The sequence below is a fragment of the Mixophyes fleayi genome, chromosome 4 (genome assembly GCF_038048845.1).
Source record: "Mixophyes fleayi isolate aMixFle1 chromosome 4, aMixFle1.hap1, whole genome shotgun sequence".
NCBI lineage: Eukaryota > Metazoa > Chordata > Amphibia > Anura > Limnodynastidae > Mixophyes > Mixophyes fleayi.
Genome location: NC_134405.1, coordinates 11,703,676 through 11,826,582, shown reverse-complemented (window position 1 = coordinate 11,826,582; position 122,907 = coordinate 11,703,676). Strand labels below are relative to the sequence as shown.

Here is a 122,907-nt window from a genome sequence, read left to right as displayed (position 1 = left end):
GGAACTTATGACCTGTTGTGTGGAAGTAAAATCATGTTTGTACGCCATACTGGTGAAAAGTTAGCACAGGATAAATAAATCCTGACTAGAAAAGGTTTTTGTCAACAGGAATCATAAAACCCTAATTTAAATTTACATAGACCTTTCAGTTCTAACATCACAGGAAGGAGGGCTTTGGGCCCTGCAGCTTGGTTTTAAACTGCACTGTGACTCTAAGTTTTTGTTCACTTTTGGGAGTCAATTTGATATTGAAGAGTATCCCATTTTTCTGCTTCTCCCAACACCAGAAATTTGATTATAGGTGAGTTATCTATTCTGTGTTTTATCCTTTTATTTTATAAGAAACAATTGCATTGTATTTGTAAGTCATTTTACTAACTGTTTTATCTTAAGCATGGTAGATGTATTTTCCATAGTAAATTACACTTAATAAGTTTAAGTCTCCTCGTTCTTATGAATTCACGCAAAAGTTCGGTCAAAACACTACTCAATTGAAAACCGAGGAGAACATTGTGGTCAGGGGCGGATTGGCCATACAACCTACCGGGACTTTTCCCGGTAGGCCGCTGGCCTCAGGAGGCCGCTGCATGTATTTTTTGTCTTTTAAAAAAAAAAAATTGCGAGTCCCGGCTCCCCCCCACAGGGAATGTTAGTTCCACATATTGCAATATATGTTAAGCTTAACATATATTGCAATATGTGGAACTAACATATCCTGTTTTTAATATAGAACAGTATTTAGTACAGCATTAATTATGTGTTTGGAGAGTGCAGAGTATCCCTGTTTTTTATATATATATATATATATATATATATATATATATATATATATATATATATATAGTGTGAAGGGGGGTTCTTAATATTAAGTGCAAGGGATGGAAGGGAGGGGGGTTCTTAAAAGAGAGTGTGAGGAGGTTTCTTAATATCATTTATGTGGGAGGTAGGCTATTAAATTAATGGTGGTGTTTAGGCGGGGGTTAATTATTTAATGGGTAATATCTTATTTGTGGGATGATGGTGGGGCAATTTCATTTATTGGTGGGGCCTATTAATTTAAGATGGGGAAGCTTTGGGTCTATTAATTGAATGTGGTGCTGAGTTTGGGGAGAGGATGGCTATTTAGTAAATGTATATGCTATTGATTTAATGCCGGGGATGGTTGGAGTTCTCTAAATTTCATGTACCCATTTTTTTTCCAAATAGGTCCTCAAACATTCCAGGATCCAGACAAGCAGCAACTGAGCTAAAGACACCAGCAGCTACAGGAGGTGAAAATGACAAGAACAGGACACACGTATACAGGTACACACACTGGGCACACATACTCTGGGCACACACACGGGCAGTCACACTGGGTGCACACACATACTGAGCCCTGCCTACAATTTATTTGGCCCCTCCCACATGAGGCCACTTTCAGACTTTTTTCCAGGGCCACTTTAAGTTCCCAATCCGCCCCTGATTGTGGTCTATGTTAACTGCGACTAAAGTAAATTGTGCTAGATTAGCTCTAAGGGAGAACCGAAGGCTTCTTAGAAAAGAGTGTCATTTCCTCACAAAAAAAACTCTTGGTGGTGGCATAATTGGTACGGCAAAGCTAGTGTGTGGCATAGATAGGGAAGGATTTAAATAATTTTAGACATATCAGGTGGTTGTTTTTGGTTAACCCTTTGTCACACACACACGTCACGCAGGCTCAGGTGAGTGCTGTTTGTGACAAATTGGTGGCAGTAGTGGGATATATTTTTAACTTTTTAAGAACTTAAGTGAATTAGGGTTGTGTGTTATTCCTGAGAAAGGAAATGTAGATTAATTCAGCAGAGACTGAACTCAATGCTTAAAACATTATAAGACATACAGCAAGATGTTTCTACCCCCACCCCTTCTCTTGTTCTTCTTATCTTTTTTTTATTTGGGATTATACTGAGGGTGGTGGCTGCATAAAAAACATATAGCCAAGGATGCGCTCATTGCGCAATGTGAGGAAAATGGAATTCCCACCAGTGGCAAAAGCAAGGAGCAATAGATTGAAGCCCTCTTGCAGAGAGATCAGCATCAACTTGTAGATGTGTCCCAGGAAGGGCACAGCTAGGATTCAGGGGCCTGATTCATCAAGGTACGCAAACTCATACGCATCTGCTAAACGGGACTTGAGCCACGTAAAACACCACATACGCAGCGCAAACAGAGCAGATACGGCACTCAAAGTCAACTCAATCTCAAACTCCAACGCAAATATAAGGGTTTGCGTCACTCAAAGTATGAAACATGAGTTTGCGTACCTTGATGAATCAGGCCCCAGAAGAGGGCCTGACTGTGGATATTGCTCAAAACTCTGGACTGTTACTTTCTGATAATCCTAATAGTTCAAGTTTGTTTATTTGCAAACTGCCCTAAAATAGATGGGCCCAGCGGACGTTGCAACCAAAATGCAGCCTATACAGCAGTTCCAGGAGAAGGAAGGTGCAGAATGCCAGTGCCAGTCTGCGGAGAGGTACACTGCTATGGAGGCAGCAGAGAGTTGCGCTTCTATGGAGGCAGCAGAGAGGCGTGAGGACATGGAATCTGCAGAGCGCCAAGCAGAAAGAGAAGGTGACGAGCGAGAAGCCGAGTGGAGATACCAGCTGGAGCTTGCCAAGCTCCAACGCCAGCCAGAAGCCAGAGAGGCTGGTATCAGTAGACCCCGTCCAGAGAATTTCCCTGTATTGGAAAAGACGGGGATTTAGATGCATTTTTCTGAGAATTTGAAAAGATGTGCCGACAGTATGGAATAAACCTAAAGAAAAGAATACCAGCGCTCTCCGTGGAAAATTGTAAATGAAAATGTAGTTGCCAAAACAAGGGGGAGGCAAACAGGAGATCCCTAATCCTCTCTAGCAGAAAGTCAAATAAGAATACAAAAAAAAAGTCCGCTATAAAGGTGCACATGAACAAATTATATTGCAATTATTTGATAGATAAAAATGTATATGTTAATTGAAAACACAGAGTTAATGAATCCTGTAAGGCACACCTCTTATGTAAATATTCAAAGTTGAAAAATCATAAAACAAGAAAAAAGAAACAACAAAAATTGTCTGCAGACATCCAGAGCAATGAAATGTCCCTTATATGTCAGTATATCAAAAAGTTAAAAACATAGTGTCACGAATAGCACTCACCTGAGTCTGCGTGATGTATGTGTGACACAGGGTTAACCAAAAAAGCAACCACCTGGTCTGTCTAAAATGTTTAAATCCTTCCCTATCTATGCCACACATTAGCTTTGCGATACTAATTATGCCACCACCAAGGTTTTTTCTGACAAGAGCTGACACTCTTATTTAGGAAGCCTTCGGTTCTCCCTAGCATTAATCTAACATAAGTTACTTTAATCAGAGTTAACATAAACCACAACGTTCACCCCATTTCAATTATGTAGCGTCTGGACCAAACTGTTGCGTAAATTCGTAAGAACACAGAGACTTGAACTTATTAAGGGTAATTTAATATGGAAAATACATCCACAATGCTTCAGATAAACAGATAATAAAAGGCATACAAATATAAAGCAATTTTTTCTTATAAAATAAAAAGGATAAAACACAGAATTGATACCTTACTTAGAATCAAGTTTCTGGTGCTGGGAGAAGCAGAAAAAATGGGACCTCTTCAATCAAATGACTCCCTCAGAGTGAACCCGAATTTACATTTTCACTACAGTTTTAAAACCAAGCTGCAGGACCCCCCAGCCCCCTTTCCTGTGAGGTCAGAACCAACAGGGTGGTAGAATGCAAATTAGGGTTTTATGACTCTGCTGTAGGAATACTTTTAAGTCAAGTTTTCTTCACCCCGTCCTAACTTTTCAACAGTATGGCTTACAAACATGATTTTACCTCAAAACAACATGTCATAAATTCCCCTTCCTCTGCATACCACACATGCCTCTGGTAAGTATAAGATTGGAGAAAATTATATTTTCCTGTGACCATATACAGCTTGAATCTGTCATTAACATACAACCCGGTCTCTGCAGTCGGCCTGTCTAGGGCCTCCCAAACACGTGTTAGATTTCATTGTCTTGGAAGAGATATCCTCAAAGACTTTCACATTTGTGCCCTGCCATAAATGGTACAAGGTGCTACCCTTATCTACCAGCCCCCTCTGAGTAGTTTAACATACACAAAACCCATTGATCTAACAGCTTCTCTGAGAGCCAGGTGACACTATTTCTAGGAATAATTCACAAACACCTATTTGCAGATTTATGCCTAAAACTTAGCTTGCGCATGACACATAGTGTGACTGGATCAATGATAAATAACTTCTGGTATAAATTTATTTAAAGGAAATAGCGCAGGGCGTTTATTTATATAATTGCACATGCACTTATTTTTGATATTGTGTATATATTGAGATAGGAAATTGTCATTTCTGAGACCAGGGTAGACATTTTTTTTTTCTATTTTAACCTTTCTAAAGCAAATGCCTTATTTCTGATGTATATACTGTATCTGATACAATAAGCCTTTGTTTTGAAATCCTTTTGCATATCTTTGTGTAAGGAAATACTTTGATTGGGGTTGTACCTGTCCTTGGGAATGTGTATTCTGCGACTGTCTAAAGAAAGGATTCATGTTGATTGGATCTTTTGATTTGTGTAGGATAACTTTAAGAGAGGAAGGTTTAATTAAAGATGTGCTGCTAGATTTCCTGCATCTAAAAACAAGATGCAGGACATTACAGCGTTTCTAGAATTTCACAGATAAGTGTAAATATTGTTAGCTTTGCAATGCATGTAAATCTATGTTTTGATAAACAGGTTACATCCTGATTCTAAAAATAGCCTGTGTCTAAACTGTATAAAATGCACTGGCTTGAATTGAACACTTGTTCTTCTGATTTCATCTGATTTGAGTGAGCACTGTCACCTTTAATCAGTGTGAGATCAAATAAACATCTTGCTTCAAAGACCTGCTTGGAAACATCTTCAATATTGCTGTATTCCTGTGACTTACAGATTGGACCCAGCTTTTCCGGTACCACCGATCTGCGTGCTACCCTGCAGCCCTGGTCAATGTGATAGGCCAGGGGGGATCCATCCACAGCATCCCTGATTCAGGAGGTCAGGAGTACCAGCCCAGGTACACCAGCAATGAGATACGCTAGCAGCATCAGTTACCCAGAAGAAACCCGGTTCTGGATGCTGGTATATGAGTCTGGTGGTGACAGCCTTTGTAAGCCCCTCCTACTGCGGCAAGAGGTCACATTTGGGATAACGAAAGGGAGCGGTGGCAAAGTAAGTCCAGCCGGTTCCCAGCAACAACAGACAGAGTGGCATAGGCGGTCCATCCTGTCACACATATAGTCCAAGAATATGTGTCCAAGAATATGTAAATTACCTCAGCTAGGGTGTATGTGATTAAAATCTAACGCGTTTTCACAATCCCTGAGGAAGCCTGTCATGTGCGCAGGTGAAACGCGTTGGTTTAAACCACATACACGCGGTTACCAGGGCTTTCTGCCATATTAGCACCCTGGACGAGCCCCCAAATTGTTGTATTGGAACGATATTGATTGAAAGCGATGAACAGTCTTTGTTGCAATATAGATGTTTATTCGGTACAGGTTACAGCCTGAATGTCATAGAGATGTCAGAATCAGCTGAGATTTTATAAAGTACAGAGTATATCTTTAGTACACATCTTTTATACCCAAAATGACATAATGATCTTCTTAACCAATCAAAATCCCTGTTAATTATGTATGATGTCTGTTTCAGCACTTTTGGTAAAATTCCATTTTTTATTTAGACATTGAGCAGGTGTTACGCTATTTCTTTATCTGCCTTTATCAGACTTATTATGCTGACATTTTTCTATTTCTACCCCTTATCCTGTCTATACTCCTTATTCCTGTACTTTGGCCCATATCCTGCCCTCATTATTAATTTTATGGCATTGACAGCATAATTTATTATTTTGTTTGTTATCAGACCAGGTCACGTAGACCTTGCTTAAGATTAGTAAATCATTTCTTAAAGTGCAATTACTAAAACATACCATTTTCTGTGTTTGTTAATATGTTAATGTATATAATGAATACATATTGTGATAATATGAATTATTGTGAATTATTATTTCCACAACCCTTACTGATTGCCATTCAAATTGAAGAAACAGAAAACGTCAGACAGTAGCATAACCATCCATTACTATGCGCTACTGCGCAGGCGCATATTAATGCGGAAGTGGCTATGACCGAAAGACTCTGCAAATATTTTACAGCCGGATATTTTTTTTTCCCTTCAGCATATTCTTGGGGAGACCAGCGGGAGACTGTCTCTCTATTTTGGATAGGATCTACAGACACGCTACACATTTAAGGTATTTGGCCATTATCTTTCTTGGCGCAATGTCCCCGGAATTCTGTACTGCAATATTCGTTTATAAGGAAGGTTGTTTATAACTACCGGTAGGCTGTATGGACATTATCTCTGTCACCTGCTTGTATATGGAACGCTTATGTATTTGACGTATCACATTTTCTTTTGTTTCTTTTTTTCTCCTTGGTCTATATGTTTTTAACTTTTTGATAGCTGTATAAGGGACCTTTCATTGCTCTGGTTGTCTGCAGACATTTTTTGTTATTTCTTTTTTCTTGTTTTGTGATTTTTCCACTTTGGATATTTACAAAAGGGGAGTGCCTTACAGGATACATTAACTCTGTGTTTTCGATTAATATATACATTTTCATCTATTAAATATTTGCAATATAATTTCTTCATGTGCACATTTATAGCGCTGGGGAGTTTCTTTTGTATTCTTATTCGACAATATGGACTAACTAAAGATAAGTGGGTACAGTATTTAAACCATGGTTTGCGAGGGAAAGCGTTAGAGGCCTTTGCAGAACTCCCACCTGAAATGGACAGAGATTATGAGGCAATCAATAGTGCCCTGCTACAGTGTTTTAATATCACTCCAGAGGTGCACAGACAGAAATTCTGTGATTTAAAATGCAGTTCATCTAATACTTATTTAGGACTTGTGGCCCAACTGTCCACCTCATTTAAACAGTGGATTGGAGGGTTAAAGATCACCACCTTTGTTGGTCTAAAAGATTTTATGAACCAGGAGCAGTTCCTCACTTTGTGCCCAGCTGATGTGAAGGAATGGGTAGTGGATCGGGACCCTGAGTCATCTGTGGAGGCAGCTAGACTGGCTGACAAGCATACAGTCACCCGGGCACCTGCAGCTAAGAGAGGGACTGGAAAGGGGGGCGGCCTGGAAAGGGGGGCGGCCAGGAGGATGATTGCCACACCCCTAAACACCATCAGCCCCTGTTCTTTCATCTTTTGGGAGGGTGGGGGCAAAGTCATTTTTAGGAGACCCCCAACGATGTTTTGCATACAACCAGGTGGGACACATCAGTACCGCCTGTTCAGAAAAGAAGAACACTTCACCCTCCTCGGAGGGAGGGGGGTGTTACCTCCCCTGCAATCTTCTCCAGCTGTCCTGTGTGTTGCTGGTCCAGAAGGGGGCCAGAACCACAACCTGCAAAGTCACTGTGGGTGATGTGGGGTTAAGAGATACTGGTGCGGATGTAATGCTAGTGCATTCAGAACTGGTAGGGTTAGAGGACTTCATTCCAGGAAAATGTATTTTGGAGTAAGGGTTGGGTGAAATTCACCTTACTGTGCCTATGGCCAAGGTCTATCTTGACTGGGGTGCTGGAAGAGGTCTAAGGGAAGTAGGGGTATCAGACCATATTCCTACAAATGTTTTGCTTGGAACCAATTTAGGCAGCATATTATCTCAATATGTCGCTAGTAGGGATGTTGTGGACTCGAAAATTAACCATGTTTTTTCCCAGGTATCAGGATGTGACAGGGAAAATGTTTGTTCAGTTGTATCTGAAGTTGGTAATCTAGGTTGTGAAAGGAACATGCATGCTCAATTGTACCTGACCTGGGTAGACTTTCTGAAATGTCAGTGTTCACAAGCCAGTAAGCAGTGCAGGTCAGGTCGCCAGAATTAATCCCTGAGGGGGAGGGGGGAGGGCTGGTAGCAGAATGTGACAATATCCTAGAGTCATTCTCTGAGGGGGAGGGAAGGGGGATGCCAGAAGGTAACACTGACCCCGAATCAGTCTCTCTAACCCCCCTACCTCCAGCTCCTGCAATGATAGATGCTTCTGATTACAATATGGTAAATTGTGTTGTCTTGAAATCTAGCCTGGTTCCTTTACAGACTCCCTGTCCTGAGATAACTGAAGTGGGCATTAGTGTTATCAATGCTGCACATGATACTTACTTGGATAAAATACATGTTCAACCTGTGCCAGCTGAGGGTGTTATTGAGTCTGATGCATTCAGAATTAACCAAGTGTATTCACAGGTAATGTGTACTGAAGTAAGGGCAACATGTGACTGGGAGGGAGGGCAGAGGAAAATTGTGTATCCATCTGAGCATGAAGCAGCATGGGCCAAAACTTTAGTGATCAATGGAGGCTTCCACTTACAGGAGCATAAGAGGGAGAAGGTGGGTAGCTCAGCTAGTTCTCTAGGGGTTCTGGTAAAGACAGGTGTGAGAGGATCACAGGCAGATGGGCCCACCTTGCACCTTTGTATACTAAGCCAGGTGAAGAAGGAGTAGTGTAGCATAATGTGGAGGAACAGCTTAATGGGAAGGTGGTACTAGGGGTTAGTGTGTACCCCTCTCTACCAAAATAAGGGGGTTCCCCAATACCTGAGTCTAGCGGCAAGGAAGGTGCTTTCTCACTTAGACCCCAAGTAGAGACCAAGCTAAGGATGGAGACAAGATTATTACAAGAGATTACCTCCAGACTTAACCCTGATCCTACAATGGAAAGTCTAAATCAGGTATTGTGTCACAGGGGCAGGAATCAGATGGATTAGGAGGCAGGACAAGGAGATGGTATATTGTGTGTTGTCCTCGATTTCACAGAGACCACTGCTGCATTGCTAGATAACAATGTGGCCACAGGGAGCTTTCAGGGGGGATCACAGTATGTGGGAGCAATGCAGGGATCTATGTTAAAGGGCCAGGTAGGAACCATACCCCAATTCACCCCCCTCAACAGGCAGACCCAATCCCAGAACATTTTTCCTAGACACTGGACCCGAGGTGAGAGGTTCTGCCATGCAGCCTGCAACATGGACTGTCCTTTGTTCTTAGACCCTGAGAGTTTTAACAGAAGAAGCCTTGCCTATGTCTCACATTAAAAGCAGGGTCTGTAATTGGGATAGGCATGTACAATTGGTCCCTATAGGGCCCAGGATAGAATGCAGCACTGTGGGTGTGGCCAGTTGAGTACATGGCTCTCAGACAAAAGAAAAGTACAGTAACCCAGTTGGAATGTGACCCCCCCACCATGTCACTTTACTGTGCTGCACAAGAACAAAAGCAACATGGTAACACAGACAGACTGTCACAATGGAAGCATTGTGTTAGGTGAGCAGGAATAATCATCAACAATTTCCCTGCCACCCTCTAGAATGGGGAGGTGACATGTGCAAACTAATTTCTGGGCATATAAATCTTCAAATAGGTGTTTTTGAATGGATTCCTAGAAATAGTGTGACATGGCTCAGTAGAGCTGTTTAAATCAATGTGTTTGATTATGTTAAACTCCCCAGAGGGTGCTGGTACAACTGATCTCTTCCAAGAACTCTCTCCTTGTTTCTGGGCAGATCTCCTTCAATGGCCACACAGACTATATCTCCACTTTCTTTAATAGATGGCAAATTTCTAGATTTGATGTTTGCTGAATAAATGGGCATTACTTTCCTGAAGATGGAACCTGTCATCACAGTCTGTGGTCTGAATGGTAATCCTCTGGTAGGCGGAATGATCTTGAATAAAACATCTCCAGTTCTCCTTTCTATTGGAATTCTTTACTCATCGAGGTTAGCCATCTTTTTGAGTAGTTGTCCCACAGCTCCATTTACCCTTGGTCATCCATAGCTTCATTGCCATAACCATCTCATCGATTGCTCCTTTTTTTCGACTACCTGTTTGTCTTTACCTGTTCAAATTCTGCAATCAGTTTCTGAATCACTACCTTATCCCTATCATAGCTTCTTGGATGTTTTCTCTAAAAAAAGCCACAGATTTGTTATACCTGCACCATGATTTTGACTATGCCATTGACCTGATCCCTGGATCTAGATTGCCTAAGGGCAGACTCTATGCATTATCTACTCCCATGGAGAAATACATTAAGGAGAACCTTAGTAAGAGTTTCATTAGGCCCTCCAAATGAAGCTACCATCTTCTCTAAAATTGATCTCTTCTGGGCATATAACCTCATATGGATAAAGAAAGGGGGCGAGTGGAAACCTACTTTCAATATTCAGTCAGGCCATTATGAGTATCTTGTCATGTACGTTGGGCTCTGTAATGCCCCAGCAGTTTCTGAAGCCTTAATTAATGATGTTCTTTGAGACTTTTTTGGGCAAGATCATTGTTGTATATTTAGATGACATCCTGATCTATTTCAAATCCTTAGAACAACACCAACTACATGTAAAGAACTTACTCCTCAGACTCCAGGAGCACCACCTATTCCCTAAGTTTGAGAAGTGGGAATTTGAAGTTGAAAAGGTTACCTTTCTGGGGTACATCATCTCTCCCAAAGGGTTTATCCAAGGATCCTAGTAAAGTCCATGCCATCTTGGATTTGGTACTACCCACCAATCTGAAGGTGATTCAGAGACTCCTGGGGTTCGCCAATTACTACTGGAGATTCATTTCACTCCTTCTCGGTCTTAGTGACTTCTATCACCTCGCTGACCAAAAGCGGGGCAGACACCTCCAATTGGTCTTCTCAAGCCTTAAATGAATTCAGTGCCTGAAAGCAAGTCATCTCAGCACCCGTACTTCGCCATCCTAACCCATAATTACCATTTGTTATCGAGGTAGATGCTTCGGATGTCGGTGCCTGTGCAATCCTCTCTCTGAAAGATACTTATGCCCATAGGTTACATCCCTGTGCCTTTCTTTCCCACAAGTTTGCACCTGCATATTCCAATTATGACGTTGGAGACCATGAACTTCTTGCTAACAAATGGGCCTTCGTGGAGTAGAGACACTGGCTGTAAGGTGATACTCATCACCATTTTTATGATTCATGAAAATATGCTTTACATTGAATCAGTCAAGAGACTCAGTTCTAGGCAAGCGAGTTGGACTTATTCTTCACCCGATTTCAACACGCTGGCAAACTCGCAGTTTGATACATTTCCCTTCTAGTGTCTTGCGGTAGTTTTAACCTTTTTTAATGTTTTTATTTATTTTTGTGCCAGCAGGTCCAGTTTCTGTACAGCCGCCGGACGTGCCGTCATTGCACATTTAATGTAGACATTGTGACTGTTTACATTACTACTGTCGATAATCACAATGTCTACATTATAAGCATATCAACAGAACGAATCTGTCAGCCTTTACCCTTTTTTGTTTTCGACAGGATAATTATCAACAGATCCACCACTGGAAATCCGTACCCAACCCGTTTACTCAGCATAAATTCAGGAAATCGAAGATGCAGGATGTTCGAAAGAGAACATGAGTATAATCTGATTATGTTGAGGCACAGTTCAGATTGTATTTAGATATGATATTTCCCCTGTGTAAGGAATTTGGTTTCCTTAGGAATGATATGAAAAATATGCTGCTTCTTAAAGAAGAAAGGCTGCTCCTAGTTTATCCAAAAAGCATCTGACCTATCGGTGGGTGCACTGGATTGCATCCTGAACCAAAAATGCCACTTCCAGTTACTGTTTAATGGTGTCTGGCTCTGGACTAGCGGCAGTAGCCATGGAAAACAGGCTTTTATATTCTTCTTTTTTCTTTGTAAAATACTGATGTCACTTATCAGCTTCATCCATTTTTTCTTTTTATGTATGTTTGTCAATAGAGTGAATTTTCATGAATAATTTACAATCTGCAATAAACCTGTAACAGATGTTGACCGACTTTGGCTTGCTAGATGCTGTAGAACTAGGAGAATTCCTTTTGCTGCAGGTGGTGATACAGAGGTTGTGGGGAGGTGATAACGTGACAAAGGTGAGTGAACATTACATCTTATTGAGTCTGCAGCTACAGTCTCTGATGTGCATTTCACTAATCTACATAATATATCCTGATATACTTTCTGCATGGAGAGCTTTGGATTCATTGATTTGTTTTCTGCATACCTTTCCTTTATTCTGTATGTTGGTCGTACCCTAGATTGGACCCAGGGTGGAGATCGAGGGTGGGGCTCTTACAACTGTATGTATAAACTAAACACATAAATGGTAAGATACAACTGTACACTTGCACAGAATGCCAACAAATACTGTGCACTTTCAGCATACGAAATAGGATAAAAGGCATTTTATTATTTTGCCCATAAGGAAAATAATGGCTGTTTTTCATGTAGCACACAAATACTTGATAGCTTTATTTGTACACTGAAATCTAAAGTTGATCTAGGACATGCCCTACCCCAACTATAAATATGCCATCACATTTTAAATTTACCTCCTTCTCCAATGCAACATGGCTTTTGTCAAAGTCGAATAATTGGATGAAAGAAAGTATATTGATTAATATTGTTTTACCGTGCGATTGCGATCAGTACGCCACGTGTCATGGCGCAATTGCACGATAAATAACGCATGCATACACTCGCACTTACACATACACTTGTATATAGTTCATATTTATATTAGTTCCAATACATAGTTGTTTATGAGCAGATGTTATTCGGCTTATAGTTAAATATTAGAAAGTTATATGTACACATTATTGAGATCTAAGGTTCAGGTCACAGGAAACATGTCATGTATGGTGTCATTCTAATCCCCTATTTATTCGCAAACGTCCGGTTCATTCACCGAAAGGATCGCTGCTTGCGTATGCTAGTTATGGATGATAGGGAATAAATGATTAGAATGATATTGTCTGTGTAATGCTAATAGACCAGTTTAGTTCTTGGCAGGAACATTATCATTCATCTTCTGGAGAGCTGACCCCCACCCTTGGAAAGCTGACCCACACCCTTGGAGGGTGTTGTTTGAACTGACCTATGGACTGCATTACACTGGACCTTCCTATAGCCTGAACCTATGGAAACTTGCCAAGTCATCTGTATTGTATTTACTGTAACACAAAATATATATATATATTGCTCCCTGGAATCAGCTAGGCAGTCACTCTGACCACAGTCTTCAGAACTGAAGGACTGTCTAGCTGGTTCCAGCAGAGCGCAGCAGAACGCAGCAGAGCACAGCACCGTGCAGCACCGCACAGCGTATGTATCGGCTGTACTTATATATTGAACATATTCTTTTGCCTTTGCTAAATAAATTGCTTGTGCTTTGGAACCACATAAATCACATAGACAATGATTATTGGAAAACGATGAAATTACTTTAATATAACTTTTATCTGTTATTTAAAGTAAACACTACGGAGGGAACAGAAAAAAAACAGTATTTAAAAGAGAAGTTAGTGTCAGTCTCAGCATAAATTTATTAGTGCATAACAGGCTTACAGCTTTGTATTTTATAACAAACACACATGCATGCATATTTGCTCAAACACATACATTCACCTGTGTACACACACACACACACACACACACACACACAAAATATACATCTCTTATTCTAGGTAGTAAAGAGCAGAGAGTGCTTCTGGCAACAGCAGAGTAAAACAGAATACAAGGTCACATTTAAAAATGCTGCTTTGGAACATAGCGGTTTAATGTTTTTACCAACAACTTACAGGTCAAAGAAATAAGATTTTTTGTCTCAAAGGCCAGCTTATCACATACGTTTTCTGTCTGATAGCTACACTACCTAATGAAAACGTTATTACTTTGAGAAGTTTTTCTCTGGTAAGTGTTCTTTTGTTAGTGACCACAAACATTTAGCAATTTTCTTCAATATTTGTTCTATTCAAACCTATTGTAATTTAATGTTATGATTGGGCAGCACGGTGGCTCAGTGGTTAGCATTTCTGCCTTACGGCACTGGGGTCATGAGTTCAATTCCCGACCATGGCCTTATCTGTGAGGAGTTTGTTCTCTCCATGTTTGTGTGGGTTTCCTCCGGGTGCTCTGGTTTCCTCCCACACTCCAAAAACATACTGTTAGGTTAATTGGCTGCTATCAAATTAACCCTAGTCTGTCTGTGTCCGTGTATGTGTTAGGGAATTTAGACTGTAAGCCCCAATGGGACAGGGGCTGATATGAGTGAGTTCTCTGTACAGCGCTGCGGAATTAGTGGCACTTTATAAATAAATGGTGATAATAATGATTGTTTGCTGCCTGTCCTTCTACATCAGCTTCTCCAGACTATCAATCTTTTCTAGTTCATGCCGCTTCACCCATCCATATCTTAGATGCCCCATGACCTATATTCCTGTGTACAATTCTCCTATAATTATTGTTTCTTTTTCTCTCACCACATTGCTCTGCAAATCTCTACACTGGCTCCTCATGTCCCCCAAAATCCAATTCAAACTGCTCATCTACAAAGTCGTCAACAACACTGCCCCTTTCATAGGCAAACCGAGGGGGGGGGTGGTTCCTCGTGCTTGGAAACCCCCCTCCAAGCCTGGGGCACTGTATAATTTAGGTGACTGGACCCTGCTCCCTCTTCACACAGCTCTACTTACAAATGAAGAGATGCGTGCACCAAACAGTAGTACACGCAGCACTGCCCATGTATATTATGGGGTTAGGAAGAGTTGGAGAGCAGCCAAGCACTGTCTAAAATTATAGCCACGCCCCCATGCATGCTGGTCACGCCCACTGGCAGCGTGGTGTGGAAACCCCCCTCTACAAATCCTGCGTTTGCCACTGCCTTCGTACATCTCATATATCATCTCTAAATAATCTCCCTCACACCTTCGTCTCATCTGTTGCAACCACCTCTCACACTTGCCTACAAGACATCTCCCAAATGCTTTACAATCTGCATAAACAACCATCAATCTAGGGGAATAAAAGAACAACGTACATTTGTCAGGAGATAGAAGGAGTATTGTTTATTACTTTATTCAAATACCTCAACATTTGCACTTTATGCTCTCGGAAGCATAAAATGCATTAGGTTTTGTGTATTTTTGTAGTACTACCCCCAGAAAACATATTCTACACTACAAATGTTTTTTCTGGCAGAAAAATGACCCCTTTAGCACACAATATGCATTAATGCTTTTATACTCACTGTAACAGGTTGTGTTCTGTCTGGTTTTCTATCCAAGGACATCTCCGAAGTGCGTTAACTGTCATCAAAAAATGCCCCCAATAAATCCAATCAAGTCTAGAAAAGAAATAAAAGAATGCATAATTAGCCATGTATTTTTTTCAGGTGAAGTTATGCACAAATCCTTTTCCATATCTAATTGATGGCTAAAAACATTTGATCATTTCTCCACAATGGAATATCCAAGTCAAAAGTCCCATTGACTGAAATGACCTTCTCCTTCTCTAATAATTTTTTCAAGTATATGTAATGACCCCTTGTGGGTTAAGAGTGGGGGTGATTCCTTTTTCTAACATAAGGGTCATGCAGATGTTAGATAGATCCAGCGCTGTGTCCTACTTCCCACACAAAAATCAAATAAAAGCATGTATTCTCCAATCAACTACAGCCTGTGTTCCCTTAGAAAATTGAACACAAATTTCAAAACCAAGAAAAGAAACAATAAATCATAAAGAGAATCCTAGCACTGTTGGTTCCCCAAGGGATATAAAAAAAATGTGTAATTCTTACATTTTCACTGTAGTCTTTAAATTGCCTCTATCTCCTTTTTTCTTATTTCCCAAACTGTAGATCAACATGTGAATCAAAACAATAAATAAAACATATTGTCGTTCAGTTATAAACAAACCATTCCAGTGATATTTCTAAACACAAATAAATATATAAAATGATAAAAGTGTCCAAACAACTCCAAATAAAAACAAATGCATCCAGCGGAATATATGCAGTTCTTCTTACAAGAAAATGGATTGATAAATCACAGTGTGCATTAAGATAGTAAGTTCCTCGGGGTGTTGATGTCATCGGACAATTGCTCCAAAAGGTATCAATACTGGTGAGAAGACTGATACAGGGTTATCTCCACCTCCTCAACTGTATTGTATTAGTCTTTCTCAATGTGGACAATGTTGGGTTACAGGAAGTCCTTTCTAAACTTGCATTATCCAATCAGATCACAAGTAAGTATTACTTAATTATGTTGGTTTGCAGATTTATAACCGAGGGATGAATTAAACCCAAGGGAAATTAAAAGCTGAGGTGTGTGTTCGCAAATCTCAGCTTTTAATTTAAGGGGTTATAGTGAGCCTTGGGTACGCCCATTGCTGTGTTTCAGTGGGAGGTCACAATTATCAATTTCTCTGGTTGATGGTGTTCTGCCTCTGGTCTGCAAGACAAGTTGTGGAGATATGTGCAGGTCTCCTCTCTATCCCTCCTGTCTCTAATGTAATTTCTAGCCCTCTGTTTTCCTTCAGCCCCCCCCCTTATTCCTGTATTATACTGCCTTCTTCCCATTTCCTTTTCCCTGTCTCTTTAGCCTTCTCTCTTTCTCCTCTGGTGCCAGTTTTTCAGCCCCCTCCAATCAATTTCACTGGTCATTTGAACCATCCACCACCACCACCGCCGCCTCAATGGATATGGGGTCCTTTCAGCCTCCCCTCTCCTTTTTCTCCTTCTCCATACTTACCTGGTCCTGAAGCCTGTCCTCGTGGCTACTGCCCCAATCCATTCCATGTAGAGCAAGTTGCTGCATTTCCCAGCATGTATGCCAACTGCACATATCACCCTGTCACTGACATTGGCGTGGCCCAGGAGGATGTTAGCCATTTAGTAACTCTGCACTTGTGGCTGGGGGGCATAGAGTAGTGCTCCTCCTGCTCCTTCAGCTGCGGATATTAGGAAGCGGGGATTTAGACTTGTAAAGTCAGTCTGCCAGCTAGTGCAGCAATGAGTGCAGGTACATAAATGACTCTATGAGGCGTCCATAGAAAAGAAAGAGTGAATGACTCTCCACTGGTGAGTAGTAAGCGTAGCTGGATGTACAGGGGGCTACATATAACTGTATTTTATTATCGTTCACTGTCTATGTAAGAGATACCTACACCTCTAATGCAGGACAAGTTTCTGAATGAAATTTCTACTTTTTTTGCCTCCCCAGCTCCCCCAGACTCCACACTTTACACAAGGGGCATGTGGCCCAGCCATGTTGTACAGCTGGAGGGGCATAGGCAATGTGGCTCGCTTTCCCCCATAGTGTAGCCCCTTGCTCCCCCAGCCTTATTTGTTGCTGGACTTGCCAACATAACATAACATAATTGCAAAGAGGCCAATGATTTGGGCTGGTAGGCTTGGCGTTAAATCAGATAGGGCCCCTGTAGCAGCTCCGGCATCTAGGGTCTGGCATTGCCATCCAAAGGTCTTAGACAAAGCTGCTTGTGACATCAGAGGTGTGGAGTGCCTTTAATAGCAAGTCATACGTACAGATTGTATGCCCTAAACTGTTGTAGGACGAGCAGCACCGGTCTGTGTAGATTCCAATACATTCGGGGTCACGGGAGACAATGAGCAATCCAGAAGGATTGAGTGATTTTACAGGTGACTGCGAGGCTGTTGGCTGATTGCTGGAGATTCATGAAATTTCCAAAAGGGGAGACTGATCAGATATAATGCAGCATGTTATAAAATGTTATATTTTTTCCTGGAGCACTAACACTGACTTTTCTGCTGTGCATTTTTATTTTGCATACTGAGTGCCATAGACAAGAAAATTAGTTTTATAGGTAATTTCATGAACAAAGTGATGACAATAAGTGTGACTATTATAACAGGAGCTGGCAGTAATATTTCTCTAGTGTTGCATGACACAATAAATTTTACATTAATTTGTGCTCCATAAAAATGTTCATTCTAAAATAGCTTGTCAATGATAAATATGTTAGGCAGTCTGAGGAAAGTACTGTAGATAGTATAGATTTTGATTGAATAGCGGAATACCATATACATTTATATAGATGGTGTTGCTGCCTTTATATCAGTCAAAGTGTAGCATTATGACTAATGCAAACTGTTGTTTTTATTTCAGGATTTCATGTATATATGCATATGGTAAGTATAATGTTTGTATGGTACTTGCATGGAGACAAACTTGGAGACAAGTTTGGCTATGACATAACTACTAGCCCTATAATTATAGGATCTATGCTATGGTATAATGCAGCTAATATGTCTTTCGCTCATATGAACTAAGGTCATTCTTATTCTTTAGACATTTTCTTTTGACAATAACTTTCTGTAAGGTTAACGCAAATGTCATAATCCTAATTCTTTGGCTTCCCCCTGAACTGTCCTACACCTGGCGCATGCCTGGTTTGCTAATTTTCAATATTTTATTTTAGCTTGCTGTGGTACTTCTCTTTACCTTGCAGGCATCTCCATTGTTCACAATCTGACCACAAATGGGTCCATCAACCTCAAGAATCGGGTTTGGCCATCCTCCATGATGTCACGGTTGGTTTACAGGAAATTGATCCCTAGGCTCTGCTGAACCTGGCTAAGGCCACCCACAAGTGTGGAGTCTAACAGACAGGTGGTTTTCACCAGGAACCCCCGCAAGGAGGTATGGTCTTAGCTGCACCAAGTCTGCAGGTCGCGGTCCCGTGAGTGAGTGTACAGCAGAACGATGTGGGGCAGCCAGGTGAAGTGGATGGAGACGATGAAGTCCACAGATGAGTGGTATAAATACAGGCACAACAATAATATAGGCTGATAGTCAGCAGCCAAGGAGTCTCTAGGAGAATAGGTGTTCTGTGTTATACAGCGAGAGGACAGAGGCTGTCACTATGAAGTACTCTGGAGATGGTAATGGAAGTACTGGAGCAGCAATAGTTCAACACAGCCATAGGCTGAAGGCTGACTGGAGTGGTGGAGGTAACTCTTAGAAACAGCTGATGAGTCCCAGATGAAATAGCAGCTCTGAGTGGTAGTGATGAGAGAACTGGAGCTGTCACAATAGAATACACTGGAGATGGTAATAGAGGAACTGGAGCAGCGATAGTTCAACACGGCCAGAGACTGAGAGCAGACTGGAGTAGCGGAGGTAGTAGCGGCTCTGAGTGGTAGTGATGAGATAACTGAAGCTGTCACAATGAAGTACTCTGGAGATGGTAATAGAGGTACTGGAGCAGCGATAGTTCAACACGGCCAGATATTGAGAGCAGACTGGAGTAGTGGAGGTAACCCGTGGTAACAGCTGATGAGTCACAGATGTAGTAGCGGGTCTGAGTGGTAGTGATGAGAGAACTGAAGCTATCGCGATGATGTACACTGGGGATGGTAATAGAGGTACTGGAGCAGCGATAGTTCAACACGGCCAGAGACTGAGAGCAGACTGGAGTGACGGAGGTAACCCGTGGTAACAGCTGATGAGTCACAGATGTAGTAGCGGCTCTGAGTGGTAGCGATGAAAGAACCGGAGCTGTCACAATGAAGCACACTGGAGATTGTAAGTGAGGTACTGGAACAGCGATAGTTTAGCGCAGACCACAAACTGAGAGCAGACTGGAACACAGGCAAACCACAAGGAGAACAGGAACCAGAACCACAGGCTGCAGGAAGTGAGCTTGAAGAACAGGAATCAGACAGGTGAATCCAGGAGGTTTAAATAGTGCTCCAGAAGTGCTTAGCCAATGAAAAAGAGGGAGGAGGTCCTGAAGTGCAATAGGCTTGCACCTGCACAGATCTGAATATAACTGAATGAATGAACTGGAGAATGTCTGATGCTGGGACATGGCAGTTTCCAGATGAATGGACTGCAGGTAACGAGACAGGTACTATCTGTGGGACCGGAGCGTTACACATGAGATGTGTCTGGCCTCTGTTTCTGGGTCTGGCATCTGTTTGGGTGGGTGAGCATGATGTATTTTCTGTCCACAATGTTTTGCCTGCTTTCTCTGCTTGTCACAGGACTAGCGCATACTCGTCCAAGTTCGGTGCATAGCCCAGTAAGCTGGTTGAATGGTTAGTCGAAGTCGTATAATTGGATGAACAAAAGTATATTTTTTAATATTGTATTACCGTGCGATCGCGATCGGTACGCCACGCTACACGTGGCATGGCGCGATCACGCGGTAACATACGCACACACACTCTCACTACAACATTTAGTTATTTATATATTTCATATTTATATTGATTCCATTCCACAGTGATTTGTGAGCAGATAGTATTTAGCTTATTATTAGTTTATATATTATGATTATATGTACACTTTAGTGTTATTTAAGGTTCAGGTTACAGGAAACGTGTCATATCTGGTATCCTTTTAATCCAGTATTCATCAGCAGTTGTACGGTTGCTTCACCGAAGAGATCGCACATTGCATATTCTAGTTAGCGATGTTAGGGAATACATTTTTAAAGAAATACTGACTATAAAATGCTAATAGACTAGTTGTAACTGGATTCCTGGCAGGAAAGTCAGAGCACAACCCCTGGAGAGACGACCCCCTACTTTGGATATTTTTGGTTTGAACTGGCCTATTACCTGCAGCACTCTGGACCTTCCTGATACCTGGACCAATAGAAGCAGGCCACACCATCTGCATTGTTTTCACTGTAACACTGACTGTATATAATACAGCTTTCACTGGCACTGGCCTCAGTCTTCTCTGACCACAGTATTCTGGAGTGAAGTACTGTGTTCAGGTATCAGTGGGAGCGCAGCTAGCGCAATTGAGCATAGCGGTATGTATATATATTTTGGTATTGGCTGTACTGTATTATAATTATGTATTGAACTGTTAAATTTTACATCTGCTAAAATAAATTACTTTGTGCTTTGGAAACACAATACAATCGCATATGCAATGCTTATTTGAAAACAATAGAATTACCTAAGCTGCCCGGACTTGTAGGCCAGTTATGCAAGGTAGGCCTGGCCATTTTCCTCTGGGTGGTAGGTACAGCATTTTCCCACTGTCTTCAGGGGCCGGCCTGACAGTTCTTGCACTCTTGTATCCTATGTGGGGGTCTTCTTGCTAGGTCCTGTGCCAAAACCGCCAGAAGCAGTAGGGGCGAGAGCCCTTACAAGGTTATCATTCAGTGGAGTGGCTCTCTCACTATTATTAGTAGACTGGAAGGGAGTAAAGAGGGGAAGTGTATTTTACATGAGAAAATCAACAGTTAAACATTTTATTATAACTCAGAGATGAGTTAAGTCCATGGGAAATGAAAAGTTGAGGTGTGTATTTCTAACTTTATGTGTCCCTCTCTAAGGGGTTTAATTGAGCAGGCAAAGTGAACCATTGGTATGCCCACTGTGGTGTTACGTAGGAGGTTACATATGCTACATTATAAATTCCCCTGGCTGATGGTTTTCTGCCTCCAGTCTGCAAGACAAGTTGCCTACTCATTTTGGAGACCTTCTGCCGGTGCTTTGGGTGCCAACTCCTGCTGGAGGCATGTTTTTCTTCCCCCCTGGATTTGGAGCTTCCTCGCAGGTGATTTGGATGCTTACACCTGCACAAGCCATGTTTTTCCCTCCTGGTTTTGAGCTATCTTGCTGGTGCTTTATGTGGCTACACCGGCCCAGGGCGTATTTTATTGGTAACCTTTGTGGGATGGTTTTGGTTTGGGTTCCCATACCCTTCGATCTGGCGGCTGTATGTTATTTTATTTACCAGAGCGGGACCATTTCATTAGTGTTTTGGATGCCAACACCAGCTGTTCTGAGCTTTGTTTTTTCCGGATTACATTGAATAAGTCGGTGGAAAATGCGTTGTGAGTGCACATTAGTTTAATTTATGTAATGACTGAACCCTCCTCCCTTCGAAGAATAGGCATAGGTTTCAGTAAAGGGGGCACAATTGTTGGCTGTGTTCCATCAGCCCAGAAGGGACTTGGGTTTTCGAATTCGGATAAGGCATACCCAAGTTTAAGGATAACTTTACACCCGGGTCAAATGGTTCCCCATGTATTTTATCAAGAATGTAAATGGCCTCACTGTTGATATCAGGACTGTTTATTACATGAGAACATCTACCATTAAGCATTTTAATAAAAGACAAATATTAAACAAATTAAATAAAATGATGATTAAATATAAAGTCTAACAATAGAATAAAATACACTTTAATTCATTAAGTATTTGAATAAATTAATCCTCGTAGTGCATACACGTTCAGTCCACAGAGTAGCAGCTTTGATTTCTGAAGGAGCTATCATGACAACCCACAAGCTACCCATTAATTCCATGGTAATGTCAAGTCCAATTTTGCAATAAAGTCAAAAATCATCTGATGTTTACGATGGATTCATGCAATAAACACATCTCTAGTCAGCGGAACTGGCGAAACGTCACTTGCGGTAAGCAACTATGTGTGGTTCACGTCTCGTTCACAATCTCCTCCACAGTAATCATAGAGGTTGCCAGGGTAACCTGGATGATACTCACTTGGGTTCCAAACAGTTTGTTGCACTTTTGACTATAGCAAATCCGATAGTAATAATGACTTTTATTTTTAGACAATTGAAATATACTTCAAAACATCTTAAAGTCAAATGTGTTGAAGAGACAATAATACACTTCATAGAGATTCATATCTCTCTTAGATCTCAATTTGTCATAATTGCCAAAAAGTACAATTATGTTATTGAAACAGAATCTTCATGATTTCTAAATTGTTGGAAAAAATTCTTTATGGAACATTTTGTTGTTGTCCTGTAAAAATGTTAGTAATACACCAATTTATTCACATCCTTTGGGAGTACCAACAGCGCTAGGATAATCTTTATGATTTATTGTTTCTTTACTTCCCAAATAACCATTTTCTCATGATGATAAAACAGGTACTATTTTTTTAAGGCAGTGGGAAATTACAAGTGTCATGAACACCTGTCCCAGATACAGCAATCTGAACAGCTGGCCGTGACTGGTATCACCTTAGTCACTTAGCAATGAATACACCTCTTCTGCCACCATGAAGGATTTATTATGGTGTCCTTATGTTCACCAGAACCACTTATTAATGTTTCACACTTTAATCATATACACATGTAGCATGAGCCTCCCTGGGCTTGGTAAATTCACAAAGAATCACGGAGAATACACTAGATTAAATTTATTTAACCTGAAAAATTATTCCAAGGCTTAGTCACAAAAATTAATAAAAAGAAATACAATAAATTTGAATAAATAATTTTCAGAAAATAAAATAGGAAATAAAATCAGAATTACTACTTACTAGTTAAGACCTGGGGGTAAATGTATCAAGCTGAGAGTTTTCCGGCAGGTTTGAAAAGTGGAGATGTTGCCTATAGCAACCATTCATATTCTAGCTGTCATTTTGTAGAATGTACTATATAAATGATAGCTAGAATCTGATTGGATTTTCAAACCCTCCGGAAAACTCACAGCTTGATATATTTAACCCCTGGTGTGTGAGGGAACACAATTGAGAAAAATATGACATTTCAGTCTTGAAAGACCCCTCACGAAAATGCACACATTATTGTCTAAGGCAGATGATTTTAAACCCTTCTTAGAGGCTCTTCACCCCAGCTTAGCAATTACATTTTCAATTAAGTCAGATTGATTCCCAAAGTGACACAGAGCTTTCGAAAGTGAATTATCTATCACTAAGATATATGTTTGGGCACCTCAGAGAATTTCTCACTTCTGCTCTGCTTATGTGGCTAGATGGTTTACAACTTTGGGCTTCAAACTCCTCCAAGACCCTTATCTATCCCGAGCCTGGCTAGTTTCAAAAGATTAATGACACTTGCATAAGTTAAAACTCATGTCATCTAGCAAAGCACACGTTGAGATTACTTTGCAAGGTTACATAAAATATTCACATGGTCATACATGAATTTAACAGAAAAAAACAATCAGTCATTACATATACTACATAATCATCACAAGTTGGTGCAAGTGAGTCATTGCACAAAGGGCAGGGTTGTTTTGTAGATTTACTGGAATACCAACTCATTGCAGGTGCTGGACCCAGAGAGTTCTTATTAATATTAACATTTATTTCTAAACCACCATCATGCACCACAGTGATTTAAAATTTGGGACAAAGACAGTAATAAATCAAGGCTGGGTATTAACAGATAGACAAAGAAGACAAGCCTACAAACAACAGGAAAATTGGAGTGTGATACGTGAGGGTATGTGCCACATATTGCATATTACTTCAACCAGTTTGTAATGGGAAAAAGTGAAAAGTGGGACAAAGGGGTGAGAGAGATTTTGATTGTGGAAGAAAAATAAATGCATCTTTTAGAGAACTGTATAGAGTGGTGGTAACTGGGTAGGTAAAGAAGATGGCTCTGGATTAAGAAAAACTTGAAGAAAGAGGTGAGGTTTCAAGGAATGCTTGGATCTTTGAAGACTCTAGAAAAGGGAGGTTGGGAGTGGGTGCATCCTAAAAAAAAGTCCTGGAGTTGGGAATGGGAGAAGGAAATGAGTGGATGAGAGAAGTAGATTCTGAGCAGAGCGGAGGCTTCATGCTGAGAGATATCTTGAGACAAGTAAAGAGATGTAGGTTGGTGCAGTTTTGTTTATGACTTTATATGTTAGTAAAAGTATTGTATATTGTATTTGGCAAATACAGGAAACCAATATAGGAATTGATAGAGCAGAGCAGCAGTAGAAGAATGTTTTGCAAGGAAAACCAGTCTAGCCTATGGATTCAAAATATATTGTAGGGGTGAGAGATGGATTAGGGGAAGACCGGAGGGAAGGCTATTGCCGTAGTCAATGTGGGAGATAATGGGTATATATAAGATTCTGCAATGTCTTGAGTGAGATATGTACACATTCTGGAACTGTTTTTAGATGTATGTACCAGGATTGGATAAAGAAGGGATGTGAAGAACAAAGGAAAGTTTTGAGTAAAGGGTGACACCTAGGCATCAATCTTGAGGAGTATGGTTTATTCTATGTTGTCCACAGAGTTATCAAGTAGGCAGCTTCTATTGGCTGATATATTGTTAGCTCAATTTTGGAAAATCTGGGCTTGAGGTGGGGAGAGGATATCCAAGATGAAATGACAGAGATGTCAGAGACAACTCGGACAACTGAGTCTATGTTATTCAAATATGTGATAAATTGTTTAATGGATATAACATCCCAATAAAAAATAATTTGTCTATGTAACAGCCATAGAGGACCAGATGTGCCCCGAACCCACCACCTAAAATATACTCAGACTCATAAGAGCCCATAAAAGGGTTAGCAAAGCTCGGAGCCAAACTGGTTCCCATGGCAGTACCCAGTGTCTTAAGGTAAAACTGTGAATCCAATAAAAAATAGTTGTGCTTTAATTTAAATCTAATGGACTCCTATATGAACTCATGATTCATTATTTCCTAATTTTGGTTTAAAAAACAATTAACCGATTTGATCCCATCTATATGTGGGATATTGCTATAAAAACAATTCAGTATTGCTAGCCAAAAATAAATAATTCTACTTTCAAACAATATATTGAATTACATGTAAAAATGTAGTATTGTTCCTGATGTAGGAGTGGATAGACATGACGTGAGCACTAAGAAATAAAATCTACAAAATGTGATAAATTAGAATGTATTTGGACAAGTGATAATAAATGAGGATGATAAAGTGAGGATCAAATAAAAATGTCCATATTTCCCTCGATATAGCTCCCTGAGCCAGCGCTTCATCCAAAACATTTTATAATCAGCCATATAGTGTCCTGTAGCGTTCCTTCCTAATTTGCAATTTTAATTTTGATTATCAAACTGCCTGTGGGCTTTACTGATGTAATCACTCACATTTTGCACTGACCTTATCTGCAGACTTTATTATGATATTATTGTTAGATGTAAAATTCTTTACAGCTTTTCTCTCTTTTTTGGTTAAATTATCCTTCAAGATTTTTTTTTCCAAATTCCTACATATCTTCTTGAAATCCACAGTAGTTGTTTGATAAAAGTTTCCTATAAACATGCTTTTATGTTGCAGGGATAGAATTAATTTTTCTATTAAATTGTGACATATTCCCCTTTTTTATTCATATCAAATATGTTTTTGTCTCAATCAAACTAGTAAGTACACTGTTGTTTAGAAGAGACTCTAACATATATACTACTTTCCTATTATTATTAACTAGTATAACAGCTGTTCCATGAATTGCATTACATTTTAACTCCTTATTATCTTATTGTCTTCTACTTCCTCACTAGTTGTCCCTACTCGTAGTCATTGTCACATGCTCCCTCAAAGTGTCCATGCATCTTAGATGCCTAGTTTAAAATGCCTGTACTGCTAAATTTTAATAGCAATACATTTTAATAGCAATACATTTTTTATAATAAAACTCTACTAAATTATTATATTGAGTATCTATACTACAAATGATCACATTGCACTGTATAATAATTAGAGATGTTTACTGACCCCCGTGTTTGGTTATTGATTTTGGATCTGGATTAACTTCGTGTTTTGGTTTTGGCAAAACCGCCCTTGTGTGTTTTGGTTTTGGATCCCAATTTGTTTTTCTAAAATCCCTAATTTTTTGGGCTAAAACTATTATTTTTGCATACGTTTGCTTTTTATTCCCCCTACATTATTATTAACCTAAATGACACTAATTTCCAGTCATTTGCAGTCAATTTTGACCACCTCACAGATCACAATATTATTTACATACACTTTCAATCAAAGATTGCAGCAGTTCTTGCGAGTGCTAAGAAGATGGCCATTTTCATGCCTAGGTATAAGACCAAAAAATCCAACTCTTATGTGTGAAATTATCTTTACCCAAATCCTAACAACAGTTGTTTAGTCACTTGTAGCATTTGTAAAGCCACAGTCAGTAGAAATAGGGACATTAACCATCTAGGAACCTCATCCATGTTACGCCATTTGAAGCGAGTTCATGGCAAGCTGTTGGAAAATCAGAAACTTATGCTAAAAGAATAACAACAAGCAGTCCAACATCAGCTTGGTCCCTTCTCTCAGCTAGATTCCGAAGCCTGCAATCTACACCCACAACAATGTCCTCATCAATATCCTCTGTAGCTATCAGAGTTAGTCCTGCATCCAAGTTGCTAAGGCTAGATGACTCCTCCACTCTCCAGGATTCCTCAAGAATTCTTGAGCGTCATTCCCACTGCTGCTGCTGCTGCTTCTGGGGGTAAATCTTCATCCCAGATGCAGACCAAGAAGAAGACTACTAGTAGTTTACAACAATTGACTGTTAAACAATCCTTTGCAAGAGGAAGTAAGTATGAAAGCTCTCACTCAGTGGCAAAGCGGATCACAGACGCCATGGCGACTATGCTAGTATTAGATCTGTGTCTAATATCCACCATTAATGCAGCTGGTTTTAGACAGTTACTTGAGGTCTTCTGTCCCAGTTATCAAATTCCATCATGACACCATTTTATTAGAAAAGTTATTCCTCACCTCTACCAGAAGGTTCGTAAAAATGTAATTATTGGGCTGCAAAATGCCATTCTACCCACTGTACACTTAACCACAGATATGTGGGCAAGCGGAACTGAGTAAACTAAAGATTATATGATTTTAACAGCCCACTGGGTTGGTCATTCGCCTTAAACAGCAGGGACAGCAGCAGCATGTACCAAAGAACGCTGCATTTTTCAGAGGCAGGCTACTCTGTGTATCATCTGCTTCACTATGAGACTTATTATTATTATTATTATTATTATTATCGTAGATTTGTAAGGAACCACAGTGCTCCACAGTGCAATACAGTAGGGAAGACAAGGACATATTTAAAACAAGACAGGACCCTGCTAATTAGAGAGCTTACATTCTAAAGGGAAGAGGGCATAGTTGAAACAAGAGGAGTGAGTGTGGCTCAGAGTGGAGATTGGGATAGTTCTGAGGGTGCATTAGTGTGAATAGTGTTATCGATGATAAGGTCACCTCTAAAAAAGATTTGGGGTTTCAAAGAGCATCTAAAGATTTGAAGGCTGTGAGAAAGTCTGATTGAGCATGGTAGGGAATTCCATAAGTGGGGAGCAGTACGGGAGAAGTCTTGAAGGCTGGAATGAGAGGTTGTTATCAGAGACCAGGCAAGGCACAGGTCAGGGGTAATACCGCTGACAATCTGTTACAAAAACTAAGGGATGTCATTGCAACATGGCTAATTCTGCTTGGACTCTCCTAAGGATATGTGATTTCTGATAACCCCACCAATATTGTTAGAGCATTACAGCGTGGGGAATTCCATCACATTCCCTGTTTTGCAAACACAATCCACTTGGTGGTACAGAACTTTTTAAAAACTTACAATGACATGCGGGATTGCTCTCTGTGTCACAAAATATTTAGGGTAATTTTCGGGATTCTGCAACAGCATGCAGGAGAATGCAGCAGCTGCAAGAAGAATAGAATTTAGGGGAAATGTAGTTTAGTCCAGCGCAGTGGAGAATATTCTCCGTGTTGTGCAAGGTGCTGAAACCACTCGAAGTAGTCACCTGTGAAGAGAGTGCAGACAAGTGATTCCCCTAATTAGACTTTTTGAAAAGCAGCCAGAGAAATTGAAGGAGGAAATGAAACAAAGCAATTCTGCTAATTATGTTGGACTTGCAGATTAAGTACTTTATTCGCTTCTCCAGGATCCAAGAGTTATCTACATCTTGAAATTGAATCATTACATTTTGGCAACTGTGCTTGATTCTAGGTTTAAGAGCTATGTCTTTTTTTTTTTTTCAACTGACCCACATCTCAAGTGATGCAATGCGCTCCTGGTCAGCAAGCTGACAGCTCAAGTGGCACATGACACAATGACATCTCCTCCTTCAGTTTCTCTGGAAATTGCTGCTGGGAAAAACCTTAGCTTTCTCAAGACACCCAGTGGTGATGCAGATGAGTCTGCACAACATTTTGATATTTGGTCTGGTCTAAAAGAATTGCCTAAAAATCGTGACAGCTCTTCCGTAAAATAAACTACAAATTCAATGAGTAAGGCCATTACCGGCAATTACATCAAAGTACACAGACTTCTGTGATGGTGGATTCCAGCGGGGATGAATTAGTATTGTTTGAGGATGATGTACACACTGATGAGGGTGAATATGATGACAGTATAGACTACAGGTGCTGAGATCTAGCTGAGAGAAGGGAGCTACCTGATGCTGGTATGCTTGGTAATATTTTAGGGAGAATGGCATGTTGGAAATTTTATGTTTTTCTACAGTAAACTTTCACCTTCATTAGAGAGGTGTTTTTTTTACAAAGGTACAAGCTTTTTATTTACATTTTTGTTTCCCTGACTTAAAACCACTATGCACTTGAACATAGACTCTAGCACATGAAGTAAAGGGATTAGTATCATCATGACTGAGACTGGAGAGTAACAAGAACAATGCCACCTCTCCTGTTTCTGTATGAGCTATGGCACAGTCGAATGTCAGTGGAGACTTTTAAGAACACTGACAGCCCTATTATTACAATTTCTGTTTCAGCACTGAACCCTGCCACTTCTCCTGTTTCTGAGTGAGCTATGGTACAGTAAAATGTAACTGCAGATTTAGACCAAGCCTGCCAGCCCTAGTATTTCTATTTCAGTAATTCAGCAATGACAATCAACAATAGAGCAAAGGAGCTCTCCTGAATGTCACTGCAGATTTTGAAGAACACTGCTACTCCTCCTGTTTCTTTTATACCTATGACGCTGCCCAACTGCTCTAGCGACTGCCAAGAACTGTGCGACCCCTTCTCTATCCCTCTGTGAAATGGCGCTGGATCACCATGGAGGACGGTACTTAAAGAATGCAAAACTCGCGAGATCCGACGTAACAATGACGTTTTGCCTCGTTTTCATTCCGAAGGTGCACGAAAGTACCGTGCCAGCTTGGCTTGGAACACGGATCTGCTAGGTTCGAGTGTGTTCAGTTCTCATAATAATAATGCAGTGAGTACTGCAGTGTATTAATCAATGCTACTAATTACAATTTTGTCATGAGCAGTAGCGGTGTATCTAGGGTGGGTGAGGGGCTTATTGTGGTAAAGACAGGAGAGTGAAGAGAGTGGGTGAAGGTAGAAATTGCTTTTGCTACAGTTTGGTTAAGATGGGATACTGATAGATCAGGTGAGAAGACGTAGATATAAAAGTGGCTGCAGAGAGGTGTAAACTTGATCAAAATAAACCAAACTGAGATTTCAGCAAGTATGTGGAGGCTTGTTATAGTTTAAGAGCAAAGAGGAGAAAGGGGTTGAGAACAGCTTGTACATTGATCTGTATATTACTGCATATACACTTATTATGATCACAATGCTCTACATTATTAATACTAAGTATACACTGATAAGGTTCATAGTGTGCTGTATAGTAATAGCTAGTATAAAGTGATAATGATCACACTGCTCTGTATATTAATACTGAGTATACACTGATAATGATCACACTGTATAATAATACTGAGTATATACTGATAATGATCACACTGATCTGTATAATGATACTGAGTATACACTGATAATGATCACACTGCTATGTATATTGATACTGAGTATACACTGATAATGATCACACTGCTCTGTATATTAATACTGAGTATACACTGATAATGATCACACTGTATAATAATACTGAGTATACACTGATAATGATCACACTGATCTGTATAATGATACTGAGTATACACTGATAATGATCACACTGCTATGTATATTGATACTGAGTATACACTGATAATGATCACACTGTATAATAATACTGAGTATATACTGATAATGATCACACTGATCTGTATAATGATACTGAGTATACACTGATAATGATCACACTGCTATGTATATTGATACTGAGTATACACTGATAATGATCACACTGCTCTGTATATTAATACTGAGTATACACTGATAATGATCACACTGTATAATAATACTGAGTATACACTGATAATGATCACACTGCTCTGTATATTAATACTGAGTATACACTGATAATGATCACACTGCTCTGAATAATAATACTGAGTATACACTGATAATGATCGCACTGCTCTGTATAATAATGCTGAGTATACACTGATAATGATCACACTGTATAATAATACTGAGTATACACTGATAATGATCACACTACACTGTATAATAATACTGAGTATACACTGATAATGATCCCACTACACTGTATAATAATACTGAGTATACACTGATAATGATCCCACTACACTGTATAATAATACTGAGTATACACTGATAATGATCACACTGCTCTGTATATTAATACTGAGTATACACTGATAATGATCACACTGTATAATAATACTGAGTATACACTGATAATGATCACACTGATCTGTATAATGATACTGAGTATACAATGATAATGATCACACTGCTCTGTATATTAATACTGAGTAAACACTGATAATGATCACACTGCTCTGAATAATAATACTGAGTATACACTGATAATGATCACACTGCTCTGTATAATAATGCTGAGTATACACTGATAATGATCACACTGTATAATAATACTGAGTATACACTGATAATGATCACACTACACTGTATAATAATACTGAGTATACACTGATAATGATCCCACTACACTGTATAATAATACTGAGTATACACTGATATTGGTCACACTGCTCTGTATAATAATACTGAGTGTCACGAACAGCACTCACTTGAGCCTGCGGGATGTGTGTATGACAAAGAGTTAACCAAAAACAACCACCGGGGGGTAAATGTATCATATTCCGGTTTGTACAAGTCGCCGGAAATCGGCGAGTTAACAGCTAAAATTTAAAGTGGCGCTGCCTTGTAAAGGGTAACTTGCCTTTATAAGGCAGCGCCGCTTTAAATTTTAGCTGTCAAGTCGCCGATTTCCGGCGACTTGTACAAACCGGAGTATGATACATTTACCCCCTGGTCTGTGTAAAATGATTAAATCCTTCCCTATCTATATCACACACTAGCTTTGCTGTATCGACTATAAAACCACCAAGGTTTTTTCTGAAGAGCTGACACTCTTATTTTGGGAATCCTTAGTTTCTCCCTTAGAATCAATCTAACACAATTTACTTTAATCAGATTTAATATAAACCACAATGTTCCCCCTGGTTTTAAATAATATTGTCTTTTGACCAAACTGTCGTGTGAATTCTTAAGAACACAGAGACTTGAACTTATTAAGTGTAATTTAATGTGGGAAATACATCCACAATGCTTAATATAAAACAGTTAATAAAATGACATACTAATATAATGCAATTGTTTCTTATAAAATAAAAAGGATAAAACACAGAATTGATAACTCATGTATAATCAACTTTCTGGTGCTGGGAGAAGTATAAAAATGGGACCCTCTTCAATATCAGATTGACTCCAAAAAGTGAACAAATCCTTACAGTCACTGTGTAGTTTTAAAACCAAGCTGTTGGTCCCACAACCCCATTCCTGTGATGTCCGAACTGAAAGGTCTATGTCAATGCAAATTAAGGTTTTATGACTCTGTTGTAGTCATAACACCTCTAAGTCAGGTTTTTGTTACCCTGTCCTAACTTTTCACCAGTATGGCGTACAAACATGATTTTACCCCCACACAACACGTCATAAGTTCACCCTTATCTGCATACCACACATGCCTCTGATAAGTATGATATTTGGAGAAAAGGATATGATATTTTCCTGTGACCCTATTCAGCTTAAGTTTGTCATTCACATATAACACTATCTCTGCTGTCTGCATGTCTGAGGCTTCCCAGAGGTTAGATTTCACTGTCCTGAAAGAGATATTTTCAAAGGCTTTCACTTTTGCGATCTGTCATAAGTGATACAAGGTGCTACAATGGATCTGTGCTCTTATCTACCAGCACCTTCTAGGTTGTTAAACATAATCAAACACATCGATTGAAACAGCTCCTCTGAGTCATGTCACACTATTTCTAGGAATTAATTTACAAACACATAATTGCAGCTTTATATGTCTAGAAATTAGCTTGCACATGACACTGAGTATATACTGATAATGATAACACTGCTCTGTATAATAATACTGAGTATACATTGATAATGATCACACTGCTCTGTATAATAATACTGAGTATACACTGATAATGATCACACTGCTCTGTATAATAATACTGAGTATACACTGATAATGATCACACTGTATAATAATACTGAGTATACACTGATAATGATCACACTGCTCTGTATAATAATACTGAGTATACACTGATAATGATCACACTGTATAATAGTACTGAGTATACACTGATAATGATCACACTGTATAATAATACTGAATATACACTGATAATAATCGCACTGTATAATAATATTGAGTATACACTGATAATGATCACACTGTATAATAATACTGAGTATACACTGATAATGATCACACTGTATAATAATACTGAGTATACACTGATAATAATCACACTGTATAATAATACTGAGTATACACTGATAATGATCACACTGTATAATAGTACTGAGTATACACTGATAATGATCACACTGCAATGTATAATAATACTGAGTATACACTGATAATGATCACACTGATATGTATAATAATACTGAGTATACACTGATAATGATCACACTGCTCTGTATAATAATACTGAGTACACACTGATAATGATCACACTGCTCTGTATAATAATTAGAGATGGTCACTGACCCCCGTGTTTTGGTTTTGGATTCAGTTTTGGATCTGGATTACTGTCGTGTTTTGGTTTTGGTTTTGGTTTTGCAAAACCACCATTGCGTGTTTTGGTTTTGGTTTTGGTTTTGTTTGGTTTTGTTTTGCTATTTTTTGGGAAAATCCATGTTTTTGGGCCTAAATTAACCCAATTTAGTGCTCCAACTGTTTTAGAGACAAGTAATCTAATTGTTGAGGTAATAAATCATCCAAAAAAACAGTTTAATTCTTCGTTGGTAGGCCTATTCTACACACAAAACAGATTGTCTTCCTCTCCATCTATGCATATTGGCAATGCAGCCATCGTCTTTGAATGTATATTACACCGTACACTTATAGTTAAATATGTAAAGAAATGGAAAAAGCCAGTTTGGTTTCTGTCTCTCAAGGCCCCCCTCCACTTGTATAAAATACCAAAAAATTCAGCCATTATAGACTGTACAATATTAATTGACATGGAGAAAGCCAGTTTGGTTTCTGTCTCTCAAGGCCCTCCTCCACTTGTATAAAATACCAAAAAATTCAGCCATTATAGACTGTACAATATTAATTGACATGGAGAAAGCCAATTTGGTTTCTGTCTCTCTAGGCCCCCCTCCACTTGTATAAAATACTAAAAAATTCAGCCATTATAGACTGTACAATATTATGAAAAATGGACAAAGCCAGTTTAGGGTCACTCTGTCTATGACACCCTACCCTTAAGGATAAATTGCCCTAACAGCAGCCTTTCAAGATGGTATGTGATATGGAAATGCCACAAGTCCCTTTCCTCTTTGGGGGTAGATTGCACCCTACACTTACATAGAAAGTTTTAAAAAGATGTTATCGGCATCATCTTCAGCTTAATCCTCACCCTCATCAGTGTGTACATCATCATCACAGACTATCAATTCATCGCCGCTTGAATCCGCCATTAGAGAACAGTCAGTGCTTGGATGTCTTGGATGGTGAAGGCCTTCCTCGTGGAAGATGTAGTTCATTTTTATAAACATCATTTTCTCCACATTTTTGGGAAGTAACCTTCTACGGCGATCACTGACTAAGTTCCCTGCTGTGCTGAACACTCGTTCAGAGTACACACTGGAGGGTGGGCAGCTTAGGTATTGCAAAGCAAGTTTGTACATGGGTTTCCAAATGGCCTGCTTTTCTTCCCAGTAAGGAAAGGGACTGTCTGACATTTCCATATCAACTACCTCTTGAAAGTAATCCTCCACCATCCTTTGCATGTTTTTACTCATATTGGATGGAGTTATGGGCAAAGTGACACATTTTTTTGAAAAATCCTTCAAACCAGCCCAGATGTTAAATTGTTCTCGTCTGCCCCCTGTGTCTTCCCTGCTTCTTTTTTGGAAATTTAATTTTTTACGAGCAACAGCTTGAGAAAGTGAAGGAGGACACGTCGTCAAGCCGAGGCCCAGTTCAGCGGCCAACTTGCTGAGCAATAGCTCCTTGCAAAAGTTCACATCTCGCTCATTTACAAGTAAAGACTCAATGTAGGTTTTAAACCTTGGATCAAGCACAGTGGCCAAAACGTACTGATCCGAGTTCAAGATCTTAATAACTCGAGGATCATTGTGAAGCGAATTAAGTACTTGATCGACAAGGCCAACATACTTTGCTGCATTGCTTGCTTTCAGCTCCTCCTTCATTTTCTCAAGCTGCTTTTCCAATAGTCTAATTAAAGGAATGACTTGGCTCAAACTAGCAGAGTCAGCACTGACCTCACATGTCACAACTTCAAATGGTTTCAGCACCTTGCACAGCACTGAAAGGATTCCCCACTGTGCAAGAGTGAAATACATCCCCCCTCCTTTCCCAATGTCATGACTTGTGCAATATGCTTGGATGGCTTTGCGCTGTTCCTCCATCCTCTGAAGCATGTACAGGGTGGAATTCCACCGAGTTACCACCTCTTGCTTAAGTTGGTGGCAGGGCAAGTTAAACTGCTCTTGGAGCTGCTGTAATCTCCTACATGCTGTGGCTGAATGCCTGAAATGGCCTGAAATTTTACGGGCCACCGAAAGCATCTCCTGCACCTCACGGTTATTTCGTAGGAAGCTCTGCACCACCAAGTTGATGGTGTGAGCAAAACAGGGAATATGTTGGAAATCACCCAGCTGTAATGCTCGCACTATATTGTTGGCGTTATCTGAAATGACATACCCTGGGGAGAGTCCGAGTGGTATAAGCCATGCATCAATCACATCTCTCAGTTTGCGTAACAAATTGTCAGCCGTATGCCTGTTAGTGAAGCCGGTGATACAAAGAGTGGCCTGCCTGTGACAAATGTTACGTAGTGGTGTACATGCTGCTGCTGTTCCTGCTGGTGAAGGTGAATGACCAACCCAGTGGGCTGTCACAGTCATATAGTCTTTGGTTTGGCCACTTCCACTTGTCCACATATCTGTGGTTAAGTGAACAGTGGGCAGAATGGCATTTTTCAGCGCAATCTCTACATTTTTACACACTTTTTGGTATAGTTGTGGAATAGCTTTACGGGAGAAATGGTGTCGCGATGGAATTCTGTAACGCGGACACAAAACCTCAATTAACTGTGAAAAACCAGCTGCGTTTATTGTGGAGATTGGACGCAGATCTAACACTAACATTGCAGCCATGGCGTCTGTGATTCGCTTGGCGACTGGGTGACTGCTGTCATATTTGCTTCCCCTCGCAAATGATTGTTTCACAGTTAATTGCTGAAATGTAGGACTGCTCATTTTATTCACCTGCCTCTGGGATGACGATTCACCCCCAGCAGCAGCAACAGCAGCAGCAGGACTAACGCTTTCTTCAGAGGAATCAATAATAGTGCCGGAGTCATCCAGCCTTAAGTGGGATGCCGGGCTAACTCCGAGCGCTACTGAGGATATTGATGAGGATGGTGTGGTGGGTGTATTTTGTAGCCGTCGGTATGTCGGTGAGCGGAAGGTCTTAGCTGATGAGGGAGTGCTTGTATTCTTTTGGGAAGAACTTTCAGCTTTTCCCAACACTTTGCCATGAACTCTCGTTAAATGGCGTAACATAGACGAGGTTCCAAGATGGTTAAGGTCCCTCCCTCGACTGACTGTGGCTTCACATACACTACAAATGGCTATACAATTGTTGTCTGGATTTGGGTAGAAATAATTCCACACATAAGAAGTGGATTTTTTTGTTTTATGCCCAGGCATGACAATGGCCTTTTTCTTGTCACGTGCCAGAACTGCTGCCACTGGTGCAGGACTTACACAAACAACCTCATCCTCATCAACATCCTCATTAGCGCCCTCGTCGCCTACACAAATCTCCCCCTCATCCTCTTCTAATTCCAAAGTGGCATCCTCAATTTGGGTATCACCGGCTACACTCGGGCTATTAAGGCACACATCAGCAGAATGCTCACGATTAGACATCCCACTGTTGGATGGACTCTCCACAGGGATTGTTGTCATTTGTGAATCAGAGCAAATATTCTCCTGTAATGCCTCACTGTTATCTTGCAGCTCGGCTTTGACGCGTAACAGTAGTTGTGCACCAATTGTAGGCTGGGTAACTTTTTGGGATCTGCCACTAATAGCCAAAGGTGAAGGCCTCATTCTCTCTTTGCCACTGCGTGTGTAGAATGGCATGCTTGCAATTTTTTTTTTATCGTCACTTAACTTTTGCTCAGTTACACTTCTTTTTCGCTTCAATACAGTAATTTTTTTTTTGGTTTTTGTTTTTTGCACTAATTTGAAAACACTCTGTTGTTTGACATCGCCTTGGCCAGATGACGTACTGGGAACACTAACATCAGGACTGGTGACAGAACCTGGTTGCTCATTTAGATCATATGTGGACTGCTTTGAATCCATTCTGAGCGCAAACCACTGGGGAGTGCTAAAAATTATTTAGTAGATTCTGCTGACAGTTATGACTTTTGACAGCCAGAAATATTAATGCACAATTAGGGAGGACACCCCAAAAGCACTGAGGAGTGCTAAAAATTATTTAGTAGATTCTGCTGACAGTTATGACTTTTGACAGCCAGAAATATTAATGCACAATTAGGGAGGACACCCCAAAAGCACTGAGGAGTGCTAAAAATTATTTAGTAGATACTGCTGACAGATATGACTTTTGACAGCCAGAAATATTAATGCACAATTAGGGAGGACACCCCAAAAACACTGAGGAGTGCTAAAAATTATTTAGTAGATACTGCTGACAGATATGACTTTTGACAGCCAGAAATATTAATGCACAATTAGGGAGGACACCCCAAAAACACTGAGGAGTGCTAAAAATTATTTAGTAGATACTGCTGACAGATATGACTTTTGACAGCCACTAATATTAATGCACAATTAGGGAGGACACCCCAAAAACACTGAGGAGTGCTAAAAATTATTTAGTAGATACTGCTGACAGATATGACTTTTGACAGCCAGAAATATTAATGCACAATTAGGGAGGACACCCCAAAAACACTGAGGAGTGCTAAAAATTATTTAGTAGATACTGCTGACAGATATGACTTTTGACAGCCAGAAATATTAATGCACAATTAGGGAGGACACCCCAAAAGCCCTGAGGTGTGCTACAAATTATTTAGTAGATACTGCTGACAGATATGACTTTTGACAGCCAGAAATATTAATGCACAATTATGGGGGACACCCCAAAAGCGCTGGGGAGTGCCAAATATGAAGAAAAAATAATAAACCTCTATCCTCCTCTCTGCACTAGCGATTTTGGTTAGAGCAATTGCAAGAACAATATTGTATTCTCTGTCCCTGCTCTAATTAGCCTATGACTACACCCTGCTCTCTCCCTCTGTCAAATGGCGATGGATTGCTGTGGAGGCGTGTATTTATAAAGTTGAAGTATCGCGAGAACCGAGTCCCGAGATCCGACAACGTCACAATGACGTTCGGCCTCGATTTGGATTCGGAATGGGCGGGAGAGTACCGAGCTGCTCAGCTCGGTACTCGGATACCCAAAGTTCGGGTGGGTTCGGTTCTCGGAGAACCGGACCCGCCCATCTCTAATAATAATGCTGAGTATACACTGATAATGATCACACTGTATAATAATACTGAGTATACACTGATAATGATCACACTGTATAATAATACTGAGTATACACTGATAATAATCCCACTGTATAATAATACTGAGTATACACTGATAATGATCACACTGTATAATAATACTGAGTATACACTGATAAAAATCACACTGTATAATAATACTGAGTATACACTGATAATGATCACACTGATATGTATAATAATACTGAGTATACACTGATAATGATCACACTGCTCTGTATAATAATACTGAGTACACACTGATAATGGTCATACTGCGCGGTATGATAATGCTAAGTATACACTGTTACTGATCAGATTGTACTGTGTAAGATTATTGATGACTACAAATCACACCACAATATATAATTGTTTATAACTTTACACACAACTGAGTAGTGATATGATGTAATATGAGAGGTTTAACTCACTTTTTCATGGTAGAATGTAAAATAAAAGACTTCAGGCGAAAACATTCAACAGGTGATAGCTCTACCTGTGTTTTCCTTGACCTTTGATATAAAGTAAAAAAGGATATATTTCATTATGATAGATTTTGCATACAATGAATATTCCTTAATTTATTAACATATTTATATCTGTGTTTACATATCTCTATCTCTCTGTATCCTTCTCTGTTATTCATTTGAACCCCTTTTCTCTCTTTTCTCTTCCTTCCTCTGTCTCTTCTTGTTACTACCTCCCTCTCTCTTTTTCTGTCTCTTTCTTTCCCTCCGTCTCCTTTACTCACCCTGCATCCAGCTCTCTGTCTCTCTCAGTCACTCTTTCCCTCCGTCCTGTACTGTCACTCTCTCCCTCTCCTTCCCTCATTCTCCCTCTTTTACTCACTGTGTCTCTCTTTCTAAGAACCATTCTTTCTCTCTCTCTCTCTCTCTCTCTCTCTCTTACTTCCTAAGTATCGCACTGTCTCTCTATCACTCCCTTTTGCTAGCTTGCTTTGTCTCTCTCTGTCACTCTTCCTCTCTCTCTCTGTCTGGTTTTCTTACTCGGTCTGTGTATCTTTCTCTCTGTTTATCAAAGTACATTTTCTTTCTCCATATCTCTCTGCCATCACCTAGACCAGTCTCTCTGATCATTTTAACCAATTAATAAAGTGTTTATTTTGTTAAGTAGATAAAATGTTGATTTACCTGTGATGCTTCTGTCCATGGTTCTGTAGAATGTAGAAGAACCTACAGCATATCAATACAGCAAACAGGGTCAGGATAAACTTCAAGTTACGCACCATCATACAAATAATACACAACAAAACTCTGCATGTAGCTGTGAGATTTATCTCCCATGTAGAATCCTGTGTAATAGATCACGCTCTTGTGCTATCTCAGATATAGCTGGGGAAGGTGTGACTCCACGTGATAGTGCAACAGTCTACATATACTTCATGGAATCATTATATGACCATTATCAGCCATCTCTTTCAGTCCTCAATGTCACCCAGTCTGGTTGTAGTTGTTAGAATTTATATTTTAGTGTGGTATCAAGATGTCAGTCTGTCTTGTTTTATACGCATAAAATCAACTTCCGACTCAAATACAATTCAAAATGTTGTGATATAAATAATATGTCACAGTGAGGTCCCTGTAATCAAAATATGTACCATTGTTCTTTTCAAACTGAGCTAAATCTATGATAGAAATACAGTATACATTCTGCCCATGGTTTCTTCCTCTGTATATTTCAATGCCTGCCTTTATAGCTATTTTATTGGAATATATGTGCCTTATAAATCAGAATTATCACACTGAGTTTTCCCAAATCTGAGGTCCGTTAGGATAACTCGTTGCAAAAAATTGTATATATGTAGTGGTCCTAATTATCAGTGTATGCCAGAGGATCCCAAACCTTCTCAGTGTGAGGCAGCCTTAGGGTCTCCATAATTTTTGCAATGCACCCCTAAGCCAAAATATTTACTAAGAAGTCTCCTGCCTTGCGTACAAACGGTCCTGGCCGAGGCACCCCTGTTTGGGAACCACTGGTGTATGCAAAGATCTTCCACGTTCACTGAAGGATTAAGGAGTTTGGACTAAGAATTGTGGTTGAAGATCAGAGTGGGCATGTTCCTCAATTTACTCATCAGTGTCAACTTCTTTTCTATTAGTTCAACGAGTAGCATGACATGACTCAGGCTGGCAGTATGTATTTTTACTGTTAAGGAGTACAAAAGATTTCAGCCCTCAGCCCTGCTCTCACCTATCACACAGGATGCTGAATCACCCCCAGTACAGTTCTTAACATCTATACATGCCTAATATCTGCCACCACCTATTGAATCCCAAAGCTCACTAAAACTCAGATGTATGCCCTTTGCTATTTAACAAAGCACGCGTGCGCTTTAAAGGGGTAACATATGAAAATTCTGTTACACAAATTGACATGCTGGCACACACTATGCTTCTTGCTAGCCCAAAAGGTTAACAGCAACTCACCTACCAGCTTTCACAAATTTGGCATAGATAAACAATATTTCTCTTCATAAATATGCTTATGGATTCAATAGAGTAGCAAGAACAACACTTTTGGAATTTTACATTTAATATAACTCAATGTACAGGGCATTTGGTACATTAAAACATATAATAAAATACATACACAGATTAAATGCAATATAGTCATAAAAACAAAAGAGATAAAAATTGCAGAAATATAGCTCTTACGTGCTTCATATCTTTTGTATGCCTGAGACAAATCATCAATTAGACTGAGTCCTCAAGAGCTGACAATTTACCATATCAGATGCAGGGTATATAAACATGCTTCACTGGGTGGGCACTCATGGGGGGCAGTGTATATGCTAATTTGAGCACTGTTCCATGAGAAACTTTTATCTAGATATTTGTCAGATCAGATATTGTGATGGGGAGTAAGAATATGAAGGTGTGTCAATTATTTATTTCTACAAATACCATGGGGTCTTACTGTAAAAAGACCCCAAACAGGCATACATCACTGGGGGTGGGGCCAAAATTACACGAATCGTGAAGTCCCACCCCCTTCTTCCCTCCCTTCACAAACCTCTTCAGTGATCTCCCAGAGGGAGCCTGTCAAAAGTAGGTAAGTATGAACAAAGCATGGCGTGAGGTCGGCCATTTTAAGTATTGTGAGTTGTTAAAAAGCTAATGGAGATTGCATAGATTACATTTAGCCTAATATAATGTGGAAAAAAATATATTTTCTGTTAGGCTTAAACCCACAATGATAGTTGGTACTTATCATTATGAGTCTTATGTTCCAGCCCACAGACACTGCAAGATGGTTAAGACAGTGACTGTTAGTTTGGTCTCAAAACATATTTAGCTTAATATAAGATATAAATTGCCAGAGATTACACTTAAGTGCTCAATGGGCATTAGTAGTAGTTATAATGGATTTGTAAACACCTATTATCACTGCAGTCTGTTTATAATTGGCTGCTATATTCTCGTTGCCACACACCCCAGCTAATGCAACACTACAGCCAATACATATAAAAGCTCAATAGATGCTGTAGGTTAATGCAGGTCACCGCTGTTGATTCGCATCAATCAGACTGCCCCGGGTCAGTGGTACATCTAATACTAACAGTATCTATTACCTCCCCAAAGCGTCCAGCTAGATATTGAACGGACTAATAGATAAGGCTTGTCTGCCTGGACTACCTGTTTAAATACATAGCATGGGGTTATTAATCACATAGCGAGGCAAATGCCAACGCGCGTTTCGCTACTCGCTTTATCAAGGTTCTTTTTTATGTGTTATTCTTTCTATTTCTCATCTTTACTTTCTGAGTTTTTAATATTTCGCTACTAGCTATTACTTAGGAAGCTAAATAAAATACACTCTTTTACAAATCTATATTAATGTTTAACTATTTAATCATAGCAATAAAGACAAAAGGATTGCATTCACTTTTTCAGAGATAATATTTTTCATTAAAGACACTATTTAAGTTTTTATTGCTGGAAGCTTTATCTAATATTATAGAATTTGAACTGGTTTATCTTGTTTCATATAAAACGTAATAGATAGGGCATTTCACCCTTTCATTTGTAGACAACAACTAGCGGGCTTATCTTTCATTTGGCCAACCCAATAATTTTTAGTGCCTGCCCTTAATTGCTTACTATCTTTACCTGCTATCTTTCTGCATGGTCTGACCTCACTTGACATTCAACTGGTCTTTGCATTTGCATTCCTGCTGCCACACCCTGAACCTTGGGTTTATTTTGAGCGCTGATCTGTAACTCATAGTCTTTTGCTGGATTTTTTGTGAAAACCAAAAGAGCTATTATTCTCCATGCCCCAAAGGAACCAGAATAAATTACTGGACACACAGATTGTCGACTTCAGCAGTCCAAACAAGTAATACTTGGCATAGACTATTGACAAACACTGGACAAGGTCAGCAATGACAACTTTGGTTATTATTATCACTTATTTTTATAGCGCCGCTAATTCCACAGCGCTGTACAGAGAAATCATTCACATCAGTCCCTGCCCACAACACACACACACACACACAGATACTAGGGTCAAGTTTGATAGCAGCCAATTAACCTACCAGTATGTTTTTGGAGTGTGGGAGGAAACCGGATCACCCGGAGGAAACCCACGCAAACACGGGGAGAACATAAAAACTCCACACAGTTATGAATGTATGTTTGTATAGGCCATGGTCAGGAATCAAACTTATAACCCCAGAACTGTGAGGCAGAAGTGCTAACCACTTAGCCACCGTGTTGATTTTATGGCCAGTGGCTTCACCATGGGCAGAATACACCTGGGGTCTGGGATATTCATGAAATATATTTACATATATATGAAAAAACAGTCAGTATTTAACTTATGTGCAAAACAGAATACTAATTTGCACCCCTTGCATTGTAACATGGTTTTGTCCAGGAGACTGAAATAAGAAGTTTCTCAAGTTAAGATCATTAATGAATCAGGCCCCATATTTGTAATTGTGAACTTCCGCCTTGCAATCTGCCTTCTTAGTTCTTCAAGGAGCTACAGTTGCACCTTCTAAGTTCCCTCCACTGGCATGCTCCTGTATGATAGAGTTCCTGCTCCCTAGCCCACACTTATGCAGAGTTTTGGACCCCTGTAGGCAGCATTCTTTTCCTCATAACCAATGTAACTAGGAGCAAGTCCCAAGCATCTGTGATGCTTGTCAGGGCATGCAGCTTAGCTCTCGTTAAGCTGCCCACCCTATAGCCTCATGTTTAAAAAGTGAATAAGACTTTTCAACATTCTCTTGACTGATTGGCTCTCAGGTCATGTGTGGGCGTAGGTATGTAAGTCTCAGATCCCTTCTTTACCATGTTTAAAATGGTAGATTTCCTTTCCCTTGCCCTTAATAGATTACCTGTCATTCAATCATAATATTTGGCTGTAACAGGGCAATTAGGCCTGTTCCAATGCCAGGGTATTCGCACACAATCAATGGCAGGAGAATATGCCTCTGTAGAAACTATATAAATCTGGAGAGGCAATCATAGTGCCTGCCAATATTGCGATCTAGATTGTATCTTATATATATTATACATATATCTTCTAGCCATATTGCTTGGGAAACATGTCTTCTGATAAGGAGATGGCTGGGAAACACCCATCCAGCTCCACGAAGCCTAATTTTGGGTAGACTGCACCATACCAACAGGTAGCCTGCCTCAGCGAAGCACGACATTGGCGAGGATATCAAGGGGCAGATCAATGCCGTGGCTCCTATTCAGAGGTCTGCAACTGAGGTCAAGAAGTGGTAAGAAAATGCACATTTTATCTATTATAATTTGAACAGAATACATTACCACAATGTCCACCTTCTTTCAATATTGTCAAACACACAAATGTTATGCAATGCATGTAAATATCAAACCCAAAATCTTGCAAAAATTGTTTATGGCTCTGTAGTAGTCTATGATTGTTGTGTGAGATGTAGGGCCCCAAAAATGTAAATTTCTTACTATGCTTATGTCTGCTCCAGTCTTCTTAACTTGTTTTGCAAGTGTACATTGCAGCTTTCTTCATTTCACACTAGAGGCAGCACTTTAAGCATTGTTTGTAGAACAAACTGAGAGACCACCATAGACAGGGGACAGGTGGTGTTACAATGGTATCCTCATGGAGCACATGGCATTGGCCTGCATAGATGATCAATTGGTGCGAGGAATGAGGTGCATCGATACTGACGAGAGCCCACCCCCAACCACACAACAATTACCTCCAGGCAATTTTCAAATTAGAATAGATGCATTAACTATTCAAATGACTGTAAAGATGAAAGATGTGACTAAATAACTCTAACAACTCCACCAATAGTGTAAATATGTCCCTTTTTCCTAAATTAATCTCCAATTGCCTTTTTACAAAGAAGATTGTCAATTTTTCATCAACACAATCACCAGCAAGCGCTAGCACCCTAGTCTGTAATCTAGTCAGCCTATTGGATGATCTGGCCATGTTGTCAAGAACTATGTATTTTATGTGATGATATAGCTAAGTTATAAATGGGTGCATATGTAAAATTGTCATCAAGCCAAAGATATAGGGCCTGATTCATTACTGACCATATCTGCCATTTTTTGCGGATCTTACGAAAATTCTCTCTGCACATGCCCAGAAAAGGGAGTTAAGAAGGAAAATCTGTTGCACAAGATATGATTTTCTTAACTTAAGATGAAAATCCTTCTTAACTACACTTAAGAAGTTCTACCAACACTTAAGAAAAAAGGGTTTGGAAAGTGTCAAGGAATGAGCAGAGATTGGGCAGGGATCGTACTGACAAGAAGATTAGGCGTTATTTATAGTGACTTAAGAAGAGTAGGGGGTAAGTCTATTAATGTCCGGATTCTTCAACTCCGGCGTGTTCAGCGTCTTCGGCGATTAAATTTAAAGCGGCGCTGCCTTGTAAAGGGAAGTTTCCCCTACAATGCAGTGCCGCTTTAAATTTAATCGCCGAAGATGCTGAACACGCCGGAGTTGAAGAATCCGGACATTAATACATTTACCCTCAGGTGTTTACCTCCGGATCCATCGGATAGTTAAGAAGAAATGCTCAGAGTTTTAACTTTTTACTTAAATTTAAAGAAGCTTGGGGTCATGTTTAAGTCCAAAGCAGCTATAGCAGCAGCACTCAGTAACAACACTAAGCTATTCAAAAAGCATTGTTCATTTAAAACACTCACAACTAAATATACACAACATACATCTTAATACACTTCATTTTTTTGTTGTGTGTATTTTTTCTTTTATTTTATATTAATATCAAACATTAAACAATGTACTCTCTTTTAAAAAACAACCACAGGTGTAATAAGTTGCAATGTAAAGTGGTTGATGTGTAATATCTAATAGTTAGTCTATACCTTTTTTATATTATAAAAAAACGGCTAATAATACGCTAATAATAATAATAATAATTTGAAAGTCATATCAGGTGAAATTGTTAAAATTTACTTGATAAATTGTGTGAACTTAAACCAAGCGTACTCTTGTGTAAGGGACACATAGGAAATCAACACAGACATGGGAAGGATATATAAACTCCACACAGATAAGGCCATGAGTGAGGATTCAAACTCAGGTCCCCACTCTTGAGAGGTGGATTGTCTAACCATTAAGCCAACGTACAGGTGTAAACAATATGTGCATGATATAGACTACAACGAAAAGCTGAACATGAACTTCTCTCATAACAAGCTTTTTTTCTTTTATAATTTTTATTAATGTCAATAATTATACATTGAAATATTCTAGCCCTAAATCCTTGGTACATACACAGTTTAAATAATTGGAAATTCATTCATGTATAATATAATAATATTAATATTATAATAATAATAATATAATAATATTAATAATAATAATAATAATAATAATAATAGTTATTATTATTATTATTTAAAATTGATTGTCATTTTTTTCCTTCAATTGTTTTTTTGGCACTTTTTTTGCTTTTATCTGTGTATATTTTCTATTTGCTTGGAATCACTTTATTTGGAACAAGTGCTTGTCTGTGTTGCAGCTCAAAACAACTTTCAACATGCAATATAGGCATAGTCCACAAAACGGGTCAGGGATCAAATGTAACAGTTATGTAACGTGTGCAACAATGCAGTAATGTAGGTAATTAAGTACTTGCCTTACTCTAGATCAGAGCTGGCCGGCTGGTGGTGCGGAGTCTAACGAACCCCCTGTTGTTCACCAAGAACCGCCGCAAGGCGGGATGGGCTTCACTGCGGAAGATCGCAGGTTGCGGTCCACTGGTCTGCCTCTAGAGGTAAGGATGTAGGAGGTAGCTCATGACCACACTGGAACTGGAGGGTAAGCATGAACCACTCCGTGGTCAGGATGCCCGAGGTCTGGTACACTGGATACAGATAATGCGTGGTACAACAAGCCTGGGTTTGGTACACTGGAGTGGAGATATATATACGTGGTCAACAAGCATGGGTCTGGTACACTGGAGCGGAGATATATACGTGGTCAACAAGCATGGGTCTGGTACACTGGAGCGGAGATATATATGTGGTCAGCAAGCCTGGGTCTGGAACCCTGGAGCGGAGATATATACATGGTCAGCAAGCCTGGGTCTGGTACCCTGGAGCGGAGATATATACATGGTCAGCAAGCTTGGTTCTGGTACACTGGAGTGAAGATAAATATGTGGTCAGCAAGCCTGGGTCTGGTACACTGGAGCAGAGAAGCCTGGGAAGTCAGCAAAGCAGGTCTGGTACACAAGGAATCCACACTGAAAACACCAAGTCAAGGAACAGAGAAAGTTGCTCTGACACTGCCCAGGCGTCAGAGCAGGGTTTTCATACTTTGCCGTTTTGAATTCCCTGCCCTGTGCTGTCATGTGACAGCACTGTCGAGATACGGAAGAGAGAGAGGATCATGGCGCTGGAACGGGGACAGGTGAGTTTGTAACATCAAACTCATGACCCCACTGATGAAAAGTGGATTGTCTAACCACTAAGGCAATGTGCTGCTTGAGCGATACATACATTATATAGACTTCAATGACAATCACCATGTTTGAAAGTCATATTAGGTAAAAATGAATGTGAGTACATAAACCAAGCTTACAGTGATCCTAAAAAAGATACAACCCAAAACAGGAATTACTGCCAACATGAAGGTTTAAGGATAAACAATAAAGAATTACACACACACACATTCTCTTGTTATCCGACATGAAAATGTGTTGTGTAATTTTGAATTGTAAATAACTGTGGATGTGAATTTAATGGCTAATAATTCGCAAACATAAATATCTATGCGCGATACAATGCTATAGATAGAGCAAACACCAAAACATATACTAGCATACTCTTCTATAAGTGACACATTGGAGTAAACCCATAGAAACATGGGGATATACAAAGTCCACACAGATACAGGCATGACTGTGGATTCAAACTCATGACCCTACTGTTGCCAGCTCATTTGTCTAACCACTAATGCATGCTTCAGATTGAAACAAACATACAACACAGGCACTAGTGGTAAACTAAAGTGTTAATGAGCATAATCAAATGAACAATTGCACACATCTACTTAGCAACAGACATAAAGGATCATGGTTTGTTTAATAAAAATTAAAATATGTCTATGCTAATGCATCTCAGAATAATTTGCAATCAGAAATAAATATCAAACATTTTTTAATCTGTATAAAAGTAAACAACAGATTTCCGTAACCAGTGTTGCATAGACCCAGCATCAGATACCACAGTGGACCTATACACCTGCATACACTTGTCTCATCATAACGAACTATAAAAGACTGTTTCATGCACACTTGAAGTTGGTTAGGAGTCTATAGTGGAGTTTACTGGTGTGGATTTGTATAGTGAACTTTTCTTTGTATTGTGAGCAATATTTTAGCTTACTCTTTTATAGACACTTTAAAAGTTTGTGTTTGTAAGATATTTTATGCTCCCCGATAACTGTGCATCTCTATTTTCATATGTTATGTGCATTTTAATGTGTGTGTTGTTTGTATTTTAAATTGTAAACCATTTTTTTTTGGGGGGGGGTGTTGTGAAGCTTTCTGCCAAGGTAAAGTACATAAACTAAGTGTTGTGTGTTATTGATTTTAAGGCACTGATTTGTCAATGTTTTCTAGCTACCTTGCATGTGCTTTCATTTTGAGGATAAGTGAGGAATGGACCCAATTTTAGTAAATAGCTAAATGTTTGTAATTTAAGGATCATTTCATGGAGGAAGATCAACACATGGTGGAGTTGTCTTTTGCATCATGTAAGGATCTATAGTGAACAATGTTATTTATTTTAGGTTATTGGGGTCCTGTGTTACAGTTAAGGCAGCAGAAATTGTAGATTTTACAGCTTTAAAGTACAGGTGTCTATAAAGTACACACAGTCCAGTAATATTTTGTTTCAAAATAACCTAAGGTTGATCGCCTTTTCTCTAATATTTTAAACAGATAAAGAAGACAGCCATTATGGGTTCTAGCATGACCTGCCTTGCAGCACCTCTAACCAATGGGTTAAAACCAACATGCATGTTTTTGTATTTGAAAATTGTAATTTTTTTTTCACAAAGGAGTTTTATATTTTCAGTTCGATTTTGTTTTGTGTTTCATTTGATTACTGAAATTGTGTTTATAAATAAATATTAATAATTATTTTCCAATACTCATTCCTCTGTAACTCTCTGCTGCTTTGGACACTGTTTAACACCCCTTTCTCTTACACATCCTTCCCTCCATTGTCCATCTAGATTAGTGATGCTCACTGACCCCCGTGTTTTGGTTTCGGTTTTGGATCTGGATTACCGTCGTGTTTTGGTTTTGGTTTTGCCAAACCGCTATTGCGTGCTTTGGTTTTGGTTGGTTTTGTTTTGCAATTTGTTAAAAAAAAATACATTTGTTTTGCCTAAAATAACATAATTTAGGTATTATTTGGTACCTACATTATTATTAAGCTCACTAACACTAATTTCTAGTCATTTTCATTCAATTTTGACCACAATATGATTTTCATATACTTTCAAAGAAAAATTGCTGCAGTTCTTGCCAGTGATTAGAAAAAGGCCATTGTCATGCCTGGGCATAAGCTTATCAATCCACTTCTTAAGTGTGGAATTATTTTTACACAAATCCTGACAACAGTTGTCTAGCCATTTGTAGCGTTTTTAAAGCCACACTCAGTAGAGGTAGGGACCTTAACCATCTGGGATCCTCATCCATGTTGCTTCATTTTTTCAGCGAGTTCTTGGAAAGCTGTTGGGAAAATAAGAAACTTAGGTTAAAAAAAAATAACAACAAGCAGTCCAGCATCATTTGCCTCCTTTCTCTCATCTACATCCCAGCACCTGTAATCTACCCCCCCAACACCATCATCATCAATATCCCCAGAACCAATAATTTACAGTTAAACAATCCTTTGCAAGAGGAAGCAAGTATGAAATCTGTCACCCAGTCGCAAAGCAGATCACAGACGCCATAAGGACTATGCTAGTATTAGATCTGCGTCCATTGTCCATTATTAATGCAGCTGGTTTTAGACAGTCACTTGAGGTGTTCTGTCCATATTACCAAATTCCATCATGACACCATTTTATTAGAAAAGCTATTCCTCGCCTCTACCAGAAAGTTCTTAAAAATGTAATCATTGGGCTACAAAATGCCATTCTGCCCACTGTACACTTAACCACAGATATGTGGGCAAGCGGAACTGGGCAAAGTAAAGATTATATGACTGTGAAAGCCTACTGGGTTGGTAATTCGCCTACACCAGCAGGGACAGCAGCAGCATGTACCCAAGTATGTCACATTTTTCAGAAGTAGGCTACTCTGTGTATCAGCAGCTTCACTAAGAGGCATACAGCTGACAATCTGTTCTAAAAACTAAGGGATGTCATTGAAAGATGGCTAATCCTGCTTGGACTCTCCTGAGGATATGTCATTTCTGATGAGGACCCCAATATTGTTCAAGCATTACAGCGGTGTTGAATTCCATCACATTTCCTGTTTTGCACACACTATCAACTTGGTGTTACAGAACTTTTAAAAAATGACATGCAGAAGATGCTGTTTGTGTCCGGAACAATTTAGGGGCAATTTCTGTTTTCTGCAACAGCATGTAGGAGAATGCAGCAGCTGCAAGAAGATTAGCATTTGGGGGGAATGTACTTTAGTCCAGCAAAGTAGTCACCTGTGAAGAGAGTGCAGATACGGTTAGCTTGAGTCAAGTGATTGCCTTAATAATACATTTTGACAAGGAGCTACAGAAATTTAACGTGTGACATAAAACAGAGTAAATGTGCTAACTATATTTTAATTGTAGACTAAATACTTAATTTGCTTTGCAAGGATCCAAGACCTATCAACATCTTGTTTAGACGTCTTCTCCTTCAGTTTCTCTGGCAACTGCTTGTTGTACAAAAAATTGCTTTCCCAAGACACCCAGTGGCGATGCCGATGATTCCGCACAACATTTTCATATTTGCTGTGCTGTAAAAGAATTGGCCAAAAATCGTGACACCGTATTAGTGCAAATTAGGAAAAATACAGTTTAATCCCTGCTAGGCCCTCCACCATCCTTTGCATGTTAAAAGTAGGATTGGTTGCAGTTATGGGCAAGGTCACTTGTTTTTTTGTCAAATCCTTCAAACCAGCCCAGATGTCAAACTGTTGTAGTCTACCACCTGCGTCATCTCTGCTTGTGTTTGGAAAGTGCAAATTGGTGCCAGAACCTCACGTGCCAGAACTGCTGCCACTGGTGCCACACTGCTGCCACTGGCGCAGGACTTGCACAATCAACCGCATCCTCATCAGCGCCCTCGTCGGCTACCCAAATCTCCCCCTCATCCTCTTCTAATTCCAAAGTGTGATCCTAACTTGGTGTATCACCGGCTACACTCGGGCTGTTCAGGCACACATCAGCAGAACTGCTGAAAGGGCCCTTCTTTATGGGTACATTATCAGAATGCTCACGATTAGACATATCACTGGTGGATGGACTCTCCACATGGATTGTTGTCATTTCTGATTCAGAGCATGCATTATCCTTTAATGCCTTACTGTTTTCTTGCAGCTCGGCTTTCACGCATAACAGTATTTGTGCACCAATTTTAGACTCCAAATTACTTGGTCTTGCCTGGTCACGAGTGACCGTACAAGAAAAAGGCTCGGTAAAATGTTTGGATCTGCCACTAATAGAGGAAGGCGAAGGCCTCATTCTTTCTTTATGGTATGTAAGACAGACAAGAGAATAGTACTGACAGAGCACTCTTTTGAACAGATAATTGATTGTAATATTATTGAAATGTACTTTAAAATAAACAATCTTTATTGGTATGTATTAAAATAACCTAAGCGAAATATAAAAAAATGAACAATGTTGTTGTAAACCAAATTAATAATCAGTTAAAAGGTAGAAAACTACCACACTGGCTCGCTGTTGTATTATTGTATCGTTATGGCTAATTGAGAATACATATATTGTCATTGACAAAAAGTGTTGTCAAATATATAGGAGATCCTATACTTGATCCCTAATAATTAGTCCTGTCACCGAAGGCAGGAGGGAACCCATTATCTCACTAGAAATATAAATTTTGAGTATAATCACACTCTGTGTGCTAAAGGGTTAAATACTCCAATGGTCTGTCCGTATACTACTGATGAGATATTCTTGTCTAGGTGAATGTCTTCCACTATGAACTTGATAATGTACTGCAATGCAGTTTGTATATATAGTCACTGGTCTTGGTTGACTAGTAACATAGTGTCAAATAAGATCATTGGACTAAAACCTCCAGTTCAAATGCCCTCAATAACATATAATGAAGTGTTGGTTTACTGATTTAATAAACAGTATCTCCAACTGTTCTAAAATGTTTTTGTTTGTTTATACATGATGTTCTTTAATATAGAGAGATCTTGCACCCAATCCCCTTTGTCATTATCTCGTAAAGTATGGCATTTGCACTGGAGGTTTTAGTCCAATGAGCTTATTTGATACTATGTTACTAGTCAGTCAAGACCAATGACTAGATATACAAACTGCATTGCAGTACAATATCAAGTTCATAGTGGAAGACATTCACCTAAACAAGAATATCTCATCAGTAGTATACGGACAGACCATTGGAGTATTTAACCCTTTACCACACAGAATGTGATTATACTCAAAATTTATATTTCTAATGAGATAATCCTGCCTTCGGTGACAGGACTAATTATTAGGGATCAAGTATAGGATCTCCTATATATTTGACAACACTTTTTGTCAATGACAATATATGTATTCTCAATCAGCCATAACGATACAATAATACAACAGCAAGCCAGTGTGGTAGTTTTCTACCTTTTAACTGTTTATTAATTTGGTTTACAACAACATTGTTCATTTTTTAATAATTCGCTTAGGTTATTTTAATACATACCAATAAAGATCTTTTATTTTAAAGTACATTTCAATAATATTACAATCAATTATCTGTTCAAAAGATTGCTCTGTCAGTACTATTCTCTTGTCTGTCTTACATAAAATATTGATATATTAGTATAGGAGCACCTCCCCTCAAGTATCAACTTATAATCAAAATATTCAATACGCAAGGGGACTTCAGCTTGGTGCAGAGTATAATTCAATTCCTCATTCTTTCCTTGAGACTGCGTGTGTAGAATGGCAAGTTGCCAATTTTTTTTTTATCCGCACTTAACTTTTCCTCAGTTACACTTCTTTTTCGCTTCAACATAGTAATTTTTTTTTTGTTGTGTGTTTTTTTCCCTGATTTGCCATTGCCTTTCCCAGATGACGTACTGGGAACACTACCATCAAGACTGGTGACAGAACCGGGTTGCTGATTCTGCTCATATGTGGACTGTTTTGAATCCATTTTAATGAGGCCAAAGCACTTGTTGTGCCAAAATTGTATTAGATAGATACTGCTGACAAATATGACTTTTGACTGCCATAAAAATTACTGCAAAACAATGGGGAATAAGGGACACCCCAAAAGCACTTGTAGTGCTAAATATTTTTTTTGACACTGCCGACAAATATGACTTTTGAAAGCCATAAAAATTACTGCAAAACAATGGGGAATAAGGAACACCCCAAAAGAACTTGGAGTGCCAGAAATTGAAAAAAAAACCCTCCTCTATCCTCCTCTTACTGCTGTAACAATTGATATTAATATTAGAATTGTATAGAATAGAAACAATAATGTGTCCAATTACTGCTCTGTCCCTGCGCTGATAAAGCCTGTGACCTAACCCTGCTCTCTCCCTCTGTCAAATGCCGATGGATCGCTGCGGAGGTTGGTATTTATGTTTTTCAAATCTCGCGAGAACCGAGCTCAGAAATACGAATACATCACAATGACGTTTTGCCTCGATTTAGATTCCGAATGGGCGGGAAAGTACCAGGCGTGCTCGGCTCGGTCCTCGGATAGGCGAAAATCGGATGGGTTCGGATCTCTGGGAACCGAGCCCGCCCATCTCTAATCTAGATATAGTTCTCTTCTGGGTCACTTCCCACCTCTCTAACCGCTCCAGTAGTGTACCCACCTCTGGCACATTCTCCCTTCCACTCTCACTCTCCATTGAGGTCTCACAAGGCTCCTTTTTTTTCTAAATGTTGTACTATAATATTATACATATCCTGTCTTGGGTTACTAATTTGGTCATTTGGCCTCCAATACCCCCTCTATGCCGAGGACACCCAATTGTACATTGCTTTATCTGACCTATTTCTTTTAGCACTGTTTAAAACCACTGTCTTTCTGCATTCACCCCATGGATGTCACAACGAAAGCTAAAGCAAATCATGTTCTATACAGAACTCATTATTGTCCTTCATGCCAGAGACAACATCTGACCTCCAATCTCACTCACTGTTAATAACACCACTATACCCTCTGTGTTGCCTAAAATGTAAGTTTTCAGTAAGTTTGTTAAGATAAGAGAACCAGATTCATGATGCAACTTATGGCCCAATAAATGAGTTACTTTGAACCTTATCAAAATCATATCCCAAAGTCTTCTTTTTCTGGTAGTTACACCTCAATTTTACACTTGATTTATACGCTTACATTTACAGCTCAACTAGGATAAAAACTACCACACTTATAAATCTAGAGCCTCTTATCAGGTGCCTGCAATTACAGGTTCCTGTTATAAAGTGCCAGTAATTGCGAATAACAGAGTACATTTCCCATTGATACACCGGCCTCTTTGCTAGGATACGATGAGTGAATGACAGGCAGACACTTTGCGCACAAGTGTAGAAAAGATCCGCTAGTGACATGATCTCGCCCACACGTGATTGGAGAACCAATCATAGAGCAGATTACTGAAAAATGCATCATATCATTTCCAAAATGAGAGCCAGCACATTCGCACGTAGAGAACTGCGGGTGTTGGCCGAGGCAATGGACACATGCCCGCAGGGCGCCACATTTCAAATGAGATGAAACTGCGGGTCTATCGACGGCAGACATTTTGCGCACAAGTGTAGAAAAGATCCGCGAGTGACGTGAGCTCACCCACAAGTTAGTCAATAAAAGGAGTAACTTGGTCAAAGCATGTTTGATTGCATTTATATTTAAAAAGTTTGCATATATTTATAATTGGAGTAAAGTATGTCCTAGATCAACTTTCAATGTATCAGTGTGGTATCTGAAATATGAGCCATTAGTTTACTTTGGTGCCAAAAAAACTATTTTTTTCAACACTTTTACAAGGTTCAAAGTTCCTCTAATTTTGCCTTTACTTAGCTTAATGGCCCACAAAGTCCACAGAGATAAGGCCATGTTTGGGAAATGAACTCATATCCCCAGTGCTGTGAGACAGAAATGTTAACCACTAACCCACTATGCTGCTGACCTGCTGATGTGCTATCTGCATTGATTTGTAGGGAAGCTGAGCACATAACATTAGAGATGCTCAGGTTCGGTTTTCTGAAAACCGAGCCCACTCGAACTTAAAGGATCCGATTAGGCCGGCTCGGTACTTTTGCCCGTCCTCGTATCTGAATTGATGCAAAACGTCATCATTGCGTTATCGGATCTCGCAGGTTTTGGATTGCATAAGTACCTCCCTCCCCAGGAGATCCATCACCATTGCTCACACAGAAACAGGGGTAGCAGTGTTCTTGTCACTCTCCATTCTCCAGTGACATTGCTCAGTACCATTGCTCACACAGAAATAGGGGTAGCAGTGTTCTTGTCACTCTCCATTCTCCAGTGACATTGCTCAATGTCATTGCTCATACAGAAACAGGAGGGGTATCAATTTTCTTGTCACTCTCCATTCTCCAGTGACATTGCTCTGTGCCATGACACATACAGAAACAGGGGTAGCAGTGTTCTTGTCCTCTCCAGTCTCCAGTGCTATTTCTCAGTGTCATTGCTCATACAGAAATAGGAGGGGTAACAGTGTTGTTGTCACTCTCCAGTCTCCAGTGACATTGCTCAGTGCAATTGCTCACACATAAACAGGGGTAGCAGTGTTCTTGTCACTTGACAAAAATTTACTTGAAATTAATGTTATTGAGGTTTATAATAATATAGGAACAAAAAAGAGCCAAATTATGTGATTTTAGAATTTTTTAGCAATTGTTTTAAAAAATAAATAAAAAAATACAGATCCAAAACCAAAACCAAAACATGTGAGAGCGGTTTTGCCAAAACCAAAACACGAAGTTTATACAGATCCCAAACACGGGGATCAGTGAACATCCCTAGTCCCTATGAACACTTCCCAAACCATTTTCTAGCTGTTTCATATTTATGAGAAGATGATTATGTGAGAGATAGGACACATTACTTAATTGCAGCCATGAATAACTGCCGTCCACATGGCTTGCGATACAATACAATACTATACAGCAAATTGAACTTTTTGAAGTTTCAACCTTTAATGCCAATTCAATGAATCGATTTGAGATATAGTGGTGAAGTCATTAAGATCTTTCATAAAGTATAAGCAGAGTGTTGCTGCATCGCTCGCAGTAAGAGACACGCCTTTCAAAGTTATTTTACAGATTGCTTTAACCTGTAATCATTCACACAGAATCCTGGCCTGGAGATCAATGTCTCAGCTACATACAGGGTCGGGAATTATGCAATATTATATTATGGTGCGCTGTTTGAAGTTTATCCTGATCCTGGTCCCTGTACTGACCTGCTATGGGTTCTACTACTACTACTTCTACTACAGTCTACATAACCATGAACAGAAGAATCACAGGTAAATCAACATTTATTTATTACACAAAATAAACACTCTATAGACTGTATATAGAGAGTGAGAGAGAGACAGAGCGAGGTAGAGGCAGAGAGAGGGTTGTTTTTTTTTTTGTCGGGGGGGAACCCCCCTGACAATTCTCCGTGCACTCCTGGGGAGAGAGGGAAAAAGTGAGAAGTAGGGGGGAGAGAGTCTGAGAGAAATAGAGTGGTAGATGAAGGGAAAGAGAGTGAGAGAGAATGGTATTCAGTAAGATAAAGAAAGAGACAAAGAGACAAGGACTGGGAGAGATAGAAAGCTTTATGCAGGGAGAGAGGGGATATACTAAGTAAGATAAAGAGAGAGACATAGAGAAAAATAAATAAAGAGGGACAGAAGAGAGAGAATGAGAAAGAGACAAATGGACAGAAAAAATGATACGCAGTAAAACTGAGAGAGAGACAGACACAAGTAAAGAGAGAAGGAGAGAGAGAGAAGGAGAGACGGGGAGGAAGAGACAGGGGACAGATAAAGAGAGAAAGAGGGAGAGGATGAGTATTGGAATTAGAGAGATAAATATATAGACATAGAGATAAGTAAAGACAAGAAGTAAAGAAATTAAGAAATGTTCATTATACAATAGAACCTTTCATATTAAAATAGATCAATGTTACATCATCTCAAAGACTAAGGAAAAAAAAAGTGATACTGTAAGTGCAAAGATCTGGGAGTATATTTACTAAACTGTGGGTTTGAAAAAGTGGAGATGTTGCCTATAGCAACCAATCAGATTCTAGCTATCATTTATTTAGTACATTCTACAAAACGACAGCTAGAATCTGATTGGTTGCTATAGCCAACATCTCCATTTTTTTCAATCTGGCAGTTTAGTGAATATACCCCCTGAAGTGTTCAAATTTAACTTTTACTATGAAAAAGTGGGTGACCATTGTCAGTGTATACTCAGTATTATTATACAAAGCAGTGTGATCATTGTCAGTGTATACTCAGTATTATTATACAGTGTGATCATTATCAGTGTATTCTCAGTATTATTATACAGTGTGATCATTATCAGTGTATACTCAGTATTATTATACAGTGTGATCATTATCAGTGTATACTCAGTATTGTTATACAGAGCAGTGTGATCACTATCAGTGTATACTCAGTATTATTATACAGTGTGATCATTATCAGTGTATACTCAGCATTATTATACAGTGTGATCATTATCAGTGTATACTCAGTAATATTATACAGAGCAGTGTGATCACTATCAGTGTATACTCAGTATTATTATACAGAGCAGTGTGACCATTATCAGTGTATACTCAGTATTATTATACAGTGTGATCACTATCGGTGTATACTCAGTATTATTATACAGTGTGATCACTATCAGTGTATACTCAGTATTATTATACAGTGTGATCATTATCAGTGTATACTCAGTATTATTATACAGAGCAGTGTGACCATTGTCAGTGTATACTCAGTATTATTATACAGAGCAGTGTGACCATTGTCAGTGTATACTCAGTATTATTATTAAGGGTGTGCACCGGCCACTTTAGGTGTTTTGGGTTCTGATTTGTTTTACCAAAACACCCCACGAAAGGTTTTGGTTCTGATTTTGGGTTCTGATTTTTCTTTAAAAAGCATAAAAAATGCTAAAATCCATATTTCGTTTTTTTTTTTCACTCCTACACTATTATTAACCTCAATAACATTCATTTCCACTAATTTCCAGTCTATTCTGAACACCTCACAATATTGTTTTTAGTCCAAAAGGTTGCACCGAGGTAGCTGGATGTCTAAGCTAAGCGACACAAGTGGGCGGCACAAACACTTGGCCCATCGTAGGTGGCTGTGTAGGCTTGAATGGCTTTTTTGCTGCTCCTCCATCCTCTGCAGCATATAGAGGGTGGAGTTCAAGCGCGTCACTACCTCTTGTTTTTGTTGATGGCAGGGCCTGTTCATGCTTTTTTGATGTAGCAGGAACAGTGAACGTAGTTTAATATCTGATACTAATATTTCTGCACTGCAGGAACAGTGAACGTACTTTAATATCTGATACTAATATTTCTGGACTGCCTATTGAAGTTGAATCTCGATGGGATTTGGTACCAGGGACACAATACCTCCATCAACCGTCTAAATTCCACTGCACAGTAGGCGGACTCCGGACGCACGTCTAACACCAACATAGCTGTTACGGCTGCAGTTATCCGCTTTGCCATAGGATGACTATATAGGAGTGGCACTGCAGTGGCAGACAGGATGGCAGTTTTAAAAACTAGGCCCCAAAGAGCACATAATGCCAAAAAAAGAGTTGCAAGATGGAATTGTCTTTGGGCCCTCCCACCCACCCTGATGTTGTTGAAATAGGACATGCGCACTTTAACAAACCAATCATTTCAGCGACAGGGCCTACAAAACTGTGGCTGAAATGATTGGTTTGTTTGGGCACCCACACAAAAAAAGCTGTTCATCTCTCCCTGTACAAACTAAACTGGCTCTACTGAGGCAAGATGTCGTCCTCATCCTCATCCTCTGATTCCTCTCCCCCTACAGTGTGTACTTCCTCATCCTCACACATTATCAATTCGTCCCCGCTGGACTCCACAACCACAGGTCCCTCTGTAGTCTCTGGAGGGCAGTGCTGTTCTTGATTGAGGAATTGATAATTCATTTTTATGAACATCATTTTTTTAACGTATTGCGGAAGCAACCTCCTTCGCCGCTCACTGACCAGGTTCCCCGCTGCACTAAAAACTCTTTCCAAGTACACACTGGAGGGGGGACAACTCAGGTAAAATATAGCCAGTTTGTACAGGGGCTTCCAATTTGCCTTTTCATCCTGCCAGTAAGAATAAGGACTGTCTGACATGTCTACTTGGATGGTGTCAGCAAAGTAATCCTCCAGCATTTTTTCAATTGTGACAGCATCCAATGCAGCGACAGTAGACATGTCTGCAATGGTTGGCAGGTCCTTCAGTCCGGACCAGATGTTCTCAGCATCCCCAGCAGCGGCTATTTTAGGAAAACTGAGCTTTTTCCTCGCAGCCACAGGTGTTGAGGAAAATGGAGGAGCTGTTGGCATGTCACGGTCCTCTTCAGAGGACAATCTCCTGACCAGCAGGTCTTTGCACCGCTGTAGACTTGTTTCTGCCGGAAACAGAGACACAACATACGCTTTAAACCGAGGATCCAGCACGGTGGCCAGAATGTAGTCCTCTGACTTTAAAAGAGTGACCACCCTCGGATCCTGGCAAAGCGTACGAAGGGCTTCATCCACAAGAGCTACATGCTTGGTGGGATCGCAATGCTTTAACAGCTCCTTCCTCACTTTCTCTAGCTGCTTCTGCAACAGCCTGATCAGGGGAATCACCTGACTCAAGCTGGCAGTGTCGGAACTGACTTCTCGTGTGGCAAGTTGAAATGGCTGATGAACCTTGCACAACACGGAAATCAGTCTCCAATGCGCTTGACTAAGGTGCATCCCCACTCCTTTTCCTATGTCGCAGGTGGCTGTGTAGGCTTGAATGGCCTTTTGCTGCTCCTCCATCCTCTGCAGCATGTAGAGGGTGGAGTTCCAGCGCATCACAACCTCTTGTTTGAGGTGATGGCAGGGCAGGTTCAGACTTTTTTGATGTTGCTCGAGTCTGCGGTAGGCACTGGCAGAATGCCGAAAGTGTTCAGCAATTTTGCGGGCCACCGCAAGCATCTCCTGCACACCCCTGTCACTCTTCAGGTAATGCTGCACCACCAAATTAACGGTGTGGGCAATACATGGGACATGCTGGAAATTGCCCATATGTAATGCCCGCACAATGTTACTGGCGTTGTCTGACACCACAAATCCCCAGGAGAGTCTAAGTGGGGTAAGCCACTGCGAGATTATTTCCCTCAGTTTCTCTAAGAGGTTGTCAGCATTGTGCCTCTTATTAAAACCGGTGATACACAAAGTTGCCTGCCTTGGAACGAGCAGCCGTTGTGGAGATGCTGCTACTGATGCAGCTGCTGCTGTTGCTGCGGAAGGCAATGCATCTACCCAGTGGGCTGTCACAGTCATGTAGTCTATCGTTTGCTCTGAACCACTTGTCCACATGTCCGTGGTTAAGTGGACAGTGGGTACAACCGCATTATTCAGAGCACTGAGGACACTTTTTCATACTTCTCTGTACATCCCGGGTATCGCCTGCCTAGTGAAGTGGAATCTCGACGGGATTTGGTACTGGGGACACAATACCTCCATCAACCGTCTAAATCCCACTCCACTGATGGCAGACACCGGACGCACGTCTAACACCAACATAGCTGTTACAGCCGCAGCTATCCGCTTTGCAATAGGGTGACTACTGTCGTACTTTGTGCTCATGGCAAACGCCTGTTGGACGGTCAACTGTTTGGTGAAAGACGTAGCGTTCTTGCGACTTCCCCTCTGGGAAGATGACCGACTACCAGCAGCAACAGCAGCAGCGGCAGTAGTAGGCGTACCACTGCAGGATTCCTCGGATGAATCCCTGATTGAAGAGGACTCAGTCTGGCTGGTGACATGGCCTGCAGGACTAAATCTGATGGAGATCATGGAGGAAGTCGACGAGGAGGGTGTTGGTGGTGTGTATCCAACAGGACCAAGGGATTTAGGTGTCCATGGACTGCTGACGGTCCTAGCCACAGTTTCTGAACTAAACACAGAATTATGAAGGTTCTTCAGGTGACGTATAAGGGAGGATGTCCCTAGGTGGCCAAGATCCTTACCCCTGCTTATTTGAGCTTTACATAAGCTGCATATGGCCATACATTTGTTGTCCGGATTGGGATAAAAATAACTCCAGAGAGAAGAGGTGGATTTTTTTGTCTTCTGACCAGGCATGATGATGGGCTTTTTCATCCAATGGACAACAACTGTTTCCCCCCCTGGTGCCTCATTTAAGATAACCACATCAGCATCCTCCTCGTCAAGTTCCTCCTCAGCGCCAGCTACATCAATATCCTCCTCCCGATGTACAACATTCACACCTACATTAGCCAAATCTGTAACTGGACTGTGGGTGTTCCTTCCAGCATATGCAGAGGGCATGCTGCAAATGGTGGAAGGAGCCACCTCTTCCCGTACAGTGATGGGAAGGTCAGGCTTCGCAACCACCAACACCCTTGGACTCGCCTTGGGGATTTGTGATGACATCTCTCTAGAAGGCAGAGTTGTTTGCTGTGTTGTTGATGACAGCTTAAGTCTCTTAAATTTTTTAGAGGGGTGGGGAGGAGGAGGGCTTAGATCCTAGGGTGAAGCTGAACCACAAGTCATGAACACGGGCCAGGGCCTAAGCCGTTCCTTGCCACTCCGTGTCGTAAATGGCATATTGGCAAGTTGACGTTTCTCCTCAGATGATTTCAATTTTCTTTTTTTACTAATTGTAGTGAACTTTGGCTTTTTGGATTTTACATGCCCTCTACTAGGAGATTGGGCATCACCCTTGGCATACAACGTTGACGGCATTTCATCGTCTATGTCATGACTAGTGGCAGCAGCTTCAGCATTAGGAGGAAGTGGGTCTTGATCTTTCCCTACTTTATCCTCCAAATTTTTGTACTCCATTATATGCAGCACAAGAGAGCGTACCCCTAAGCCACACACACACTTTGGGACTGCAGAAACAGTGAACATAGTAATATAGATTGCAGATCCTATTTTTTGGACTGCTGAAACAGTGAACGTAGTAATATAGATTGCAGTTCCTATTTTTTGGGACTGCAGAAACAGTGAACGTAGTAATATAGATTGCAGTTCCCATTTTTTTGGACTGCTGAAACAGTGAACGTAGTAATATAGATTGTAGTACCTATTTTTTTGGACTGCTGAAACAGTGAACGTAGTAATATAGATTGCAGTACCCATTTTTTTGGACTGCTTAAACAGTGAACATAGTAATATAGATTGCAGTTTCTATTTATTGGACTGCAGAAACAGTGAACGTAGTAATATAGATTGCAGTTCCTAATTTTTGGACTGCAGAAACAATTAATGTAGTAATATAGATTGCATGTCCTATTTTTTTGGACTGCTTAAACAGTGAACGTAGTAATATAGATTGCAGTTCCTATTTTTTGGACTGATGAAACAGTGAACTTAGTAATATAGATTGCAGTTCCTATTTTTTGGACTGATGAAACAGTGAACGTAGTAATATATATTGCAGTTCCTATCTTTTGGACTGCAGAAACAGTGAACGTAGTAATATAGATTGCAGCACCTATTTTTTTAGACTGCTGAAACAGTGAACGTAGTAATATAGATTGCAGTTCCTAATTTTTGGACTGCAGAAACAATTAATGTAGTAATATAGATTGCATGTCCTATTTTTTTGGACTGCTTAAACAGTGAACGTAGTAATATAGATTGCAGTTCCTAATTTTTGGACTGCTGAAATAGTGAACGTAGTAATATAGATTGCAGTACCTATTTTTTTGGACTTCTTAAACAGTGAACGTAGTAATATAGATTGCAGTTCCTATCTTTTGGACTGCAGAAACAGTGAACGTAGTAATATAGATTGCAGTACCTATTTTTTTGGACTGCTGAAACAGTGAACGTAGTAATATAGCTTGCAGTACCTATTTTTTGGACTGCTGAAATGGTGAACATAGTAATATAGATTGCAGTACCTATTTTTTTGGACTGCTTAAACAGTGAACGTAGTAATATAGATTGCAGTTCCTATTTTTTGGACTGCTGAAATAGTGAACGTAGTAATATAGATTGCAGTACCTATTTTTTTGGACTGCTTAAACAGTGAACGTAGTAATATAGATTGCAGTTCCTATTTTTAGGACTGCTGAAACAGTGAACGTAGTAATATAGATTGCAGTACCTATTTTTTTGGACTGCATAAACAGTGAACGTAGTAATATAGATTGCAGTTCCTATTTTTTGGACTGCTGAAACAGTGAACGTAGTAATATAGATTGCAGTACCTATTTTTTTGGACTGCTTAAACAGTGAACGTAGTAATATAGATTGCAGTTCCTATTTTTTGGGACTGCAGAAACAGTGAACGTAGTAATTTAAATAGCAGTACCTATTTTTTGGGACTGCAATAATATATTGCTCTAGAATTTTTTTATAGTTTTTAAATTATTTTTGTATATTTTTTGGCGGGATTTTTTAGGAGTTATTAATAATTATAAAATTTGTATGGACTTAGCACAACTAAGCACAGGACTAAAGCACCACTGGACTCAGCAGGACAGACAGTTGCCAAAGCACCACTGGACTCAGCAGGACAGAGCACAGGACAAAAGCACCACTGGACTCAGCAGGACAGATCACAGGACAAAAGAACCACTGGACTCAGCAAGGACAGAGCACTGGACACAAGCATAAAGCACCACTGGATTCAGCAAGGACAGGGCACTGGACTCTTCCCTGATGTCAGGCAAAATGAAGATGGCTGCCGCAAGCTGAGAATTTATGACATCCGAGTCTCGCGAGATCCGACGCGAGACTTGGATGTCATAGCCTCGTTTCGGATCTTTTTGCCGGGCGGAAGTACCCGAACAGTGCTCGGATCCCGTCGGATCTGCACTGTTCGGGTGGGCTCAGATTAGCGGAATCCGAGCCCTCTCATCCTTAATTATTATAGAGTGCAGTGTGACTATCCTCAGTGTATACTCAGTATTATTATACAGAGCAGTGTGATCATTATCAGTGTATACTCAGTATTATTATACAGAGCAGTGAGATCATTATCAGTGAATACTCAGTATTATTATACAGAGCAGTGTGATCATTATCAGTGTATACTCAGTATTATTATACAGAGCAGTGTGATCATTATCAGTGTATACTCAGTATTATTATACAGAGCAGTGTGATCATTATCAGTGTATACTCAGTATTATTATACAGTGTGATCATTATCAGTGTATACTCAGTATTATTATACAGAGCAGTGTGATCATTATCAGTGTATACTCAGTATTATTATACAGAGTGATCATTATCAGTGTATACTCAGTATTATTATACAGAGCAGTGAGATCATTATCAGTGTATACTCAGTATTATTATACAGAGCAGTGTGATTATTATACAGTGTGATCATTATCAGTGTATACTCAGTATTATTATACAGAGCAGTGTGATTATTATCAGTGTATACTCAGTATTATTATACAGAGCAATGTGATCATTATCAGTGTATACTCAGTATTATTATTCAGAGCAGTGTGATCATTATCAGTGTATACTCAGTATTATTATACATAGCAGTGTGATCATTATCAGTGAATACTCAGTATTATTATACATAGCAGTGTGATCATTATCAGTGAATACTCAGTATTTTTATACAGAGCAGTGTGATCATTATCAGTGTATACTCAGTATTATTATACAGAGCAGTGTGATTATTATCAGTGTATACTCAGTATTATTATACAGAGCAGTGTGATCATTATCAGTGTATACTCAGTATTATTATACAGTGTGATCATTATCAGTGTATACTCAGTATTATTATACAGAGCAGTGTGATCATTATCAGTGTATACTCAGTATTATTATACAGAGCAGTGTGATTATTATACAGTGTGAACATTATCAGTGTATACTCAGTATTATTATACAGAGCAGTGTGATTATTATCATTGTATACTCAGTATTATTATACAGAGCAGTGTGATCATTATCAGTGTATACTCAGTATTATTATTCAGAGCAGTGTGATCATTATCAGTGTATACTCAGTATTATTATACAGAGCAGTGTGATCATTATCAGTGTATACTCAGTATTATTATACAGAGCAGTGTGATCATTATCAGTGTATACTCAGTATTATTATACAGTGTGATCATTATCAGTGTATACTCAGTATTATTATACAGAGCAGTGTGATCATTATCAGTGTATACTCAGTATTATTATACAGAGTGATCATTATCAGTGTATACTCAGTATTATTATACAGAGCAGTGAGATCATTATCAGTGTATACTCAGTATTATTATACAGAGCAGTGTGATCATTATCAGTGTATACTCAGTATTATTATACAGTGTGATCATTATCAGTGTATACTCAGTATTATTATACAGAGCAGTGTGATCATTATCAGTGTATACTCAGTATTATTATACAGAGTGATCATTATCAGTGTATACTCAGTATTATTATACAGAGCAGTGTGATCATTATCAGTGTATACTCAGTATTATTATACAGAGCAGTGAGATCATTATCAGTATATACTCAGTATTATTATACAGAGCAGTGTGATCATTATCAGTGTATACTCAGTGTTATTATACAGAGCAGTGGGATCATTATCAGTGTATACTCAGTATTATTATACAGAGCAGTGTGATCATTATCAGTGTATACTCAGTATTATTATACAGAGCAGTGTGATCATTATCAGTGTATACTCAGTATTATTATACAGTGTGAACATTATCAGTGTATACTCAGTATTATTATACAGAGCAGTGTGATCATTATCAGTGTATACTCAGTATTATTATACAGTGTGATCATTATCAGTGTATACTCAGTATTATTATATAGTGTGATCATTATCAGTGTATACTCAGTATTATTATACAGTGTGAACATTATCAGTGTATACTCAGTATTATTATACAGAGCAGTGTGATCATTATCAGTGTATACTCAGTATTATTATACAGAGCAGTGTGATCATTATCAGTGTATACTCAGTATTATTATACAGAGTGATAATTATCAGTGTATACTCAGTAATATTATACAGTGTGATCACTATCAGTGTATACTCAGTAATATTATACAGTGTGATCATTATCAGTGTATACTCAGTATTCTTATACAGAGCAGTGTGATCATTATCAGTGTATACTCAGTAATATTATACTGTGTGATCAATATCAGTGTATACTCAGTATTATTATACAGTGTGATCACTATCAGAGTATACTTAGTATTATTATACAGAGCAGTGTGATCATTATCAGTGTATACTCAGTATTATTATACAGTATGATCATTATCAGTGTATACTCAGTATTATTATACAGAGCAATGTTATCATTATCAGTGTATACTCAGTATTATTATACAGTGTGATCATTATCAGTGTATACTCAGTAATATTATACAGTAGACATGCTCACTGACCCCCGTTTTTTGGTTTTGGATTCCGTTTTGGATCTGGATTACCGTTGTGTTTTGATTTTGGTTTTGGTTTTGCAAAACCGCCCTTGCGTGTTTTGATTTTGGTTTTGGTTTTGTTTGGTTTTGTTTTGCAATTTGTTAAAATAAATTACATTTATTGGTGCTAAATTAACATAATTTAGGTATTATTTTGTAGCTACATTATTATTAACCTCAGTAACACAAATTTCCAGTCATTTTTTATTCAATTTGGATCACCTCCTATGTCACAATATGATTTTCATACACTTGAAAAGAATAGTTGCTGCAGTTCTTGGCAGTGATAACAAAAAGGCCATTGTCATGCCTGGGCATAAGACCAAAAATCCACCTCTTAAGTGTGGAATTATTTTTACACAAATCCTGGCAAGAGTTGTCTAGCCATTTGTAGCATTTTTAAAGCCACACTCAGTAGAGGTAGGGACCTTAACCATCTGGGATCCTCATCCATGTTTCGTCATTTTTCAGCGAGTTCTTGGAAAACTGTTGGGAAAATCAGAAACTTCGGTTAAAAAAAAATAACAACAAGCATTCCAGCATAATCTACCTCCCTTCTCTCATCTACATCCCAGCACCTGCAATCTCCCCCCCCCCCCCAACAATTGGCAGTTAAACAATCCTCTGCAAGAGGAAGCAAGAATGAAAACTGTCACCCAGTCGCAAAGCGGATCACAGACGCCCTGGGTACTATGCTAGTGTTAGATCTGCGTCCAATGTCCACTATTACTACAGTTGGTTAAAGACATTTAATTGAGGTGTTCTGTCCCTGTTAGCAAATGTCATCACTATACCATTTTACTAGAAAAAGCTAATTCTCTCCTGTACCGGAAAGTTCCTAAAAATGTAACTATTGGGCGATAAAATGGCATTCTACCCACTGTACACTTAACCACAGATATGTGTACAAGCGGAACTGGGCAAAGTAAAGATTATATGACTGTGAAAGCCCACTGGGTTGGTCATTCGCCTTCCCCAGCATGGACAGCAGCAGCATGTACCCAGGTACGTCACATTTTCGAGAAGTAGGTAACTCTGTGTATCAGCGGCTTCAGTAAGAAGCATACAGCTGACAAACTGTTCCAAAAACTAAGGGATGTCATTGAAAGATGGCTAATCCTGCTTGGACTCTCCTGAGGATATGTCATTTCTGATTACGACCCCAATATTGGTCAAGCATTACAGCGGGGTTGAATTCCATCACATTTCCTGTTTTGCACACACTATCAACTTGGTGTTACAGAACTTTTGAGAAATGACATGCAGGAGATGCTATTTGTGTCCAGAAACATTTAGGGTCAATTTTTGGTTTCTGCAACAGCATGTAGGAGAATGCAGCAGCTGCAAGAAGACTAGCATTTGAGGGAAATATACTTTAGTCCAGCGAATTAGTTACCTGTGAAGAAAGTGCAGAGACGGTTAGCTTGAGTCAACTGATTGCCTTAATAATACATTTTGAAAAGGTGCTACAGAAAATTATAGTGTGCAATAAAACAAAGTAAATTGCTAACTATATTTTAATTGTAGATTAAATACTTAATTTGCTTTGCAAGGATCCCAGACTTATCAACATCTTGTTTGGACGTCTTCTCCTTCAGTTTCTCTGGCAACTGCTTGTTGTAAAAGAAATTGCTTTTCCAAGACACCCAGTGGTGATGCAGATGAGTCCGCTCAACATTTTGATATTTGCTGTACTGTAAAATAATTGCCCAAAAATCGTGACAGCTCTGCCCTAAAATCAACTAGTCATTCCCTTTGGAAGGCCATTACTGGCAATTACATCATACTACACAGACTTCTATGATGGTGGGATGAATTAGTATTGTTTGAGGAAGATTATAACTAAACCCTGCCACCTCTCCAGTTTCGCAGTGAGCTATGGTACAATAAAATGTAATTGCAGATTTAGACCAAGACTGTCAGCCCTATTATTTCTATTTCAGCAATTATATTAGCAATGGAGCAATGGAGCTCTTCTCTTTGGGTGTTACCTATATAACGCAGCACAATTTGCCTGCAAATTCTACAGACAAGCCTGCTTGTCTTCCTCTCCATCAATGACTCTTAGCAATTGAGCACTCGTCTTTGGGTGTATATTACAAACAAACATTATTAGTGAAAATTAGGAAACATACAGTTTGATCCCTGGTAGGCCCTCCACCATCCTTTGAATGTTAATAGTAGGATTGGTTGGAGTTATGGTCAAGGTCGCACATTTTTTTGACAAATCCTTCAAACCAGCCCAGATGTCAAACTGTTGTGGTCTGCCACCTGCGTCATCCCTGCTTGTGTTTGGAAAGTGCAAATTGGTGCCAGAACCTCACGTGCCAGAACTGCTCCCACTGGTGCCACCCTGCTGCAGGACTTACACAATCAACCGCATCCTCATCATCGGATATCCAAATCTCACCCACATCCTTTTCTAAAGACAAAGTGTCATCCTCACTTGGTGTATCACCGGCTACACTCGGGCTGTTTAGGCACACATCAGCAGAACTGCTGAAAGGGCCCTTCTTTATGGGTACACTAACAGAATGCTCACGATTAGACATCCCACTGTTGGATAGACTCTCCACAGGATTTGGTGTCATTTCTGATTCAGAGCAAACATTATCATCTAATGCCTTATTGTTATCTTGCAGCTCGGCTTTGACGCGTAACAGTAGTTGTGCACCACTTGTAGGCTCGGTAACATTTTTGTATCTGCCACTAATAGCCAAAGGTGAAGGCCTCATTCTCTCTTTGCCACTGCGTGTGTAGAATGGCATGTTGGCAATTTTTTTTTTTTTCGGCACTTAACTTTTGCTCAGTAACACTTCTTTTTCGCTTCAACACAGTAAATTTTTTTGGGGTTTTGGTTTTTTGGACTGATTTCGAAACACTGTGTAGTTTGACATTGCCTTGCCCAGATGACATACTGGGAACACTAACATCAGGGGGTTAATGTATCAATATGTGGGTTCTTCAACCCCCGCTTGTTCAGCCTCTTCCGCGATTAAATTTCAAGCGGCGCTGCATTGTAAAGGGTTAACTTCCCTTTACAATGCAGCGCCGCTTGAAAATTAATTGCGGAAGAGGCTGAACACGCGGGTGTTGAAGAACCCGCATATTGATACATTTACCCCCAGGACTGGTAACAGAACCTGGTTGGTCATTCTGATCATATGTGAACTGCTTTGAATCCATTCTGAGCGCAAAGCACTTGTAGTGGTAAAAAATATTTGGTAAGATACTGCTGACAAATATGACTTTTGACAGCCAGAAAAATGTATGCACAATTATGAGGGACACCCCAAAAAAGCACTGGGGAGTGCTAAAAATTATTTGGTAGATACTGTTGACAGATAGTAATTTTGACAGCAAGAAATATTTATGCACAATTATGGGGGACACCCCAAAAGCACTGGGGAGTGCTAAAAAATATTTGGTAGATACTGCTGACAGATAGTAATTTTAACAGCCAGAAATATTTATGCACAATTATGGGGGACACCCCAAAAGCACTGGGGAGTGTTAAAAATTATTTGGTAGATACTGCTGACAGATAGTAATTTTGACAGCAATAAATATTTATGCACAATTATGGGGGACACCCCAAAAGCACTGGGGAGTGCTAAAAAATATTTGGTAGATACTGCTGACAGATAGTAATTTTAACAGCCAGAAATATTTATGCACAATTATGGGGGACACCCCAAAAGCACTGGGGAGTGCTAAAAATTATTTGGTAGATACTGCTGACAGATAGTAATGTTGACAGCCAGAAATATTTATGCACAATTTTGGGGGACAACCCAAAAGCACTGGGGAGTGCTAAAAATTAGTTGGTAGATACTGCTGACAGATAGTAATTTTGACAGCCAGAAATATTTATGCACAATTAAGGGGGAGACCCCAAAAGCACTGGGGAGTGCTAAAAATTAATTGGTAGATACTGCTGACAGATAGTAATGTTGACAGCCAGAAATATTTATGCACAATTATGAGTAACACCCCAAAAGCAATAGGGAGTGCTAAAAACTATTTGGTAGATACTGCTGACAGAAAGTAATTTTGACAGCCAGAAATATTTATGCACAATTATGAGGGACACCCCAAAAGCACTGGGAAGTGCTAAAAATTATTTGGTAGATACTGCTGACAGATAGTAATTTTGACAGCCAGAAATATTTATGCACAATTATGGGGGACACCCCAAAAGCACTGGGGAGTGCTAAAAATTAGTTGGTAGATATTGCTGACAGATAGTTATTTTGACAGCCAGAAATATTTATGCACAATTATGAGGAAAATCCCAAAAGCACTGGGGAGTGCTAAAAATTAGTTGGTAGATACTGCTGACAGATAGTAATTTTGACAGCCAGAAATATTTATGCACAATTATGGGGGACACCCCAAAAGCACTGGGGAGTGCTAAAAATTATTTGGTAGAAACTGCTGACAGATAGTAATTTTGACAGCCAGACATATTTATGCACAATTATGGGGGACACCCCAAAAGCACTGGGGAGTGCCAAATATCGAAAAGAAAAAAACCTCTATCCTCCTTTCTTCTCTAGCGATTTTTGTTACAACAATTGGAATAAGAATATTGGATTCTCTGTCCCTGCTCTAATCAGCCTGTGACTACACCCTGCTCTCTCCCTCTGTCAAATGGCTATGGATTGCTGTGGAGGCGTGTATTTGTAATCTTGAAGTATCGCGAGAACCGAGCCCCGAGATCCGACGATGTCACAATGACGTTCGGGCTCGATTTGGATTCGGAGCGGGCGGGAGAGTACCGAGCTACAACTCGGTACTCGGATACCCAAAGTTCGGGTGGGTTCGGTTCTCGGGGAACCGGACCCGCCCATCTCTATTATACAGTGAGATCATTATCAGTGTATACTCAGTATTATTATTATACAGAGAGAGCAGTGTGATCATTATCAGTGTATATTCTGTATTATTATACAGAGCAGTGAGAACATTATCAGTGTATACTCAGTATTATTATATAGAGCGGTGTGATCATTATCAGTGTATACTCAGTATTATTATACAGTGTGATCATTATCAGTGTATACTCAGTATTATTATACAGAGCAATGTGATCAATGTCAGTGTATACTCAGTATTATTTTACAGTGTGATCATTATCAGTATATACTCAGTATTATTATACAGAGCAATGTGATCAATGTCAGTGTATACTCAGTATTATTTTACAGTGTGATCATTATCAGTGTATACTCAGTATTATTATACGGAGCAGTGTGATCATTATCAGTGTATACTCAGTATTATTATATAGAGCGGTGTGATAATTATCAGTGTATACTCAGTATTATTATACAGAGCAGTTTGATCATTATCAGTGTATACTCAGTATTATTATACGGAGCAGTGTGATCATTATCAGTGTATACTCAGTATTATTATATAGAGCGGTGTGATAATTATCAGTGTATACTCAGTATTATTATACAGAGCAGTTTGATCATTATCAGTGTATACTCAGTATTATTAGACAAAACAATGTGGTTATTATAATTGTATACTCAGTATTATTATACAGAGCAGTGTGATCATTATCAATGTATACTCATTATTATTATTATTCAGTGCAGTGTGTTCCTTGTCAGTGTATACTCAGTATTTTTATACAGAGCAGTGTGATCATTATCAGTGTTTACTCAGTATCATTATACAGAGCAGTGTGATCATTATCAGTGTATACTCAGTATTATTATACAGAGCAGTGTGATCATTATCAGTGTATACTCAGTATTATTATACAGAGCAGTGTGATCATTATCAGTGTATACTCAGTATTATTATACAGAGCATTGTGATCATTATCAGTGTATACTTAGTTTTATTAGACAAAGCAATGTGGTTATTATAATTGTATACTCAGTATTATTATACAGAGCAGTGTGATCATTATCAGTGTATACTCAGTATTATTATACAGCGTGATCATTATCAGTGTATACTCAGTATTATTATTCAGTGCAGTGTGATCATCATCATCAATGTATACTTAGTATTATTATTCAGTGCAGTGTGTTTCTTGTCAGTGTATACTCAGTATTATTATACAGAGCAGTGTGTTCCTTGTCAGTGTATACTCAGTGTGACAAGATGGACCTCATATAACTCCCTGTCTATTATTTGTAGAGATGCTCAGGCTCAGTTCCTTGAGAACTGAACACACCTGAACTTAGGGGATCTGAGTACCAAGCAGAGGCGGCTCGGTACTGTCGCGCTCCCTCGGAATTGAAAACGAGGCAAAACGTCATTGTGACGTCGTTGGAACTCGCGAGTTTTGAACTCCTTTTAAACATCCAACATCATGGAGGGTGGGAGGAAAGGTGGACCCCCATTTATCTTTTCTTCCATTGCTGTGTGCCAATGTGTCCCAGATGTGCTAGGAACTACGGTGTGTTTGCCAGGTCGCTGCAGTATTTGTCCGAAATTGTATAAAAAAATAATATTGTGACCTGTGAGGTTGTCTAAATTGACTGCAAATGCTTTGATATTAGTGTTATTGAGGTTAATTATAATGTAGGAACAAAAAGAGAGCAAAATTATGTGATTTTAGCATATTTTAGGATTTTTTCTAAAAAATCCAAATCCAAAACCAAAACCAAGACACACGAGGGTGGTTCTGCCAAATCCAAAACTAAAACACAAAGCTAATCCAGATCCAAAACCAAAACCAGTTCACGGGGGTCAGTGAGCATCTCTAGTTGTTTTGCTGGGGACTGGCTGGACTTGCCATGCCACCGTCCCCATTCTTTATCCCAACAGCGCCCTCTAACCGCAGTAGGAGGGTCTTTTGTTTCTGCCAACACTGCACTCCTTTGCGGCATCCAGAAATGCGTCCTTCTGGGTAACTCTCGTTACTATTGTATCTCCTTGCTGGTACACCAGGGCTGGTATCCCTGACCTCTTGCCTTCAGATCAGGGTTGCTGAGAATATTTATCTTGTGCCTATTACACTGACCAAAGCTGCAAGGTAGCTGGCAGAGCGTTGGTACTGAATACTGGGTCCCAACCTCAGAACAGCCGGTGCGTCTGAAATATTTCATTCAAAGATTAACATCAGGAAGTTAGATGTTGTTTAAACTAGAATTTTAAATGCAATTTCAAATTTAACAAATTTTTGCTATACTGTTATATCCTAATACCTGTATCCTGAGTCTACAGGTTCCTGTCTCTCTAACAAGACGAGACAACAGGTAATAACTTCCTGTTGTCTCTTCAAGTGTTGGTTACTTACAGATGAAAGAGATCTAATTACTTTTACTAACCTACAAGGCCATCAACAAAGCTGCACCAACATACTTCTCCTCTCTTGTCTCAAAATATCTCCCAACTCGGCAACTCCGTTCTGCACAAGATCTGCGTCTCTCATCCACACTCATTACATCCTCCCATTCCCGGTTACAGAACTTTTTTCGGGCAGCACCCACTCTATGGAATTCTCTCCCTCGACAATAAGACTCTCCTGTGGTCTACAAGCTTTCAAGCGTTCTCTGAAAACCCACCTCTTCAGACAAGCTTATAATATTCCTCAACCACCCTCTTAACCTCACTACATTACGCTATTACCACCCGTTACACAACTACTCCTTGCCCAACATTGTTGTGTGACAAGATCATTTAGCTTATGAGTCACTTTTACCTTTGCAGTCTGCCTGGGCCGAAATGTAAAATGTAGACTTAAACTCATGTGTCAAACCCCCATTGTCCCATATATTGTAAGCTTGTGAGCAGGGCCTTCTCACCTCTTTGTCTGTTTTACCCAGTTTGTTTATAAGTTTGCTATGTTTGTCCCCAATTGTAAAGCGCTACGGAATATGTTGGCGCTATAGAAATAAATGATGATGATGATGATCTAATTAGCCTAATTGAGGTCTTCTCTAGCAAAGTTACAAAAAAACAAATCATGACATGCTGTCTCAGAAGTTACAAATCAATACCTCAGAAATAAATGCATTTGCTATATAGAAATACAACACAATATAGTAAAACCTGTACATTTGCATTGATATAAATTAGTGCACTGTGCTAATAATTTAGGTGTATTTATACAATAAGTTGTTTATAAATGATCCAGTCACACTCCCCCTCCTCTTGTCCATGCGGGGAACCAGTCTGTCATGTCCCCACTATTTTGCTCCTGGTCCCACAATCTCTTGGGGTTACTGGGGGTGACCCGGGGGATCTGGCGTTTCCTGCTGAGACAGTACATCCGCATTGCTGTGACCTTTTCCTTGCTTGTCAATTATATGAGTATCATAAATTTGAAGGGCATGGCTCTAGAGGAACAATCTGCCTTTTTCCCTGATGTGTGTTGCAGCCATCACCGTGAAATGTCGTCCATACAAATAAGGCTGAAGTTGCTTAACTGCCCACACAATGGCCAAACATCCCTTTTCAATTGTGGCATAACCCACCTCCTGGTTCAGCAGGTTTCTGCTCAAATAGGCCACAGGGTGGCTCCTGCCTCTCTGGCCCCACCTGGCTAAGTACTGCTCCCAATCCGTGCTGTGACGCATCAATTTGTACCATAAAGTTATTGTCTTAATTAGGCGCCCTCAGTACTGGAGAATGAACCACGGCTTCCTTTAATAATTGAAATGCCAGCTCACAAGCGGGTGTCCAGTCAACTATTTTGGAAAGTTTTTCTTTGTGAGATCTGTCAGGGGCTTCACTACAGTACTAAAGTCTTGGACAAAACATTTATAGTACCCTGCGGTCCCTAAGAAGGCCAGTACTTGTCTTTGGGGTGTGGGCCGGGGCCAGTCTCAGATTGCCCTTTACCTTAGCTGGTTCTGGCTTAACCCTACCTCCCCCAACACAATGTCACAGGAACTGCACCTCTGATATACCCATTTTTGACACTTGTCTGCTCTGATGGTCAGACCTGCCCACTGAATTTTCTCCAACACTTGTCCTACATGTTTCAGATGGTCCTCCCAGGATTTACTGAAAATGGCATCCAATTAAGCCTGAGCAAAGCCTTTAAAAACTTCCAGTAGATAATCAACCACATGCTGGAAAGTGGCTGGCACATCCTTCATCCCAAATGTCATGGACTTGAACAGGCCAAATGGTGGTGTAATGAATTGCGACCGTTCTTGAGCCTCTGGAGTCAGTGGTACTGCAAATACCCCTTGCACAATTCAAAGGCGGAAATAAACTTTACTCCAGTTAACTCGTCTAACAGAGCGTCAATGTGGGGCAGGGAATAGGCATCAGACACGGTCACCTCGTTCAACAGGTGGTAGTCTATGCATAACCAGGTTGTCTTGTCTTTCTTGGGAACAGATACACTGGAGGATGCCCATGAACAATGCGATGGATGGATCACACCTAGCTCAAGCATCTCTTGCACCTCACAATATATAATCTCCTTAGCTTCTGGTGACACTCGATAAGCATCTTGCCTAACTGGCCTATGCTCACCAGTGTCCACATTGTGCATCACAAAGGAAGTCCAAATTAACTGAGTCGCAAAGGGTCACAGCACTGCCTCAAGCTGCTCCCTCTTGCAGGCACTCAATTGCTCATCCCAGCCAACTTCTTCTACACCACCTTCATCTCTGGCATCTGCAAGAAGGTCAGGTAGTGGATCAATTCCTGGTTCCTCACTCGGCAAACAGAAAACAACTGCTACCAGCTCAATACGGCCGTGGCATGCCACCTACCATCGCTATCAAATGAAACCACTTAGGTGATGTTACTTAGACATTTTGAGACTGTATACGGTCCAGCCCAGGGAGCCTGGAGCTTGTTTTGACAGGGGCAACAGAACAAGGACCTTCTGCCCTACCTCGAACCTTATAGCGCACGCGCCCTTATCATAACAATTCTTCTGTATGGCCTGCGCTTCCACTAGGTAAGCTTGCATGATCCCCATGAGATTCACTAACCGATCTCTAAACTTTAACACATACTCCACGACAGAGACATTCTGAGTAGGTGGTTCACTCATGAACTGTATCCCTTGATTGTTTGAGATCTCACTAGTGAACCCAACTCTACTAAATAATCCTACCAGCACGTCCACTACCTTCTCTGCATACTGCTAGGGACAGGAGCATCACTGGGCACTCCCACAAGATCATATAGGCCAGACACAACAACCTCTGCATTTCTAGGGGACGTGGTCTTTCCAAAGGCAAAGACCTGGCTGCTTCCTGAAGAAATAAGAGCTTGAGTCTTTTTCCCTGGGCTTGCTAAAGCTGTGGCTGTTGGTGATGGCTGTTGTCTAGCAGCTGTGGCCTTTTCCTCTGGGCTGGGTTGTGCAGGTTTAGATCCTGAAGACTGCAATTTAGCAGCTTGGCTCCTGGTAATAGAGTTGAGAAATGTGGTCACAATTCCACTCCCAACATCGTTGCCCAAGATCACATTGGTTGGAAGGCCATCCTTCTCCCTGCAGGGGTCCCACATGGCTGGGCTGCAGGTTTCTCCACATATTTTTGGGGGGTCTTTTGGAAAAACAAGTGACTCTCTCCACTGAGTCAACTTCAGACACACTGTTTCCACCCCTGTCAGCCATTGGGTCTCTATAGGCACAAAGTCTCTATAGGCTCTACTTTACCAGTTAATCAAATCAGCCAGGCCCCAGGACTCGGATTAGGGTTACGAGTCTGGGGTGCTGGGGCTGTAGGACAGTTCATTCTTAGGTGACCAATTTTCACGCAGCTGCAGTACTTCTTCTCCAGCCTGGGCTCCAATGGTCTCTGATAACTCCCAGGGACAGGGCGGGGCGTTGGCTAGCAAGAAGTAAACGGAGGATTCTGACTTTGGGGGTGAGTAGAGGTGGGATGTCGCCCTGATTGTACAGTCTTTTGGGGATGGCTGGTAATCTGACGCTTCTGCAAGTGTGGCCTAACAGCCACATATTCATCTGCCAACTGGGCGGCTGCTTCGAAGGTGTCTGGATTTCTGTCCTGCACCCATTCTTTCACCTCCGGTGTGCACCGGTGTGCACCGGTGGTGAAACTGCTCTAGGGCACATTAAGTATATTAACTCCTCCACGGTTTGGGCACCTGCACTATGCACCCACTTCCTGGCAGGCTCCCGCAGCAGGTTGGCATACTCCTCATGGGTGATGTGGAGGTTCTTGGCAAGGTCCTGGAACTTCTGATGATCGGTCCCTGGGGCAAGAGTGTACAGTTTAAGGCGTGCCCTTTTTACTATATCTTAGTCCGTACAGAGTTCTGAGGGCAACCCACGGTAGGCCTCCACTGCACGTCCTTGCAGTGTGTGCACTAATTTCTTAACCCATTCCTCTCTGGGTACAGTGTGTAGCCTGTAGGTCATTTCAAATACCTGCAGGTGCTCATCAATATTCCTAACTTTGACCTCAAATTTAGATGGTCCTGATCCTTTAGGGGGTGCTTCCACCCTGGACTGCATGGCTGGCGCCCTTCTCTCTTGTCCATGCCTCTATTACCTGTGCCTGCTCAGCTTCCGTTCCATTGTCCGCCAGCTGGATATATAGCCTGGCTGCCCTGCCCTCATCAGAGGTCAGAGGGATTGGGTCTGTGGGTACAGTCTGTTGAAAAGAAGTCTCTGCTGTCTGCCGACATCAGTTTTCTTCACCCGGGGTAACATGCTGTAGGTGCAGGGTTGCCCCTTGTTTCATCACATATCATGTTTCTCATTTACAGAAGAGCATGTTGCTTCTAGCGATTGTTTCACACTGAGTTAATCCTGCCATTTTCCTCTCATCGTTAAAATACAATGATTGTGGTAATGGTGGTCATATAATATGGTGCAACTACCATCCTTTGGGGGTCACCAGATTGTGCTGCCTCTGAATGTATGCTTGCCAGTATTAACAATATTTATATAATATCAATGACATATGCAGTACATGTATGTATAATATATACATGTGTCTGAGATGTGGTGGACATTAAGACTAGTGATAGTACTCTATTGTCATTTGGAGGTTTCTGAGGTGCCGCTTGGTATGTTAGCTCTCAATTTAAAAACACATGAAAGTATGACCCAATATAGGGATTCTCATTGATCAGAACTAGGAGCACCCTATTAGTAGAAGCGCCTTGACGGGGTGGGTGTCTTATGATATATTTGCAAATGTGTGTAACTGAGACTTCTGAATTTTATGTACAAGTAGAATACTAGCTCTGTTACTGGTTCACCCAAGTGTGCTGGGGGAGTTTTATATGTGTCTGTTCCTTTCAGGAATACTCTACCCTTTCAAGTACCTGCATTGAACTTATAGATTGATTGAGCAACTTCCATTTCTGTATCGATATTAAGACTATGCAGCAAGGAATCAAAAAGGGCTTTGGTAGAAGAGCAGGAGGATAACATCCAGAAGGAACAGAGCACCTCTGGGTACTGTTGTAAATATCTGCTACTTTCCTTGTTGTTCCAATTAGCTTACTACAAACTTACACTCTAAAAGGGAATACACCAGGGTGAACGGGTGAACCAATATTGAAAAGAAACACAGATGTGTTATTTAATGTTATTGATTTGTTGTTTTTTTCCTGATCCTTGTAGGAGTCAAATCCACCCTTTGAAACATTATTCAACCAAATGTTTAGAAGTGAGAGATACTATCTTACAGAAACCACTGGAAAGGTGTGTATACAAATATAAAACATGACTTGCACATTGTCAATTTATTCACAATGCTATAGTTTTTTTTCAAGATGGGTGTGTGAATTATTATTATTATTATTATTATAATTGTTATCATTGATATGTAAGCAATGCTCGACAGTAGCAAACAGTGGGGAAAAGAGGGACATACATAAAACAGGGACATATGCGGTAGACAAAATAAATGCAGACATGAAAACAAAGAGGAGGGAGGTAGGTAGCTTGATCATAAGAGAACTTACATTACAGTTGGAAGAGGGCACACTGAAACAAGAGGAGTGAGTGCAGAGATAGGGAGTTGGAATAGGAAGGGTTATGAAGGTGTTATAGTATAGTATAGGTGTGTTTTGGTTAAGATAAGTTTTAATAAAGAGAAGATTTTATCATGTATGGTTTAAAGATTTGAAGTCTGTGGGAGAGTCTGATTGGGTGTATTATATAATTCTAGTAGGAATGGGCACAAGAGAGGTCTTGTAGGTGGGAGTGAGAAGCGGTTACCAGAGATGATGCGAAGCACAGATCAGAGGTAGACCTAAGTGGACAAGGTGGAGTATTTTCCAATGACATATGAGATGTATGAAGGAGTGGTGTTATTAAGGGTTTTATAGATAAGGCTGAAAAATTCGAATTGGATACTGGAGAACACTGAAAGCCAGTGAAGGGATTTGCAAAGTGGTTTGACAAACGTGGAGCGGTGACAGAAGATTATCAGTTTTGCTGGCGATTAAAGCATGGATACAGGGAGGGGAATGTCAAATAGCAAGGGATTGCAGTAGTCAAGGCAGGAGATGATGAAAGAATGGATAAGAGTTTAGATAGCATTTTCAGAAAGAAAAGGTTGTAATTAGGCAACATTTCAAAGGTGGAGGTGACACGACTGGGAGAGAGACTGAATGTGGGGAATAAAGCAGAGGGCAGGGTCAAGTGTGACACAAATGAATTGGGAGACTGAGCAAATTGTGATTTATATTAGCTAAAATACCTGGGTTTGACAAAAACTGGGCGGGAATGACACTTTTGGTCTTATGGCCAGTGATTTCACAGTGGGCAAAATACACATGGGGTCTGTGATATTCACAGGACCCTTTACTCCTTCCTTAAGCAGAATACTTTCAGAGCAGCACTAAAATGTAACTTGACCTCATAAAAATTACTGACCTCTAGGGGCAGAGCCAGGCATTGTTTTTATTATATCAATAGCTGCAGTACCCGGCATTGTACAGGTTTAAATCTTCAAGTTATTAAGTTATCAATGAGATGAATGTAACTTTCAACATTTTTTAAAAAATTTGCAGCTTAGCAAATTACCCTTACACATTAGCTGATTGCCCAGGTTAGTTTTTGCTTATAAATTAAATGTTATTCAAATCCATCCAGTGGAAGACCCAGAACAGGCTCCCTGGATCAAAGATCTGACCAGCAGACACCAACAGAATGTCTGACTGGGACCCTAAGTTCCTTTAAACATGCCGATGATCCAACTGGGTCACCTGACATTTGTTTCATGCCAATTGGTGCAGGGATGTCCGAATGCATAACCAGACAGACAAACAAACTAAATCCATCTAGTGGAAGCCCAGAACAGGCTCCCCGGGTCAAAGATCTGACCAGCATATACCAACAGGAGGTCTGACCGGGACCTCAACACCTAATATGTTTTTTAGGATCCAATGTTAGCAGTCTGTTAAGTTTTCGTTCAAATCCATCTATTAGAAGTAGAGATGGGCGGGTCCGGTTCTCCGAGAACCGAACCCACCCGAACTTTGGGTATCCGAGTACCAAGCTGAGCAGCTCGGTACTCTCCCGCCCATTCCGAATCCAAATCGAGGCCGAACGTCATTGTGACGTCGTCGGATCTCGGGGCTCGGTTCTCGCGATACTTCAACTTTATAAATACACGCCTCCACAGCAATCCATCGCCATTTGACAGAGGGAGAGAGCAGGGTGTAGTCATAGGCTAATTAGAGCAGGGACAGAGAATACAATATTGTTCTTGCAATTGCTCTAACCAAAATCGCTAGTGCAGAGAGGAGGATAGAGGTTTATTATTTTTTCTTCATATTTGGCACTCCCCAGCGCTTTAGGGGTGTCCCCCATAATTGTGCATAAATATTTCTGGCTGTCAAAAGTCATATCTGTCAGCAGTATCTACTAAATAATTTGTAGCACTCCTCAGTGCTTTTGGGGTGTCCTCCCTAATTGTGCATTAATATTTCTGGCTGTCAAAAGTCATTTCTGTCAGCAGTATCTACTAAATAATTTTTAGCACTCCTCAGTGCTTTTGGGGTGTCCTCCCTAATTGTGCATTAATATTTCTGGCTGTCAAAAGTCATAACTGTCAGCAGAATCTACTAAATAATTTTTAGCACTCCTCAGTGCTTTTGGGGTGTCCTCCCTAATTGTGCATTAATATTTCTGGCTGTCAAAAGTCATTTCTGTCAGCAGTATCTACTAAATAATTTTTAGCACTCCTCAGTGCTTTTGGGGTGTCCTCCCTAATTGTGCATTAATATTTCTGGCTGTCAAAAGTCATATCTGTCAGCAGTATCTACTAAATAATTTTTAGCACTCCCCAGTGGTTTGCGCTCAGAATGGATTCAAAGCAGTCCACATATGATCTGAATGAGCAACCAGGTTCTGTCACCAGTCCTGATGTTAGTGTTCCCAGTACGTCATCTGGCCAAGGCGATGTCAAACAACAGAGTGTTTTCAAATTAGTGCAAAAAACAAAAAACAAAAAAAATTTTACTGTATTGAAGCGAAAAAGAAGTGTAACTGAGCAAAAGTTAAGTGACAATAAAAAAAAATTTGCAAGCATGCCATTCTACACACGCAGTGGCAAAGAGAGAATGAGGCCTTCACCTTTGGCTATTAGTGGCAGATCCCAAAAAGTTACCCAGCCTACAATTGATGCACAACTACTGTTACGCGTCAAAGCCGAGCTGCAAGATAACAGTGAGGCATTACAGGAGAATATTTGCTCTGATTCACAAATGACAACAATCCCTGTGGAGAGTCCATCCAACAGTGGGATGTCTAATCGTGAGCATTCTGCTGATGTGTGCCTTAATAGCCCGAGTGTAGCCGGTGATACCCAAATTGAGGATGCCACTTTGGAATTAGAAGAGGATGAGGGGGAGATTTGTGTAGGCGACGAGGGCGCTAATGATGATGTTGATGATTATGATGCAGCCAGATACCAAATTGCCTTTCTCAATTTCTATTTATATTCTAGATTATATAACGGCTGAATAGTTTTCTATTTTACTCCTAGTGGAGAGAGGATCTGATGCAGACAGATACCAAACTGCCTTTGTCCATTTCAATTTATATTGTACAGTATATAACGGCTGAATTTATTAGTATTTTATACAAGTGGAGGGTGGCCTAGAGAGACAAAAACCAAACTGGCTTTCTCCATGTCAATTAATATTGTACAGTCTATAACGGCTGGATTTTTTGGTATTTTATACAAGTGGAGGGGGGCCTAGAGAGACAGAAACCAAACTGGCTTTCTCCATGTCAATTAATATTGTACAGTCTATAATGGCTGAATTTTTTGTTTTTTTAAAAAAGTGGAGGGGGGCCTATAGAGACAGAAAGCAAACTGTCTTTTTCCATTTCTTTACATATTTAACTATAAGTGTAGGGTGTAATATACATTCAAAGACGATGGCTGCATTGCCAATATGCATAGATGGAGAGGAAGACAATCTGTTTTGTGTGTAGAATAAATGAAGGCCTACCAACGAAGAATTAAACAGTTTTTTTGGATGATTTATTACCTCAACAATTAGATTACTTATCTCTAAAACAGTTGGAGCACTAAATTGGGTTATTTTAGGCACAAAAACATGTATTTTCCAACAAAATAGCAAAACAAAACCAAACAAAACCAAAACCAAAACCAAAACACGCAATGGCGGTTTTGCAAAACCAAAACACGACGGTAATCCAGATCCAAAACCGAATCCAAAACCAAAACACGGGGGTCAGTGACCATCTCTAATTAGAAGGCTCAGAATAGGCTCCCCGGGTCAAAGTTCTGCCCAGAGCACACCAATGGGAGGTACGATCGGGACTCTAACCTCCCTAAAAGCTGCCCAGGATCCAAATGGACCACCTTGCATTGGTTTCATTCCAATTGGTGTAGGGGTGTCCAAATGCATAACCAGACAGATAAACATAGCAGATCCATCCAGTGGAAGGCCCAGAACAGGCTACTGAGTTAAAATTCTGGCCAGCATATACCAGCAGAAGGTCTGACTGGTCCCTCAACCATCTAGTATATTTTCTGGGATCCAGTGTTACCAGTCTGTGATTTTTTTGCCTAAATCCAGTGGAAGGTTCATAACGTGCTCCCCGAGTCAAAGTTCTGGCTAGTGTACACCAATGGAAGTTCTAATCGGGTCCAAAATCCACATATAATCTGGATCCAATTGAACCACCTCACATTGGTTTCATCCCAATCGGTGCAGGGGTTTCTGAATGTATCTCCGGACAGACAAACAAACCATATCCATCCAGTGGAAGGCCCAGAACAGGCTCCATGGGTCAAAATTCTGGCCAGTGTACACCAACAGGAGGTCCGAACGGGACCTTAATGCCCTAGTATGTCTTCTGAGATCCAGTGTTACCAGTCTATATAGTTTTTGTCCAAATCAATCCAGTGGATGGGTCAGAACAGGCTCCCCGTGTCAAAGTTCTGCCTAGCATACACCAATGAGAGATCCAACAGGGACCATAACCCACTTAAAACCTGGACAAGATCCAACTGGACCACGTCACGTTGGTTTCATTCTAATCGGTGCAGGGGTGTCTGAATGAGTAATGGGATAGATGAACAAACCAAATCCATCCTGTGGAAGGCCCAGGACAGGCTCTCTGGGTCAAAGTTCTGCCCTAGTATGTTTTCTGGGATCCAGTGTTACCAGTCTGTGAAATTTTTAGCCAAATCCATCAAGTGGAAGGCTCAGAACAGGCTCCCCGGGTCAAAGGTCTGCCTAGCGTACACCAACGGGAGGTCCGACCGGGTCCCTTATCCCCTTAAAATCTGTCTGGGATCCAACTGAACCACATTGCGTTGATTTCATCCGATTTGATGCAGGTGGTATCGAAGATATTCGCCAACAAACAAACAAATAAACAAACTTCTTTTATTTATATAGATAAAACCTCTGGGGTTTCTTTAAGAGGCACAATGATAACATAGCAAATTGCATTTTTTTTAGATAAGTTGTGCTCTGCTAAGAGCAGTTTCTTAGTCTGCCCTCTCTCTCTCTGCTTGATACATATTGTTGTGCAGGGGTTAAAAAATGTATGGTTTACAAAATTTAAAATGCCATAACAAAGCATGGCCTACGATCAAATTTCAGTAATTTCTTGGAAGTTTGTTATTTCATAAATGGTTACCTTTGAATCTTTACTTTTAATAGAATTTGTATCATTTAGGTAAACAGGTGGCTATCAGCATTTTTGCTGTAATGGTCCATTAATGCTTCAGCTCCTCCTATTACCATTGCCATTTGATAAAAGAGAATAGCGCCTATGAAACATCAATATGGAAGATTATCAGCAAACATTTTTAAAAAGTCCAGATGATTATATCATTGCATAATTACAGGCGATTAGGGACCCAAAACTGACTTTCCAGCTTTAGATGGAATTATACTTTATCCCATACACTAATAACTAATAAAATTTAATCAATTAACTTACTGATTAACAAAATCTATGAAGTTTATAGCAAAAAATACCAGATTAAATAAAAAAACAGACTTATTTATAAAAAAAATGCAGTAATTAGCTTCAATTCACATACACTATTTGGACAAAAGTATTTGGCCACACCTGTTAATTATTGAATTGAGGTTTTTTAATCAGACCTGTTGCCAGAGGTGTATAAAATCAAGCACCTACCCATGCAACCTCCATTTGCAATATTTGTGATACACAATAGGTCATTCTGAAGAGCTCAGTGACCCCAAGCGTGGTACTGTGATAGGATGCCACTTCTGCAATAAGACGGTTTGTGAAATTTCATCCCTGCTGGATTTTCCACGGTAAACTGTAAATGATATTATTAGAAAGTGGAAGCATTTACGAATAACAGCAACTCAACCACGAAGTAGAAGTCCACATAAAATCACAGAGCGGGGCCAGTGACTGCTAAGGCGCATGGTGCATGAAAGTCGCCAATGCTCTGCTGATTCCATAGCTGAAGAGTTCTGAACTTCCACTGGCATTAATGTAAGCACAAAAACTGTGCGTCGGGAGTTTAATGGAATGGGTTTCCATGGCCGAACAGCTGCATGCAGCCTCACATCACCAAGACCGATGCCAAGAGTCGGATGGAGTGGTGTAAAGCATATCGACATTGGACTGTGGAGCAGTACAAACGTGTTCTGTGGAGTGACGAATCACGCTTCTCTGTATGGCAGTCAGATGAGCAAGTCTGGGTTTGGCAGATACAGAGAGAACGTTACCTGACTGACTGCATTATGTCAACTGCAAAGTTTGGTGGAGGAGAGATAATGGTATGGGGCTGTTTTGCAGGGTTTGGGCTAGTCCCCTTATTTCCAGTGAAGGGCAATCTTAATACTTCAGCATACCAAGTCATTTTAGACAATGCTATGCTTCCAACTTTGTGGCAACAGTTTGTTTTGGGAAGGCCCTTTTCTATTCCAACATGACTGTACCCCAGTGCACAAAGCAAGGACTACAAAGACATGGTTGGATGAGTTTGATGTGGAAGAACTTGTCTGGCCCGCACAGATCTCAGACCTCAACACCATAGAACACCTTTTGGATGAACTGGAACGGAGATTGTGAGCCAGGTCTTTTTGTCCAACATCAGTGCCTGACCTTATAAATGCTCCACAGAATGAATGGGCACAAATTCCCACAGAAACACTCCAACATCTTGTGGAAAGCTATCCAAGAAGAGTGGAAGCTGTTATCGCTGCAAAAGGGGGACCAGCTCCATATCAAAGTATATGTATTTGAATACAATGTTATTACAGTCCCTGTTGGTGTAATGGTCAAGCGTCCGCTTACTTTTGTCCATGTAGTGTACGTCACACTGGAGCGATGAAAAGACGACTCAGGAGGCTCGGTTGCCCTAGATAGACTATTAAAGATATCAGAGTGTTGGAATACACTACTATCCATTACAACATTTTAACCAGTGAATTGACATATTGATATGTTGACTTTTAAGCCTCAATTTGCTGATTTGCTTGTGAATCAAACTTTAAGTGAATACCCAACCCAAACTTGGATTTGCGCCTTGATAAAACCATGTTGTGCTATATGTGGACATATTCAAAGTTGGAAAAGACAAATCCTAGCTAAACAGTGCCCAATGTTTTTGCGCTACATTCAAGATCAGCCAGGCTTTTCCCTGCATGCAAAAACCTAAATTGCATTTCAGCCCATGGATCGGAGCAAATTTATACCCTTTAGCCAACTCTAAATAATGATCTAAATATTACACCTCACATATTTCCTACTTCTGTGGATCTGCAGAGTATTTTTTTTCTATTTTGTATGTTGATAAAATGTCTGAATCATCTGAAGGTTATCTGGGTAATTTTGATGCTGACAGTTATTATACATGATTGAATACTAAAGTATTAAATAGTTATTGAAGTTTTAGCAGAACAACATGACTGAAACGAAATAGCAAAACGAGCGAGGGCAAGTATATTATCTATGTAAAAGCAGAGTAGCATTAAATGGTAAGTTATTTATCTAATTCTATATAATTCTACATGTGACTGTCTATATATAAAAAAAAAGAAGTTTGTTTGATTGTTTGTTTGTAGGCGAATATCTTCCACACCCCTGCACTGATTCGGATGAAACCAACACAAGGTGGTCCAGTTGGATCCTGGGCAGATATTAATGGGTTTAGGGACCCGGTCGGACTTCCCGTTGGTGTACACTGGGCAGAAATTTGACCCACGGAGCCAGTTCTGAGCATTCCAATGGATGGACTTGGACGACAATTTCAAGACTTTTAACATTGGATCACAGAAGACATACTAGGGGGTGTAGGTCTCAATCGGACCTCCTGTTGGTATACACTGGCCAGAGCTTTGACCCGGGGAGCCTGTTCTGGGTCTTTCACTGGATGAATTTGGATAACATTTAATATAAAAACAAAAATGACACTGGGCAGCCAACTAATGGGTGTGTGGGAAGAGCTGCTAAGCTGCTAATTGTTTCTAAAATGTTGACAGTTACATCCAACTGATTGTCAACTAACAACTTGAAGATTCAAACACAGGCAACGCCGATTACATCAGCTAGTGTTTATATAAAACAATGCTGATTAAACTGACTTGGTAATAGAGGCAGAGTTCTATATATAAGTGGAAGTGGAAAATAATAATTTGATTCTTTTAAACATTCTACAGCAATATTACAGAAACTGACTTCTGGGAATATGTTAATGTCCTTCAGAAATGTCCATGGGAATACAACGAGTCAGAACACAGTCACCTAAAGTGAGTATTCTTCCCAGCAGCTCCTTGAACCATTAAACAAACCTAAACATTTTCAAGACAGCTAGTGTATTCAGCATGGTATCTGTTTGAATTGTCCTCAATTTTGGCATTAAATATGCAATACAATTCCCAAGTATGCTTTTACATGGTACTTTTTCTCAGGATCTCCCATATGCAATCACTATCTCACTTCTATGGAGTTCATCTAAGTTAATAATCCCATACCCTATGGAACATTATAATAAGATGCAGCATTTTTACACTGAAGGAAAACACCATTGTTTTACTAGATGACTTCCTCTCTGTGTTCCACTAGTATGTCAAGCAGATTTTTAACAAATTGATCTTATATCAATAAGATCACTCAGAATATTTTTGCCTGCTGTAAAAAGCATTTATTCTTTATACTGAGCTATACATTCTAGATAATAGATATTTGCCTACTAATTATTTTCATTGTGATTCAATGACAGATCAGAGTTCACAACATGTTGTAAAGCAACCCACAGATTGCTCGTCACCCAAGACAATGCTCCACTAGGACATAAATTGGAATATGAGAAAAACCCAAATAAAAGCATTGAGGTCAATGAAAAAATCTACAGAATGATCCCAAAGGTAGGTCCACATAGATAAAGTACATTTTGAATACAGCCCGATCAAAAGTCCTAGGGCCCGATTCATTAAGGATCTTAACTTAAGAAATGTCTTATTTCAGTCTCCTGGACAAAACCATGTTACAATGCAAGGGGTGCAAACTAGTTTTCTGTTTTGCACATAAGTTAAATACTGACTGTTTATTCATGTAGCACACAAATATCAAGTTTACATTTCAGTGTACAAATAAGCTAGCAAGTATTTTGGTGCTACATGAAAAAACAGTCAGAATTTAACTTATGTGGAAAACAGAATTATAATTTGCACCCCTTGCATTGTAACATGGTTTTGTCCAGGGGACTGAAATAAGAAGTTTCTTAAGTTAAGATTCTTAATGAATCAGGCCCCTAGTTCTTAATGAAATATCACACATCTCTGCTGAGGCTCCATGCCAAATAGAAAACCAGGCTCTGAGGTCATTCTTACAGGCTTGGATTTCTTTGGGTTTCAGACCTCATGGAAAGACAAGTGAGGCAACTGCCTTAGGCCCCAATTTATAAAGAGATCCATCGGTTAAAAAGGCTTTGTCCCAAAATCTTGTTCATCATATTGGAAATACTACATATGGCCTAAATAATTAATTATTGCAAATAGCAATTACGTTCAATATGGTTCTGTTCCCATTCTTAGCATAATGATTTTATTTTAAGTCTTACAGTCATCCACTCCAAGGATCGTTAACCATTTTATGACTAGAGCTTCATGAGAGGGGGCATATTATTTACTGTCAGGTCCCCAAATTTGGGTGTGCCATCCCTGCTATCCTTTCATATGTTCTGAATCTGCATTATTGTTCCCAAATTAATATTCCAAATTTGGGATCAGTTTAGTTTGTATGGTGAGCACAAGGTTATTACCTTAAAATCCACCAATTGAAATGGCAATAAAATTATGATTATGATGATCCTTTTGCGCCCATCCCCACATGATCACCAGACAAAAAACTTCTAAGGGGCAACATTGTTTCAAAAGGGGACTCTTCAAACAAGAATCCCTCTAAGTCTGTAGGTGCTAAGATGGGGGGTCAAGTGCTATTAGTGCCCTCTTCCCATACCATTTTTCTTCACTTTTCTTTCTGAAATGTAGTGGCTGAGCATAGTGTGCTCATTGCATTCATTGTGTACCAGTACAATGACACCACAATTAAGTGACTTTTATCCCGCCCCACCCTGACACCAAATACTTGTTAGGATGGTTAAATATTACTTTATATTCTTTGAACCCCATGAGTGCTAAGGATACGTGAGACTTGTCCTTGGAACGTAAGATCGTAAGGGGTATATGTGGAGTGGAGTCCCATATGTCTTTAGCACTGAAGGGGTTAAATAAGTAATTCTCATTTGTGCATGTGTGCACCATTCCAGTGACTAATTGGCATTCTGCTAAGAGCACCATAATCCACCCAGTCACTCCCATCACAGGGAGAAAAAAATTGACTGTTCACAATTGACGCCACTTTGACAAGCTGTATCAATAGCTTTCTTATACAACTCTAATTGCAGAAATTTGCAGAGATAAGTAAATGATATCACAAAATGGCATTTGCTCTTCTGTCCTGCATTTATGCAGCTTTGCAAATAACCCTTGGTATGTAAATGTTTAAGCCATTCAACCAGTAGCCTGAAAAGCAGGCTATTTTATTAGGGGGAAAGTTATAAACCAATAAGACAGAAGAATAGCAGATGTTTAATTTTAAAATACTATTGAATTAGTGAATAAAGCTGCTGGAAAATCATATATGGTCTGCTGGCTTTACCAGGAGATCTTGTATGTTGTGGTACTTCCAAGTTGGCTTTACCAGAATGTTTGGTATATTGTTGAATTTCCCTGTTGGTTTTACCAGGAGATCTGGTATATTGTGGTATTTCTCTGTTGGTTTTACCAGGAGATCTTGTATGTTGTGGTATTTCCCTGTTGTCTTCACCAGGACTCCTGGTATATTGTGGAGTTTCCCATTTATTTCTGCCTTTAGCCCCGAAATATAAGTCTGTCATTATTCACAGTGTTTCTGGGAGACCAGTACACAAGATTTCATGATCACAAGTACAATGAAGAAAAACACCTTTGTCAAAGGTGTTATCACAAACCTCTTGATAGTAATTTCCAGCATGTCTTCCTTCAATAACACTGTTCCTTTTTCCTCTGCAGATTTCACCATACATCGGGAAGCCATTTCAGACATGTGCTGTGGTCGGTAATGGGGGTATTTTGTTAAACAGTTCTTGTGGGGATGATATTGACAAGATGGATTATGTGTTCAGGTGAGGAACCGATGGCTGTAATACAGCCATAGAACATTTAGTAAAACAAGATGAACTTCTTCTGGGAGCTCTATGTCTGTTTTACACTTAGAACTTTCTTCTCATTTATCTGTACAGTAAAATGTAATTTGGCCTATCAGTGAATTAATGTGAACTCATTTCACTCATTTCAGGATAAATGCCGTTTGAGCAAACTCGCCTCTCACAAATAATTTTTCTGGCTGTTTTTCTGGGATTGTTTCACAAGTCTGTCAAACCATAAGCTTAATAACTCTAATGGTTTGCAATATTATCAAGATGCAAATAATGGTAGAGATATGTCATGCGGTGCTTTGTAAAACAGTGCATTTCAGGTGGGTTTCAAGTGGTTGGACCCTCAGTCAAACCAATTGGTTTTGAAACCCCCTAATAAATCCATTGGTTCTACAAATCCATCCTTTAGTAAATCTATTCCTAAATGTCATTGGACCCTCTGTAGAAATATTCAATTGCTTGATTCCTATTTTGTTACAGGTTAAATTTGCCTCCACTAAACGTCAAGGACACTGGTGCAAAGTCAGATCTTGTCAGTGCAAACCCCAGTATCCTAATAAAGAAGTAAGCTCTAAACTTTTTCGAATGTATATATATTTTTTAAAATATCAATTAAAAGGCAAAAATGTTGGTGGATCCAGAACTGCTGTCTGTCTCTTCATATATAAAATAAGACAATGGGCTAGATTTACTACACTGCAGGTTTCAAAAAGTGGAGATGTTGCCTATAGCAACCAATCAGATTGTAGCTCTCATTTTGTAGAAAGTACTATATAAATGAAAGCTACAATCTGATTGGTTGCTATAGGCAACATCCCCACTTTTTCAAATCCGCAGTTTAGTAAATATGCCCCAATGTGCTTAATCAATTTATAAGTGGCAAAAAGTGCTTAAACTGGTAGGATTCACTGTGAAATACCCAAAAAATATATTGTATATCCCAGCACTAAACCAACTTCCAGCAAATAGACATAAAAAAGTTTCTAAACTAGTAATTAAAAGTCAAAAGTCTGTATTACATACATTTTCTAATACATGGTAATATATCCACCAACAACAAGCTGTTGCTACTAACAGGATGGTCCTAACTGGAAACATATGTTAATGTATTTTTTAAATTGAGATCAAACCTCATAAAAAATGTAACTATTATTATTATTATTATTATTATTATTATTATTATATTTTATTTATAAAACACCACAAATGATCTGCAGTGCCGTGTTGGGAACAAACAGTAAAACAATAGGTCATAACATTGCAGTACATTACAGTACGGTACAATATAGAAAAAACAGTACAATACACAGTAATGAATAGCCAGAACAGCATGAATAAGGTGGGAAATAGTCTCTCTCTACAGAACCCAGAGCAGGCCCCAGATCCACCACACCAAACTACATCTGCTTTATACAGCTGACAATTTAAGATTCACATTGGAAGGAAGTTGAATGTGTCAGTTAATCAGCTGATTTTTCATTTAAGTTCCAAGTCCTACCCCAAAAATTGTTGAACCATTGTAGTCCCAGCTCTGTTCATAGACTAAAAATCCGACAAAATACAGATTTATAAACAAAAAGTGTGGTATAGCATTCCATGGATTGGCAAAGCAAGACGCTAATCTTTAAGGTTGCTTAATCAGAAATTGCTGGCCTAATTTCTAATTTGGAAGAATTTGACCTTTTTTTTGTCATCAACAAATTTACAAATAATAATGTCATTGTGCAAGTTCTTACGTTGATTTCTTCCTCTTCTGCTTATGACATGGTCAATGTGTCTCTCCATTATGTCACATAAGTAAGTGGTCTCATTCTTTCTTCCACTGGAAGGTTTCAAAGACTTGACGAAAGGAGGAAACCCTTCATTGACCTAGTGAAACATTATGGCTCAGCCATGATCCTCGTACCAGCTTTCTACAACCAGCTAAATACAGATCTATGTTTCCGGGTGCACCAATCTCTAGAAGACTTCAATTTGCCAAATAAAGTTGCATTTTTTCACCCAGAATATCTCAGAAACCTGTCAGCTCACTGGCAAAAGACTGGACTTTCGGCCAAACGTATGTCTTCTGGACTCATGCTGGTCAGTGCAGCTATTGAGCTCTGCAAGAAGGTGACACTTTACGGATTCTGGCCATTTTCCCAAGGTCCAGAAGGAAACATAATCCCGCACCACTACTATGATAACATCAAACCCAGACCTGGCTTCCACTCCATGCCTGATGAATTTCATTTGTATACAAAGATGCATTTGAAGGGGGCACTGTACATTAAAGTTGGAAAGTGTTAGCTCATGGTGGTGGGTCCATTTCAGTTGGAAGTCTGAAAAATGTGGATTTTCTATTTCAGGTACTAACAAGTAATGACCTAGCAGAGTTCGAACACTATCTGGTCCACCTGCTTTAGGTTGACTTCCGAGGTTGACATTGTGTGCATTCCTCGAACTGTACATACATTCTGGTTACACACCGGTAAAACCACTCTATAAAAATCTGATACATACATTGAGGAAATGTATGACTGGATGTTCCCATTTTTGAATAATATATTAATTTCCGTATCAAGTATGTACAAAAAAAATAATGCCTACATCATTACTCAATTGCATATCATACAATTATGAGTCCTAACGCCTGAAGAGGTAGAATGGGGCAAGGTAGGAGTGGACAAGCATTTGAACCTGGGTGTAAGTATGCTCAACATTACTTGCCATATGTAGACAGACAGACAGAACAGACTGCAGTATACACACAAGATTTTGTTCAATAAAAGGTCACATCAAAACACATAAAAAAAAATAAAAAAATAAATGAACAACTCTTAACAGAGTTGGATTTAAAAATAGTTTTTGGATTTTTTTATATTAAAAACACAAATCAAGATGCTTTTATTTTGTACTATACATAAAATGTGTTTTTAAAGTATATCTTCCGTAGATACACATGTCCAGTGCTAGACAGTAACACAAATATGTATATGTGTGCTGCTAGGAAGACTGACCAACTGTCCAATTCAACTTCTCTTACTGTGTGCATAAAATGCAGATCTCAATATGTGATCGTGTCTCCTGGACTCTTCTTTAGTATTTATTAACAAACAGAATATAAAATGCCAAAATATTAGACAAGATCTATATTCAGTGAACATATATGGTAGCTCTGCAGACTGTAGAACCTGATGTCCACTGGGACTGCAATGCAACATAATTACATTCACTGTCCCACCAGTAATGTGTCCTAAGAAACTATGTCCAAAGTTGGCAACTATTAAAAACATTTCTACATTTGGCTATAAATTTCCACACATTTCGCCAGTGGAATATGATCTTAAGTATCACCAGTCCAATCGTAACCATATTACACAGCAGTATGTTGTATTGACCACACTTTTCCCAGCTCTATTCATAGACTATAAATTCTGATAAGTGTATAGTATTCCACAGAATGGGAATGTAAAAGCGGAAATAGAAAATTATATCAGTGGAGCTCCCCACCACTGAGGAACAGCCAATTCCACACATTTCACTCTCCTGTACCAAATATGCACATATCGTAATATTCTATAGTAAAATAATGCAGAAGTATGCTATAGTAATATTCTGCAGATTATTAGATTACCGACCTCACCAAACTATCTGCAGAACATTGATCTTTTCCATCTACCTCCAATCAGATACATAATGATACATTATGTAGATTATTAGATTATTGACCTCTCTAGAGAGTGGCAGAACTTTGCTCTATTCTGTGTACCTCCTCACAGATACATATTGATATATTCTTAGCTATATATAGATTATTAGCTACCTCTCTATAAATCTGCAGAACATTACTCTCTTCCGTCTACCTACTGACAAATACATATTGGTATATTCTGCATATTTTTCTTTTACCGAGTTCTCTTGAGATATGCAGAACTTTGAACTGTTCCATCTACTCCTTGAAACGCATAGAAAAAAAGGGGTCCCTATATCCAAATGCTGGGACTCTGCTGGTAGTCTGCTCTATACTCTCTCCCTGGCACTGCCTGCTTATTTCAGGGTAGCTAAAAGCAGGAATCATCCAGGAATGCATATATTGCAAAATATAGGATGACTCTCAAGCATCACTTTATCAGCTCTAGTGTTCTATGCTCTCTCGAGTAGAGTTCGTATAGAAAAATTGTGATTTTTTTTTTTTTTTGTATACTTACTTTATGCACTGGGCTGTTTGTAAAACAAGTATTGTCCAAAACATGGCAAGTAATTGTGCACCTGGACAGTGCTCTGTCTCTTCTCAGCAGTTGTCCTGTTCTACGTCATTGTCCTCACTGGCCAGAGCACTGAGAGCGCTAATGGGGAGCTGGGGGAAGGAAGCATGATGAGAGACAGAGCACTGCCCAGATGATCAATAAGAATTCTAATCAGTCTGATTGGCATGCTGGTCTTTTTACTGGTCGGACAATCTCACAGGGAAATGGTGTGCAGAAGGTGGCCTGCACCATTGTGGCGAAGGTGGGCTGTTATAAGTGACTCTGTAGATTCACATCTATCTAAAGTACACGCAAACCTTCATATATAAATAAAACATTATGTCATAGTTAACTTTACTTATGTATTATTGTATTTACTTTAAAAAAAAAACATTTTTGGAGCTTCCACACCTTTCTTAATGTATTATTATATTTGCATTTATCATCATTTTTGTTTCTATTTATATATCCTTTCAGTACCAGGGCAGCACAGTGGGTTAGTGATTAGCACTTCTGCCTCACAGCACTGGGGCTATGAGTTCTATGATTCCTGTCCATGGCCTTATCTGTGGGGAGTTTGGGGTAATTGGGTGCTGACAAAATTACCTTTAGTGTGTGTGTGTGTGTGTGTGTATGTATGTATGTATGTATGTGTATTAAGACAACAAGCTCCAATGGGGCATGTGAATGATAAATATTCTCTGTACAGCGCTTCAGAATTTATGACGCTATATAAATAGATGGTGATGAATTGTATTGGAACCAGTATTGATATTGAATGTAGCAATAATATTGATGCAATTTTTACAAGTTCATATGTATGTATTATCTGTAAACACTCAATAAAAATAGATGTCACAACTATGTGTATTGTCATGTAATGAGATAATAAAGAGGTGAACTGAACTGCATAATCAGACCCTTCCCATAAAATAGGATATTACATATATTATATATATATATAATATCCTATTTTATAATATATAATTATATATATTATATATACTATATATATTTTTTTCTTTTACATATAATCATTAATGACATTTGGCCCACTAATTTATTCATAATATAGCCACCGTAAGATAATAATAATTTTGTCCCTCTAAATAGAAATCATGATTACCCTCATAATTAAAACTTGTACTGTGCCTCCTGTTATGTTAACATTGCCCAGCAGTGGAAAGCTGATGTGTTTGCTAATCTAGTCCATCCAAAGCAACGTGTTGATCTCTAGCAAGTTTGCACAATCACAGCTTCATACATATGGCGACTTGTATTCTTAGAATGATTAAAAATAGGGATGGCGATTTGTAGCGTGTCGATTTTGGTTACGTCACATTACTGTCGATTTACGATCAACTCGCACTTTCAGACATCGTCTGGGTCAAACTCTCTGGAGAAAATCACTGAAAGAGGAAAATCGCAGCTTGATACATTTTGCCCCAATTGGCCAGTTGTGGTTTTGCAAGGGGACCCATATAAAAGATGTGTTTAACATAATGATACTGTATATAATAATAAAGCAGATTCATCACTATGAATCGGCACTTCAAACAGACTTGTTACCGGTGCAAGTAATAGAACAGAAAAACACGCGTAGAGATGCCCATATCTTGAGTCGGACACTGCTGCATGCGCTCGAGCTTGGCACACCCTTAATGCACATTGACTATATGCATGTGCCCCATTCCCCGCCCTGTTCCAGCCATGTAAACGTAGGCTGACGTAAGTGTCCTTTGTGCTGGAAGATGAACTGGACATTCTTGTGCTCACTGGTGTACAGTGCGTTTCTGGCCATACGCAGTGCGATTTTACACAAAATATGTCATGTATCAGCATTAACGTTCCTAATTGAATCAGTACCATATTGTCTAGCAAGATGTTTTTAGTTTTATACATAGCAATTGAATGAGCTTGAATGAGTACTATCTTTAGGGAAAAATCCATGTAAAGATGGTATTTAGGAGCACTGTGAAATGTTGCAGAATCTTTCATCAATAGCAAGTTAAGATCAAATTATAAAGATTGTCTACTTTGGGCAATTCCTTCTTAAAAAATCCTTCCCCCCATGTAAAGCAAATAGGGAGCACCCCACTCAGGAATCACCCTTAACTGGAGAGCTGACTTTATCTTTACTCTTGACGCTGAAGGATTCAGTCTAAAACTGCACAGAGCTCAAGAGCACCGAGCTAGAATTTGAGCAAGGAAAACCACAAAGAAGGTGTCTAAAGGTTGACTATATTGTAAAAGAGAATGGAGAGAATAAAAGAAGCAAGTTCTGGTCGAATTACAAAATTACGATGCATAACATTTATCTTTGCCTTCAACTACCACCTTTCCTTCCACCAATATTACCAGTAAAGCACTAGTAAAAAAGAAGCCTAACTTGCATTGCCTTATGCTAAATTCAATTTCGTCAGGCTTCACAACGTGAGAACAATTTTTGTTATGTGTGTCACATTTGCAATTGTTTGTAGTATATAAACAATTTAAAGGAAGCAACTGAGGGACATGCTTAACTAATAAACATTAATTTTCCATATTGTGGTGTGTAACAGCTGCAGAGGAAGTGTGAAGTACAACACCATGTTTATCCACCTGTACCAATGTAGAGTGGAAGTCAAATAATTGGATGAAGTCGTTCTAAATTAGCAAATATCTATTGTAGTAGTTTTCTGTGCGACTGCTATTAATACGCTATGTCATAACAGGGTTAAGTCAATCAGAACATGTCATCTGTTCGTATCCTTTATGGGTCTCTAAGTTCTACCAAACCTTTGCAGGAGAATTGTTTTGTTTTGGATTTCTCTGCTTGTGCTTCAAAGAAGACTTATTTGGTTTGACTGCACGGTGGCTAAGTGGTTAGCACTTCTTCTTCACCACTTCTGAGTTTGTATGTTCTCCCCGTGTTTGCGTGGGTTTCCTCCCACACTCCAAATACATACTAGTAGGTTAATTGACTGCTATCAAAATTGACCCTAGTCTCTCTCTCTCTCTTTCTCTCTCTCTCTCTCTCTGTCTGTTTGTGTGTATATGTTAGAGAATTTAGACTGCAAGCTCCAATGGGGCAGGGACTGATGTGAATGAGTTCTCTGTACAGCACTGCGGAATCAGTTGCGCTATATCAATAAATGATGATGATGACTGTACATCACGATTTTACCTCCTCCAATCATTTCACCTTGGTTTTAACCCGCACTATTCTACCTTCTTCAATTCCATGACTTTGGCTTTGTCCTTCACTATTCCACCTTCTTCAATCCCTTGACTTCAGCATGTACATCTCTACCAGTCCTCTCAGGCGACTGGACCGGACATGGTGTGTCTCTGATTGCTACCCAAGCCATGTGTTTCTTTCCTGGGAGATGAACAAGGAGAACTTCTCAGGTGGTTCCAATGACATGTTAGGTCTCACAGATTCTGTTGCCAATTACAAATGTAGCAAAAAATTATTTTACAAGAAAAGTCAGTATTCCCGCCTAATACACTACCTACCACATGGCTCATGATCTCAATAAACATAAGCATAAAATGGTCACTTTACACATGCCACTTAGAAAGTAGAAATAATATATTCAAATTTTATGAGCAGAATGAAGAGTTCATTTTAGAGTGCAGACAGCTATACCAGTCTGATTTGGATATTCACAAAACAATCTACAAGGCGATTCGTTATGAGGATGGCGACAGCGATTCAAATGAGGCAATGCATATATAGTATATAGTCAATCCTACTTACATATATATGTTCTGTGCTAGCTAGTGACACTCATATGTATAGTTTTTAATACAAAGACATTGCCATGTCAGACATCACTATAAGTCGCCACCTATACCTGCTCTGTAGCTGATCCAAGTAACATGGCTGAAACCAGGCGTACCTATGAGAAACACAGGCCTTCAATTGGCCCCATCTGCTTCTACACACCCTTTCTGTACACTATCTACATTTATCTGCGCCTTCTTTGCTCCCCGCTCCACCTCTGCGGTCCTAGACAGTAGGCAGATATTGTACACAATTGCGTTCATTGGTGTAAGGTCCATTTCTAAACATGCGTAGAGCTATTTCTAGCAAGATACAGCACACAAACGGACCTACGTCTGAACATGAATCAGGCCCTTAGTGTGCAATATCATGTTTTTTTTCGTTTTAGACTTTAATATATCAAAGCAAAAAGAGAAAAAGGCAAATAATCCTGTGTATGGGACCGACTGTAAATTATACTCACTGTATAATATGACCAGCCCGGGCAAAAGTGTAAATGATAAAAGTTAACCAATATTATGTACCTTTAATTCCCTATTTAAAAGCAAAATATTCAAAAGAAATAGTTGTTATAATTGAACATTTAATAAAAGGTTACAATAGAATAGATCAAAGCTAATCCAATTTGACTGAAGATATTGACCTCAGAACTTATAAAATTGAATGCAATGCATTTTTTATGTGCTTGATTCCCATAGGGAAATCAGAACTGTGCTGACCAGACTAGGGCTCGTTAGTGCCACCAGCCCTGGGTGGCATAGCCTAAAACTGGTATCTGAATTTTCAGGGGGACCCTGGCCTCTTCTTGGTCTTCCAACACCAGTCTTGGCCATCAGCGCTAGATCTAGCTTCACTTTTTATTGTTAAGGGGGGCACTGTTTTCCATGTATTTATTTATAACCCTACATTGCAAGATGCAGTTTAAGAGCATCTTACTGGAATGTATACAATTTGCCAACTATGCAGATGTACAGGTATATTTGCATACTATGCAAAATGTGTACTTTTCACAGACTTAATTTACACCTACGTTCTTGACGTAAACTGTGTCAAACTCTACATTCGGACCAGAGTTGGCAAATATACAAAGATGTGATTAAAAATATTCTTTGAATAAGCTCAATACCTGTAGATAAATATTGTAACATTCTCTCAAACTCTTTATTAAAGCCATAAATTATAAATGACTGCTGTTTATTTCACCGGTTACTCTGTTCCCTCGTGAGGTCCTCAGTTCATTAAGATAAATTAATCCCTAAAGTGTCTCAGTCCCAGAGCTTTAATTAAAGTCCCTCTTCATTGCTGTAAAGACATATAAACAGTGTCCAGGTCTGATACACTGTATGGAAGAGCTGATGTCACGTTACAGCAGGTAACTGAATCTAATATTGGGGGAGAAATGTGAATATTATATGTAACAAAGCTCTCACTATGCAATGCAGATAATATTCTCAGTAATGACTTATTTCAGTATAACTAGAGAAGCCATTGAGCTTGCTCAGGAGACTGCCTGATGCCCAATTATGTGTAATGGACAAAGTATACAACAATTGTTCTTTTGTAGCCCCAGCAAAGCTAAATATCTCCAACCCAGACAAATGTGCACAAATGTATGTTAGAATGTGTTACCATTTATTTTATTGCAATGGACAATAAAAACAATATTTGCAAAATATCTCTCATAATGTATTTTCATGCAAAATACATTTTATTAGGGAATAAAACAAAGGGTCAATTTTATTTACTTTTAAAATAACATTTTAATGTGTGTCATTTCTGAAAGATTTTCCATACTGTAAGATCACTTTTTTACAATATGGGGAACAAATGACAGTTGTGAGTCAAGGATCACACCCAGACAGCGAGCTTGTGGGGTGGAATTTATGGTCATGTTGTCAACAGAAATAAAAATGTCAGGCAGGAAGCTTCTATTGTTGGGTAGGAATATTATTATTTCTGTTTTTGAAAGATTGAGTTTGAGTTGGCGAGAGGACATCCAAGATGAAATGGCAGAAAGAGAGTCAGTAACGCGAGACAACACATATGGCGAGATATCAGGAGAGGATAAAGAAGTGGTTTAGATAGATAACAGCAGAGGACCTAGGTCTGAGCCTTGTAGTACTCTAACTGATAAAGGAAGCAGAGCAGAGGTGGATCCAGAAAAAGACCGGTTAAAAAGGTAGGATGAGAACCAGGATAGGACAGTGTCTTGAAGACCTAAGAAATGCAGCGTTTGTTTGAGAAGAGAGTGGTCAACAGTGTCAAATGCAGCAGAGAGAGTGGATTGTGGAGTATTAATTTATTGTGGCGCTGAGTTTAGGGAGAAGAATGGCTGTTTCTTAATTCCAAAAGCAAATTAATTCTTATTGGGGAAATTTGGGAGAAATAGGTTTAAATATTAAATGGAATACTTGTGATATAACATTGGTCTGTTTTTTGGGGGAAATAGGTGTATTGTTTAATTGTGAGTATTATTAATTTAATGTCAGGGTATGGTTGTGGGGCAGGTCTATCTAATAATTCTGAATGTTATTAATATATTTTGGGGCTAATTGGGAGGAAATTGGTATATTTATTAAATGTAAATGCTAATAATTTAATGTCTGGACTGGTTTCAGGTAGGTACTATAAATGTAGGTACTATTGATTAAACATTAGGGCTGGTTGAGTGGAGAGAGACTTAAATAGTTCACTCACTACTAGAATTTACTGGGAGGGGAATGGGTGTATGGATGTGGGTAATGTACAGTAAGGTCGTGCCAAGCTCAAATGCACCCAGCAGCATCAGATTCAAGCTTTATGCATCTCATAGATACATGATTTTCTGTCATCTCACTTCCCCCAGCTACAGGTCAGGTGTACGTGCCGATTACTAGTAATGCATATGCGCATGCATGCTATAACATGGGTGTGCAGGTAAATATGCTTTTTATGTACAGTAGATATTCATAACATCTCAATAAATGTATTTTATGGGAGAAAGAAATAATTCATGTTTTATAATTAATGACTATGGGCCTGATTCATTAAGGATCTTAACTTGAGAAACTTCTTATTTCAGTCTCCTGGACAAAACCATGTTACAATGCAAGGGGTGCAAATTAGTTTTCTATTTTGCACATAAGTTAAATACTGACTGTTATTTCATGTAGCACACAAATACTTGATAGCTTTTTTGTAAACTGAAATTTAAAGATGATATTTGTGTGCTACATGAAAAAACAGTCAGTATTTAACTTATGTGCAAAATAGAAAACTAATTTGCACCCCTTGCATTGTAACATGGTTTTGTCCAGGAGACTGAAATAAGAAGTTTCTCAAGTTAAGACCCTTAGAGAATCAGGCCCTATATTGTTATTATTATTATTATTATTATTATTATTATTATTAATAATAATATTAATATTATCAAGTGACTTTAATTGAATAATTATTTTTTTCTGTGCGTTCTGCTGGGTTTTTATATTCCACATGTGTATTGTCTGTTAGAGCAGAGCTGACCTAGACCCATATTCATCAACAGACGAATCTTTACATCTACTCCATCATCATCATCATCATCAGCAGCAGCAGCAGCATCAGCTATTTATATAGCGCCACTAATTCCACAGCGCTGTACAGAGAACTCACTCACATCAATTCCTGCCCTATTGGATCTTACAGCCTAAATTCCCTAAAACACACAGAGAGACAGAGAGAGACTAGAGTTAATTTGATAGCAGTGAATTAACCTCCTTGTATGTTTTTGGAGTTTGGGAGGAAACCGGAGCACCTGGAGGAAACCCACGCAAACACGGGGAGAACATACAAATCCACACAGCTAAGGCCATGGGTGGGAATCGAAATCAAGCCCCCAGTGCTGTCAGGAAGAAGTGCTGACCACTAAGCCACTGTGCTGCACCTTGTTTAACATGGACATGTGCATACCCGATTTAAGTGCATGTAAAAAACAAAAAAAACAAAACGCACAATAATTTAGTTTTGTGTGCCTTAATGAATCATGACCTTAATATCTCTATATGTCACTGTGGGAGTATATTATATTTTATTAAATTAATTTTGCTATGCGTTTTCAATATATATCTTCTTTAGGGGGTTGAAACATGAGTAATAGTGTACGTTGATACACAGATAGTATATGCAATAATTACAGGTGTCAGTATTGTATTTGTTGGTACCAAACAAGTTTAACACTAAATAATATATTACATTTTACAATACTAAACTACACATATCATGCACAGTACCAACTCTTATCATGTCATATAAAATCAATGTGTCAGCAAACCATTCCTTGTTACCCCCTTAAGATAACCTGGTCACATGACTAGCTAGCGTACATGATATGAGCCCTCTAAAATGTAGACAATGTTTATATATGACTTATAAGGACCACGTGATTGGCCACATTGAGACACTGGTGAAAAGTGTAAGCTCAGTTCTTGTGTGCTCTCTCCTCTTTTTTGAGAGTTCTACCAGGCTGGATGCCCCTTATTCTTTCATGGAGTCTAGAGAAGCCCCAACATGAGATGAGCTTGCAGTAAGCTAGCCAGGGAGAAATCATTCCACTCAGGCAGGGCAATAATATTTCCTGTTAGATGTCCCATCTTTTCTTTGAAGGAAACACAGCGCCACCTCGTGGTCATTCACAGTCAACAGCCAAGCATACAATTGTGCTGGAAAGGTTCATTACATTATATGCTATATAGAACTTTGGATACTTACTGTAATCATGCTTTTTATACTTCACTTCTGGGAGATGCAGAGACACCCCTGCCCACTTGGTGATCAGCAACCAACAGATTCTAGCTGTCATTTTGTACTAAATAATGATAACTAGAATCTGATTGGTTGCTATAGGCAACATCACCACTTTTTCAAACCCACAGTTTAGTAAATATACCCCTGAGTTGGGAGTGGCTTGATGATGCACGTTTATCATTGCAATCCTCCTTACAGCAGGTAGCATCATTTCCGACAGAAATTCCTGTTCTCCCAAGAGACCGAAAAGGTTTCACCTTTATCCAGGAGTCTTCTTGATACTCTAGAGAGAATGTAACTATAGTTAAAAGTAGGGGGGGAAATTGACAGTTTTTAATACATTTATAATATAAGAAAACTCTACTGATTACATGTTGGAAAATTACTCTTGATAATACTCTTGATAATTCTTTGCTGTTGCTTTACAATTGCCAATTTTGTATCATGATATCCTATAGTGGCAAATCCAGGATTGAGACTTTTTGGGAGGACGTTGCAGAAAGACGACTCATATTGCATCTAAATGTAAACGCAAGATTTCGTGTTGCAGGATTAAATATTGAGATGAGTTTAAAAGTGTGGAAATTTAGAGGTAATTTTCACATTTGTCTGTGAGCTGAGGAACCTTTTTATCCCAAACCAATTACCTGCATTTTTCACGTACATGTTCTCAGTGATGACTGACCTAAGGCCGCGGTCTACGCTTCCATGACATTTAATTTTGCTATATATAGTCACAATTTACATGTCTACAAGTCCATTTCTTGACACATAGTGAAAACAACATTAAAAAATACAATAGTAACACATAACGAAGACAGTTCCTTTGTCTAATTGATGTACAGGTACCAGTGTGCAGTATTTTCAAAGAAACATGGAAGATTGTGAATTAATACATTGGACTCCTAAACTGATTGGAAATTATGCACAAGGAGCTTAAACAACATAAGTTGCTAATTGTTTTGCACTGTATAGTTTGTGGTTTATAAATGACCCTAACTGAAATGTCATCATGGAATGGCTAGAAAGGAAAATCAGTCTTGCTGCAGCATTAAGGACAGGATAGAGGAAGACCAGGTAGGATGAGTGCAGTGGTACAGGCAGAAAATAATATGAAAATGGATAAAGGTTTTAGCAATGTCCTGAGTCAGTGCAGTGGTATATTCTGACAATGATTTATCATTGCAAGGGACCTTATCAGGAGCTCATTGGGACAGATATCCTTCAGGATAGCTTAAAATGGCACTACCCACATTCAGGAAGTGGAGTCTAACATGATGCCAGCGATCAACCAGGGAATCTCAACAAGGAGATATGGGCTTCGTGATGTGCAACAAGCAGGTTGAGGCTCCTGTGGTGGGTCTTAAGGATTGTCTGACTGTGAGGCGACAATGACTGGCAACCCATGTTAGGACCGGAACCATTGCAACAATGAGAAATAGGGCGTCACAGAATAGACACTTGAGAGGAATAGAACAAGTGTCCAAGGGGTGAGGAGGAGGTGTGGCTGCAGCTTTAAGAGTGCTGTAGCTTTAAGAGTTCATCATACACACTCTCATGTATGTGCATGTCCAAGATGGTAACCAGGAGCAGTTGCCATCTGGGAGAACACCCAGCAGCACTGAGAAGTGCTCCCTGAGAAGTGTGCTGGATGCCAAAAAACATCCTCTGTGAGTCTGACTCATGACAGACTTTATGTATGGCTCCAAGGCAGCAGGCATAGGAAACTAAGGAAAACATGATGATGTCAATTGTGAGGAAGACTCAAAAGAATAATGACACTGGGAAGATGATTAGCTCAATTTTGGACATATTGGGCTTTAATTAGCATTAGGACATTCATAACGGTCACCTTAGTGAGGGAAGTCCTGATGGAGTATAGATGGCACCAAATGAAAAGTTAAAGGAAATAATAAAATATGTTAATTATTTAAATTATGCTGAGATGATTTAACCACAAAGCTAATGGTGATAATTTATGAATGGAAATTATTATTATTATTATTATTATTATTATTATTATTATTATTATTGTTATTAATATTATTATTATTTAAGTAAATGAAGAAGTAAATATAGAAGTGGGGCAAACCATTGCAGTGGTATTCTGTTGTGTAAATTTTCTTAAAAACAGGAAATGTGTTTCGCCATGTTTTGTGGCTTTCTCTGTGACTTTTGTGATTACATGACTATTGTCAGGTCTTAAGTGAATTTGAATCTTAGGAAGTTCATCTATACCTTTTAATCATAATATGGAATTTCATATAAAAAAAATTATAGAATGAAAATGTGAAGTTATCATTATATATTTATTTTCTGCTAACTGTTATTTTTCTCTGCATACATATCTAAGTGATGGAATTGTCCCTCAACCTCACTCTCTCATCAGCATTTCATCTTGTTGGCTTCTCAGATCTTCACTACATCAGGATTCCACTCTTCTTGTCCTTCCTCCTAATCTACCTGATGACATTGATAGGCAATATCTTGATCATCACTGTCTCATGGCTGGATGTCCATCTTCACAAGCCCATGTACTATTTTCTCATAAATCTATCCATTCTTGATGTTCTCTATACAACAACAGTCATTCCTACGATGTTGCAAAGTTTTCTGGTCAACAGCCAGTCTATTTCCACAGCTGGCTGCTTCACACAAATGTATTTCTTTTGTGTCTTCGGCGGAACAGAAAGTATTCTTCTGGCAATCATGGCATATGATCGCTACTTGGCCATTTGCAAACCACTTCACTACCCTAAACTCATGTGCCCAAGAACATGCCAGAACATGACCATTGGTTCTTGGTTCATTGGGTTCTCAGCATCCTTGGTCCCAACAGTATCTATCTCCACCCTACCCTTTTGTTCTTCACTCACAATTGACCATTATTTCTGCGATCTTCTCCCAGTTTTGAAGCTTTCTTGCACTGATACATGGTTGATTGAGCTATCCATGTTCATCTTGACTAGTTTTATGTCCTTTGGTACCTTCTCCTGGACTTTGATCTCTTACATGTTCATCATTGTAACTATATTAAAAATGTCCTCTACATCCAGTCGAAAGAGAGCGTTTTCCACCTGTTCATCCCATCTTGTAGTAGTTTCCATATATTATGGTACAGTAATTACTATGTACATGGGTAAAGGATCTCAAAATCACAACAAACTTCTGAGCATTTTATACAGTATTGTAACGCCACTTTTTAACCCTTTTATATATAGTCTAAGGAACAAAGACGTCAGGCAAGCAATTGCACGTATTTTGAGCCATGCAAAAGCTAAGGAGGACTTTAAAATATCTGTATAAAATCTAAACAACAGACAGAGGGTATCAGCACTGAGAGTAAAAATATTTCCATCAAGTCTTCAGTAGTAGGATGGAGAAAGCTGTAATTGCGAGAGATTCAAAGGTTTTTTGAACACGGAGTTACTGATTGCTACTGAGCAAGGGAAAAACATTAGCATCAGCTACAAATATGGTAGAAACAGAGATGCCATGGGAAAACATTTGGATTTTTTAGGTACCATTAGGAACTGTGCAAGAAACTTCTATCAAAAGGATGCCAGCTTAGAAAATTGCGTACATTACAAGTAGGGTGAAGCATTTGAGACTACATACTACAGTATACTGTAGAAACCAGTGAAGAAAAAGGAAATACAATCTCACCCTGTGTATAACCAAGTTGGACAGCATTCGTTAATCATTGAACTGATTGTACCTAATTAAATCTGTCCAGAATGTAATATGTCCTATTTCTTCACTGTAAACTGATATAATTAAAGCTTCGGACACATTTGGAGCTTCAATCTTTTTCCTTGCTCAGAAATGGTAGAGTTAATATTGTAGTGTTAAAGAAAATACAAAGGAAACTGCTGTGTGAGGGCTGCACATCAAGGGTGACATTATGCAGTATCAACTGCTAAGCCTCGCTATGTGTATTTTAAACACAACACATTGGTTCAGACATGAACTATCACAAGAACCAATGATAGGATGAAATGTTTTTTATTTGCTGGGGAACCCATATAAATAAGCCCAGCCTGAATGATTTATAACACTGCTGCAGAGGCTCCAGATGAGGAACATTTGCTAGGCAGCTGTTGCTGACTAGCAGCCAGCTAGACACTGGCCACATAGATTGAATGATGCTGGTTGCCATAACTTTGCAGCCAACTCAGAGTGAAATGTCACTTGCTGCTGCCTTATTGCCTGAGAAGATGGTTACTGTTGCTAAACATCATCATCATTTATTTATATAGCGCCACTGATTCTGCAGCGCTGTACAGAGAACTCATTCACATCAGTTCCTGCCCCATTGGAGCTTGCAGTCTAAATTCTCTAACATAGACACAGAGACAGAGAGAGAGACCAGGCTCAATTTTGATAGCAACAAAAGATAGTCCGGGCGCTAAAGTAGTGTTAAAAAGTTATAAACACCTGTGAGCAATGCAGCTGGAAAAAAGGGGGTTGGTGTACCCACAATAGACCAAACTGAAAACAGAAATTACCAGCGCAGAAGCCCACTAGAAAAAGCAATATGGATATTATTTAAAAACAAATTCAAATGGCCGGCATATGTAAAAACATATACATTTATTAATAATATAGAAGAATAAAATATAAACCAGATAATCTCACATGGAATATAGAGAATGTAAACAACCAAAGGCAGTAAATGAATTCCAAGGTACATAAATATACCAGTTTCCAGTTGTATGTTCTCCCTGTGTTTGTGCAGGTTTCCTCCGAGTGCTCCGGTTTCCTCCCACACTCCAAAAACAAATTGGTAGGTAAATTGGCTGCTAACAAATTGACCCTAGTCTGTGTATGTGTGTGTGTATGATAGGGAATTTAGACTGTAAGCTCCAATGGGGCAGGGACTGATGTGAGTGAGTTCTCTGTACAGCGCTGCAGAATTAGTGGCGCTATATAAATAAATGGTGATGATGATGATGATTTTCTTTATCTTCCATTAAATAGTGCTTTACAGCTTCATTTCAAGAATTGGCACAAATAAAATTATATATTAATTCCACATCAAATGTACTTAGCTAAGTGACAATTTGTACTGGAAGATCTAAAATTTTACCCCAAAAAGCCAACAGTGTCCTTAGTATAGAATGTTAAGTTTAGAACATAGTTTCTCAGTTTTGAACCATCTCACATAAACTACCTAACCCTTAAATAATAAGTCTACCAGTAGGTTTAGACACAATTCCCTAATCCTCCAATAACATGTAAGCAGTAGTCATACCAAGGACAATTAACCTTTAACTAATCCAATTCCTCCCTAGTACACTACAGTAGGGTTACTGTATAGTTTGTGGTAACAAGTCGTATCAGATAATTGTCTAAGCGCCATAGTAGTATACAATTTTGTGGCAACAGACAAATAAGGCTGTCTTAAGAGACAAGTAAAAACATTAGGGTTTGAACAGCAATAATGCAAACTTGTAGAACAGTACGAGTACAGGCATGTGTATATCAAACATAATCAAGATGAGTAGCTGAAAACTAGAATCACCAGAGAACCAACATTGGGGGCAGAGGGACTAAAGGAAATTCTGGCTTACACCACACAACATCATCATCATCATCATCACCATTTATTTATATAGCGCCACTGATTCCACAGCGCTGTACAGAGAACTCATTCACATCAGTCCCTGACCCAGTGGAGCTTACAGTCTAAATTTCCTAACACACACACACACACCGAGAGAGAAAAACACTAGGGTCAATTTTGATAGGAGCCAATTAACTTACTAGTATGTTTTTTTGGAGTGTGGGAGGAAACCGGAGCACCCGGAGGAAACCCACGCAAACACGGGGAGAATATACAAACTCCACACAGATAAGGCCATGGTCGAGAATTGAACTCATGACCCCAGCACTGTGAGGCAGAAGTGCTAACCACTACGCCACCGTGCTGCCCCCACTACGCCACCTAGAATAGACTTTCAGGATTATTATTATTATGAAAATATTATTATACAATATTGTTGTGATCTATATTAATATCTCAATTTACTTTAGACAGACTGGTTACCAGCAAATCTATGTGGGTAAGCAAACAAGGAGTTAATGTATTTTAATGAAGAAAAAGATATATATCAGGGGTCTCCTTTCTTGTCATCTTATTATAATTATTTACTCAGCGATGTCCTGCTATCATTGAAGATCAATCAAACATTTTTATTTCCCAGTTAAGAGTTCTTAAAGACTGGCTATAATTCTGATGCCCAGGAAGATTTAAACTTGGGTCAATCCAAGTTTATTATATCTTCTTTATAGGATACATAAAGGATCAAAGCAATACTTTTCCTAATACAAGTTGTGAGGACTTCTGTATAAATGTGTAACCACTGGAAATAATCAGATATTATGTCTCCATGACATATGCAGGCCCGACATGGGACAATGTATCCAATTAAGGAATCAATTTAGCCAACTCATGTTTCCTATGTACATGGACAGAAGAGTTTAGCATGTTTAGTTGAAGTTTTGCTTTATCTCTGCTATTATCCAGAAGAGCATTTTGGTATATTTTTAAGAACCCAGTGCTGCAACTGTTCTTAGATTATGGTAATAAATAAGTATTAAAACAGATTGTGATACTAGCACAATTTTTTAAGTAATGTCAAGAAAATAGTAGGTATAAAAGTAATGTAATAATTTTGAAAAATGACAGTTTTTGAGCACCAGTCTGCTGCTGAGAATTGTGCAAGCATTCTAACCTTCTCCCCTACAGCAGTTTAAGAGAAAGAGTACATGAGTGCAACTATTACATTTCTAATGTTTTTTTTTCCATTTTTAAGAAACTCCACATCACTTACATGACTGTATGTAATTATCATCTCCATTTTCATTCAATCAGCATTGTAACTTTTTTTGTCATATTAAATCCCATTTAATAAGATTCTTTCTTTGTGTTCATAAACAAATCACATATAAGATATGTTTGGTTCATATAATTCTAGTTGTTTACAGGGAATTGTTTCATTTGCAGTGTCTTTGATTGATTTAGATTGTGATTGCATTTTTGGATAAGTCAGCGAGTAACTGAAGATTATCACAGTGTGTCAGCTCTTGAACTAAATCTTAGTGGTGGTGTGAATTTGTGTTGATAAGTACGTGTGTGTTTTTGGGGGGTTTTATTCAGTTTTAGACAGCCCAGGTTTTTTTTGCTGCATAACCCTTTGCCGCCCACATGTCACTCATGCCCAGGTGATTATTGTCACAACATGGATGTTAAATAATTTGCTCAGGCTAATGTTGCATTAAGCTCCATAACTAACTGGCCTCTTACTATTGTGTCTCACGTAGCGCACCAGTCAAGTTCAGACCATGAAGTGGCTGTTTTATTATACCTATTTTATGAAACTCAGGGCTGAGAAGTAAACTGAAGTTAATAACCCCTTAAACAACAAAAAATATAGGCACCAAGAGTTAATCGATTGCCTGTCCCGACCTGTGTCAGATAGATGTGCAGGACCTTCAAATAGTGACTCCGCCTATCCATGAAAATGGTTAAACTCTTCTGTACCACCTCTGTTGAACAACAAATGATAATATACATTGCATTAAAGGTTACATGACATTACTATATAGCTTTATTCAGAAGTGATTGTAGACCTAAAAAACTGGGTAATTTGTCTGAGATGGCAATAGATTTACACAGGGGCAATGACAGTGAAGTAAATATATCCCACAAAGGTAGGAGGAAACTATACATCAAAACCTCTAGAACCCAGTAGCTTATCTCTAAGATTATTGCTTTTCAAGAGACCATTGTTCATCTCAGCTATACTCTGTGGGACTGTTAGACCATACATTCTCAAATTAGTTAACTTTATTTTGGCTTTACATTTGCTTTTTGTTGATCAAATATGATTAAGAGAACCCTGGCTCGATCCCTAATATTTGACAAAATTATATCTACATGAGTAAATTGTGTATTGCTCGCATAACAATCCTTTTCACCTCTTGGTTCCTCAGGCTGTATATAAGTGGATTCAGCATTGGTGTCACTACTGAATAAAGGATAGAAGCAATCTTGTCTTGTTTCTCAAAGTCACTTGAAGGAGAGCGCAGATAAGGGGTCATAACAGACCCAAAGAAGATGCAGATGCACATGAGATGTGAAGAACACGTACTAAATGTTTTCTTCCTGCCCTTACTAGATTTAATCCTTAAAATGGAAGAAATAATGAGCATGTATGAGAACAAGATTATCATCAATGAACCCATGCCACAGGCACCTACAAAGTAAAAAGTTACCATGTCACAGTAGAAGGGGTCAGAGCAGGACAGTTTGAATAATGAAGGAGAGTGACAGTAGAAATGTTCTATAAGGTTTGACCTGCAGTATTGGAGAGTGAATACACAGCTGGTCTGTACTGATGACTGCAGGAATCCAATGGAGAAAACAAGGAAAACAAGAGATAAACATTTCTTCTTAGTCATTATAGACACATAGTGGAGAGGGTGGCAGATAGCAGCATATCGGTCATAGGACATGATCGAGAGGAGAAGAGCCTCAATCGATGCCAGAGCAGCAAAGAAGAAAAACTGTAGGGCACAGCCATTAAATGAGATGGTCTTACTTATAGAAATAAGGTCAGTGAGCATTTTAGGAGTTATAACCGAGGAGTAGAAAATGTCCACCAAAGAGAGGTAACTCAGGAAATAGTACATCGGAACTTGGAGGTTTGTGGTGTTATGGATAATAGTCATCATGCCAACATTTGCCAGTATGGTCACCATATAAATAAGTAAGAAGAGTATAAAGAGGAATGTAGCAAGTTTTCCATTGTCAGTTAGTCCAGAAAACAAAAATACTCTCACTTGGGTCTTGTTTATGATTTCCATTGTATACTCCGTCTCTCTAGTGGTGACATAAAAGTATTATGGTTACAAGTATCAGACAATTTCAAATTACATCAATAAATTGTCACATAAAATCAAAATACACAACACAGTCAGGGAATTGTGAATAAAAACATGAACAGAGCCACAATGCTAACCTTTTAATTATTATGTCACAAAGAGTCTTAAGTCATGTTTTAACAGGGTTTTATCTTGTATCTGAAAGAAAGAGTGTAAGTTACGTTGGATAATTATAGTATCATGATTCATACACGGATCAATTAGTATTATTAGAAATACACTGCATGATGCCTTGTGCCCCCACTGCAAATGCCATTAATAGAAGCATCATCTCTGATGTGGCAACACTACCGGGATGAGGCAACAGATTGTTTCTCAGTATTTATCTTTTATTTTGCTCCAACTATTCTACAATCTGCTCTCCTAATGACCACGAGTTACATCAACCATACTCTTTCCAAACCTTCACCCCTTTGTCATTTGCTCATCATTATTGCTAGCCCTGTCAGGAGGGCTACTTCTGGCAGCAGCAAATCTGTTCTCCAAGAGTCGTCACCAGCCAGACATCTAGCAAAACTGATTAATGACATCTATATCAAATAATTTATGTCACTGTTACATTGCATCAAATATTGATAATTTTGGATAGGTTTAAGCAGTCTAGGATGCAGGTGCCTGTATCTAGTACATTAGTTATCGTCTTGATAGTCCGGCATCAATTTAATGTTATGGTCTCAGTGCATTGTGTAAAATAAAAAAATAATGTGAAAAGAGGGCAACATACTTATTTTTTATTCGAGTTCTACTTTTGATTATGCCAGCAGAATGTTTGTAACAAGAGGGCCATAGTTTTCTGTGTTTCATGAGGAGATCCCTGAAGAGTTGTTTGCAATAAAGAACACATAATCTATTGCTCGTAAGCATCACCAGAGCTATTATTATTATTATTATTATTATTAATTTTTGTTTGTAAGGAGCCACAACAAGTCCGCAGCACCGCACAGGAACAAACAGTACAACAGTACAAGTATAACACTACGGTACAATAAACAAGCAGCACTATAACTCAGGTAGCTCAGAGCATGGCAAGTAAGAAAGGGTGAGGGTGAGGGAAAGTCAGCACAGCAGGAAACCTGCTGTGCCCCATTGTGTGGGCACAGCAACAGGTTAAGAGCTATAGAAAACATGCAGAGAAAAGCAGGAGTGGAGTCTTTGGGCAGGAGGTTCAAGAAGGAGGTGGGCAGGAGGCTCAAGAAGTAGGTGAGCAGGAGGCTCAAGAAGGAGGTGGGAAAAGTAGCTGTAGAGCAGAGTTAAAAGTTGTGGAACAGGAGGAGAGAAGACACTGCTCAGAGGAGCTTACAATGTAAAGGGAAGGGCGGACAAACCAAAGACACAGGGAAAGTGAAATGGGGACAGGGATGAACAGAGCGAGAAGGAGGAAGGGAAGAGAGGGAGAGGTAGCAGACAGGTGGTTAGTTAGGCAGATAACTGAAAGGCTTTTAAGAAGACAGCTATGACACCTTAAAATGTCACAAGGTTAGCACATATGCAGGCAACTTACAGATCAATGCTTAGGGCTTGTAAAATATGTAGATTAACTTATCATATCACACCATAATGACGTTGGTTAATTTCAAAGAAATGCAAAGATAGACACAGAGACCCTGATTCAATAAAGAACGCAATCTGAACGCAAATTACGTTTAATAACAAACTAAACTCCCCTATGCCTGTATTCAATTATAAGCAGATCTGTAATATCTGCTGTTGAATACAAGTATAATTATGCTCTGCATATATGAAATTTTCCATATGCAGACAGGCACAACACACCGCAGGATAGACACGATGCAAGAAAATATCAAATTACTGTCACCTGTTATCATCATCATTTATTTATATAGTGCTACTAATTCCTCAGCGCTGCACAGAGAACTTACTCACATCAGTCCCTGCCTCATTGGAGCTTACAGTCTAAATTCCCTAACACACACATAGACAGACTAGGGTCAATTTGATAGCAGCCAATTAACCTACTAGTATGTTTTTGGAGTGTTAATAATATATTCATTAATTAAAATACATTGAAAAAAAGGGTGTTTAACCATTGTTTTGAAATGAAATTCATTTATCAGTATGTTCTCAGTGCATAATGTACAGTTATTCTTAAGTGCAACCCATATTCTGTCACGCATATGCATCTGTTATCACTATCATTTTGCACTTACACCTGCCCTGTAGCTGGAGCAAGTGAAACGGCTAAAACACGTACCTTAGTGATACCCAAAGCTTGAATCGGCTGCTTGTGTGTGCGCTCTTATTTGGCCCTTACTGTCCATTGCCTATGTTAGTCCTCCCCGCCTCGTTCTGCCCTTCAAATCATAGTCAGAAGTGCAATTTGCATGCGAACGTGAATGTACTTGCGTTCTCTGGTGTAAGTCTCGCTTTCAGCACATGCGCAGAGTGACTTTATGTAAAATGCGCCATGTAAATGAACTTATGCTAACCCTTAATGAATCAGTCCCTAATTTTCATATAAGAAGTTAGTAAAAACTGTAATGTGTACTATTCTGTTCATTTCATTAGCCGACTTGTATGATGACTTCATGCTTACTCTTGCTTTCCTGTAATACTCTATTGTGGTGAAGAATAAAAGTTTCATGAACAATATTATTCAAGTTTGAATATAGTTGTGATTTTCAACAATGGATCTACAATGTATTAATGACCCCTATAGCTATGGAATACCATTATAGAATTGCTTTGTAGGTCGACTTATTATCCTGAATTTTGCTTCATACCAGTGTTTCTCTCCAAACCTATTCCACATCTTACATTATGGATTGCAGTCAGTGGTCAGTTGATGTAAAAAATACATCTAAAACCAAATATCTGTCGTCCTATATAAATGTTTCCAAAAAAGTAAAAAACAGTGAAAATAATTCTCCATGACGCATTAAACATTTGCTTTGAATGAACTTAACTCCTATGACAAACCCCCAAAATGTGTCCATGGCTTCATCAGTAACACAGAAATGCCTTCTATAAGACAGGAGCCACATGCCAGCCCATTGCCGCACTTTGTATCAAAATTTGTCAAATCAAAAGTAGTTACTAATAAAAGTCAATGGATTGAAAATAAATTTGAAAAAGTAAACTTGCCTGAGCCCAATGCACAGTACTCTGCCACTCGACAGCCCGTCTTCTCCAATTGGGAGGAATTAAAGCGCATAGTCTGTAAAATAAAAAAATGCAAACCCTCTATGATTAGATATTAACATTTATATAGGGCAGTTTAGAAAATGAAAAAGTAAATATATTTACCCTAAGGCTCAGGTTTAATAAATGTGCCACATTGTGTCCTGTTTGTAGATAGAATTATTATATTTAAGCGGAGATGTTGTGAGAGTCTCAAAAATCGTGACCGTGTCCACACAACGAAGCTCATCCTGATCACTGCTGCACCTTCCATGTGCATTACATAAAGTTACAAATAACACTAACGATGGACTAATAATTAACACTAACTAATTAAGGACATTTATGATGATTACAGCTGGCATTTGGCTAATAAAATAGTTTCAATATATCTAATCCTTTAAACATATACTATATTCTTTTATTATATAACCTGGGGCTAGATTTACTAAGAATCGAGTTTGGTGACGGATTTAAACCGCCACCCATCGCCGGAGGTTTAGTGTTCCAAACCACTGCTTTTACTATAGGGCAGATTGAGGCTTCAATTTAAAATGACTGGCGATGTACAGCGGTTTGAAAAAGCTAAATTGCCGACGGAAAAAGAAATTCATTATATTAAGGGGATAAAATTATTTAATTATTATTTTATTCGGACAATATATAATGACAAATTGTGCAACGTAATAATTATATCCACCATTAACAATCAGTTAATAATATATATATATATATATATATATATATATATATATATATATATATATTCACATTTCCAACATATTAAATTCATTTTGACCCTTAATCAATAAATAATGATTTTCCAAACAATTAAAATGTCAGTGGTGCATTCTCGTATGTTCTGTCTGGCAAAGTAGCTCAAACAGCAGCAGTTTGAGCAATTTCGCTATTCACAACATCCTCTTTCATTTTGGCTGTTTGGATGGCTGTTTTGTGGCTGTTTTGAAAACCCCAGCTTAGTAAATCTGGTGGTTTGTATGTTCATCATTGTTAAAATCGGGATGGCGGTTTGTAAAGGGGTGGTTTTGAAAAATCTCAATTCTGGCAGTTTTGACGACGGTTTGAGGTTTAGTAAATCTGTTGGTTTCAAAACCGCTGGAAAAATAGCCAAAAAGCGGCGGGTTGACCAAACTACCATTTAGTAAATCTAGCCTTTGAAGCTTTTTGCTTGGGACTAATGATTTAAGCCTCTGGTATCAGGAACTATAAATGTCCCTGTCTTTCAGTCACCTACTTCTTGTCTTATCTGTAAATATATTAAATAAAATAATTCTTCTGTTAAGAGGTGAATATCATTCTGTTACAAAACAAAAAGACAGTTGTTTTTGTCCTTAACACTACATATTTGTGTACATCTAGCAAAATAAAAGTATGAGGAATTGGTTCATATTGTGATCAAAACATTGAAGCCTGCATCAAGGGTATCATATTGTTTGCGGGTCCTACACTGACATATATGCTTTAAACAATATAAAAAACAGTTAACATCAGATGCACTCACCTTATGGTACCATGTATAAAATGGGATTAGCCATGTGCTGACTTAATTCTTCTCTGGCATATCAGTCTCCTACCTGTCTGGTATATAATTGATATGATCTCCTCTATGTAAATCCTGATCCTTTTTATAGTAAACACAATTACCCAGGAGTATAATTATCGCCTGCCGCAGAGCACATATTGTTCATTACTATAACTTAGTAACCAACCAATTAATAAACTACCTAATTTAACCTGTGGATTTAGTTAACCCTGCTATAGGGACACATCTTATTTCAATTATTTTATTTTGCATTTTTTCTATCTGTTATGTATAAAATTAATTATTATTAATTATTTGCTCAATTCGAAATTTGCAGTAAGGAAAGTGATTTCATAGAGGTTTTATAAGAGACTTAAAATTTCTTTTTTGTTTCACCATTTCATAGAGTGGCCATTTAGTACTATACTTCTAAATGTAACTTTTGTGTCAGTTATAGCTTATAAACATAGCTGGGATCCCAATGGAGAATTCATGTTGCTCATATAAAAGATGCACTATGTATATTAATATATCTAGAGTGCTGAGTGGAAAAATATAGTATAAATAAAGAATAAAATAACAATGCCACTAAAAGCCATAAGAGTTCCATGGTCATATGAAATACAATAGCCCAATTAATCTAAATGATATTAAAATATACTGCATAACTATAAGTCCAATTATATAATAGAGATGAGCGCACTCGGATTTCCTGAATCCGAGCCCACCCGAACGTTGCTGATCCAAGTTGGATCCGAGACAGATCCGGGTATTGGCGCCAAATGAAAATTTGAAAGTGAGGCTCCGAGTCATAATCCCATTGTCGGATATCGCGATACTCGGGAACCTATAAATTCCCCGCTAGTCGCCGCCATCTTCACTCGGGCATTGATCAGGGTAGAGGGAGGGTGTGTTAGGTGGTCCTCTGTCCTGGTAGATCTCGTGCTGTGCTGTTTAGTTCTGTGCTGTGCTGTGCTGTGCTGTGCTGTGTTCTGCAGTATCAGTCCAGTGGTGCTGTGTCCTGTGCTCTGTCAATTTTGAGTTCAGTGGTGCTGCTGGGTCCTGTGTGCTGTGTCCTGTTCAGTCCAGTGGTCCTGTGTCCCGTGCTCTGTGCTTCTAAGGGCATAGTTATTTCCCCAATATTCCCAAGTGTTTAAAAAATAAAAAAAAAGTTAATAAAAAAAATATACAAAAAACTAATTATTTTTTTTTTAATTACAACAAAATTTGCCAAACCAATCCTGCAGTATAAGCCCATTGGTACTGCAATATTACCAATTTCACACATTCAGCAGTAAAAGTCCAGTGGTACTGCTGCAATATTACAAAATTCACACATTCTGCAGTATCAGTCCAGTGGTGCTGTGTGCTGTGCTCTGTCAATTTTGAGTTCAGTGGTGCTGCTGGGTACTGTGTGCTGTGTCCTGTTCAGTCCAGTGGTCCTGTGTCCCGTGCTCTGTGCTTCTAAGGGCATAGTTATTTCCCCAATATTCCCAAGTGTTTAAAAAATTAAAAAAAAGTTATAAAAAAAAATACAAAAAACTAATTTTAAAAAAATGTAATTACAACAAAATTTGCAAAAACCAATCCTGCAGTATAAGCCCATTGGTACTGCAATATTACCAAGTTCACACATTCTGCAGTATCTTGTGCAACATATAATGGAGAGCAAAAATTTGGAGGATAAAGTAGGGAAAGATCAAGACCCACTTCCTCCTAATGCTGAAGCTGCTGCCACTAGTCATGACATAGACGATGAAATGCCATCAACGTCGTCTTCCAAGCCCGATGCCCAATCTCCTAGTACAGGGCATGTAAAATCCAAAAAGCCCAAGTTCTCAAAAAAAAGCAAAAAGAGAAACTTAAAATCATCTGAGGAGAAACGTAAAGTTGGCAATATGCCATTTACGACACGTAGTGGCAAGGAACGGCTTAAGCCCTGGCCTGTGTTCATGACTAGTGGTCCATCTTCACCCAAGGATCTCAGCCCTCCTCCTCCTCCCCCCCCTACAAAATTGAAGAGAGTTATGCTGTCAGCAACAAAACAGCAAACAACTCTGCCTTCTAAAGAGAAATTATCACAAATTCCCAAGACGAGTCCAAGGGTGTTGGGGGTTGTCAAGCCTGACCTTCCCATCACTGTACGGGAAGAGGTGGCTCGGGAGGAGGCTATTGATGATGTAGCTGGCGCTGTGGAGGAACTTGATGATGAGGATGGTGATGTGGTTATGGTAAATGAGGCACCAGGGGGGAAACAGCTGATGTCCATGGGATGAAAAAGCCCATCGTCATGCCTGGTCAGAAGACCAAAAAATGCACCTCTTCGGTCTGGAGTTATTTTTATCCAAATCCGGACAACCAATGTATGGCCATATGTAGCTTATGTAAAGCTCAAATAAGCAGGAGTAAGGATCTTGCCCACCTAGGGACATCCTCCCTTATACATCACCTGAATAACCTTCATAGTTCAGTAGTTAGTTCAGGAACTGGGGCTAGGACCGTCATCGGTACAGGGACACCTAAATCCCGTGGTCCAGTTGGATACACACCAGCAACACCCTCCTCGTCAACTTCCTTCACGATCTCCATCAGATTCAGTCCTGCAGCCTAAGTCAGCAGCCAGACTGAGTCCTCTCCAATACGGAATTCATCCGAGGAATCCTGCAGCGGTACGCCTACTACTGCCACTGCTGCTGTTGCTGCTGTTAGTCGGTCATCTTCCCAGAGGGGAAGTCGTAAGACGGTAAATTGACCGTCCAACAGTCGTTTGCCATGACCACAAAATACGATAGTAGTCACCCTATTGCAAAGCGTATAACTGCGGCTGTAACTGCAATGTTGGTGTTAGACGTGCGCCCGGTGTCCGCCATCAGTGGAGTGGGATTTAGAGGGTTGATGGAGGTATTGTGTCCCCGGTACCAAATCCCGTCGAGATTCCACTTCACTAGGCAGGCGATACCAAAAATGTACAGAGAAGTACGATCAAGTGTCCTCAGTGCTCTGAAAAATGCGGTTGTACCCACTGTCCACTTAACCACGGACATGTGGACAAGTGGTTCTGGGCAAACGAATGACTATATGACTGTGACAGCCCACTGGGTAGATGCATCGCCTTCCGCAGCAACAGCAACAGCTGCATCAGTAGCAGCATCTACTATCATATATTGTGGTGACCCACTCCTCTACGCAGTCCAGGTACATTTTTTGGTGCGATTAAGACCAGTTGATGGTTTTCTTATTAGATTGTGGTGACCCACTCCTCTACGCAGTCCAGATACATTTATTGGTGCGAATCATACAAGTTCAGGGTTTTTAATTTATATTGTGGTGACCACTCCTCTACGCAGTCCAGGTACATTTTTTGGTGTGATTCATACCAGTTGATGGTTTTCTTATTATATTGTGGTGACCACTCCTCTACGCAGTCCAGATACATTTATTGGTGCGAATCATACAAGTTCAGGGTTTTTAAATTATATTGTGGTGACCACTCCTCTACGCAGTCCAGATACATTTATTGGTGCGAATCATACAAGTTCAGGGTTTTTAAATTATATTGTGGTGACCACTCCTCTACGCAGTCCAGGTACATTTTTTGGTGCGATTAAGACCAGTTGATGGTTTTCTTATTATATTGTGGGGACCACTCCACTACGCAGTCCAGAAAGATACCTCGTTGCAACGTTTTGGACTAATAACTATATTGTGAGGTGTTCAGAATACACTGTAAATTAGTGGAAATGCTTGTTAATGAATGTTATTGAGGTTAATAATAGCGTAGGAGTGAAAATAAGCCCAAAAACTTGATTTTTGAACTTTTTATGCTTTTTTCAAAAAAAATCCGAATCCAAAACCTTAAATTCGAACCAAAACCTTTCGGCAGGTGTTTTGCGAAACAAATCCGAACCCAAAACATCACGAAAATCCGAATCCAAAACACAAAACACGAGACACCAAAAGTCGCCGGTGCACATCTCTATTATATAAGCAGCATATTATAAAAGTAAGTTTCCTTGTTTGAAATTGGCACAGTTTCTCTTGTGACATTGATGTAACATTTTTTTCAGAATAATATATATGTGTAATAGAATCAGTTATCAAAGTATAGACTTTCCTTTCTTAGAAAATACAGTGTGCCTGATTCATTAAGGAAAGGAAAGCAAAAAAAGGAGTAACTTTGCACCTTGGCAAAGCCATGTTGCATTGGAGGGAGGTAAATTTAAAATGTGGGGACAGATTTATAGTTGGGGTAGGGCATGTCCTAGATCATATTTAAAGTGTAAGAATAAAGCTATCAATTATTTGTGTACTACATGAAAAAGCAGCCAGTAGTTAACTTATATGCAAAATAATAAACTAATATGCACCCTTTGCATTGTAACATGGTTTGTCCAGAGCAGATTTACTCCTTTTTTTGTTTACCTTGGTTAATGAATCAGGCACAGTAAATTTATATCACAGTAATAGTATCCTTTTATAATAATATAACCTAATAACATCTGATTATGTACAAAGCAAATTAGCTTTAAACTAGGATGACTGTGTACTCATAGAAAGGAAATTAGGAAAACGTGTGCATGCAGTACAGGGGCAGGCTGGGCTGCGGGGCAGGGGGGGCATCCGGTCTACCTTGGGCTGGGTCACTGGGCCAAAAGCATTTTTTTTCCTTTAAAATGTTCCTAATAGGCTGCTGAGTCGAGTTTTGCCCTTCGGGCTAAAATTTGCCAGCCCTTCCCTGATGCAGTACCTTCTGATGTTAACAATGACTTGTTTTTTCCTTACCTGTCATGCTGCAGATGTAGATTTGCAAGTTCCCATCAATATTGATGCAAACTAATAAAAAATCTTTTATATATAGACTAGCCAGCACCTCTAATGCGCTTCTCTGGTATAATGCAGTTTTCTCTGAGCTGGATTAATACAGACAACTAATAATAATAACTGGGTCGCTAATTAAAATATTGGCTTTTATTAATAATGCATTTAAGATAACAAATAATTCTGAAATGATAAAGCTTCCTGACTAAATCCAAAAATTCCTGCCAATAAAACCTTCATCTTTTAAATCCAAGGCTACCAACCAAATGAGCATTTCTGCTGTGTAAGTTCTATCTGGGCTGCTACTCTCTACCTGCAGTTCCCAAAATGTGGCCTGAGGCCTCTGGTTCTACTGATTGTGACCATACTAGGTCTCTTCCTCAACATAATTCCTCACACAAGGAATGGACATTAGTCAAGGATACT

General features: G+C 39.3%; 1 protein-coding gene across 1 annotated transcript; it reads left to right on the top strand.

Moving 5' to 3' along the window:
* Window positions 1-2,405: 2,405 nt before the first annotated feature.
* LOC142150400 (alpha-2,8-sialyltransferase 8E-like) lies at window positions 2,406-93,563 on the top strand. Its single transcript, XM_075205596.1, has 7 exons — window positions 2,406-2,595; window positions 7,027-7,148; window positions 8,235-8,381; window positions 11,970-12,071; window positions 91,129-91,241; window positions 91,755-91,838; window positions 93,104-93,563. Exons 1-7 carry the CDS (start codon window positions 2,406-2,408, stop codon window positions 93,561-93,563), a joined length of 1,218 nt encoding a protein of 405 aa, XP_075061697.1.
* Window positions 93,564-122,907: the final 29,344 nt, after the last annotated feature.

Bases quoted from the DNA above. Each gene is read 5' to 3' on its own strand.
- LOC142150400 (XM_075205596.1), top strand. From the start codon at position 2,406: ATGGGCCCAGCGGACGTTGCAACCAAAATGCAGCCTATACAGCAGTTC. The intron at 91,242-91,754 runs GTGAGGAACCGA...ATTTTGTTACAG, and splicing joins AAGATGGATTATGTGTTCAG to GTTAAATTTGCCTCCACTAA. The intron at 91,839-93,103 runs GTAAGCTCTAAA...TTCCACTGGAAG, and splicing joins CCCAGTATCCTAATAAAGAA to GTTTCAAAGACTTGACGAAA.